We start from the raw sequence: 144179 nt of genomic DNA on the forward strand, positions 1-144179 counted from the left end.
AAAGAAACAGCCAAGGAAACAAAGCCTTTTTATAGACAGTTATTTTGAGGAACTCGGGGTTTTAACAGTTGATCAGGTAAACACCGCAAAACAGAGACGATGCAAGAAGAAAACCTGTAACGACACTCTATCCCCGGATCAACACTGAGTTTGTTACCTGCCAACAGAAATGCAGGTGCTAACGCCTGTATTATCACACAGGGTTGAATATTTTCTAATCATCAAGTCTTTTGCATGGTGTAGATCAGGAGTTCTTATACAACAGAACAGACACATTTCCAATTAAAATACTTCCTAGGAATTCCTCAGAAACCTTCCAGGCAACGATGTCCAACCATACAAGCATAAAAAACAGAATGAGGAAATGCCTAGAATCCAACTAAGCGACCCTGGAAAACTCCTTATTAAAAGAACATCTTATAAATGAACCTTTTCTTAAGCACTATGAGTGCTTTAGTTACAATGAATGAGAGTTGACAGGTAAAGCAATTTAAAAAGCTACACTTTTAGAACAATAAAATCTGTAAACAGTGGAGAAAACGTTTATCTACTTTACTAAAAAATGTATTTAAAAAAAATTTCTTTTTCTTCTCCCATTTGTTACATTTCGGCAGGATATCTGTATTTGACTTCTTGGCTTTTTTTCAACAAACTACACCTGAAATGCCTCGCCCTCAGTAAAAACAGGCGACCCGTCAAAGCCTCATACCTTCAATGGACCTGGCATGGTGGGTGATGCAATCATGTGGGCAGTGACCTTTTCAATTTAAATCGAATGTGTCTTGTGAGGGCAACGCTGGATTAGTCTTTCAGTTCCTCTTTACGTGTTCTCTGCCCCCTACTGAGACAAAATTACAATCTTTATTTTCAGCATTCAGGCTGAAGACAAAGTTGACCGCAAAGCCCTGTCTCCGGGTGACTTTCTTCTTGTCTCATACAGTTATTTCTGATGATTATTTTTGCTGCTGGAATAAGACACTATTTAGCATTTTCTAGAACAGGACTTCATACAGCTCTACTGTAGCTGCAAACCAGAAGCTTGGTTTAACCTGGCTGAACAAAGAGCTTAACTGCAAGCCTTGGAATGATTCTGTACTTCTCTAGTGTGCATTTGGAAGTGGTGTTTTAACTGGAGCCAGTCTGAATGTTTCCCAAACGAAGTCTCTGGGGAAGTTTTTCTTCATCACTAAGACTGTATCTGTCTACTCATGCTGTTTGATTACTTAGTTCAAACACTTTGTGGTCCAGAATTTCTCTTGTGCCAAAATCTGCTAAGGGCAGGTTATGGTTCCCCGTGCCTGCGGTGCACATGCAAGTCATGAGGCTGCTCTCACTTGTGCCAGCTGGCAGAGGGACCTGGTGGGCCAGCTGGCAACCAAGGCTGGCTGGAGCACAGGCACCCCCCAAACACCCCTTCTCTCACTTTCTGCTCACTGGGAGGCTGGTGCCAGCTCCCACCTGCCAGAGAGCGATCAGATGCAATCTCTATCTGGCAGTACTGGGTTGCCCCAGAGGGGCCATGCTGGAGGTAGAGTCTGATCTTAAACTGTTACAATAATGAAAGGGAAGGATTTTGAAGCTGTTCTAATGGGATATTCTGACTACAACAGAACAGCATGGAACATGGCTGTTGCCTGATGCTAATGTTAAAATTCAGTTCCCTAAGCCAGCAGAAAGTATTTTCATGTACTGTACTTTGGTTTCTCACGCTGGAAAATAATCACTCCTTACAAAAGCATCGGAGTGATCTCTGGCTTATATTCAGCCAGGACGATGCTGGTATCTTTCACTGTACCGGGGGCAGTCTAGGGCCAGTTCTACAAACTGATACACAGGTTGGTGTTCTCATGAAAATCAAGTGGCTTAATTTGCTACACAAGACATGATTATCTCTTTTCTCAAAAGTATATTATTTCTTGAATTTGGTATACTAGATTATAGTACAGAGTTGTAAGACCAAACTAGCTGTGATCAAAGCCAAAAAGCTTATTTAGTTTTATTCTTTACTTCCAAGAAGGTGCATATAAACAAATGTGGTGCTAGAGCCTAAAAAGGATACTGCCAGTATCAGTGGTTTGTGTTCATATTTTATTTTTTTTTAAAGAGGATTAAGTAGTTAAGCTTTTCCTTTTTACTTAAAAGCTTAAGTAAACTCTATACGCATGTATAGCTAGTTTACAGTGAGGTCTAACTACAGCAATCATTCTCGCAGACATTCACCCGGACTATACGGACTACAAATACAGAGCTCACTTCAGTTCAGGGTCTCTCAAAGTAAGACCCTGAGCCTCTTAACACCCACACCTTTGAGCAGGCCTACAGAGTTTAAGACTGCTCAAATGTGTTAGCACTGCAGATTCAACACCTAAATTTAGTGCTACTGCATCCAATGAAAAATGCATTACACATCAGGTGGTAATATTTCAAGACTGGGTACAAGAAAGCACTCTGGGAAGAAAATGGTATGTAACTTTCATGAACTGCAATAAAAACAAAGCTACATAAACCAGAGATGACTCAATTTACACTAAAAATTATTTAGAAATAGATAGCTTTGTATTTTTATGTAATTGTCTACCATACTGTACTACAGGGTAAGTATATAAACAAGGCAAAATGTATTCATACACGAATGTTTAAAAGCTGACTGGAGACATTAAATGTCTTGTTTTAGGCCAGGCCACTCACTCTGTCAGTTTTTAAGTGCTCAGGGTATCAGAAGTTGGGACACAGCAAGAGGCTTGCACAAAACCACTCCTGAAAATGTAGTCAAAATGACTGATTTACAGGTACACAAAAATACATATTTATACAAATAAGACAAAATATCAGCTCTTCTTTTCACAATTTACTTCAGTTCCAGTTTATGCTCCCATCTTTAAGACATAAAAGTTCAGTAAGGGCTAACTTCAACCTGTAGCATAACTTGTTGTGAGAAAATGGCATCCTATATAGGACCATATTGACTGTGATGAAAAGCTGCCCTAAAGAGTATGCATGGTGGAGAATATTCCTCCTGTGAATACTCTTATCTATGTTCATTATGCCGACACAACCACTTCTTCTTTTTAGATTCCGATGTGCTGGGTGCTGTAAAAAACTAAGTAAAACATTGTCTATCTTAAAAACTTTATAAACTAAACTGACAACATATATATCAATTTAAGAGGCACTGTGAATGTCACTGTGACATTGCACGTGTAAATAAGCTGTACAGGTCCCTGACTCAGAGAACACAGAGTGCTGGAAGAAAATTAACAGGAAAAACAGAAGCAAGCAGGAAGACAATACATCAATAAAGCTACCGTTTGCATAAATCACGTGGGGCTTTGTCCTTAGAAATTTGTTATTTTGTATGAAAATGCTGTACGTTCCCATGCACTTCTTAATCAGTACGTTCTTTCTGAAACAGAAGTAGATATATCTTGGTGTAAGCTTGTTCATTTTAAGATTTGCATAGGCATTTTGCTTCTGACAGTTATTATGTTGTCACACACGTTTTTACTTTGCAACCAGATCAGCCTGGATGCATACCTGTGTATCCTCACAGTATGTTGAAATTGCTCCAAGTACACCTTAACTAAATACAATAGAAGTATAACACTCGACAAGACCTACAGAAGCTATACAAAACGTAACTGATATATATTTGTCATTAAAAGTTCTGATGATTTTTCCTGGGTAGCCTGTAACAACATTTAATTGTTCTTACAGGATCTCTTAGGTCTAATTCTACTTTCCCTTCCTATAAATAAAGTCTATTACTCATCCCTTCAATTGCCAGAAAGGAGGTTTCATTATTTTTCTAAAAACCTGCTACATATTGGAGGACAAGTTCTCTTTTACTCCCCAAATCTTCACTTTTCTCCATCAGACAATTATTTTGACTTTGCTTCATCGGTCATCTGTTCTTCACTGTTACAATCTTTTACAATCGCATGTGGATATTTTGCATTCATCTGGAAGCTTAGTGCTCAAATCCAGACAAAGTATTTCACCTGAGGTCTTACAACTATTTAACTCTACTCATTCATAAACTTCCAAGCCTTAATTTCTCTTAGAACATTGTAAAACAGTGCTTGTGGTCTGCTCTAAACCCCCAAGCCTGCCCAGCCTGCTTTTTTTGTACCAGTTATTCCACACTTTGCATTTGTGGAAGGTCTGTTAATTTTGTTTCTGAAGTGGTATACTTTTCATTTTCTTTCAGGAATTTATGAAGTTATGTGCTCGTTCTTAAAACTTTTTTCACTTGCATTAGCTAAGTCACTGCCTTCCACCAGGAGGGATTTCCACTGGCCAATTGCACTTCATCTGAACAACTTACTTCTAAGTGTTCAACATTGACTGACTGTAGTATTTCACTAAGTTGAATCTCGTTTTCTATATTATAAGATGACATAAAAGTAAGATCATCCTATTCTACCGTTACCACCATAAAGACCTCAAGAAAATGCCTTCTAAAACTTTCTTTTTAACTAAACCCCTTTAAACTCTGTTTTGCAGTATCCTCTTTTTAGTCACTTTTATGTTTGTCTTTGAAACCCAAGCAAGAATGGGGCTTGTCTGTGTGGCATGCACTGCTCAAACGCAGAATACTAACCCTACAGAGCTTTGCAAGCAGCGTGCTTCAGAAGAGCAGAGAATGGAGAAATTGGGTATAAAACAAAAGAATAGTGAAAAATCATAGTGGCTGTATGTGGAGGGAGAGAACGAGACAATCAGGGAGAAAGAAAAAGTCAATAGTGACTATATGGGGGGCATGGCACAGGAAAAACTAAAGGGACAGGAGTTGAAGGAAACTAAATTGAAGAGAATATGAAAGCAAGAATGAGGAAAAAATGTGACCCAGCGAAGACAGGGGAGATGAAGTCTAGTTAAAACTGCAGAATACTCTAAATGCCTGAGGCTCTTTGCTTTCACATTTCTGCAGCCATGTCTGCCTTCTGGAGTCCGCAGACATTCAACTTTGCTTCACTGACCACTTGATCGTCTCTTTCTGCGGTTTCATTCTCATCTCAGCGTTTTTGAGCACAGATAATCCAGAATATCTGCTAAATAGTACAGACCTCACCCACAGACACCCTTGTTTTGTATTGCACAAGATTACAACGCAGCTACTAGGAAGGACAATTAAAAAGTGTATATTCTCTGCGAGGGACAAGAATTGGCCATCTGAACCGGAACTCATCGGGAGAACATGAAACATTTCTGCATTTTTATACAAATCCTGCTTGATTGGGGCTATCTACTCATTGTTGTACTGCTATCTGCCTGGCCTTAAAGAACTAACTTCTGTGCAGAGTGCAAGGATCCTGGGAGGGGTACAAACAGAGCAGCCATTAACAGCTCCCAGCAACCGCAGAGGTCAGACAATGGCTGAATACAACAGCAGTTACAGCCAGAATGAACGGCGTTCTTACCACATTTCAAAGAGATCGAGTGGAAAGCAAGCAGGAATTACTAGCACCAAGTCACTCTTTAAACATTATAGAAGGGAAAAAAGCTCACTAAGCAGGAACTCAAGAGAGCTTTGCCTGCAGAAGGAAGAAACTTTCATGTTTTGGGGCTAAACAAGCCAAACACCACGAAATTCAGGGAGAAACCTCCATGGCTTAGAGAGAAAAGTCCAGGAACACGGATCTGAAAAAACTATAAATCTTCTGGTGTGATCGGACAATAGGCTCACAGTGTTTGTTAGTAACAGAGCCGTGCGCATTGTTTGCTCTAACAGAAGCAAACAGCAATTATTTCAGAAATTCTCTTTAAAGACTGGGTCTCTGACTACTTCTGTAATTCTGAAGGGGCAAACTAGAGTGCAACCAAACTCAGGGAAAGGATAACCTTAAAAGCCTGCAAGAGAGCAACTAGAAGTGGGATATTTCACACAGGTAACAGGTATATGTCAGTGTTGTTATTTTTTTAAGCAAGAGTAGAACTTTTCAAAAGGACTGCCAGATAGACAACGCAACAAAAGGCTAAAGGAGAATGTTTTTTGCGTTCCTAGATTAAAGGGAATATTAAAAGCACCGAGAGTCCCTAATCGAATCTAAACATAAATGGAATCTAAACCAGCCGGGTGCCAGTTAAAGAAAAAATGTAATGGCACTGTAGCAGTCCTACTTTTGACAGTAAACGATACGAGATACTTAGGAAACATTTAATTTTAAATTCAGGGCCTTAACACTGGTTTATGCCATTGTTATGCAGCAAGGCACATTCTAAAATTTGGAATCCCAGGAGGGCAGGTGAAATGAATTTTGCAAACGAAGATGGTTCAAAATATTTGTACATTTTATAAAGAAGAAAAAACATGGTGAAAAATATATTGTTTGAACACTAAAACTACGTAACACAATTGGGGAGTAGGTCTATGCCTCGGGAATATTAGGGCACTAGATACGATAAATCATCAGTGCCCCTTACCTACTGCTAGAGGGCTTCCCCCCTCCATTTAATGAATTTTTGTGCTTTATAAGAGCAAGTTCTTTGGAAGAGTTCTTACCCTTTTTTTTTTTTTTTTAAATTTTAGGTCAAGGTGTTTCAGCCTGGAAGCTTAGCACCCTAAGTTTTATCTGTAAACTGGTGCCTAAGGCAGGACATGAGAACTGCAGCTTCTGCCAACTGCCTTCATTTTTCAGTGTTCTAAAGCAGTACGTAATGCAAAAGACGCCTGGGACTCACTGTTTTCAACCTGTAACTACAGCAGAGGACGTCACCTTCTCCTCTAGAGCTGCTTCACACTAGCGCTAATCCCCTGCATACCGCAGGGAGAACAGGCCAGGAGGGAGGCCGCAAGCGAGCCAATGCCTCACAGGTCAGTCAGGCGCAGAGCCTGGCAAACCGCCGCTTCCCCCGCTGCCGGCCCAGCCCGGCCCAGCACAGCCCAGCCCGGCCTATCCCTGCCCCGTGACTCAGCGGCCGCGGGAGAAGCCTCTGGGTACGCAGCCACTGCCGGACACGGCCCCCACACTGCCAACCGGCGTTCGGGCAGGCCCTTCCCGCCACCAATTTGGGCGGCGAAGCGGCGCAGGCCCTGCCGCCCCGCGGCACCAGCTCCCGCGCCTCAGGCAGGGCCGGAAAAGACGCCGGCAGCGGTGGCGGGGGGGGGAGGGTGAAGGCGCCGGCCACGTGACCACAATTCGAACGGCCGCAGCGCGAGGCCCTTCCCGCCGGTAGGGAGCATGCGCGGGCCCGCCGGCGGTTAGCAAGGGGAGCCCGCCCATTGGGCGGCTGCCGTCACGTGACCCGCGCCCCGCCGCCGGTTCCGCCCCTCTCCTCTTCCGACCCTCACCCGCCGCGCCGGCACGGGAGGAGCGGGGCGCATGCGCAGCGGCAGGGACGGCGGCGGCCGGCGTCTCTCTCTCTTTTTTGAAGCGGTTTCTTCCCCGTCTCTCAGGAGGGACAAAATGGCGGCGGCCCTGACGGCGGGTTAAGTCACGCCGGTTAGTCACGGAGTTAGAGGAGACGTGGGTGATGGTGAGGGGGCTGTGGGCCCGGGTAGCCTACCACCAGACACCGCTTCCTGCCCGCCGCAGACTCGGCCCCGCCGCCGCGGGGGAGAGACTCACGCCCGCCCCGCGGCTGAGAAGGGGACGCCCCTTGGAGGTAAGTGCCGGCTCTCCCCTCCGCTCCCCGTGGGGGACGGGACACGCCGCCGGCGAGGGCTGAGGCCGGCGGTTGGCCCAGCTGGGGGTGCTGGTGTCCCCAGGGGGAGATTGTCCCCGTTGCCGGTGAGTCGGTGTCCCCCCCGGGGTGCCTGGCCGCGTCCGCGTCCAACCGTGGACGAGTGTCTCCCCGCAGGCCCCCCCTAACCCGGCCGGGCGCGGGGCCGACCGCCGGCATCGTCTTCCCTCGGGAAACCGCGTGGGGATCAAACCCCCGGCGGTGGGGTGAAGGGATGGCCCGGCCGTAAACGTCACCCTCAGGCCTCGCACAGGAGGGCGGCGAGCCCGAGGGGTGCCGAGCAGGGAGGGAGTTCACCCCGGGATTGCCCCCCCCCTCCACCCCCGCGCCCTGGTGCCGTCAGGCCTGGTTCGCGGTGCTTGTGGGGTGGGAGGGGGCGATGGCATTTTGGTGAGTTGGGGGGCGGGGGTCAGAAAACAAATACACCCTGTTGTTTCAAAAGCGCGGAGCCACTCTGTAACGTGGGAGGGAGGGAGGGAGGGAGGAAGGAATTTGGGGTGCTAGAGGGGAGTGCAGCCTTTGGGAAGGAGGCGAGGCGGGACTCGGCGTGTTAAACCGAAAGGGCCGACGCCGGCCGAAACCGAAGATGCTCCTCGGGAAAGGAGAAGCGCGTGTGTCAGCCTGGCTTCCTCCCTGCCTGCCTTCCTTCCTCCCTCCCCGCTGCCTCACCCCGCCGTGGGGGCGGAACAGTGCCCGCAGCGCGGCCGTGCCTCCCCCCGCATCCCCGGGGGCTGGCGGGTGTGAGGGAAGGTGCCAGCGGCTTCTGTGGCCAGCCTGGGTCCGGGTTGGACGCTTCCCCAACAGGGCAGGTTTTGTAGGCTTAACGATAGATAGGTGATCTCGTGGAATGCAAGTCTTAAATTAGAGGCTTGTTCTCAAAATGCTGCATTAAATGGGGCAGCTGTAGTCACTAGGTGGATTTTAGTAGTTCAACCAAACATCTATCTATATTGTGGTTTATTTTTAAACAAAAAGAGCCGTTTCTCAAAATACGCCCATCTCAACCCGCTCAGAGCATTTGCTACAAAAACTTATTGAAGATTCTGAATATCAGATAGAGGTGGTTTTGTGCTGCTTCTTGTTTCGCAGGTTAGGAAACGTGTCTAGGATTCACATACGTTAGATTCTGTTGCCTTTACCTATTTTCAGTACTGATGTAGAGAAAGCGTGTAAACACAGATAGCTGCAGAGAACCTGCAGCCTAGGCCAACTGCTTAACCCTCTTCTATTAGTAGAGAACAAGTTTTCTAGTTAATGTCATGCTTCAGTGGCTGGGTTAAGAGTGGTAATTTGATCTGCTGTGGAATCCGATGGTGTAACTCAGTCTTACTAGCCTTTCAGCTGTGGCTGCTGACAAAGAGATGCAATCTTGTCTTACTCTGGTTACGTTTGTATACCTTTGTGGGAAATTGGACTGGGGAGCCAGTATGACTTTCACATAAGTATTTTTATTTTTTTTCAGTGGGTTAGGTTAGATTTAAATAGTTCCCCAGTCTGCTGAGAATCATGCAGGGCATGGTAGGACCTCTACTTTCAGGATGGTGTGGTTTATGCCATTTTAAGGCGTTTATGCAAAACAGTTTTTTGTCACTGTAATTCCAAAAGATCCCAATAACTTGACCTTATTTGTGAAGTGTGTCAGACCAAAATTCATGGCTTTGACGTGTGATCTCTGTAAGACTGCTGTGCAGCTGGATTTACTGTTCTGTTTAAAAATATTTAATCGGCTAAACAAGATGTTCTGTAACCATGTACTGTTACAATTTTCGGCCCTGAAATTCAACTATTTGTAGAATTCTTTTTAACTGGCGAGGTCTGAATCACAAACCTAAGAGGGTTTTTGAAGAGTTTTAATTCTTGCACTCGCTTGAGACCTAAATTGATATGAAAGTACATCTTTTCTTTGAAAAGTCTTCGTATTTAGTGTCAACTGATAGAATTATAGTTAGTAAAAAAAATATTTTTTTCATATAGCATTTGAGTAATGTGATTGCTTGCCAAGTCTTTCAGATACAAAATAACATAACCGGATTAATTCGTTGGTTTTGAACACAGCTGGGAAGTTGTACGTTAGTAAAATGGAACGCGGAAGTGAAAACTATTACAGACATTCCTTCTCCAAAGTTGCTTTTTCTTTACATTGCAGAGATAACTAGCAAAATGGTGATTGGCTGCTTACGTGAATTACATTAAAATCCTCGATATGCTTTATGCATCTCTTGGAGAAAAAATCCAATTTATTTGTAATAGAATTTTTCAGATTTCTGATTAGTAATATTATACTGATCCCAAGTTTTGTAGGATAGCATTGTCTTCATTCTTACCCAAAGTAAACTTTCTGTTCAGTTACTGCCGTAGGTCTTCATCAGTATTTATTTTAGATGCTATAAAGCAACTTACTTTTCTCATGCAAGACTATTGCTGCTTACATGGGTATCCTGAAGCAAGATGGAGTGGAATATGCAATGTTTTAAACAGATCTCTTTTTTCCATATCTTTGGTTTTTTGCAGCCCTTCAGAGTAAGCGGTGACCAGAGTATCAGTTATGGGACTGTCAGGAATTTATCTAGCAGCAATGCTGCTAAGAAAAACTAATACCATAATTGAACGCGTGTTTCTGTTGTTGCTTAAATTTACTATCAAATATGGCTAATCACCATAACGTTAATCTCAAGTGCTGTTGATTGTTGTTACAACAGCAGTTGTTAAACAGACTTGGTTTTCAAGTGTCATTCCAACTTTGACCTGCTTCTGTATGAACTCTTAATTCCCATTACTTGTTCTAAGTAATACAAATTGAAGATCACTGTTGCTTAGAATTTAATTTCTGTGCAATTGATTCTATGCAATATTTTTTTTTTTCCACACAGGTGTGGAAAAATGGCAAAGAGAATTGCAGAGAAGGAACTGACTGACAGAAACTGGGACCAGGAGGATGAAGCTGAGGAGGTAAAATATGTTAGATTCCTCCCTCACACCTGCAGATAGTAGGGTAGTTATTTGTATTTACTGTTTATCTTGTGGGTGGAATCTACAGTAAAATTGGTTAAAAATGTAGCAATTAAAGATAATTTTATATAAGTGATTTTTTTTTTTATTTTGTATAAAGCTTCCAATATAGGCAGACCATATGGCAAAGCAGCTTTTAACAGTTAAAATGACATCAGCATCTTAGGGGAAAGGAACTTCACATTCCTAAAGAGAACCCCAGGCTTGTTAAAATGCATAATGCTTTTGAACTTCCTCAAATGTGTGATGGGTATTCATTGAGTTCACAAGAAAAGCATTTTTGATTTCATAGAATCATGGAATGGTTTGGGTTGGGTTGAAGGGACCTTAAAGATCATCTAGTTCTAGCCCCCTGCCATGGGCAGGGACACCTCCCACTAGGTTGCTCAAAGCCCCATCTAGCCTGGCCTTGAACACTTCCAGGGATGGGGCATCCACAGCTTCCCCGGGAGACGTGTTCTAGTGTCTCACCACTGTTTCTTCAGATTCACTCATTTCACTAATGATTCCGTAACTTCTTCTTAAAGGTGGGAACCTTCTCAGTTGCTAGCGAAGAAGTCCTGAAGAACAGAGCTATTAAAAAAGCAAAGCGCCGAAATGTTGGATCAGAGGTATTGTAATTACTGAGCATTAATGTTGTAGTTTCACTCAGTTGCAAAATATGACATCTGTGCTCAGTTTTTTACTTATTTGGGCTTGTAATAATACTGTATAAAGCTGTCATTTCAAAGGTATATGCAGTTAGTCAAGCTCATACACGCAAATTAATTTTTGCTTACTGTTCCATAGCAAGAATATGGTTAGAATGAAAAATGGGTAATACTGGTATTGACTGGGTGAAGGGAGATAAGTCTTTTTGAAGCATAAATGCAGAGTGTTTCAAACACAATATTGTCGTCTTCAGATGGGTGAAACAGCATTTGAACTGTTCCAGTTTCATTCTTTGCAGAGATGGAAGCCTAGAAATCAAAAGTTCCTTGTTGTCCATACTGGAGGGCTGGGGGATGTGTCAGGCAGATGCTAAATAAGTAAAAGCCAAAATACTAAGCTGTTCTGAAAAAGAAAAAAGATGTCTTTTGTTAAGAATGCTGCTACTTTTTTTTTTCCCCTCCTGTGAAGAGCTTTAATGCCACCTACTCTTTGCAATTACAAATTGAAAATTGAAAGGAAGTTGGCCTTTGTTACAGGTTTAGTTGCTGTGAAAGCATTAACGCAGTCCAACCAAATTGTAGTCCTTTCAAAAATCCCTGACAGATACTTTGTCATATATATCCTTTTGATGAAACATGCCTTCAACATTTCATTTCGTGTTAGAAATAGGACAGAAACTTTACCTATCACTCAAAATTGATTTTGGATTGAATGGGACTAGGTGCATTTAGCGGGTAGGTAGTTTTCTCCTTTGCTTTTGCTTTTCCTTCTGCTGTCCAAGCTATGTGAAACAGGAAGCTGTCCTATCCCACTTTTGCCTATAGTAGTTTTAGCCACAGATACGGTAAGGGATGCAATTAATTAAAGGCTTGTACTGGGAAAAGCTGATGCAAGAAATAAACCACAACTGAACAGGAGGAATTCATAGAATCATAGAATCTTGGTGGGTGGAAATGACCTTTGAGATCATGGAGTCCAACCAAACAACCTACAGTCTCTGCCACTAGAGCAGGCCCTGAAGTGCCACATCTAGACGTTTCTTAAATACCTCTAGGGATGGTGACTCAACCACGTCCCTGGGCAGGCTGTTCCAGTGCCTGACCACTCTTTCAGTAAAGTAATTCTTCCTAATATCTAATCTAAACCTCCCCTGCCACAACTTCAGACCATTTCCTCTGGTCCTGTCATTCTTCACCTGGGAGAAGAGGCCAACCCCCACCTCTCTACAGCCTCCTTTCAGGTAGTTGTAGAGGGCAATGAGATCTCCCCTCAGCCTCCTCTTCTCCAAACTAAACACGCCTAGCTCCCTCAGCCTCTCCTCATATGGCTTGGTCTCCAGACCCCTCACCAGCCTGGTAGCTCTCCTCTGGACCCGCTCCAGCACTTCAATGTCCCTCTCGTACAGAGGGGCCCAGAACTGAACACAGTACTCGAGGTGGGGCCTCACCAGTGCCGAGTACAGAGGCACGATCGCTTCCCTACTCCTGCTGGCCACGCTATTCCTGATACAAGCCAGAAGGCTGTTGGCCGCCTTGGCCACCTGGCCACACTGCTGGCTCATGTTAAGGTGGCCATCCACCAGCACCCCCAGGTCCTTTTCTGCTGGGCAGCTTTCCAGCCTCTCTTCCCCAAGCCTGTAGCGTTGCTTGGGGTTGTTGTGACCAAAATGCAGGACCCGGCACTTGGCCTTATTAAACCTCATACGGTTGGCCTTGTCCCATGGATCCAGCCTGTGCAGGTCCCTCTCTAGAGCCTTCCCACCCTCAAGGAGATCAACACTCCCACCTACTTTGGTGTCATCTGCAAACTTACTGAGGGTGCACTCAATCCCCTCATCCAGATCATTGATAAAGATATTAAACAAAAGTGGCCCCAGAACTGAGCCCTGAGGGACACCACTGGTGACCGGCCGCCAAGAGGATTTCACCCCATTAATCACAACTCTCTGGGCACGGCCATCCAGCCAGTTTTTTACCCAGCGAAGAGTACACCTGTCTATGCCATGATTCGCCAGCTTCTCCAGGAGAGCGCTGTGGGGGACGGTGTCAAAGGCCTTACCAAAGTCCAGACAGACAATGTCCGCAGCCTTCCCCGCATCCAGAAGGCGGGTCACATGGTCATAGAAAGAGATCAGGTTGGTTAAGCAGGACTTCCCTTTCCTAAACCCATGCTGGCTGGCCCTGATCCCTTGGCTGCCCTGCACTTGCCGTGAGAGCTCACTCAAGATGATCCTCTCCATGATCTTTCCTGGTACCGAGGTCAGGCTGACAGGCCTGTAGTTTCCCGCATCCTCCTTCTGACCCTTCTTGTAGATGGGTGTCACATTAGCCACCCTCTAGTCATCTGGTACCTGCCCTGTTGACCAAGACTTTTGATAAATGATGGAGAGAGGCTTGGTGAGCTCTCCCACCAGCTCCCCGAGTACTCTTGGGTGAATCCCATCCGGCCCCATAGACTTATGTACGTCTAGGTGCAGAAGCAGATCATTGACTACTTCCCCCTGGATTATGGCTGGGTTGTTCTGCTCTCCATCCTTATCTTCCACCTCAGGAGGCTGAACACCCTGGGGATAGCTGGTCTGACTATTGAAGACGGAGGCAAAGAAGGCATTTAGTATCTCAGCCTTCTCTTCGTCCTTGGTTGCAACTTTCCCCCCTGCATCCAGTAAGGGATGGAGATTCTCCCTGGCTTTCTTTTTGTTGATGTATTTATAAAAGCTTTTTTTGTTGTCCTTAATGTTTGTGGCCAAGTTGAGTTCCAGCTGGGCTTTTGCCTTCCTAATTTTCTCTCTGTATAACCTAACGAGATCTCTGTACTCCTCCTGAGTTGCCTGTCCCTTCTTCCAAAGGTGGTAAACCCTCCTTTTATTCCTAAGTCCCATCAGAAATTCAGGGGCAAATGGAATAGGAAAAAATGAACTGACTGGGAAAGGGGATCAGATGATTGCAGAAGAAACAGTTAGGAGGCTGGGAGTCAGCTGTTAGAGATCAAAGCTGGAAGAAGAGCTAGGTCAGGCTGGGCGAAGTCTAAAAAGCAAAAGAGATGGCAGGGCAGCTGAGGCTGCATAAGAAACCTGTGAAAAGGTTACAAAAAAGTAAACTTGGAATTTATTGATGTCCCAAAACGGAGCAAGCAGAATGCTGTGAAGACAAAGACCTCAGTTTAACTTGTACGTCCAGAAAGAGAGGTAGGTAGGACTGATCGAAGAGAGACAGAATAAAAATAGTTACCTAGAAATGAGAAGCAGGACTGCACTGGAAAAGGTAAAGCACAAAGGGAAACAAAAAGAGCTCATACCCACAAGGCCAGATAACTGGAATAGAACCTAAAATTGGTAAGTTTTGCTATTTCTTCAGTGGCAAAAGCAGGTGAAACTGAGAAGCAATTCTCCTTTTCCTCTGATGGCTTTTCAGAGACATTGGAAGTCCACTTCCGGTAATAAGTGGTCATTACCTCAAAAGACATTACGTGTAGTATCTAAAAGTGGTAGTGCCTATTTGCATGTTAATCACACTGTATCTTTTAAAAACACTGGAGAAATTATACCATAAAATAATACGGTTGTAAAGGTAGCGTTCGGAACTAGGTAATAAAAAGGCTGCAGAAAGCATACATATTATGTTACCAAGTACAGGCTGTCTTTGCTTCTCCCATCAGTCACATTGGAATATTTTTGGTAAATCACTTAAACGTTATATAGGTGACTACAAAGTATGCTGTTTTGATGAGTGGCTTTAAGTGTTGGACTCTTAATTGCGGCTGTAAATGCTAAAAGTTGCTGAAAATAAGCCTGTAATTATATATTGCTATGTAATTATTTAAAGAAAACAAGATGCTTTGAATGTCTAAATAGGTAATTCAACACATCCGCTGCTCTGAACAACTTTTATGTATCCACTTCCTAGATCTAGTTTATTTTCATACCAAACATCTGAGTCTTTTAAAAATAGTAGCAATATGTGTCATAAGGAAGCTATTAACTTTGTTTACATAGCTGGCTTAGAATAAGGCATGAAATGGCACACTGAACCAGGATAAAATAAATGGAATATTAAGTGGGCATAGGACTTTTGTGGAGGAGATGTATATAACTGGTTGTTTTTTTATTTTTCTTGTCTTTTTTTTCTCTCCCCAGTCTGAAAGTGGAGGAGCCTTTAAAGGGTTTAAAGGCTTTATATTGCCTTCTGGAAAAGGAGGAGGTGGCTTCAGCGGATTTGGTAATGGTGCAGGAGTAAAGCCTTTAGAAGGGCTGTCTAATGGAAACAGTAGTGTCTCCAGCACTCCTTCTTTCAGCAGCTTAAAGACCACCTCCGAAACACAGTCAGCATTTGGTAGGTTTTAAATAAGCATACATATTTATCAAAAAATTCAGCCATAAGATCTGTAGGGTTATTTTAATAGTGAAAAACCAAATTCAGACAAGCCTGTAGTACTGTTTTAAGGTTTTCATATTTCTTAAAAAGACTTTAGACTGCTGGAGGGACAAGTTATCAAACACATGCAGTTTTAAGAGGTGGAAACTAAATTCTTATTTGATGTAATACTGGAGGTAAAAGCTGTATAGGCATAAATGGGACTGGAAGACATTGGCATAAGACACTCTCTGAATAGTGTAGTACAGCTGATAACATGTTCTACTTAAATAATTGTACCAATTCTCCAAATTTAATTAAAAAACCCCAACAAGCTAATGGAGAATGTCCATTTAGTAAGACTGCAGTTTCTTTGTATGTGTTTTTGTGTTGGTTTTTTTTTTTAAGGTCTCGTTTCTGTATTTTTTGCAGTTCTTGGTAAATTTATGCTACATAGCTGAAGTCTCAACCTTTTTTCCCTGTACATCTTACATTGCAAACAGTCGTACTAGAATTTTATCTGTTACATTTATACCTACATTTTAAGACACTTGAAATGTTTTGGCAAATCTAACTCTAGTCTCGTGCTTTGTTAGTCCCTGAAGAATATCGGTTCTATCCCTCTGTGTTGGAGAAGCTGAAATGTTAACCATGCCACAGTGATTTAGAGTCAGCATGCCACAGGATAAAAATGGTGGAGTTTGAATTTTAGAGTAATTTAGATTTCAGTGATTCTAGCTAAATTAGGGGAAACTTTAATGAGAATTTTCTTAATTAGCTTATTATGGTTTTTATACGTAAACCACTCAAAAACATGGAGAATCATGGGCTAGTGTGTTCAGAGTTTCTTAAAGCACAAGTATCAAGAGAATAACTGAATATTTTGTTTTAATAACTTACAGCTTGGTGAAGCTTGAATTAAGATTTGGGGTGGGGCTGGTGAAATACAAAACATTTTTTTATTAAATTTTATTCTGTAAGATTTCTTTGGACTTCTGCCAATTTGTGTGGCAAATCTACTTTGTCTATCTCTGAACTAACTTACTTGTCTAAACTTACCAAGATTAGGTCTCTTTCACAACATTGTCTGTTTACTTGTACCACAGTATCTGGTACGCAGTGTTTTGATAAATGACAAGGTTCCTAGCTGAGCAAGAATGAGTGATTTGATAAAGAAATATTGAGAACATTCAGTTTAAGTTTTTGAGAACCTTGCTTTCTGGTGGTAAGAAAAAAAAAAATGTTCCAAACCATGTTTTTCTTCTAATAGGATCCACGATGTCGAATGGTCCCACTACTACTGCATTTACTGAGAAAAAGGCTGCAAGCCCAAAAGCTAATGGTGGCAATCAACCGTCCTCATCTGGCTATGCTCAGAGTAAAGTTTGTAGCTCTAGTATTTACCACAAACAGTTAGCAGCTTTAAACTGTTCTGTGCGTGACTGGATAGTTAAGCATGTAAACACAAACCCACTCTGTGACCTGACACCCATCTTTAGAGACTACGAGAAGTATTTAGCAAATATCGAACAGCAACACGGAAGCAGTAGTGATAGCGGCTCTGAAAACGAAAGCAACAAGACACCTGGCTCTCAGTCTGTTTCTACATTTGGGAATTCAAAGCTACAGCAAGGATCAACTTTTTTGTTTAACACCACCACCACTGAGGATACCTCGGACAAAAAACCCGAAGCTGCACCTGAAAAAAAAGACCCATCATTAGGAGCTACATCAACCGTCTCATTTAATTTTGGCAAGAGTGTCGACAGTTCTGTTTTGGGGTCCCTTGGTTCAGGAACGCTTAGTAGTTTCTCATTTTCTCCTGGGAATTCAGGTTTGTTTGGAAAAGATGCAAACCAGGCTAAGTCTGTCCCTGCAGTATCCACCAATGTACTGGAAGCTCAGACAGAAAGTGGCAATAGCGATGATAAAGGTAAATTCTATTTAAAACGCTGATTTTCATGATAAGCTTTGAATGTATGTGACTCACAAATACTGCAAAGATGAAACAATACTAAGTTGAACTAGATCATAATTGTTCTTGAATTTAAAAGCTGCAAAACTGTACCACTAATCTGGAAATACCTCAGTCTTGCATGCTGCTTAAGTAACGCTAAATGTATATGGTCACCAAACCCTGTGTATTTCTATAAGACTTATACTTTCTGTAATATAATATAATTCTTTAGCTGAATACAAGACTTGAAACAATGAAATCGAAATCAACTGGAATGTTCATCTTTGAGCCTGCAGGACACTTCAGTCCTGCTGCTTTTTTTCCCAGTAGGTTTATCAAGAGATTCCTCAGTAAAATGCATAAGATACATAACAATTTCCTTCATCTTTTTTACAAGACTGCAAGGCAAATAAAGTTGCATAGTACCCAGCAGTTTTACTCTGCTATTTAGCTAAACTGGGTACAGTAAACTGATAGAAATCCTGGCAGTTGAGGGACTGGAACGGCATAATCCTGCCACTGCCTCTTGGCTGTCATTACTGCAACTCATTGCCCTTCCCCCAAATTAAACTTGGCTGTTGGAAGTATTTATTGTGCTTTACTTGGACCTATTTGTGGAGACTACTCTTTGAACGTTATAACTCTCTCCCCCCCCCCCCGACAGAAGGTTTTGACTTAAGTTTGACTTGTTAAGCTTTGTATTTTTTGACTTTGGTTGTGGCTTGGGTATTTTCATCCCATTTAATTTTGAGATGAGCATAAAGTTGCTTGAGGAGTGTGGCTGAATGAAAAGAAAATAAGACTTTTTTTGTGTAGCTGAAGCTGCTTCCAAGCCCAAATGGATTTAAACATGTTTTGGCAGTCATTGACAGGCTACACGTGTATATGTCAAATATAGCATACATAAGCTAGTTCTAATACAATGCCAAAAATACCTCCCAGATTATATGCTCACAACATTAACATATGGAATGTATCAAAACTTTTTATTTAAAGGAGAAGAGGAAGAAGAGGAGCCACCAAAAGTCATTGTTAATGAAATAAAAGAGGATGATGCTTTCTACTCAAAGAAGTAAGTGATTCTAACTTGGAATAGTGAATAGAATTATAACTGTGAGAATAAAATTCATACCTGCATGAATTCATTCTTCACCACTGCAGTGCATAATTAATGATGTATATATTCTTGGCTTCCTAGTTAATAAAGCTTGTTAGGAAGCCATACAGAATATGAAATTCTGCTTGTAAAAAAGTTAGAGACAAAAATATGTAAGGTCTTACTGAAATTCTTGTGTATCTTGAAGACAGCACTGAGAGCTAGTTTGTGTTCTACCTGTGATCAGTTTTGTACAAATTAAGAAGATGTTTCTGCCTTCCCTCAGGTTTTGTAAGTTTGAATTGTAGGGTTTGTACCACAGAAATAACATACTGTACTTCAGAAAAATCAGTCAGGTGCTCAGCTATTCGCATAGCCTAAAATAAGACTCTTTAGTTGGAAACTGCTGATAGTTGTATGAAGGAGTGAACAAGTTGTACTTTTAAGATGAAAACGAGACTACCTCTACTAGAAGCAGTTTTTCAAAGCACGTTCGGTAGTCCAAGTAATTGCACATCTGCTTAACACTTAGCACAGAATTTGTCCTTCTACAAAAAGTCATTTGCTTTATCTGAGAACGTATGTGCTAATTTATGAAGAATTGCATTAGGTGTATTAAAGCTTCACTTAAAAAATGTTTTTTTTTTTTTTAAATTTTACATGTGTTCTATTACAACTTGAGAATGATACAGCAAGTTCTTATGTTTTGTAATTAGTGTTTTTAAACAGTATTTTACAGCTATTACTCCTTATAGATCCTGAGTACAGGTTGCTGTGCATTTTACTTTTCCCTTAAAGTAATAACGTTTATCATTTCATCATAGAATGGTTTGGGTTGGAAGGGACCTTGAAGATCATCTAGTTCCAACCCCCCTGCCATGGGCAGGGACACCTCCCACTAGACCAGGCTGCTCAAAGCCCCATCCAGCCTGGCCTTGAACACTTCCAGGGATGGGGCATCCACAGCTTCCCTGGGCAACCTGTTCCAGTGTCTCACCACCCCCAGGGTAAAGAATTTCTTCCCACTTTCAGTTTAATGTCCCATCGTTACACTCCCTGATAAAGAGTCCCTCCCCACTTTCCTGTAGGCCCCCTTTAGGTACTGGAAGGCCGCTATAAGGTCTCCCTGGAGCGTTCTCTTCTCCAGGCTGAACAACCCCAGCTCTCTCAGCCTGTCTTCCTCAGAGAAGTGCTCCAGCCCTCTGATCATCTTTGTGGCCCTCCTCTGGACCTGCTCCAGCTGGTCCATGTCCTTCTTATGTTGGGGTCTCCAGAGCTGGATGCAGTACTCCAGGTGGGAACTCATGGGAGCGGAGTAGTGGGGAAGAATCACCTCCCTCGACCTGCTGGCCATGCTTCTTTTGATGCAGCCCAGGATGCAGTTGGCTTTCTGGGCTGCGAGTGCACATTGCCAGCTCATGTTGAGCTTCTCTTCAACATTTCAATGCTGAAAGAAACTTTCTCTTCCTGAACTGGAAGTACTATCTGTCAGCACATGAAACAAGGTGAAAAGGAATAAAGATTTATGCTACTCACAGCATGTCAACTCCTGATTATCGTGAAAATGTTGGCTTACTGTGAGTCAGATGTATACATATATATGAGTGTGTATTTGGGAGATATCTTTGTATTTAATTTCTACACATCTGCACAAACAAGGCTTTTTTTTTTATTTGCACAGGTGCAAACTATTCTACAAAAAGGATAATGAATTTAAAGAAAAAGGTGTAGGAACATTACACTTAAAACCAGCAGGAAATGAAAAAACTCAACTCCTAGTACGAGCGGATACCAATTTAGGTAAGTTAATTTCTTCTAGTAGCAAGTCTCGATGTGAAATTTCCTGCTAAGCATTAGGACTTTTTTTTGTTACACAGCATAACAGACAGGATTAGTGAAAACCTTTCTACTTTTTTTTGAATAATTACAAGTATTGGTCAAGCAATTGGATGCCTTTAATGAATATTACAAAATGGTGCACATGAAAGCAGTGCAAGCAAGTAAAAGGTTATGGTTTATGTTTGGGTATCCCCCCCCCATTTTTTTTAATAGCTTTTCTCCATCCCTGACTTGTTGAGTGGCCTTGAAGTGTGGCTTAAGATCTGCAATGAAGTGTAATGTTCTGGCTTAAGTGTGTTTCCACATTGGAATTGTGAAAATCAGTATTTTGATATTCATTGTCGAGAAATTTTGCTACACTTCAGTACCTAATTTCAACAAATGTGCATATGGGGTTCACAGGCAAGTGACAACTTCCATAAAATAGAATAAATATTATGCTTATAGAAGCCCTGAGGACTAAAGCCATGCTACACTGTAGGCCATTGGTAAATCTCACCTCACTTTCAGTTTCTAATGCACTCTAGCAAGTCTGTATGAACCTTCTGCAGGCCCATGAGGGGCAGTTTTCAAATACCTTGTCAGATTGGGAGTCCTGTGTCAGTCACTTCTAAATCACTTAACGTCTTTCAGTGGAGACAAGGTTTGCCAGATAAAGGGCAGTTCTTAGCAGTAAGACTGAAGGTAGGTGTATGGCAGCGTTGTCGGTGCTTTCAGCATTTCTTTGGGGATTTGAGTGTGTTGGAGAAAACAACGAATTTTCATCTACTCTATTCAAGTTACCTGCCCTTTAACACAAGTCTTGATTTTCACTCGGCTGAGGCTAGTTTTCTTGATGTTGATTTACGTTCCCTCTACCTTCACCTGAGGTGATGTATTAGGAAATCTTTCCTTTTTCTTCAGCTCATACACTTAAGATGTTTCAGCTTGGTATTTCCAAGCTTTGGTTTCTAGAAGCTGCTGCAGTCATAGTGATGCACACTTTCCTCTTTGCTATCTTCACACAGTGCTATAATCCTTTCCTAAAATCTCACTGTGTTGAAAAACTGAACTGGAAAGGAAGGTGAAGACTTGACTTTTCCCTAAATACTACTACCGTGTTCTGAACTATTTACCAGGTTTACAAAATGTGTGCATCTTCTGTGGAAGCAGATTTGAGTTTGTTTGTGACTGTTTTAATAGACCACTAATACTGAAGCTCCCGAACTCACTACATAATTTAACAAGTTGACGTAGAGCTGTTGTTAGTAACCCGGTGGTAGACCACATCAGACGTGTTGTACGATTTGAGGATACAAAGTACTTATTCTACCACAGTTTGTCCAATTTTACATTAACGTGACAGTATGCGTGTTCAAGCTAACTTTTTGCTTCTGCTTATGAACTGTGCTTGATGGGTCTGAATGAGTAACTTGCATAAGCATAAACTAAGCACCATGACTGGATTCCTCATTTGCTGCTCCTTCCTTGTCCCCTTCCCTTTTTCCTGTGTGTCCCTACTGTCATTTGATATTCTTTAGACTCCTCCCTTTAAAAAACGGAGGACGCAGTATTTTCACAGATTTCCTCGTTCCTAATGAGGAAAGAAACCTGAGAGCGCCATGGCCATGAGCAGATGCTTAGGGAAGAATAAGACAAGTATATATGATATTTGTGAATTGCCTTCCTTCCCAACACAAACTTAAATCCCCGTTTAGTAAGTATACTAACATCTGCATTGCAGTAAAAGCTGAAAAATTGCTAACTGTAATTTTTTTTCCCTCCTCATATGCAGGAAACATACTGTTGAATGTTCTAATTCCACACAAGATGCCATGCACAAGAACCGGAAAAAACAATGTTCTTATAGTTTGTGTTCCTAATCCACCGATTGATGAGAAGAATCCAGCTGTTCCTGTCACTATGCTAATAAGGGTGAAAACAAGTGAGGATGCAGATGAGTTGCACAAAATCTTACTGGAGAAAAAGGAGGCTTAAATAAGTTGCAGTCAGTGATTTGAGGAGTTATTGCCAAACTGCTGCTGCTCTTTTTTTCTTCCATAACTTCACTTGAACGCTTAACTCTTTACTCTGATGTTAAGAACTGTTATAGGAATTCTGGAAAAATTCTGTGAGGAAAAGCTAAACTAGCTAATAAAAGCTTTAATAGAACACAAGTGTTGGACTGTGCTCCCTCATTTTTCAATATCTAAATGCAGGACCTCTTCTGGATAAAGCACATTGATTTAAATTAAAGCATGTGTTTTTAACACCAGTCGATTTGACTGAATGGACTGAAATTGGAGTACAAAAATATGGTACCAGAGCTTCCTCACAGACTGCGGTGCAATGCAACAACCTCCTGTTTTGAGAGGGGAGGATGTTGAAGTGTAACTGTTGAAACTGTTTCTAGACTCCGGATTTTTAATTTTAATTGGTCTGTCATATTCTGGTGAGATTAATTTTTCAAACTCTTGGTGACGACAGTTTACCCTGACAACAATGCTATTACATATTGTACTGTGTTTTAACTCTTACAGGCTCGTGTGCTTTTGGGACTCCGAGACTGCATCTCCAGATATTTAAAAGAACATTTGTTTGCGTAGTCTTGTTGACAGTAGTGTTTCTTAGGGAAGAACTGTCAGTTCTGTTCTTACTGTAGCAACAAGCTAACGATGTGCAATAGTACAAGCAGACAACTGGAAGACTGTTTATCTTGGACCACAACCACAGCTGGCATTCGCTGACTTGTGACAAGTCAGAGGCAAAGGCTTGCACTTCCATTATGGTCCCTCCGAGGTTTTCTTCCCATATTCCTTGGGCTAAAACTGAAACCCAGCAGAGGCAGAGCTGCAAATGTTATACTTGTCTTGCTACTAGTACTTTTCTGAAGATATCTCTTTTCAGAAACAAATTTCAGGATTTTTATAGATCTTTATATTGCCTCTGGCCATTACCAAGAATACATGCGTAAATGTGTGTGTGTGTCAGTAATTATTTTTCCCGTATGTTAAACCTACAGTGCTTTACTGCGTTACGTTAAGTAAAGCAGTAGTTTGCAGCTTCAGGATAAGGTTTCTGTTGCAAAAGTAGGGAGCATTGGGTTAATCTATAACTTAGTTTTCAGCTATGTTAAAATTAACCATGCGGCAATAATTTGTGGATCAGAACATCATTCTGTTCTCAGTTTCCATCTCAACTTTATCAGACCTTGTTTGGTTATTTAATCCTTTTCATTTTCAGATCTTGCCTGCTGGAAACTCCTTCCCTAATAATTGTTTTTCTGCTTCACTTCCAGCTCTGGAAACTATCCAAGAGCTAGATGGTAATATTAAACTTGAACTGCTCTCTGATCTGTCACATTGACCAGCTCTGGGGAAATGGAAGAAACACACCAACCTGTCTGGCTAATGTGGCACAGAGGGAAAAATACCAATCTTTAAGAAAAAAAAAAAAAAAAGCAGCATGATGCAATTCTCACAAGGGACCTGGCAATCCACAGCAGTGGCATCCTATGGGTGGGGAAAAAGTAGCAGCACCATTTGATTAGATGCAGCACATCTTACCTGCTCCCCACTGCTCTCTGGGGGGGGACAATCAGCTGCCTTTAAGCCTCATTCACTGCACAATTCATGTTATGGCCTTTTTTTCCCCCGCCTCTTAACAAAAAGGAGGAAAAAAACTATAGGAGCTCTAGCTTTCTTGATCAAAGTTCAGAAACAAAGGCCTCTGCCTGCTTTTCAGCTATGCTGAGGTCACAGGAATTGCATTTTTAACACTCAAGTGTAAAGGAAGCTTAGATAAGATTTCAGTTATTATTTGAAATATAAACTGGTGCCTTTTTTTTTTTTTTTTTTGCATCTGGCTCAGTACTTAACCATTAAAAGTGAGTGACATTACTTTCCACAAAATAATGTGCTTTTTAAAAAAAAAAAAAATAAATTCATGCTGGTACTTAAATTGGAGGCTAAAAGCTGTAGACTTGCGTGTTAATTGTGTATGAATGGAAAGCAGAACATTGCCTGAAAGTTTATTAGGGGTTTAACGTCTAAGGGCTCAGTTGATTTTGCATTTGTCGTTTGACTGTAGTGTCTTAAACACATCTCTGCACAGAAAGGTTTATAGGCTGGATGCAGGGAGCAGGTTTGTTCCGCGTCCCGCTTTAGGAGCCACTCTGTACAGATTGTACGGCTGGTCTTGGGTTTGTGTTTGTTTACTTCTGAAAGCTCATGGGTATGCAGCTGTTTCTTCGTCCCTTGAAAGGTGGACCAACTAAAAGTTTAAGTGAGAGAGAACCTGAACTTCCTACGTATCCTTACGATTTGCCCCCCGAAGCGAGGCGGGCTTGGGGTTTGGCGTGCGTGTATTTGGCCCAATTGTAAAGCTGGCAAACTGACTAAATGGCTACTGCATCTCCGTCAGGTTTTCAAGGGCGGGCATGCTGAGGGTGAGGAAAATTAAATATGAGGAAAAATAAATAGAGTAGTAATAAACTGTGCTGGAAAAATTAAACCTTAAAATATCCATGGTAGCAAGTAATATCTTCTATTAGCTGGGGGAAAGACTAATTGAGATGAGACACCTTAATTCTTTAGCAACGTATGTATTTATCAGTGAAGCTAGGGGAAGGTATATAATTGGAATCTCATGTTAATTAGAATGTCAAATATAAACATTTTACACGGGGAAAGCTGCCACTAAAAGAATAGGGAAGAATTTTACTGCAAATTAAGAGATTTTAATCAGCATCTTTCATAGTGACCCTGCAATTATCTGGACTATGAAGCAGGATAAATCAGTCATACACTTTTCACTTGGTGTTCAGTTGTAAAGCACAACCCTTCTCCAGTACTGTTACAAAAACAAGTTTCTAGTTAAGAAATATTAAAATACATAAATACTGCAAAAAGCCAGAGACTTTTTACATAGAAAGAAAGGCCTAAAATGAGTTAAAAGGAAAAGTTAGTGGAGAGCATAGAAATCAATATACTAATGCCTTCATAACAAAGTGGCACGTGCCATACAAGGAAGGAACTGTGATCAGAATTCCAACTCAATGAGGCATTCCTGTATCCAGGTAGATACTTGACGTGTTTAACAGCTGGATATCGGATACCTGATGTTAAAGATGCCAGTTTCCTCCCTCATTTCAGTTAATGCCTTCACTGTTTCAGCTGTTCATAGGTACTGGAGTGTCTCCTGGATCACACATTCTTCCTTCTGCTGTAATTCTGAAGTTTCAGCTGCTTAGAAATCTTTCTTTTTCCCCTCTCACCTCCCCAAAATAGAAAATCAAGATCTCTGCTTCTTTTAATTATCAGAATCATCTGTAAGGGAGATTATTACAGTGGGTTTGAATTTTATTTTAAAAATATTAAATTGCTATATGCAGGGTTGGGGTTTTTTTTTTGTGATGTACTTAAAATTTGGGAGCACAACAGCGTGTTCATATCCCTTTTGGTTGACGGATGTGAAAGTTTAAATTAAATTTACAGTTCAAATGAACATGTTGTAGAATGTAAACCAATTAGGAGGTAATGCTTTACTATTAACTTCAGTTCAGCTCCCTTTGCAGCACTGTAACATTTAAAATGTCCTGAAAGACTTTCTTTCCGATGCCTTAACTTATTTGCATTTGCTAAAATTTTGTAGCTGGTGCCTGTGTGCAGAAATTAACTGACATTAAACAATTTAAAGTGGCATGAGCTAGTATAAATCCAATGAAAATGCTGAATGTGACAATTTGTTAATTGTTAATAGGTTTCAAACTGCTCTGAATTTTTCAGTGGATACTCAAGTTTCACATAACTTGTCATGTAACGATGTTTTCATTAGTTCTAATGCATTGAGGAAGTGTACAAAAAAATCCATGGAAAATGTGAATAAATGAATGGGAGATAAGTGTCTCGTGTCGATCACTTTCACTTGGGCTGTATAACACTGCAGTAATACATTGAATTTTACAATCAGGTGAACTCCTGCCTAGGAAGTCCTGCGCCTGGCCTTACTGCCGCTAAAAGAAGCGACGTCCTCCCGTGCCCCCTTTATCAAGCCGGCTTCGAAACCCATCACGCTGCTCAGAGCCAGCTCAGCAAAGCTGAATCAGCTCCAAGGGAGGAGCCAGGGCTGCCTTCCACCAGACAGAGAGAAGAACTAGTTCTTAACTGCTAAGAGAACGACCACAGGGATCTACCTCTAAAAATCCCTCCACTTGGAATATTAAAGGATTTAAGAGCAAAAGCAATCTGTGTTTGCCTGACGGCATATGTAGGACATGTTTTTGAATCTAGCCTAGAAGAGCTATCCTAAAGCCAGGCCACGAAGTGATTCCTCTCTTCATTGGTTTGTGACAGTTTGGCAAATAGGAGAAAACAAACAAACAAAAAAATTAAGACAGATTTGTTCTGAAAAGTGTAGATCATCTTTCAAATGCACCAGGAACTGCTGAGACCATGAGAGCGCCTGTCATCCAACTGTAATTTCTGCTAAAAGCCACTATGACGCTGTTTAGACCTCCCCTTAATTCCCTTTCTACTTCTGGCTCCATCCAAGCTGTGCCCACAAATGGGAGCTACTTCCTGCAGGAGGATACAACTACTGGTCAGCAAAGATTACCTTGACGCCCCCCCACCATCACCCCCACAATTACAATGGTTGGGAAAACCAAGAGCCGATGCTGCAGTTCTAAGGATGCAGTTGCTATCAGCAGAGAGCCACTTTACTACCTAAATCACCCACTACTTTAAAAAAAAAAACAAAACAAAACAACCAAACAAACAAAAAAAAATTCCCAAGACCAACTTTGTGCACTTGGGCAGTCAGCATTATTCCACATTTTGGACATCTCTTACTTCCTTCTTAAAAATGCAGCCAACACTGCTTACAGAGTCGCTTTGGCTTTCAGCAGCCATAAAGAAAAGAAAGCAAAGTAACGGTTCTCAAGAACAAAAACAAGCTTAATACTCATTTCAGGCTGGGGCAATCTACGGTGTCTAATGCTTAATGCTCTGCTAATCACCAAATACTTTACCACTCGCACAACAGGAAGGGGCAGAAGTGACTAAGCAGAAACCAAGAAGTCCCGAGCATCCCGACTAAGGAAACAACACTCCAACAACAGTCTGCATTCATCAAAATCAGCCCTTTTCCTGACCAATCCAGCGGGAAAACGCCCCTCACAGCAAACTAGTTACAGCAGCGGAGTCATGCAGAAGTCAGAACCGATTCATCTGAAACGCACATCAAGTATAAGCTAACAGCTATGCACATGTCGTCGGCTACAAAACCAGTGAAGGTGACAAGTAAACTTCAACCACGATCCAAAACGATGCACGGGCAGAGGGGTTACCTGCTGTCATCAATCTCCTGCTAAAGGCAAAACCGAAAGCCAAATGAAGAGCAACAGCCAGCCAAGTAATTTTGAGTAGCACAGCCTTACACATGATGCGACGTTTGAAGCTGTGACCGAGTTCAGACCCAAAGCGTGGTAAACAGCTCGCTGTGGTTAAATATTTGCTTCGTAGAAAGGTCATAAGACATGACAGACAACTAAAGTTTAGGTGGAGAAGGGCAACAAACTTCTTTGGCCATGGAGCAGATGACGACCGGATTACAAACCTCTGCGCTACCGCACAAATTACGGTACGTGACTGCGCAAGCGCCCGTAACCAACTGACGTGCCTGGAATACAGGAGGAACGGCACACGGGAACCAAAGGCTGCGCAAGGTGAGCGAAGAGGCAGCAAAAGAATTTGCATTGTTTGAAGCAGTCATGGATATATACTTATCCAAGCTTCTGTTAAGGTGGTATGCGGCTCATTATTTTACAGCATCACACTCATTTGGAAATTCTTATTTGCATCCGAGCATTCTGAATAAGTATTATAACACAAATAAATCTTCATAATTGTCAGTTTTAGTCGGTATTAGGAACATCATAACCATTACTGAGAGGCAGTGCAGAAACGGATTGTGTCTGGAAGCCTGCAGAGGCTTCAGAGATACGAACAGAACGTGCCTGCTCAGGCAGTACCACGGAGTAAAAAGTCTCTGACTTTGGTCCTCTATTCTATCATAGAGGACATAATACAGTACAAAATTTTTTGACTAATTTATGGTCGATGTTAGTTTTGGAGCCCCTTCCTGAACTGGTGGCCCCTCGGGGCATTCTTCTTACCTGCAAATGGTAATTCTGTTGATTGCAATTCCCAGGAAAACTTGCAGGTGGTTTCTCCATTGTAAAAAGCAAATCCCTAACACTGAAGAGAGAACGGTAGATCATATACCAAATTTAATTACTTGGGCAGCGCTTGAAGTAAGTATTTCCTTACCTTACAATGAAGTCAGCAATGACTCCTGTGAACAATCGTCTATGCTGATCTCCTTATGTGCTGGGCAAATAAATCATGGAGGTACTTACCAGGCAGCACGTAATTCAGAATTCTTGCCGAGAAGGAAACTTGAATAATAGCTCTTCTTGCTCCTTGACGCTATATCGATCACTCATTTTCAAACCAAAACCTAGTCTGCCACCTGCAGCCATGAGCAGGGATGGAAGAGTGGGTTCTGCCAACCTTTGTGTCCTTCAGGAGCAAAGGAATGCCTCCAGACTTGGTGCAGCCTTCAGGCACTCTCTCAGTGACACAGGGTTTGGATGAACACAGTGGTTGCATCTGAATTAAAGGCCGAGTATGAGACACTGAAGAGTCTCGAGTCCAGTAAGCTGCTTTTGCTGGATTTCCCCAACAACATTGCTCCAGCAGGAAAAGCAGAACCATAAACACCCTTTTATGTTGTGGGGCGATGGTAGGCAGAAGAGCACGGGTTGAGTAATCACATATTGTGAAATACGAAGTTATGAACCACCAGAGTCAACTGAACGTTGACATAAACGGATAACAGGGGAAACATTGAAGCAGCTGGAAATAACACTTTGAGACAAAGCTTTTTTTAAACGTAGGTGGTCTCCACTGATCTGTGCAGGGTAACTCGGACTTTCTGAAAATTATCAGCCAGCTTCACTCATAGAATCATAGAATGGTAGGAGTTGGAAGGGACCTCTGGAGATCATCCAGTCCAACCCCCCTGCCAGAGCAGGGTCACCTAGAGCAGGTTGCACAGGAACGCGTCCAGGCAGGTTTTGAATGTCTCCAGAGACGGAGACTCCACCACCTCTCTGGGCAGCCTGTTCCAGTGCTCTGCCACCCTCAGGGTAGAGAAGTTCCTCCTCATGTTTAGGTGGAACTTCCTATGTTCAAGTTTGTGCCCATTACCTCTTGTCCTGTCCCCGGGCACCACTGAAAAGAGCCTGGCCCCATCCTCCTGACACCCACCTTTTAAGTATTTATAAGTGTTGATAAGATCCCCCCTCAGTCCTCTTTTTTCCAGACTGAAGAGACCCAAATCTCTCAGCCTTTCTTCATAAGAGAGGTGTTCCAGTCCCCTAATCATCTTGGTAGCTCTCTGCTGCACCCTCTCCAGCAGTTAATTCATTTCAATAGGGTTTGACAACCCTTTATTGCCACCTTCCTGTAACCAATTTCTTTGAAGCGAACTCAGAACCATGCCAGTTAACTGCCCGCATACTTATTATTCACGCATTTACGTTATCGCCTGAAGTTCAGCATCTTCAGCAGCGCCCCACATCTCCACAGCATCATCTGGTTTCTTTAATAGGATGCCTCCTCACCTCACATTGATCCTATGCTCCAACAAGAATGTTCTGCCAGAAGATCATTCTGTTTGTGTAAATGCCACAGGGTATACATTGCATGCAGGTACAATGACACCTATGTGGCTGGCCAATTTTATATTTTGCAGTGGAGCTGCAGTAGAGGGAAGAAGTCCATGCTCCTCACCCGTAAGTAAATCCAATCTGTGCACACAAACACTTCTGTCTTGTCTGAACAAGAAAATGGATCATCTACTTTGGTTTTCACACCACCACCTCCGTCAACATTAACCCGACTAGGAAAAGCCAACTAGCTTATATGACTTGGGGAGGAGTTTTCTGGCTTAACCAATGATAAATGACTTATTTCCCGTGATGAGATCACTAGATCCCATACTTATGCCTGTGAGGAACCAAGCTGGGGACAGAACTTGAATTAACTAATATTTTCCTTGATGTATTTTAATACGTTTTCTTTTCCGAGAAGCATCTGCTACGCCCAGGTTCTTCCTGCATTTTACTCCTTTGCTTTCTGCAAACTTTTAATTACAAGTTTCAGGAGCAACATTTCTGGTAGGAGTACACAAGTAACTATCGGCTAGTAAAGATGCATATTTTTTCTTCTATCTCCAAAATGTGGTTTTATTTCGTAAAATCAGACCTTGATGACAAACTTGCATGCGAAGCAATACTACGGTATTTCTTGGGAGAATCTCTCCAGATGAGGACAGGCAAGACACAAAACACTCCAGGACAAAAGGACATGAGTTAAGTTGGCTCCACAAAGCCAGGACTCTGTTGAACAAGATATACTGCCACACCGTTAAAACAATATTTTTCTTTTAGCGTATTTATGGATTTAATTTATTAAAGTTGTGAAAGCTTTTCAAAGATGTATGTGGCAGTCTTGTGTCCCACCAGCATTTGGATTAAAAAACAATAATAAAACAAGCACACCTTTTCCTGTCGCTAAATCTTGTTGAAAGGCTAACTAAACAGCTGAGGTTTATGACCATGATTTGTAAGCTTCGGCTGCTCTTTGTCTTTTGTTCTGTTTTAAATAATGCTTTCTGCACTACGTCTGCTTTCAAAAGCTTTCAATTTAAAGCATTCAAGGGAAAAAAAATAAAATAAAATCACACTGTTTGTTTCCAAGCCATTTTTTAGTATTTCCCAACCAGTTACGACTCCTGTCCAGTTGCACGTGCAGGCACAGAACACCACTGCCAGCAATCTGCTCAGGCATCCATATAAAGAACTAACACACCCATGTCCTCCTCCCTAAGCTCTGTTTTTCAATTTTGCCTAACGCACCACACGGCTCCAAGCTACGACACGTGGCTTCGCAGAAGTGTTGTTACACCACACGCGGGTTCGTAAAGCAGTCCCGCTCTGGGATTCTTTGAAATGGAATCATCAGCAAGTCACCTCCTACCTGTGGTTGGTACCATGTGTTTGAGGAGTGTTTCATTTTAACTAATTTAGCTAGAAAATTCCCCAGAGGAAGCCTCCTGCAGATGCTAGTCATAAAAATCAGGTGGGAGAGGGAGGATGCAGTGCCTTGTGGGTCTTTAAACTGAAACCGATTCAATATTGGTATGCACAATTAAAGGCAGTACAAGCAGTTAAGAGCTAAAGAACAATCTCATTTTTACAACATTGCACAAACCCATACCAAAGATTTTCCTGAATTTATCAGGAAGAAATCGTTACAGCTTTTAGTCTCTCAATATTATACACTGCACAAATTTAAACGTTAATGGCTACATAGTTAAGTTTAAAACAAAACACAGATCAGTTTAGAAAAGCTGTTTGAGTGGTTTTTGGGTTTTTTTGTTGTTGTTGTTTTTGGTTTTTTTGTTGTTGTTGTTTAATGCTAGTAGCACATTGGCTTTTACCTTCTTCCTCTTATGCAACACCAAGTTGCAAGCTGTCAGCGGTTCATCATTGAAAGACTCAGCAAGCAGAGTCAGAAGTTGTGCTTCCTTCAAAGTGGAATGAGAAAGAAGAGTAAAGAGGCTACTTTGTCTCACGAGTGTCTGTGAGGCAACGCTTACCATGAGTGCTGCAGAGCATTACCCCACCATTTACGCTTGCCACCAGCAAGAAATACGTTGAAACTCAAACACCACTAGGCACCGTAGAGAGAAAACACTCTTAACACAATTCGCGGTCGTTTAAGAGGTCTGTTTATTGGCTGCAGGGTCCAACACTTTCTGCACTGCTGCCATTCGCAAAGTCAACTCCATTTTTGGTGCACAAAGGTTCTCCTTGCTCTTTGTTCAAAGGGCTCAGTAATTACTGCCCCAACATCATTTTCAACCCATCATCTTTTAATCAACACTGATGATCAATGAGGCAAAAAAAAACCCCAAAACAAACCATGCAACATGTGATAGTCTGATAAAATTAGGCTGAGAATATTTATATATTTACACAGAGAACGTTCAACATCATAACCTTTAAGCTTTGTATTATCTTGACCAAGCATCCAAACAGCTACATTCCGGTGTAAAATACTCTTTTGTTTAAGGTTTGGTGTAAAAGCTACTTATTTCACAATGCCTTTGACTGGATTCTACCGTACCTATTCTTGACACAGAATTTCTACACACCAGCACCACACACTTTCAGTCATACCTCACAAAACAAGATAAGGCATTCGCAGATATCTGACTGCTGTGATCACAAGAAACCCATTTTCCAGAACTTTCAGCCACGACCTTTGGAGACCACGAGAGTCTTTCAAACACGAAGGGCGAGTCTGTAGGAGATGGCCAGTTCTTCCGAGAACTATTAACTTGTAATTTCTTGACGCTGCTACACACAACACATATAGAATTTAAGACTACTTTATTCGTTTCCTAAATAAAAATTTGTTCTTAAACCCCACTGGATAACAACAGGTCTTAGGCACTTCTGAAGATTTTATCTTATATCTACCTTTAATAAGGGGAAGCTTTAGACTACAAAATATAGGACAAGCAATCAGCCGGAAAGGGAAAAATTAATGATTGGCAAGAAGCAAGTCAATAGTCTAAAAGTGTAGACTATTTACATGGACCTCACATCCATACAGAACCTCGGTGACCAGACAGGATTCTGTACATGAGGGTCTGCTGGAAGAAGTTTGTCTGCAGAGCCAAAGACTTCACTGTTTAAATTAAAACTTGGTGTAAGAATATACTTTGGGAAAAACCGCTTTACTGTGGAAAGTCACCCGTGCAAACAATTCTTTTTTTCAGGAAAGCACACCGTGCCCAAAAATGGAAAACTGAGTAACAGCGATCCAGAGCCCAACGTGCTCAATCGTTGTAAACAATGAAGACCAGGAGAATAAAGAGAGATGGGACATGAACCCCCACACACTGGATTAGCGAAAACAGCTGAAAGATTTATGGCGTTTCTAAGAATGGCTTATTTTTTACAAGGAAACTTGGAACGCACCCTGTGCTGGCTGGCAATAAGAGAATGTGATTTCCCATATGCAGTGGTTTCTAAGGCAGAGCAATAATCTGCTAATACAAAATAATTGATTTACGAGCTTTCTTAAAAAAGAAAAGCTTTTTACCTGTTAAATTGATAGCAGTGAAAAACCTGCTAAGGGTGAAACGGTTTACATCCTTGCATTTGACAGCTATCAATATACATCATCTATGGACACTTCAAGGGGTAAGCCTTGATCTCCAGAGGCAGTGAATGGGCAGAAGGATGGAACAAGTTAACTGAGTAATGAGGTATGGTGGGATTCCGTAAATAAATAAAGCTGTTCTGCAAAGCTTCCCAAATTTTTTAACCGTGCCGCTTTCTCAAGCATCAACGTACCTAATGAAAACCACGTGCGCCAACAGTTAAGACGTGGACAGCCATACCTTTATGGCACGCAGGACACACCAGTTCATTCCTCAGCAATTATTTAAATGGCCAGCAGAGGCTCAAAACAGTTTACTGCTTAGGACCTACAGAATTAAAACCCCCTCCAAATTAAAAAGGTGAGGGGTTCCTATTAACATTCCCTTTTCTTTTTTGGTATAGCACAACAGCATGTTAAGGGCCCAGCTGTGCCATCTTGGCCCAAGCAAAACTCTGACCATCTTCCCTGTCAATCTGTCTATGTAAGGACAATAAATTATGATTTTAAGGGTTTGTTTAAAAGCAAAACAAAATGCAAAATTTGTTTTCCCCACTTGATAACAGAAAGCAGGAACCAGGGGCTATATACATAAGAAGCCTAAGTCAGTTGTTTAGAAAAGGAATAACTGAGAATATGGCACATCTACTTGTTTCCAAAAAGCACTATTGACATTCAGTAGACTTTTTGACCTATGTTTTCTATGCATCTGGGCATACCTGTAGCCCTTTTCTAATAAAAAAAGATGAGTCTTCGACGTACCTATAGCATATCCACTAGCAGGATACAATAAAACAATTGACTTATTTCAGGACACTTACACTGCAGCCCTTCAAAAACTAGACATCCAAATGCACCCAAGTACAGGTAACAAAGCAGGTGATACCTCCTGCATAATAGATGGGGAATCTGAACCGTACTTTCTGTAACATTACCTTTATACTGATGTACCAGTTTAGAAACATTCTTCATTTGCTCTGAAATCTTACACAGCAAGATTTGCTCAGTCTTTCAGACCACGTGAAATTAAGCTACCTAAACGTCATATACGATACGAAAAAAACATCACAAATTACTGTCGACTGAGCAGTATTCAGGCACCTACCACTTGGGTTCCAATCTGGATACCTTTCCTTTTCACGTGTGTTATTCCTCTGGCTGTTTGACTGAAAGCTATCAATTGTTACTAGTAACACAAATATTAACCCTCTCTCCCTTCCCTCCCCAATGAGTACGTAAAGGAAAACAGAGCATCGATTTGCCCAGCTCAGCAGTATGAAAGTGCAGAATAAGGAGCATTCTGAGAGGCTTCAGAGTAGGACCGGTCTTCTGGCTGAAGAGGTGTTTAATTCTTGACACGGGCAGAATATTCGTACCCACTGCCATGAGGCACACTACTTAGGGACCTCAGGTAAGCTGCCTAGCAAGTTCCTTGAGAGGGCGCTTCAGCTGCTGATTTAGGATTCCACCTCTCCCCCCGGCTCAGGAAGGAAGCCCAGGCACACAAGTTACATGCCCCAGGTTGGACCGCGTGAACACCTTCACACACGCACGCCACGAGCGCGCACTCCCACACAGCAAAGTTCGAAGGCTGCAATGCGAAAAGTGGCGGTGCTGGTAATGAAAAAGTGAACTTTTTTTTCTAACGCCGCTGCGACACATTTGAAGCAAACTAAAAACCAGTAAGCCGTCAACTGTCCCTGTCATGCACTCGTGCTGCCGGTGTTAGAAATGCCACCGCTCTATGCTAAGGTGGCTGCTTCCAGACCTCGACTCAAAAAGAAGACCTCCTTACCATGCTGGATTCATCATGCTGGGCTGAATGATAAAGTTAGTCTACCTTTATGCTGAAGTGGAGCTACTCCCGCGGAACCTGGCCTGAGGAAAAAAAAGCAGAAAGTCCGATTTGAGAGCTGAAGTCATCAGATGCTATTGAAAGAGTAACAACAAAGCACTTGGGGAAAGGCTGGGTATGAGGGAGTCAAAGGTCCAGGCTCAGAGCACACGCCATTTGGTAACTGTGGCAACGGCATAAGTTTAGGTGCTCAGAGTCTGAAAAGTGACAAAAATGGCATCTTCGCTCTCTATTTGTGCATATATTGGAGTCTCACATGCCCAAAGAGACACGCTACCCCGCCCTCTGCTGTGCCAGTTATGCAGTCATAAATAAACTGAAGTATTGACTGGGTCCCATATCAAAACAGTGGCCCAGACTGCAATAGTCTCGGTATTCAAGCGTTTAGCTTTCAAACGTCAAGGACAGCAGAGTTTTGCTATTTAAAGAAAGCTGCATTTTACCTGTAAACATAAGGCTTTTTTTCCTGAGAGCTCCTGACGCGATTTTCAGACCTCCCACTACGCTATTTTTAGTCACTTTTCAGAGCAGAATTGCATTTCAGTCTTTTGTCTTTCAGGAAAACTCTCTGCGCTTCAGCAGGTAACGGTACAGCAGAACACCACCAGGAGATGAAGAACCCAGGCAAGCTGCCCAGACGTTAATCAGGTCTTACCTCCTCCTCGGCTACAAACGCTACCGCGAGGATGACTCTACATACTCTTAAGTCCAGTGCATGCAGGAGGATGTTGGTTATTGGTAAGGTTTTTAGGCTTTGGAGTCCAGTTACGGCCTCCTATTTTTCCACTTTAGACTCAAACTTGTGTCGACTCAGCTAACAGAGAGAGATAAGCAGCATTAGTACTGGATATGAACCTCGGCTTTACTATAGCAGCACATTTTAGCCTTCTTTTCACTGGCTCATTGTCTTAGCCAGTTCTTGAGGATGAAAATGTTGCTGTTCTTTGGTAGATACAGAAATCTGTCAGCAGAGTTCACCTGTCCTAAAACTGACACATGAACAAATGGGAACACTTTCAGCCTCTTTTAAGCTCTGACCTGACCCGCTCCACGTACCAAAGTGGCGATGTGCCTTTGTAGCATCTTTTTCCTTTTCCTCCCTCAGTAGGAAATTATTCTCTCATCCCTTCAGTCCCCACACGCACGCACACGCGCTCACACACACACACACTAAGCCAAACCGACAAGGGGAGCGTATGGGCCAGAGTCTAGGGAACGACGTTCATTAGTACATCATTATGAAATTCTCAGGTTGTTTCTCTCAAAGAATATAAAGTTTAACACATTCTGTACATATTGTTGGTTTCTTAGTTATAAAGTAAACACAGTAACAAACTGTCCATAAAGCGTCGACTTGTTTTAAACACAGCCCCTTCTCGTTTTATCTCGCTGAAAGTCCTCTTCCAGTCAGAAACACTCAAGCGATGTACTGCAAGTGTGCATACGGTGTATGACAGCAGAGGAAGGAAGAAAGAGGCACTTTTGATCGGCTGGTATTCTTGGACTTCCCTTTTTCCTGCGGAGGTTTATGTTCCTGACACTAGATGGTAGTGTTAGCACAGAAAAACCGCTGTGGTGAGGCACTTGGCAACAAGGCTCCAAGGCAGTGCCCGCTCTCTGCTATGTCATCAGAATTGGTTTCTGCCGCACTTCCAGGATATCTGGGCAAGGGAGAGAAACAAGAGATACGGCAAACTTAGGAGGCTCCTGAAAGTAGCCACAGTACCAGAAAGCACAAAGAACCGGAGATGCAATTGCGGACTGCAGCACGGCCCCCCCTGCTCTGCCCGCTAAGGAATTTAAAACACGACAAGTATGTCACTTTGGCTATTAAAGTCCAATTCGGTTCCTGCCCAGCTGGACCCTCGTTGAGAGATGGTGAGCCACAAATATATCCCATCATGTAGAGATGATGGCTAATCTAAGTGTCATTTATAGTGGGAGGAAGCAACATGTGTCAGTCACAGAGTGGTGTAATCTTCCAGAGGAGCATGCAAAAGTGCCATGACAGGAGATGCCAAAGGTTTTCCCTTTCTTGAAGGGAGAAACACACCATCCCCAAGATCCTTAAACAGACTTTCAGCTCTGAAGATGTGGCTAGAAATAATTCGACTGTCTCATCCATACTATAACCCAAAGTCTACATTTCTGCACTCAAAAAAGTTGCCACAAAAATCACTCCTTTTGTCCATTTTGTCCAAAATGTGACAGAATTTGAACCCATAAAAATATCAGTCATAATCATGGGTATCTTTCCAAAGGCAGACAGTAAAACCAGCATGCTGGCATGGCAGTACGTAGAAATTATCTGGAAACTGGGCTGCTACGTCCTTTTCAAGGCTACACAGAGAATAAAGAACATGGGAAAAAGGAGCACACACTTAATTAAAAGGCTGATCACATACAGCTGCACAGAGAAGATGACGTGAGTAAAAATTGATCCACAGCTCCTGAGGGCTCCAGCCACGCTTGTGAAGACTGAAACACAGTGGAGCGAGCTCAGTGAAGGGCCACAAAGATGATTAAGGGATTGGAGCACCTGACATAGGAGGAGAGGCTGAGAGAACTGGGATTATCTAGCACGGAGAGAAGGCTCAGAGCAAAGGAAGTCTTATCAATATGTATAAACTCCAGACATTTTAAAACGTACTTTGATTGTTATTACTGGGACTTTAGTTTCTTAGTACAGGCTTCCTAAATTACCCAAGAGAGATGAGCATCTTTCCCACTGCACCCTGTCCCACGTGTAACGCTCCTGCTTGCTGGAAAGCTGCCACTGGCGCAAACGCATTAATTACAAAAAGGCACTGGAAACGGACCCTGCCCCATGTGCCAAGCTAAAGCAAATGCGGGTAGTGAAAAACTGCAGATTAAAATTCTGCCTTACAGCCAGGACATTTCATGTCCTATTTCTGTGCATCTCGATATATACACTGACTCCTGCAACCGTATGGTAAACAAATTCGGTCTCAGAAAGGATGTTTGAGCTCAAAGCAAACATTTGAGAGCACGGAGGCATTTATGCCACCCACTTAAGCAAGTATTAAATGCCAGCAGGAACAATACGCCTTCCGTGAACTCCAAAATGCCTGTGGTGAGAGACTAAGTGAGCTTGACAATTCCAGCTAACTAGCTGTAAGATAATCAACACAATTATCATAAAGAATAACTACATATCTTGCTGAAACATTGTTCAAAATCCACTCAATTTCAGAGGATCAATTTTTACTGGAAATCCGTAATTTCTTCTAAATTGAAATCAATCCTTACATACAGTGAAAGGACAAATGTAGAAACACCTCTGTGCTAAGTATGATTTCCACACTTCTGCCTTATCAGCTACAATTTTCTTCTCTCTAGAGCCAGAGCCAGTCTACTTTTGCAACAGGCTCCGAGAGCTCAGCCTGCAAGTGAGGACAAGACTGCAGCTATTACTATTACACTAGCACAATATAATCAATGATATTAATACCAATACTATCTTCTCATCTCTTTTAGCAGCAGATTAACCTGTTTAACAACATATTTCCTAACTCCTTTTCTTTTAGCTGCCTTTCAGGAACAGTCTGGAAATAACCACTATGTAATAGATTGTTTTTGTTTTCAGGTGTGTTCCCTTTTTAGACCCAGACAGAAGAAAGCAAGTGCCGATCAAAAGCCCACAATCCAGACAAACCTCTTCAGAAGTCATAGGAAGGAATTTCCTTCAACAGAAGGAAAAAGATTAAGTTCTTTGCGGAAGCAACGGTTATGAGGAGCTTCCAGGGTTAGAGACAGGACTTTACATTGCCCTGGGATCGTAACATTATTCTGGTCTAGATTTTGGAGTTGAGCAATAGTTTTGCCGAACGCACTGCTATGCAGCTGGATCAAACTTTCTTTCTGCCCACGAGGGTCAATGAGAAGGCATTTCAGGGCTTCACTTAGGAAGAACAAAGAGAGTGGATAGTAACGCTAATGACATCTATATGAAAGAAACTGCCACTGCATTTAGAAGAGAGAGCCCTTCACCACCACTGCTTTCTCAGCTTTCAGACTTATCTCGAGTCACATGGGCACCCTCATACTGACTGCAAGCTGTATCCCCGAAAGGCTGGCAGGCTCGCTGATAGACACAGCTCAAACAGACCAGTTGTTTTCTCCAGCCCACCTGTATTTATAGGCAGACAATGGTTATCCAGATGAAAATCAAAACTTCGGTACTGCCTGCAGATTGTAAAACCCAACTTACTGTGCTATCTTGGCCCAGCTGAACAAACGCAGAGTTGGCTGTCATCAACGTAGTAACTGGCACAGCTAGACCAACAACACTGGGGACTCATGGTAGGACATACAAACATCATTTATGTGTACTTAAAGACATTGGATACCTGACAGATTTATCGTCATCAGTGTGGGCACTTCGATAAGTCCAAGCAATTTATATGGAAACTAAATCTAAGAGTCAAAATTGGCAAAGGAGGTCGCTCCAAATTCCAGAGCTGCCTTTGTGTAACTCTCACAATCACAGGTCTCTGCTCCAACTATTGCTCTCAGTGGATGCGCTCACAATGAATTCCCTTGCACTCATGAGAAGAATGAAGTTTGAATTCCGGTATTAAAGCAACTAGCATTCCTCTGGAAGTTTGTTAGAACAATTCCAACTTGTTCGAAACATCACCAAGAACTGTCTCAAAGCCAGAGAACAGGCTGACACCATTCCACTTGTTCACGCTGATTTGCTGCTACAGTCAGCAAATGAGGTCTACAAAGTGATGTTCCCTTACACAGAAATATTTGTTCCTCTGTCTTAATAGCAAAATCCCACAAAACACAGAAGGCTGTTGGGGAAGCAGAGGACTCTCTGCTCATGCATAATATATCTTAAAACTCACCTGTTAAAATTCGATGCAATGGCAAAGTGATGTAAGTTAAGTGTGCATAGAGTAGAAAGTTTTCATCTGTTCTGTTCAGCTTCAGCCACGAGCCCACCAGAGACCGTCCTGTTCCAGACAAGGACCGCGACCGCAGATTTGTCGCATTGTGCAGATCTGTAAAGGTAGAAGACAGCAACCTTAAGTGATTATACTTTCTGCATTTTATTGGAAAGTCCAATGAAAGCTTCTGAAAGAAAAAAAAAAAAAGAGCCTACTATTTATGGCCTAGAGAGAAATCACACGTAGGTCACTATTGTTACTATTTTTATTTTAACTCACTCAGATCTTGCCCAGTGCAGAATTCACCATTTGCACTGAAGCTAATGAATTCTATCAGCAGCTGGCAGCAGTAGTAAACCATTATTCACTAACAGACCAGCCAGGAGAAGGAATGAAGCCTTCGCTACCAAACTGCACAAGCAGAATCCTCGCCCAGCCTTCTCTCATATTTAATATAATAGAATATCCCCACAATTAAGTAGTTACTCATGCAGAAATTCGCAAGTGTAAAAGCACTAAAATCATATCTTACGAAGACAACTGACATCTACAAGACGGGGAGAGAGTCAGTGTTAATAAGGCGGTTCACTGCAGATTTCTTGCATCCCCCAAGCCAAACCTGGGACCCTTCAGCAGTGCCATTCTTCCCACAATAAGTTTAAAGGTCCACAAATAACTTCTAAAACAAAGGGATGCCAAATCCACTGTAGGCTAGAGGCGGTTTTTATACCTGCAGGTCTCTCCCACAGCCAGGAGCCCACATGCCACATACTTTGAGTGTTTCTAAACTTTCCTTCCAGTTGCCTGTAAAACTCAGCCCTGTCCCACAGTGCTAAAAGCAGACGTTGAAATGAACACGACGATTCTGGTCTGGAGCAATTCAAGCTCTGGGATTCATTTGTTTAAAAGTGGGTCCTGATCCACACAAAGAGGTCTTAGCACAGGAGAAATACATAGTGGCAGCTACTCTAGCAAGATGCATAACAAGGTGGGAGGAAAAAAACCTACTTGTTTTCCCTCCTTCCCTATAAATATGTATAACCAAGCAGTTTATTCCCTCCCCTCACACATTGCCACTATGCCAAGGGCACTGTGGTGATCAGGTCAGAAGGACCTGACTCTGGTAGCTGGAATAAATGCAATTCTCCTGTTGTGCATTGCTTGCACACAGCAAAAGTAAGTGAAGTGGGCCCTCACAGGCTGATCCTATCCACAGGAGGTCTGTCTGCCCTGGGGGCAGGTCTGTGGCAGCACTGGCCAAACCACAGACGCTGCTGATCTTTAGACAGCCAAGTTTTCCTCCACCCACAAAGCCAAGATGCACCCAAATATCTCCACTTCTACAGTTCACGCAGTGATGGGCTTTTTGAAGTCAGCTTTTTCCCTCCAAAACAAGATAATTTCACCACCCAAGCAAAAACTGGTAGGACACTCACGTTTCTGAAATCCGTAAAGAATCTCATTTAGTTACTCTTCCTTGTAGAAATCTCATCTCCAAATAAATTAAGCTTCCTAGCATAACCTGTTAAAATACTCCTCTGTTTATCCTTGGAAACAATAAGGTCAAAACATTTCTAATTAAGCGAAACGACACTATTCAGTATTTTATGTGTATGCTATAAAGTGTTTGGAAAACCTAAAATTTGTTCACTTCCATTAATATATTAGAAGAAAAAGAAAATGAAAATAAGAAGAACGCTCATCGTTATGATTATGTACGCCAGGATCAGACGCTGCAAAACAATACTGAACAGATACTGCCACCACCTATGAAGGCCACTGGATAAATGCTTTGAACTCCATTCCATCCTGTGCAACTTCCAGGAGAAAGGTATCAAAAGCAGGACTCCATCTAGGAAAGCTCCCACATTACGTAGTAATTGACCAAAGCCCTAGCCTTTGCCTAGTTAAACATGCTAACACACATCTAATTTGAAATAACAGCTGTTTTGACTAGGCAAATTAAGGAAAAAGAGATTAGGAAGTGTTTCTATTGATGGTACCCTAATTTAGTTACAACCAGTTTAAGTTGCACAGATTTTGAATTAAAAGTTATCACTTCAGCCTGTTTTTTAATGTGGAATTCCTTATTAGCTAAGCTGGCCCAGTACTGATAGGTCCATTACTGATAGGTAACACCTTTGCTACTACGAACAGAATCTGTGAACTGGAAGATACCTTTGTGTTTATCTGTTAGCGTGCCAACAGGTAGGTAGATTTTCTGGCTTTTCTACTGAATTGTTTTTAAACATATGAAAAGCAGTCTGGACTTCGATATTTGTGAGTTTCCTGCCTAACAGAACTACAATATGATTGGATTTATACGCTATATTCTGAATCAGATTCAGTTTTGTATCTTGTTGATTGTTTCATATTGAGTAACTAGACTTCATAGGAAGAGTTCCACAATGTGTTAAACCATTATATATATATATATATATATATAAAAAGAAATTAATTCATCAGGTGTCCTTTTTACAGAGTTCATAACTGATCCAAAGCCAGTTGAAGTAAATGCCTTTTCACCAACTCTTGATCAAATCGGGGAATTCAAAGGACCTGTCCATGAGAGTATGCACTCCCCAACTACATTGTGATATCTGGGAGAGTGACACCTGAAAGCGTGGTACCTGGGAAAGGGGGAGGATCTTGCCTGTTTATTCTCAAGCTTCTCTCAAATGCACCTATATAAAAGGGGGAGATAAGTTTTAAACACATGTAGGAATTGTTGGTCTCCAGCCTTCAAAGAGATGCCAAGCCTGTGAATAACCACAATTTCAGAGTAACACTGGCATTGGACTTTCTGTGGAGCTAGGTTTTATTACACTGCAAACCTTTTGGGAAATCCAGCATTGGGATCCCTTTCCATAGCTCTGTGCCCTCTCCAGACAAGTCTGTCTAGCTGATGTTACTTCTCTCACCTCCGCCATCTTCGTCTCTGAAGAACTCCTCACTGTCATTTGCTGAGTGGGATTTTTTCATCTCAGCGATTCGATTTCGGGGCACTTTTCTCTTGAGGGATGGAGAGAAAAAGGATGGGCGATTGTTGCGTTCTGGGGTTGGTGGTGTGCTGAAAGAAGTGACCTAAAAGGGAAACAGAAGAAATACTAGAAAAAAATGTTGTTTAAAAAGTTCTATGCTTCTTGTAAGAAATAATTGGTCTTAAATACGTGCCATGAGGCAGTCACATGTGTAAAAAATCAGAATCACGACTGGAGTCTTGTTGTAAGTTTTATCAGAGTGGCCAGAAAATACCAACTGAACACTCATCTCAGCTTCAAGATGCTCACCAAGATGCAAATATTTTGATATATCGTCACTCTCAACTGTTATGTGAATATGAAAAACCTCTCCCCTCAGAGGATCACTTAACAAGGAATTATAGTCATAAAGGAACAAAATAAAGATTAATAATTTAGGCACAAGGAATGACAATCTTATTTTTGCATCGTGAAATTCAGAAGACTTAGTAGACTAAAAATGTATTGTACTGGACATACTAAAATTGTGCATCTTCTTTTCTTTGGCAAACACAAGGTAGTAGTTTCCCTGCTTAGAAGAATGCCACATGGAATTACTGTAAAAGGTCACGGTGTCTCTATGAAGCAGGGTCACAAGGTAATTAATTAACCCAAGACGCTGACGCAAAAGTGAAGTCAATGTAAAATTATATTTATATCATATTTCAATATAGGATGGGGAAAAACAAGTTGAGAGACACCTCATGATTTGGTTAGTCAACAGAAGGGTATAATTGCCTATGGTTAAACACAAGTTACGGATGAAACTGGAGAGACAACTGCCCTTCAGAGCAGTAGCTCCTCTTGCGTAAACCACAATTATAGTCAACCGTATCTATTTCAGAAAGAATTGAAATACAGTGCTTATGTACTGTTTTTGCTAGTAATAGTTTAATTTAAAAAAAAAAAAAAGGGATGACTACTTTGCTTATGGAGGTGAACAACTTCTATCTCATCCTTCCTTCTTCACAAAGTTAATTTAATAATCCCATAACTCTTCCTGAGATGAGCTCTGATATTGCTCACATCTGTCCCTATAAACAAGGAGGGAGGTGACATGTGAGTGAGGATGACAGACAAGCTGGGTTGGTGTTGCACTGCTGAAACACTCTAAGCTGTCCCTCTATCATTAATGTAAAAAAAATAATTGAAAATTCAGAAGTATTCTACCACCTAACTAATCCTCTCTTTAGTGCACTTAATCTCTAATTTGTGCTTGTCTCTATTTTTAATTCTGATGCCGTTTCATATCACACCTGGAGGGAAAACCAGAAACAGACAAATCACCATTAAAACCATTAGCAAAAAGCAAAGATAATACATTATCACATGCATTTTGACATTTTCCAGTTGACACTGGAAGTCTTGGAGCCAAAAGATCAGGAAGTCCCTCCGGGCCTGATTTCTCCAGGCTGTATCTCTGTGGTAGAGAGCAAGCACATCCAGTTAACGAGCTCTGTGCTGGCAGCTCATTTTGCCTTTTAGGAACACAGAAACCCAAAAAAAAAAAAAAAAAAAAAAATCACACAGCTCGCATAGAGAACTTTAGAAGCAGTCCTGCAGACCTTTAAACTACACGGGTTAGCTATGTTACACAGGAAACCAGACTAGAATCCACCAGGAACTTTCCAGCCCAGGTCAGGACGCATCTGTGCAGGTATTTTGAAGACATGTTGCCTAATCCCCATTAACTGGGTAAAACGCCTTAATTGAAAACAAAGCTCAGGACTTGAATAAGGGCCAGATCAGCATCTATGGACTAATTCTATTGATATTTTACTGCACGTGCCTTAAAATTAAGTATACGCGTAATTATGGTACTGCATCTAGATCCGTAATCTTTGCTTTAATATTATATAGGCTTCCTATTGGCAGCATTAATAAGTGGCAAAATCTCCTACCAGTACCGTTTCCTGTGAGGTTTAGCAAGCAACCTACATAATACATGAATTCCATGTTTCTAGGTAAATCCCATCTTGTACAGAAATGGAATCTATTAATTTTCATAGAAAACAGGCAGAATCATCACTTTCCCTGGCATCAACATTGCTGTTGTTCCAACAAAACACTCCTCCAGAAGTATGAATCATCCAGTCATCTCTTGTGTTCAGTATTTGCTCAAGGGAAACTGATAAAAATCCATCTGCATATACTGAGTACGTTCAAAAATATACACAGGCAAACCTAAATTTAGAACCTTGATATGAGTTAATCCCAGCTTCTGTCCACCTATGGCTTTAGAACAAAAACATGCTCATGCTTAACCGTAAGTCAGTATTTCTGTCTGCTACTTACTCTCTCATGCACTGGGGAGTCTGGATTTGAATCTTCCTCTGTCCCATACGGTGAAGTGTCACCAGTAGAAACTCTACTCACTGCCATCTCTGCATGTCCTTTCCCTTGCGGCCCTTTCATTCGGACAAACTCCATGTTGTTATATTTATAAAAGCCGAAAGACATTCTTTGAGCCATCTTAGCTGCAACACTCACCTACAATACATCAAGACAGGGGAGAAAACCCATGTAATATCATCTCCGTGTTCGACAAAAATAACGTTCAAACTGAAAGCAGTTATCTAAAAATAAGTCAAAAACATAGTGGATAATGATCATTATTGTTGATTCTCAAGAAGCATTTTAAGCCACAAGCTGAAGGAAGGCAATATTACAGATACAAAAACAGAAGCTCAGAGAAGAATCAACTCCTTCAGCAATCCAAAAAGCAGAATTACCCAATGGCACACTGAGACAGAATACAAGGTTTTTATCCAGACCCACACAATGTGGCACACCACAGCACAAGCAGGCACGTGCACAAGCCAGCCTGTGCAGCGACACTCGTTTAAATCCAAAAAAGCAATAGACACGCACACAGGATGCCCCAAACTAGCAAAGCGCACCACGCAACTCTGGCACTACTTTGTGGCAAGTCAATTCAGACATTTCTGTGTCCACATTGCCAAGCCCAAAGCATAAAGAACCAGCCCCCATGCACAACTAACCTGCATCCCATTGCTCACCGCAAAACCCTGACAGCTTTTGAACCCTCTCAACAGACAGAAGGGCTCAATTTCCAGTTAACACAACTGAACTGAAACCTGAACTGAGAACTGAAAAAAGGAACAGACCAATATGAAACAGTCAAGGTTTTGCCAAGTGAAATAAGTAGGACTTATCCATAAGTTTAAGTGCTTTATTACTACTTTCAGCAGCTTATCGCCTGAAAGGGCCAAGATGCTCGTACTATACTAAGAATGAACAGACACAACTGAAATCAAGTAACCTTCAAAAGCATAGAGGGCTTGCTTCTGTTCTGTTAGAAAAAAGGTCAAATTTTTCCAGTTTTTCCTTTGGAAATTGAGTATTTGAAGATCTAACGATTTTATTTCATCTAACAAAACAACGTAAAGTAGCAGCGTGGTCAAACTGGACATTCCTAGGCTATGAGGTGACATTAACACATCAAATTTTGTCTTTCCACTGCAAGGCTTTCTTCTTATTTTGACTTTAGTGATTCTGCATTCCTACGTATTTTAATAACCCACCTGCTGATTGTGAGACACCATAAGATGAGGGTGGGACAGAGAAACAATTCCAGTTTCGTGTTCTCTTGAAAAATTGTTTTTGAAAATTTTAAGATTCTTGTTGTGTTTGGGTTTTTTTTTTTTGTTTTGGCTTTTTTTTTTTTTTTTTAAAAACCCCTCGGGACTGTCTTCATAGCAAACTGAGAAGTTTATTGGCTCATACACTCTCTCAACTTCAGCATTAAGTACTGAATTTGAAACTGAGAGTGTTGGTATTTCATGTTTCTATAGGAAAGCAAAGAAAGCTTCCTTCTGTGGCAAGGAAACCACAGCGGCCTGTTGAAAATGCTGTGAGTACAAAACAAACTAAAGAAAAACACATTTTACATATAGCAAGGTTATCAGAGTTTACGATCTCCCTGAAAAACATGCCTTCTCTGAAGTAACTAGAAATATCTATGACCTTTCAAGAAAATTAAGTGTCTCCTAGAACTCTGTTATTCAGACCCATTCCTGTGTCATGCTCTTGGCTTCTTAATCAACTTCACTATTTTTGGCAAACACCCGGGAAATACATCCTGATCTGAAGACTCTCAGCTGTCTGCGCCAAAAGCATTAGCTTTCAGGTAATTTTCAAAGCCAAAAAGGACAGACTACAATGCAGATGATCTAACAGGACAAAAAGCTAACAGCCTGAGCAGCAAATTAAAACTGTGGTCAGAGTATCATTGTACAAGGGATGTTGTCTTTCAGAAGTGCCTTACCCTGTTATCATAGACCTTCTTGAGTGCTTCATAGCGGATGGACCCCTGAAAAATCACCCCTTGGAAGGTGTTGCTTTTGTCACTGGCCACCAGCTCCACACAGACCATTTCTCCTTCTCCCACAGTCATGTCACTGAAAACCTGCCAAAGATGCAAGATGAAACACTTCAAGGCAAACCGCAGCTGTTAAAGTTCAAATATATTCAGATTCCCATGATTCTCCTTAGGCCCAAGGCACTTTCAACGTAAATGGAAGAAAGCACGGGAGCTGCATGCTCCACGCTAGACTTTCAAAAAACCAGACTCCAGGCAGTGCATACTGCAAATCACGTGTTGAGATAAGCAGCTATCACATCAACTTGCCTTGCTTTAGCCCATCATAAAGACAGATGCCAAAATCCAGCTTTAAGCTCAGAGTTCAAACATTAAAGGAAGAGGAAGGTCAAATAAAACAAAATCAAATGAAATAAAAACTATGGGAAGACAACCCTCAATTAGCCAAGACCGTTCGCTCAAAAGGTACAAGAGAACAGCTAATCGGGACATAAGACTAGAACAGGACAAAACTCTGCTGCTGCAACAAGGAACTCACCTCTTCAAAACTGTCAATCATGAAGAATATGTTGGGGTAGCTGATCTTTGACTCCTCTCCTTTGCTGTCCATTGGGTGTTTGCTAGGAGATGCAAACACTTGCTGAGGAAGATACAGAAAAAAACCCAAACCATCTTCTCAGTTAAACGTGCTCAGGAATGGATGCACTGAATACAAGGCAAGCAATACCAAAACACCACAGTCCAACACCGCTCAGTCAGCCAACATTTTCACCTACGCTATAGATGCTGGACATCCTGCAGGCAAAGCTGAGTTGGTTTCTGACTACAGCCTGTTTTGCAATAATGACCACGCTTGTGAAATCCTTGCCTTTTCACAAGCAAGTCACCAAATACTAGTTGCTCCACTGTAAGTGTCCCTGTGCTTAGCTGACCTCTCACCATCCTACGGTACAGCCAAGGTATTCTTTTTGTTAACATAGAAAACCACCTTGAGCTGCCTTTAAGTTACTGCAACATGCTGTAAAGTAAAAAGCACACGCAGCAAGAAAGTTATTGTGGAGTAGCTGACCTAACAGTGTTTGTTTGTACAGTTAATTTCATTGTTATTGTTTGCTTAGTTCCACGATAAAAATCAACATCACTCAGTACATGGCCCTCAGGAGGACAAGCACTTGATTTCTCATCTTCATTTTCCACTTCTGTTTCCTTCTCTATCCACCGTTGTTGTTCTTGCACATTCCTCCCCCTGAAGCAGTTCCTGAACTCCTTTGGTCACTGCACTCCTCTAAACAACCAATGTTTAAACAACTAAAAGCTTTAGATTTTATCATTCCAACAAGATCAGCAAGCAGGTAAACAGGGAGAAGAATTCAGACCAAGTAGCTTTCTTTGCTTCCACCTCTGTTTACAAACAAAGCTTTGAATTACAAGAAACCTGTCAAATCTTAGCCCACCGTGAATGTGTTGAAAGCTTTGAATCTGCCCAGATTGTCAGGCATGTGATATTCTTGCCACAAACCATTCAACATGAAATATGCCTAAGGGTAGGATGTTAGATATTCATGAGAGGGTTGCTTTTCCTTATTTGTACTTTTGAAGCCTACATGCACATTTAAATACAGATTATTAAAAAGAAAGCTCGCTTCGACAAGAAACAACATTACAAAGCAACAAGACTCCGCAAAGATGACGCTTGCACCAATGCCTGAAACAAGGACATCTTCCATCCATCCTTGTTCTCATGCCATCCGATGTAAAGCTAAAAACAGCCCCCAAACTTATCTCCAGTCAGACACACCTAAGGAAAATACAGTTTGTAGAGATTTTATTGTCAAGCCAGCAGAGAAACTATGCAGTCTGCAAAATAATTTAGGGGAAAGTCAACCTTTTTTTACACTGGTTTTATACCTTAGGTACTCTACTGATATGACCACAGTAGCTTTGTCATCGGTCTGGAGTAGCACAGTAAGTCCTGTGCCTGAATAGGGCTTCTACCCGTTCAGCACGTGGCTGCACACTGACAGGGTAATACACGCTTTCTAAACAAAGAACCACCAGAGCAGTAATACAGATCCCCAAAAGTTGTCTTTTCTTCATTTAAAACTAAAAGCCTCAATGGTGCACGTAACAATGAAATGCCCGACTGAAACATGCTTTCCACAGTATATAGAATTGCCTTTTCTCTCTCCACAGATCTACTTCATGGTGTTGGAATGTTACTAGTATGTACTGGTAAATTTTAAAAGGGAAGACAAAGAAAAATTTATAGTATGAGCCTCTAGGAATGAGGAACAGAAAACCCTCTCCTTATTCTGAACACTGCACACAGGCACTGAGGGTCGATCTCATCTTCCTAGTTTTCAAGCCTGCACACAATATTTACAGATTTTTCTCAAAAGAATTTTGCAGAAGTTAGCCTGGGGTGAAATTATGGCTAGTAAACAGTGGAAAAAGCAGTGAGAAATAAAAGGCTTACATCAGTGGTGTAATGTGGTGTCTCAACAGCACCAGAAGGGAATTATGTGCCTAACCAATGCAAATTACAAATAAAATAATCAGCATTGCCAGTTCTGTTTGTAGGCAAAGCAACAATTGTTTTGAAATGGTAAAACAAAAATAAATTACTAAAGAGCATTGGTTTATTTTAGGTAAAGCTATGCAAACAGCTGAATGAGCTAAAGGAGTGGAAATGCCTAGGAGAAACAGCCTTTTAAAGGCAACAGGAGCCTTTTAAAGAAGAATTTCTGTCAACTAGGGGAAGTTGTGGCAAGATCTGCTGGAAACTGAGTGAAGAAGTTTGGGGTTTCTTGTTCCTATCCCCTCCATACTTATTATTCAGTCTCCTCCACTATGCTAAACCCTGTATTAACTGTATGCTGCACGCAAGCAAGTGATAAAAACCTTCCGTGTGGAGATGGAACGAGCAGTTTAAGAGAGAAAACAAGAATCTCCTAAAACAATAAAAAGAGAAATTGGCAATCGGTCAATTGTCTACCATTTAACAGCGCCACGTTACAGATTTACCCCAAAGGCTTTTCGTAACTCAGGTCTCATACAATTTCAGGTTTACCCTCAGGTTGGTTAACAGTTGGGCGCTCCCTCCCAATGCACTCCCCTCAAATCTAGGAGGCAAAGATATAAGTCTTGAAAGCACGCAGAGGTCTTCACAATTTTTTGAGAGAGGCTATAAAGGACATTTAGATCTCACATTTAGCTGACTGGCAGGAAACGTCACTAGACAAAGACTCGAGATGCTTCAAAAGGATGCATCTGTCAGAGGACAGCCTGAGAATCACTGCCCTGGTTTGGTAGTTTTTATGATTAGGTAATACCGGATGCCAACCTCATATCCGCAGTAATAACAGGGTAATCTCACCTGAGACTTCTTTTTGTGAATGTGAATATCTCCTCCATCAGAGCGTGTGCACACAGCACATGTCACCACATAATCCAGCTAAAAGAGGACACCAGATAGAGAAATAAAGGTTTAGAGTTAGAAAAACAAAGCGTTCACGTGCATGAAGCAGAATGCATTCTGTCTTGATTTTTTTAGCTGGCTGGCTAAAAAATAAGATGTTTTGGTATTGTTGATTTCTTTATTCTGCTTATTATACTGAAACGCCTACAATTTTCAAGCCTGTGTTTGTTTATTAACTCAATGATACTGAAACCTTTTGCACAGATGTTTGCTGAGGTGCACAACCTATGAGTAAAGAAACCACTGTCAATACTGTTTAACGCTAGCTTACTGGTCAGCTGGAGGAATAAGCAAGACAAATGCACACAAGCACACTTTAAGGTAGAAATGGAAAAGATACCCTCCGTTCAAAAAGGGAAATACAGAAACACTAACGAATACAAACAACACATTAGAGAGGTCAGAAACCCTTAACGTAGCTTGTCAAACAACCTGGAAAAACTTGTAAGGAGCAAGCGTGGTAGCTGTGGATAGCAATGCCCAGCTGTAGCAGCATCTCTAAATTCTGACTGTAGCAATCAGATTCTAGTTTTATTCAGCATCAAATAAAGGTGGAAACTGCTCTCTGCAGAGTTGTTCTGCAACGAGACTTTTGGGAGGAAGGAGAGAGAATGAAAACAATTTATTTTCCAGGATGCGTGCAATGAGCCAGTGGTCTCTCATTCCAAGATCATAATCCACAGAACTTTTAAGGGATCTTGAATGACTATAGTAATGTTCAGCTTCCCTAAGTGCCAATGTAACATACGCAACAACTGAACAACCTATGAGTTAATTAAACAAATAATTTGTGCTAGCTTCATGTTTCCACCACCAAAAAACCAAAAGTTTTATTAAAGCTCTGATATCAAGAGCAGCAAACTCCCAGTGCAACACCTAACACCTTTACTGCATTTCCAGTTAGCAGTTCCCTCTCTTGGCTGCACCACTGTTGTGAACTCTAACGGAAATGTTGCTTGTCTAACAGTCTCGTTCACTCTCAGAAGCTATTAAACTTGACAAAGCCTTCTATTTTGTAAAACTTTGTTACAAAGCATAAAATTCAGCCCAGCTTCAATGGGTACAGTTAAAGGTTTTTTTGAGGAAAGCTATTAGGACTCTACCAGAAAACTAATAAACATCTCAGCTTATGGTTGTTCAGACTCTGAAAATTAAAATCATGTTTTCTTCCTCTCCTCCAGAAGTGTTCAAATCTCCCAAGCTAGGGAAGAAAAAGTATAGAACAGAGCCTTCCCTGAAATCTCTCTAGCATAAATAGGGCACTAAAATTAGATAAGCATCACTGTTACCTTCTGTAGAATGAGGTTCAAGTAGACACTCTCTTCCCAGTCAATGTCAGGGTCTCCCAGGCCAGGAAGCTTCTTAGAATCTCTCCGGTAAACTTCAACTTCAACCTGCTAAGAAAATATCACATCTCCTTGAAAAAATATTACCTAAAGACACGTATATGCATACACAAAACTGACACCAGAAGCTACACGTTGTGTAGCTTCCTGCTGTATTTTTCTGTCAGGATCAGATTTTGTTGACCATGGAAATTCAGCCCTCGTGGAAGAAGTGAAGCCGGGCGGGGACAGGGGACATGAGGGAGAACAGGTGAGAGAAGCAGGTCTCTGCAGGGGAATCTCCGTTTTGGACAGCGGCTTCATTTATTCCTTATGATGGGTGTGTTTTAGCAAAATGGAAATAAATAAAATATTGCATATGTATATACTTCTCTTAACACGATCCCTTGAAACCAAACATGTCACCAAACTAATGCTCAATATCATCTAGCTGGGTAGCTGTTGCTCTTTCCCAGGTGCAGTGGGAGACCCTAGGAAGACAAAGTCCACTAATTAATGCTTCACAGAAGACGTTTTGGCAAGCTGTCTTCTAAATGTTTCGCACTGACAGTACCGATTGGATCCCTCTAGATGTGAGATTTTCAGCGTACTAAAACTAAGCAAATGAAAAATTCCAAAAAATCACAGAAAGCAGAAACGACTCTACCAATGCTAACATATTGAAACAACTGAGATAAATTTAGAACTTGATGTAGTACACAGAGTTAAACTGTAGTTTGACACTTTACAAAAACAATCTGCAGCACGGCTTAATTTCTGACCTGCTGTGTAATATAAGATAGGGTGACAAGTAGTACACTTCACAGGTGTCAGAGCTATGCGCTACCTTGACAGAATACCTGGAAAAACATTTGTTTTCTCTTTGTTTGTCCAGTATCTTTTTTGGTTAACACAGTAACACGCTTTAAGAGATGGTTAAGAAATATCTAGAATGTTGTGACCAGCTGACATCACGGCAAACAGAGCAATTCATGAACCTTTCTTTGCTTTGTTTGGGGCAAAGAAGGGTTGAGCCCATTTGTTAGAAAACAGATTGTCGTAAAAGTCAGAATATGCCAGTGAAATCATATGGAGTAGAGATTAAGCCCTATAGCAACTGTATTTATTTCAACTCCTCTAGCTCTAAAGCTACAAAACCGAAATATAATGAAGAAGAGTTAAACAGTACAGTATTTCAGGGTTGACACCATCATTACATAATATGAAAGCTGAATGCACTGTTTTCTATCATTAATTTTTTATCTTTTTTTTTTAAATACAAATATCTTTTTAAAACGCCTATAGACTCATACATCATCATTCCCTTGTTTTGTTTTTCTTTCTTCTAAACCTCCTAACCGTGAACTTTTCTATTGGCAATATAATCGCACCAACTAATGAGAGTCACTGCGAAATAAACTAAGAGCAGCTGAAGGAAATAATCTAATTTAAATTCATCTTTAAATAAACAAAGGTGAGATTTGCACACTTTCACACCTGAAAGCACAGAAACATCACATTCGCAAGATTCCTGAAATACCCTAGGAAACAAAAGCCATCCTGGCTCCAAAGGAAGGACGCGGAGAGAGGACCGGGTAAACGCAGGACTAAGTAGTTGTGGGGTAAGACTCCAGCTCTAAAGTAACGCCAGGGCAAGAGAGCCCAAGTGCTCAGCAGACACCACCTCAGTCTCTTCTGCCCCCATACCAATGGAGCCTTTATTTTAATCCAGGCAGAGTTTAACCATCTCCTTAATGATGAAGTTTAAACCTCCCTTTGCAGAAGTCAGCCACTAATGTTTTCTGCTGGTGAAATTAATTCACATGCTGAACTACATCTCCTCAGCAATTACAAAGCCATTGCACAACAGCTCTTTCACGGAACCCTCCCCAACCTTGTCACAGATAGTGACAGACAAAGTGCCTCTCTCTAATCGCTTTTTCCCTAACCACTAATTTAGGGTAGGATTCCTGGGCAGTACAACCTGTGGGACAGGGCACTGTGGATCACTGTGAATCACCGCCACGGCTGTTCCCTGAGCCAAGTGCTTAAGCCACACTGTATTACACAGGAAATTAATTTAGGGAATTTGGGGAACTCATTTTTTTTGCCAGGCAATGAACTGCATGGGGTTCAGATCTCTGTTCAACAGGTCCAATTGGGCAGGATAGGGGCGACCCCTTCCCAGAGAGAAAGGAGCCATCAGCAGCCAGAAGCAACAAAGGCAGCACTCGTCCGACCCCAGAAATGCAGAAAATGGACTTCCAAATGCTCTCTGCGGCGCTGACATCTGTTGGACGTGTCTTGCAGCTCCTGCTCGTGCCCGGGTAAGCATCCCCGGTGAGCATCAGGAGAACAAACGGGCCCTACCCAGCACTCTGGCAGCAGTTACGCCGAGAAGCCAGCATTTGCTACAGCAGCCAGTAATTTTGGATGCCTTACTTTCCGCACGACCAAAAAAGGAGCTGCTTTTGTAAAACGCAATGAGGCCTTACCAGGGTGCTGTAACAAGCAGCACCACTGCTCCCTGTCTGACTGGTCATATGCTTCACAGTGCAGGCACCCAAATTACAAGTCACTTTCAAAAAAAAATAAAAATCTCACCCCTTAATGCATGAACATCTCTACCTGCAACAGCTCCTTCACTCACTTCTAAACAATTCTTCCAGAGGTAGTAAAACAGCATCTTGACACATAAAGCAAAGTGCTAAATCTGGGTTGGACAAAACAAACAGCACTTTCCAGGGGCTCAGTTTCCCACGCAAGTGTCGTCACAAATTAATCCCAGCCACCCTCTACTGCGACAGTGCCGGACACGTGAAGGTGGCCATGCAGTATTACAGGAAATAAATCAACAGGCTCAGTTCAACTCATAGCAAACGATCCTGTTGTCACCAGCACACCGTGCAGTCTCCGGCAGGGCCAAGGATGTAAGAAAGACAGGGGCTGACTCCATTCAGACCCTGCAGCCACCTGCTCAGCATTTGACAATGAAGGAGGCATCCAAATCAATCACTAAAAAATAATAAAAAGACCCCAACCGCCCTAATAACAGAGAACTTTAAACACAAATTTTCACCGTTTCATACCTGTTAATCACTATTGTTTAAAATCAGCAGTCTAAACTCCTTGGCAGGCTGACCTAATTTGTCCACATCTCTAGGAAGCTTGTTCAGCATCTGTACGCTTATCTTCCTGGTACTATGTATAAACAGCATATACGCCAAGAACATAAAATCAAAACCTGAAGCCTCAGAAAGCCCCATGACTCAGGTTCCTGACGTGCAAAAGAACTGCAGCTGTTAAGATCCCATAAATGCTATAGAAGTAGCTACCTTTTAACTGTCATCAAGGGACTTTCTTCACTGAACTCCAAATCCAAAAATCAAGGGCTAAGTATTAACTTTTTACGTTTAAGTGAGTAATTTCGAGTGAATGTAGGCACTTGGGATTGACAGCATGGGAAACAGAAGACCAACGTGTTCGCTGTTCTGACCTCTAAGTACTCGGACATCAACAAATAGGATTGTCGTCAAAACCTCAATGAGTTCTCAGTAATAAAGAACATTACATGAGTTTAAGGAAGTCAGTGCTGCCAGTGCAGAACACAGTGCTTCCTAAATGAAGAGAAACACCTGCCTTACAGAAGTGTTGCCTTATATTTATATAAAAATCACATGGTAACTATGAGCCTGATTTTTTATATCTATAAAATAATATATATAATATAGAGACAAAAAAAATATATACAATTTCATAGCACACCTCACGCTTTTCATCAGAACTCCATTTTGTGATATTCTAGGCTTAATACGTGTTGTCACATTTGGCCTTCAGGACTTAAATAATGATATGGGCTGGAGAAAATGCTGGATTTCAGACAGCTGAGTCCTCCCAAGAAAACAAGTCTGTCTCAGCTGGGGATCCAGGAGACACTGGGTCTGTTTCCAGGTCTGCTGCTGATTCACTTGTCCATACCTCACCTCTATGCTTGTTTATCTGGCTTTAGATTAGATGTGCCTTCCTGCAAGCGTGAAATTTATTAATAGAAAGAGCTACGTAAATACTAATTATTTATTCCCAATGAAATAAAAAAGCCAGCCTGGGTATTTCTTCATTCAAGTCATGATGACGACCCTTCTACAGTTTCAGCAAGCTGAAATCCATTATTTCAGCTTTATAAAGTTTTCACAGGGTTGCCAAGCTAAGGCTAGAAAGGAGAATTACATCAGCTAGGCTGACCACCTACGTGTCACAGACATTTTTACCCTGTTACTTCTTCACAAAGCCCAGTTAAGCACATTTGACTAGACAGTGCCTGGGAAAATACTTTATTTTGAGAACTCATTCCAATGATTAATCACCCTCTTGGCTGAAAGTGTGCAGCTTCATTTAATTCAGCTGCTTTCCTTTTGCCAGCCTCTGGTTCTCCTCATGCCTATTTCCACTATATTAAGAAGCTCTTTAATACTCAGGTTTGGGGTTTTTTTGTAACTTTTTAATCTCTCAGATAAACTAGACAGAATCCCTTTAGGAGGTCTCATAGCAGGGCAGCTCTACAGATCTTGTGCTCCTTTTGCATCCTTCTAGTATTTCGCCAGTATTGGAGTTTTCTGGTACTGGCACAGCACTGGCGTACACATCCTTACTGCTCCCTCAGGATTGCAATTTTTCTGCACAGTAAAACGATCACGTGCTAAATAACTTGTACTCTGTGCCTTGCCTGTCCTTTCCAGAGCCTGCATGCATGGCTGGCACTGAAGTATTGAACTACACTAATAAATGGATCCACATTTCCCAGGGATTAGGCTGCGTAGTCCGACGGTCATGCCCTCATTGCAATTTATGCAGCACCAGTGTGTGTCATCTGCAAATCTGAATCCACTGTAGTTTTATAATCCCGGTTGCTGGTCCCTGCGGAGCCTCCTTACCAACACCTCCACCCAACGTTGTTTCCCCTTTTGACCCCTCCATTTTGCCACTTCTGCTACCCAGGACCCTCACCATCGTCGCGCTCTTCCTCAACCCATTTCTTTTCCATGCACGGGAAATGTTCTGGATACCTTCTGACAAAGGTCTCGCATACTAATCAAGCTATGGTCCATCTCTAGGACTTCATGGGCTTCTGTGCTGCAATGCCTGTGCCTACTCTGGAGTGGCACCAGAGGTCCTGTAGAGCCCCGCAGCTACTCCCACCCACAACACACATTATTACTGAAACTGTTGGCAGGACCTATCATCTGCACAAGAGGAACATCCTAAGAGCAAAGTATCTATTAATATTAATGTATTTTATTCATAGAAATATGTCTTTTGGAGATGTATGTATTGCGGACTGGTCACCTTTACAGAACTCCAGTCATATAAAAATCACAGATCTTGTACTGGAAGACAATACAGCACGTTAGTTGTATAGTTACAGAGAGCTAGAATGTTTTTAACATAAAACCCAGAAATAAAAAAACCCATCTGAGATCCCAGTCTAGGTTTAAAATCTTTGTGATACAACTTGGTAGTTTTCCCACCATGCCTATTTGCTCCCCAAAACTTCCCACATATGCTTTACCTTTTAAATTGATATTAACAATATGAATGCTAGGACATTAACACCCTTTCCAAAAAAAAAAAACCAAACAAAACAACCCACCTCACTCAGGGGAGTATTAATTCTATATAGTTCCCAAGGCATTAGAACTGTTTGATGAAACCAGCGTGAACTGAAAAGTCACCTTGTTTGCAAAGCTTAGCGCATAAGCCTTTGAAAAACTCCTGAAAAGAAGTCTACAATCAAAATCAATACAGGCTGTAAGCTGGGCAGCACCGAAAGAATGGGGTAACAAGAACAGGGTTTACAAGGAGCACTGTTTTGTTGTCATTCAGAAGCCATCCAAAAAAAGAAGATTCTGGTTTTCTGTTAAAAAGAAGTCTAATGCGATTACAGGTCTATCTAGTAGTAGCACCACTTTCAGTTTTTTTTCAGACCACGTTCACTAACAAACAGTAAAAGGGAGGGGGCTGAACACAAAAAGGGAGAGGAAGAAGATACAGTGAACAAAATTCAAGACTTTATCCACAATAAAAGTTCAGTGAGGAAATGCTCCTACTGTCTCCAGAGGCAGCTGTGAGATGGAGACTGAAATTTGACTTTTAGGATTTTACACTGACAGGTTTGGTTCAAAAGATCAGGAAAAATTGGCAAAAGAAAAGAGTTTATTTCAAAAACTGGTCCATCTTCTACAAAAGCAGAATTATCCCCTAGCGTGTTCTCACCAGCGCACGGTTTTAAAAGCCCCCATCACGCACCGCATCCAACTATTACAAAGCCTAGTAGCTTTCAACATTAGAAGCATCTTTCTCACATTTATCCAAGTACTTCCTCTTACTAGTCTTCCTTGTAGCAAAAAGGTATAATTCCAAAATGGTATCTTAAATACTAACCAAATTGAATGGTCTTTCTAAATTCACTGACCAAAGGAGCTACTGTCCTTCTCTCCCATGCTTCAGATCCACCCCCAAGCACAGTCCTAGTTTGTTCCGCTCTTTCCTTGGGCATTATCTGCCAGCCGCTTGTTTTACTTCCTCACACTTTAACAATCTCTTTTCAGCACTCAGGTACCTTTAAGTAAACGGTGTAACCCAGATGGACATTAATGGAGCAAACTGTTATTACCAGCAGCATAGCACGGCTGTATTTTCTAGACACTTTACTCTTGCAGACCTAATGTTTTGTAATTCCACAGGCACTTATTTAAGCACCTAATCACATAGCTGGGATTTTTGTGAGGCATCCTGTTCCCTCACCCTAGCAACTAAACCTACAGCAGTAGGAAACCAGATAGCTTTGATATCGGTACCTATGTAGCTGCAACAGCACTCAGTCAGCAACTCAAGCTGTTGGGCTTTCTTGTTCCATTTAAGCAGCTTCACATGCAGCAGCATCACCACCACAGCATGAAGTTGTTTGACAGTCTGCAGGCACACACGTACCCCATCCAGACCCTCTCCAAGCAGAAGCATTGGTTCTCCAGGACACAGGGCATCAGAAGAACCCATCTGTGCAGGTGTGATACTCAGGAATCTGAGATGAAAGCAGCTATGTAATCGATACCTACCACGCTTCACACAGCACGAGGGATTTGGTTATAAAATTTAGACGCTGAAAGAAGATACATTTTACCAGCACAAACACTCAGAATAAAACTTTTCTCTTAGGGGAATAAAAAAGTCAGAGAAAATATTTAAAGTACAACAAAGAAGTGGTGCTAAATGTTAAAAACCAGCCATCAAACAACGCCAGGACAAAAGTTAACATTGCAGTTATAGTTAACTATAATTTATGTAAATTGTAGTTATACTCCCAAGCTGGGCAGAACACTAAAACCCCTCTTCTTTCTGGATCTTTTGAACGCATACAAGTAACTTGAAACACTCCATACAGCACCAATAGTACTAGCGCAGCAAGACAGCTTATAATGTGAAGGAGACAGAACTTATGACTACAGCAGCTTTTTACTAGAACCAACTGCTTAGACAGCAGGAACAAACATTGGGCCGTAAGCAATCATCTTTCACTCCTTTCGTCACAGAAACTAACCTATTTTTACCCAATCTATGCAAAGACATCGATTCTCCATCCCAAACATCAGGTCTCCGGTAACCTGAAAATATAGTACGTTCAATGGATTCTCAAAACCCAATATACTTAGACTTCTGCATCATGTCCATGACCAATCTCACCAAGGCTATCATTGATAAAAATCCATTTTGGAAGCAGCAATCAAGCTGTGATAAGCCACTGGAATGCTTAGAAGAGTCCTAAAAACGGCATTAAGAGGAAAATCCAGATCCTCTGGTAGAAGTGGACCTCCATTAGAATGCAGATGATAAGAGGCTTCACCTTCTGTGTTTTACTTTCACTGTAGCTCTGAAACACTTCAAATCCCAGTAGGCTTGCTCCTAACAATGTTAACTAGAAGAAAAAAATACACGCACACCCCCTTGAAACTTTCAGAATATTATTTAATTTAAAGATGTGGCAACCCTAAGTTTTGAATCAGCCTCACAAATGTTTCAAGCTGATTTAGTACACTGGTAATGGTAATAATAGTAATGGTATGGGTTATATTGATTTCTGCATCTAAAAAAAAAAAGTCAATAAGCCTCATGACCCTGATTTGCAGAGCATTCTACCCTGGTCTGAACGCCTTATGGTATTTTTACCAGCAGGTGTCAGGTCTGAGATTAGCAGATATTACAAGGTAGATTCAGTTCCAGCCAAAGCTTCCCACTGCCAGAAGGGGGTTTGTGTGCAGTGATTCCTGTTCATCTTGGGGAGAGGGCGGAACTTATTCATGAAAAAAAGGAAACATGGAAAATAAGACTGCTGCTTGAAACCCAAATCTGTGTGACAAATGCTGTAATTTTTTCAATGTCTTTGGCTTTAGCACCTCCTCCAGCTCGTTGGAGTAAGGCTGGCTGCACAGAGACTGATCTGCCAGAAAGTATCCAAACTTTCCCTACAGCGTGCAGCTGCCATTACAGCAGCGTTTGCTTCTTTGGGCAAAAGCTCCCCACCTCCAGACCACCAAGACGCAGGTTACTCCTTGCTTCCTCGTCTAGAACGTTATCAACAACATGATGCAATTTCAGAAGGAAAAGACAATATCCCAGGAGCTGCCAGGACTCTTTGGCACAGAAATAGGGCATTTTCTCAGAACAAGAAATCACCACGAACGGCATGCAGGTCACTACTATAATCTCCAAAGACTTTGGCCTCACATGTATTTAACAAGCTGGGAGATGTCAGAATAACACAGCCCCGGATACGAAGCAGTGTTTTTGTGTTTTGTAATAGGCTGCCAAGCATCACTGTAGAATATAGACCCAATAAAACAATATGAACTGATCCAACCAAGTCACCCATGAAAATCCATCTGCTCACTCATCCGCTCAGCATCGACAGACCCGTCTCTATTAAACGGGAAGAAAATCAAAGGAGTCTGGTATTTTCTGGAGCGTGCAGAGAAACCTTATGGGAAGGGTGCCTCCCCCGTCCTGTCACATAGAGAAGCTGCAGAAGGGACAATGACATTGACAACAGATTACGCTATAAGTCTTGCCTAGAATATTTCTATCCAAGATAACATTTAAAGGGGGACAACTGTATTTAACAATGTAACAGTGTACTGAAATGAAAAAGAAAGATTCTTTCAGATGTTATATAGAGCTTTCTTCTTAGGTTTATGGCTACTGTAATTTTTCAGTGGCAGCAACTGTAAAGGACAATGAGAAGAAGGACCTCCAAAACAAAATTCCAATTCCCTTTTCCTGGATGCTATTAATTATTCAGAAGTTGCACCTGATCCTCCCAGAATGCACTCTGGAGCCCACATAAAGGCAGAATAATGCCCAGTAGCTATGGCAACTTGACACCCACTTTAGCTACAAAGCTGAAACAAAGCCCACTGCATTAAAGTGACTGTAAACTCTTTTATGCAGGATGCAAAGTTCAGCTACAGACAAAACCACCCTGTTTCTAAAAATTTGCTTTGCTATTAAGAATTCTCTCCCCCCAACTACTTTGGTATAATCAAAAGCCAAACCAACCGAAAGAGCAGTAAATGACCTAAAAAGCTGACTGTAATTTCTAGTGTTTCTGGATAAATCAGGACAGCAAGAATGTATCTCAGACTCCAGTGTCTTGCAGAGGTTCCTTCAAAGGTCTAAATGGGACAAGTTGGTGCCCAATGGCAGTTGCTCATCTTTTCTGTGATGCAGTTATCCAGGAGAATCTATTCACGGCTTTGGATTCCCACTTGTTGGCATGAGAAATCCTGAGTGACTGTAATTTCTGCTACTCATTCATGACCTGCAGGTGAGAAGCTTTGAAGCCCAGATCATCCGAAAGGCAGCATTTACACCCGACCTCTGCCAACACCATGCTGACATTTAGCTTCAACGTTGAACCCAAAAGACTTACTGCAACTGCTAGATGTATTCGTAGGCAAGCACATGGGAGGGTGTCTGCAGGTGGAATAAGAGCCTTGGAGAATGGCAGTGGATTATCCTCGTTCATCACTCAAGTTGCAGGATGGCTGGCGACACATGAAAAGTGTTGCTGCGACAGGCACCATTTGTACCCCAGCCCGTACTAATCAGGCACTGGCGGTTCAGAGGCAGCTACCAGCAAACATGCTTTTTAAACTGAAACGTAAACAAACGATTCACTCTGTTTTGTCATGCTCATCCCTAACATGGGAGACCCATTCAAGTCAAAATCTTTCAGACTAGTTTGCAAAAACAGCTGCAATTATTTCCTATCTTGAAGAAGCTGTGTTAGTTTAAATAAGCTTCGTAACTTCTTGTAAAATGTCTTTTCTCTTTCTGTCCTCTCTCTCACATCTCTTGTGTGTTATTTAAGACTTCACAACAGCAGCAATCACCTCATGTGAATGTGGGATTACCAGACAGATATCATCTTAGAGCAAACTAGCTATATGCTTAGAACGTTGTTGGGTGACTGACACAATGGTGCATATAATGGGGGAAAAAAATCCCACATCTGGTTTAAGAAAATGGGACTTCTACAACTGAGTTCCTTCCTGCTCCCAGTCATCTTTCAAATGTGTTGGTGAACTTCAGGCAAACCTGACAGAGGTCTCGTGGATCATATCATTATGACAATCAGCAATGAGATACCCTCACATTACTACTACTGCTGAAGAAGGGCCAGGGAAGCTCAGTCTTTTTCTCACTTCTCAGCCACCCACAGCACCAGCTACCTTTTGCATTGGTAGCAACCAGGGAAAGGGGGGGGGGGGGGGAAGGACAGAAAAAGATCACACAGGGTAAAAGGCATAGGACATTGCTGGAGGGACACAGGGGACAGAGCAGGGAGACGAGAGGCTGCACTTTGGAGGGGTCCAGGGAATACTGCAGGAATGGAGTCACAACAGACGAGAAGAGAAGCAAGATTAGTAGAGGTGGATTTTTCCAAGAGATCAGACATATCCACAGGCCTGGCTATATTATTCTGCATCTCACTGAACAGTTTATTTTACGCTATATATTTAATGGGAATGAAATACTTGCCCACTGAAGTGAATGGCAAAATTCTTAGCAACTTCAGAGGAGCTGGGATTTCACCTCAAGATTTTCCAAGTATTTGTTACTTGTAAACACACACCTCAAGGTAAATTTGACACTGGTGTATCTACAATAGTCTAGATCAAAATGTTTAAAAACGAGGCAAACCACTGCAACTATAATCAGATTCCAAAGAGGAATAATTACATATAATATTCATTAATATGAAGATTCACCACACAGGACCTTTTCTTTTGGATCAAAATAATTTGCTGGATTATAGACCTATTTGCAGTCCTATCATTAAAAGCCACAAACCTAATACGGTTTATTAGTCTTCACGTATGAAATATATAAAGCAACACTAATGATTATAAATAAGGTAATGAGTGCTGGGAAAGCTAAAAAGAAAACATTTGATTGTATAAAACATTCCTATTTGGTACAAAAATATAAAAGGAATTAAAATATTGCATTATAAAAAATTAATTTATATTTTCTGTCACTTAAAGGCTCCAATTGCAATTTGAAACTGGACAGATATGTTTGGGTAAGACAGAGGTTACAAGAAGAATCATTAGCATGATTTGCATGATACGTACTATTATTTTTTTGTTCCTGAGAATTGATAACAGTTAAAAAGTTTAAAACAGGCAGCGATTTCACCATATTTGATAAGGTTTATCACGGTTCCCAAACACTTAAGTTCAGCTTTTATCAGGCAAAAAGCTAGAAGTATGTTTTCTTTTCATAGTTACTTTGGGATTTTAAAGAGAGAAGGACCTGGGGATATTGGTTGATAGCCAGCTGAATATGAGCCAGCAGTATGCCCAGGTGGCTAAGAAAACCAATAGCATCCTGGCTTGTACTAAAATAGTGTGTCCAGCAGGACTAGGGAAGTGATTGTACCTCTGGTAATTGTACCTGTACTCAGCACTGGTGAGGCCCCACCTCGAGTACCATGTTCAGTACTCACTACAAGAAGGACATTGAGGTGCTGGACTGGGTTCAGAGAAGGGCAACGAAGCTGGTGAGGGGTCTGGAGAACAAGTCTTATGAGGAGCGGCTGAGGGAACCAAGGTTGTTCAGCCTGGAGAAAAGGAGGCTGAGGGGAGACCTTATCGCTCCCTACAGCTACCTGAAAGGAGGCTGTAGCGAGGTGGCGGTCAGTCTCTTCTCCCAAGTAACAGGCATTAGGACAAGAGGAAACGGCCTCAAGTTGCACCAAAGGAGGTTTAGACTGGATATTAGGAAAAATTTCTTCACTGAAAGGGTTATCAAGCATTCCTAGGCTGCCCAGGGAAGTGGCTGAGTCACCATCCCCAAGGGTATTTAAAAGCCATGTAGGTGTAATGCTGAGGGACATTGTTTATTGGTGGTTTTGGCAGTGCTAGGTTAACAATTGGACTTGATTATCTTAAAGGTCTCTTACAACCAAAATGAATCTATGATTATTAAGCTGAGTAGGCTGATTGTTCTGCCTTCTAACAATCAAACAGAACCTAAATCCTTAAAGGAATAAGATGATCATGAACTAGATGGTTTGGGAACTTTTTCTTGTGCTAACCAAGAGCTTTTAGGGGAAAGCCCCATACACCGGTGAAAGAGAGCAAAGCAGGGCTCTGCTGTGCCTTGCCACATGAGTGTATTGATTGCAGTGCTGAAGTGCTTTGTGAGACACTAAAGGGAAGGTAGGATAGAAAAACCATCATGGATTATTTATCTTAATTCCTAAAGAGAATTCTCCTGCCACGTATTTGTCTGTGCCCTGTTTCGTCCCTTTTAAGGATTCTGAAGAATGAGATTTCCAGCATTCCTGCTCAAGATTGTTCCTTGAACAGAGCTCTGAGCAAGATACGCTAAAATCCTAATCTTGCACCGCTTCGTAACACAACACTCTTGTTGTACCTTCCACAGACTAAAGCGCAGTAATGCTCAAAGGCTCAGGCTGGGGAGAACAGAGGAGGCTGTACCCACAAACCAGTTGACTCATCGCCCGTCCACTGAGCAGCCGCAGTTGCAGTTTAATCTTGAAAACAGCGAAGTCAACTCACACATAACCTCTATTCTCTCCCAGTTCCTTTCTTCTTGATAGTCAGTTCTGCAAAGCTAGTCTCACTACTCACATGGGTTTCAGTGCTACTGTAATTCCTTACGACCTAATCTTTCTCCTGTCATTTATTGATCTGGTTGCAGATGGCGGCTTAATGGCATAAGACTGCCCTGAAGTCAACATTTTAGTTTGCCTTAGAGCAAGAAGTGCTCCAATTTGTGAAGTCCAGCCCCTGAAATTCAAGGTTAGTTACACTGCTCATTATTCCAACCCCCTCCAGACAGGGTTACGCATCACTGCAAACATCACCCAACCTCTCCTTCGGCATTCTCTCCTTCCACCCAAGTGCGCTTTTGGGGGAAGAACAGACTTAGGTCTATGACTAGGTCTGAACTGAATGGTAAACTTTAAGAAGTCAGACCCCGTATATCTCTAATGAGACAAGAGTAAAAGGCATGCAGGGCAATCTACAGCATCAGTTGGCAGCTAGAAACAGCAGCTTCCTCCCTCTTCAAAGACAGAAAACATCCTCCTGTAACCTTTGCACTTCACCAATCTGTAGCAAAAAATACTGTTTGCCCCCCTCATTTGAAGGCACACGCCAAATTCTAGTTTTTCATATCCTGAAATTCTCATTTCACTGAATTCTCATTTTCTTTCTTCATTATTACATAAGTTTATAGCTGAATATTAGAAATCACATTAAAATTAACTGCAGCTCTTGCAAAAGTAGTTCTTAATCACAAGGAATTCCTACCAAACATATTCAGTTTTCTTCTTTTCAACAAGCACAAGACATTCCTTCTGCATCAGCAAGTCACAGTCATAGAAAACAAAAGATTTAACAAGCCTACACATCTAAGTGTTTTCAGTATCTGCATATTGTACACGAGGAAGCAGAATCTGAAGCGGTAAGAAGAACGAGTAAATTATAAAACTGAGAAAAAACTAACGGGACCCACAGACTTAAAAGCTGGCTTAAACCAACCCTAATTGAAATTACTTATGTGAAAAGAAACCAAAAAGCCTAGTTCTGTCTTTACAATTCTAACAATAGCAGAAGAGGTATAAAAGATTAAAAATAAGAAAAGTGCAAGTCGTTCAAATTACTGGAACAGACAATGATTGATGATGCTCATCAAACAAAAGAGGGAAAATCAATAACTTGGGAAGCACTGGACACACAGGGTGTGGAAACTGTTTTTCCGCCAGCATAGCTCTGGCACAAAGAAAGCGATTGTGACTGTGGCTAAGCAAGACAAGACTGTGAGTTAAAACATGCTGATCATTACCAGCAAGGCAAGAAATCACTGTATTTGAGACACTGACAAAGTAATCCTAGCTGCTACCTGACACTCATACTCCGTGAATTACATCAACTTTCATTCCCCAATTCAAATGCTCCACAAATCTGCTAAATCAGCTTTCAAAAGTTAAAAGCATAGATAAACAAGTGACTATTTCAGCACTATCAAACATGGCTCCAGACCACAGAGTAACCAGTATTTTCAGATGTAACAGGTTGCCCACTGTTAGCATATTCCTGCAATGTTATTTACCTGCCTTCCCGAATTCCTCCCCAGAAAAGCACGAGTGCCTGAAGCAGCACGTAGCGTGCCTCCTCCAGAATACAGTCAGCAAAACAAGGGAAGGCACGCTACATCAGTGACAAAGGCAGCAGACAAAGACATGGGAGAAATAAGATTACAGAATGTTACTAAATCATTGTATTTCAAACCATCTCTGTTGGACGTGGAAATGCATAAACTGGGTTACTTGACCAAAAAACATGGAGGGGGGAACCCCTGGTGGATAGATTAGATGTTTAAGTTCTAATTACTGGTGTTATTAGAGACTTGGTTATGATAATCCAGTGCTTCAATTCAATTGCGTATTAAGTTCAACACTGAAAATAGATATTTTCATACCTCTAATGAGCAAGCTGGCACCGTGTAACCCATAGATCAAACGCACTAAGCATTCTGCTGAACTAGTAGCCTGATGAGGCTTTCAGGGAGCTCCAAGCAGACACTTTCACCTTTTCCAGGGCGCGACGCCTAGCCTAGCGGTGCTCTTCTGTCCCTCACCCCCCCCAGTGACTCAGATATGCTGCATTTGCAATACTGAATTATTCATTACAGTTCTATCAGAGGGGGGAACTGGGTCTGGGCGCCTTTTCTTCCCAATGAAGTTGCTCTCTGCTGCAGCATCTCAGCCACATGACTCAGGCTGCCATGTTTCAGTGCAATGCATATTAAATTCACTTCTGATGCTGGATTTCTTGTCAGCCCATTTGACTGTTTAAGGAGAGTTCTTCAGAGACTGGAAGCAATATAAAGCAGCTCATTAAAAATGCCCTCGCAGCCCACAACCCCTTCCTGAGTCAGGAGTTTACTGGCTGTGACGCTCTGAGGATGTTTTGGCTGCATGCTCGCTTTGCCTCAGACACAAATTTCCTCTGGAAATAGGGCAGAATAGGTAAGCATCTCCATCCCAAAGGCTCATTAAGCTGCCAGGTATGTCACAAGCATATTCCAGGTCACAGGCGGCTGGATCCAGTTCTGCGCGGGAAAGAGACGTTTTTGTCACACCTGTGGCAGTATTCTTCTCCTCGTTTTTGCCAAGCAGCAAGCAGTCCGTCCCAGCACACATAGGAAATGGAGATGGTCTTGCAAAAAAAAAATGCAGCATGAGCAGAGGCTATCAAGTAGCAGCTCCTTTATATGCATGCATTTAGACAACCAAACATCAGCAAGTACCATGAGAAAGCCCAGGAATTTCTGAGAAGGATAACCGTAAAAGAAAAGCCAAACCTTCGCATTTAAGACATTGAGTGCCTTACAGAAAATCATTAACAACCACCGAATAACGCCAGTGTTCCTTTTTCACGTTTCAAAATGACAGCAATATGTTGATGCTGTCCTCTTCTGCAGAAGCCACTGTTCCTACTTGCTGCAACACCTCCACAAACTTAGCACAAGGGAGAAGTTGAGGCAGAACAGCTGTCTGTCTTGTACTGACTTGACACGCTGCAATCGTTGTTTGTTCCCACATACTATCTATGTACAAGGTGAGAATTTATTTGGCAAAAAAGATGCATTTTTGGGGGCATTTGTTTCTCTGTTGCATTCAGACAATGATGTGGAACTGCCATGAAGTATACCAAACAGCTCTTCTGGAGACATCCTGTTCACTTACAATGTTCAAAAACAATCAAAAAACACCCCACTGCTCTGAAAGGTACAACAGAGACAGCAACGTAAAACTTGCCTTTCTGCGAGATGCTGACTTCAGGTTGTCAAATATTCCAGCCAGACAGATGGTGACAGTGAATTAGAGATTCAGCTATGAAAATCCTGTGATTTTCAGTGGGAGTCACGAGCCTGAAGTCATTTAGCCTTGGAAACTTACTGGCCTCCCAACACAGCCAATATTTGTTGTGTCATACGTCCAGATGCACATAAACGTGTAAACTATGGCTCCTGCTCAGTTCTGCTTCTGAAGCTGCAGCCACAACATCAGCAGCTTAAGCTTTCTGAAGACTTAACAGCCTGAATGACTACCCCATGCATTTGGCAGCAGCTGTACTCCTCCACATTTATAGGATGCTGAAGAAAACAGGACCCACTCCAAAAATCCAAGCAAGCTCAGAACATATACCAACAGTGTCTTAAATTTATCTTTTTGATTGCTTTGCCCTATAAATACATCACCCTTTTCAGGTGACAAAGCATGATGGCAAGGCTGAAGGGGTTAATACAACCTAGCTCTACTGGTCTATCACTGAGGTTTCACCTTAGCTTCCCTACTCAGCAGTTGTCTCCGTCAACACCATACTAGCATCTTCCGTAGTCCCACGAGAAAGTAAAGCTTCTCTCTATAGAAAGACCAGAAGCTGGCAGCTGTAACAAAGCATAACCCTTTATAAATGCCTTTTGCACTGGAAAGAGCCAGAGATATTACATCTAATACCATTTTAAAATCAGAATCCCGAGGCCAACCATTTTAACCATTTAAAGCCGTAGGTTTTAGCAACGTACAAGACCCTTTGCAAGTGAGGATCAGGGCTTATGTTTTCCAGTAGGTCACATCAGCTGGTGTATGAGGCAGCAGCGAAGGCGGTTTTTTGAGTCTTGACTTAATGGTGCATAAAGAGCAACAAGTAAAAGGGATTTTACCTTAAAAAAAGCCTACTAAATCCCTTAACTTTGAGAAGAGCTATGCTCCACAGTGCCCTGCCTGCACAGATGCTGACGGATGGGGTCTGTGGTTTTGCTTAAAGACACCAAGAGAAGTTGCGTCTTCAAAACTTGGCAAGAACTGCAAGAGTATTATTGCGTCATGTCAAGGAAACGTAGAGTTGAAGGCACTTCTCTGGAATCAGAGTCCATGTAATGGATATAGCCCAGAATTCGATATGGCAGCTCTACCCTGACACAGACCATTTTAAGAGCTTAATTGGTGTTTCACTCATACATGCGCAGTTTAGAAATCGGTCGGGTGGAAAAGAGAAGCAAATGGAAAATTGCTTAAACCAGGGGATCTACAAAGTAGATCATTTATAGGGCCTTTTAAAATAAGGTTTGTGATAGTAGAGAAGTTTACCATCATCACCTACTGATACACCACACTGTGACATTTATTACTTCAAGCTGTTGTGACTAAGCTATATCCAAAGTTCTTCTCATACAGCCTTAAAATTGAGTAGAACCTCTACTCTTAATTCTATTGGTTTTTTTCTGCTTATCCTCTATTACACATGAACTTAAAATCAAATGTTACTGCTGACACTTTTCAGCACCACTAAGCACAGAAAAACCCCACAATGACTTTTAATCACACAGGATAGCCATCAAAACCTGAGAACTGTTTGACAACTCAACACTTGTTTCTCCTTGACACGAATCATCACACCATGGCACGCAAATGATGCGAACATGCCGTGTGAGCTCATCATCTCAGAAAACAAACATCACCGTTGTTAGCGTTCAGACAAACAGCCCCTCCCCTCTCAGTCCAGTTTTGTTGACATTTTCATCAGTCCCACAGGAGATTGCTGTGCTCAAAGCTGTGCAGATCTTATTTTCATGAATATAAACTAGTGCTCTGAGATGTCATAGCACAACAATTCACCTCACACATCTCAGCCAGCATTCTTCAGTCACAGCCTACAACAGCCAGGCAATTGCAGAGCAAATATATAGTGTGTATATGTATTTACACACTATGTACAACATAGTGTGTATCTTCACTATATACCCAAGCTACAAAGAGACCAAATTCTTCAGCAGCCTGTAGAATATCAAGAAGGATTATAGAGCCCTGGGAGCAGCAGTCAGGAACTCTGAGGCACAGGTAGTTTTTTCATCAACCCTCCCGGCCAAAGGGAGGGGGCTTGATAGGGCCAATTGAATCTGGCAAATCAACAAATTGCTACAGGACTGCTGCCACAGCCCAGGGTTTGGCTACTTAGACCATGGGACTCACTTTGAGAAACTTGAGAAACAGAGGCCCGATGGGGTCCACTGTCAGAGAAGGGGAAGAGTATCTTTAGCCAGAGGCTTACCAAGCTCATGAAGAGGGCTTTAAACTAGAGTTGCCGGAGAAGGGGAACCTCAATTCATCCCATTCCTACCAGGGTGATGCCAATGCCAGTAACAGACACCCAGAGCCTGGGGAAGGGTTGCGGGTCAACCGGAGAGCACCTGGAGTGCAGCACAAAGGAATACCAGCCACTCAGATAGCTTCACTGGGGGCCCAACTCAAATGCCTCTATGCAAACACACGTATATCAGGGAATAAACAGGAGGAGCTAGAGACATGCAGACACCTGCGGGGATATGATCTTATTGGCATCACAGAGACATGGTGGGATGGTCCCTGTGACAGGAGTGTTGGAGTGAAGGATACAGGCTCTTCAGGAAGGACAGGCAGAGGAGACAAGGAGGGGGTGTCATCCTCTATGTCGATGATCAGCTGGAGTGCATGGAGCTGGGGATGGATGGGGAGTTGACTGAGAGCTTATGGGTCAGGATTAAAGCAGAGGAAGGGACAGGTGATGTTACAGTGTGGGTTTGCTACAGGTCACCTGACCAGGAAGACCAAGTACATGAGGCTCTCTATAGAGAGATAGGAACAGCTTCACATTCACAAGCCCTGGTCTTCATGGGGGACTTCAACCACCCTCATGTCTGTTGGAGGGACAACACAGCAGGGCATAGTCAATCCAAGATGTTCCTGGAATGCACTGATGACAACTTCCTTTTCCAAGTGATTGAGGAGCCAACGAGAAGTGCCATGCTAGACCTTGTTATCGCCAACAAGGAGGGACTGGTGGGGAATGTGAAACTTAAAGGCAGCCTTGGCTGTAGTGACCATGAAATGGTGGAGTTCAAGATCCTTGGGATGGCAAGGAGGGCGCGCAGTAAGCTCACTACCCTGGACTTCAGGAGAGCAGACTTTGGCCTCTTCAGGGACCTGCTCAGTAGAGTACTGTGGGATAAAGCCCTAGAGGGAAGAGGGGACCAAGAAAGCTGGTTAAAATTCATGGATCAGCTCCTCCAAGCTCAGGAGTGATGCATCGCAACTAAGAGGGAGTCAGACAAAAATGCCAGGAGGCCTGCATGGATGAACAAGGAGCTCCTGGGCAAACTCAAACTGGAAGCCTACAGAGGGTGGAGGCACAGTCAGGCAGCCTGGGAAGAACACAGAGAAATTGTCTGAGCAGCCAGGGATCAGGTTAGGAAAGCTAAAGCCCTGATAGAATTAAATCTGGTCATGAACGTCAAAGATAACAAGAAAAGCTTGTATAGGTATGTCAGTGATAAAAGGAAGACTAGGGAAAACACACACCCTCTGCAGAAGGAAACAGGAGACCTGGTCACCTGGGATATGGAGAAGGCTGAGGTACTCAAAGACTTTTTTTTTGCCTCGATTTTCACTGGCAAGTGCTCTAGCCACACTGCCCAAGTTGCAGAAGGCAAAGGCAGGGACTGAGAGAATGAGGAACTGCCCACTGTAGGAAAAGACCAGGTTGCAGACCATCTAAGGAACCTGAAGGTGCGCAAGTCCACAGGATCTGATGAGATACACTCACAGGTCCTGAAGGAACTTGGCAGATGAAGTTGCTAAGCTGCTATCCATCACGTTTGAGAAGTCGTGGCAGTCTGGTAAAGTTCCCGCTGACTAGAAAAGGGGAAACATAATGCCCATTTTTAAAAAGGGAAAAAGGAAGACCCATGGAACTACAGGCCAGTCAGTCTCGCCTCTGTGACAGGCGAGATCATGGAACAGATCCTCCTGGAAACTACGCTGAGGCCCATGGAAAATAAGGAGGTGATGGGTGACAGCCAACATGGCTTCACTAAGGGCAAATTGTGCCTGACAAATCTGGTGGCCTTCTACAACGGTGTTACAGCATTGGTGGATAAGGGAAGTGCAGCTGACATCATCTACCTGGACTTGTGCAAAGGATTTGACGCTGTCTGGCATGACATCCCAGTCTCTAAATTGGAAAGGCATGGATTTGATGGATGGACCACTTGGTGGATAAGGAACTGGCTGGATGGCCGCACTCAAAGAGTTGTGGTCAATGGCTTGATGCCCAAGTGGCAACCAGTGATGAGTAGCATTCCTCAGGGGTCAGTACTGGAAGTGGTAGTGTTTAGCATCTTGACATGGACAGTGGGATTGAGCGCACCCTCAGCAACTTTGACAGCAGCACCAAGCTGTGCGGCGTGCTCAACACACCGGGGGGAAGAGATGCCGTCCACAGGGACCTTGAAAAACTTGAGGTGGGCCCATGCAAACCTCATGAAGTTGAACGAGGTCAAGTACAAGGTCCTACAGATGGGTTGGGGTAATCCCAAGCACAAATACAGGCTGGGCAGAGAATGGATTGAGAGCAGCCCTGACGAGAAGGACTTGGGGGTGTTGACAGATGAGAAGCTCAACATGAGTCATCAATGTGCACTTGCAGCCCAGAAGGCCAACTGCATCCTGGGCTGCATCAAAAGCAGCGCGGCCAGCAGGTCAAGGGAGGTGATTCTTCCCCTCTACTCCACTCTTGTGAGACCCCACCTGGAGTACTGCGTCCAGCTCTGGAGTCCTCAACAAAAGAAGGACATGGACTTGTTGGAACAAGTCAATAGGAGGGCCATGAAGATGGTCAGAGGGCTGGAGCAACTCTCCTATGACAACAGGCTGAGAGAGTTGGGGTTGTTCAGCCTGGAAAAGGCACCAGGGAGACCTTATAGCAGCCTTCCATGACCAAAAGGGTGCTTACAGAAAAGTGGCGAGGGAGCCTATCAGGGAGTGTAGCAATAGGACGAGGGGTAATGGTTTTAAACTGAAAGAGGGGAGATTTATATTAGATATCACGAAGAAATTCTTTACTCTGGGAGTGGTGAGGCACTGGAACATGGAACAGGCTGACCAGAGAAGCTGTGGATGCCCCATCCCTGGAAGTGTTCAAGGCCAGGCTGGATGGGGCTTTGAGCAGCCTGGTCTAGTGGGAGGTGTCCCTGCCCATGGCAGGGCGGGTGGAACTACATGATCTTTAAGGTCCCTTCCAACTCTAACCATTTTATGATTCCATGGTTCTACAGTTACTTAACAGTCAACTTCTGCGTGGTCCATAGGGAAAATCATCACCAGATCATTCGGGACAGCCTGGGCACAAGGCAGGATTCAACAATGCAGATCCAGTTCTAGCCCTTCATATCCCATGGTCCCCTCCACTTCATCTGCCTTTTCAGTCTACCTCTGGGGATGTAAATGAGACCACACAGTTTGGTGTGCGGCAGGGGACATCTGAAGTTACATTTGACTTCTATAAATATCAATCTCTAGCTTTTTCCACTTTTAATGATATGACTTTGATATTTTGACATCCATATTTCAAGAAAGAATGGTCAAAACTACATGGGAAAATAAAAACTTGTCTAGTCATAATTCAAAGAGTAGGAGTAGTTGTTCGGTGTCTCACTGCACAGGACAGGCTCAAAATTAGATACAAAAGGAGTTGGAACTGCAGAGAAGTCAGCTAAAATCAAACAGGAGGAGAGCCGCACAGATACCAAAGAACCATCAAACTATGAAGTCTTGCAAAGCATCTGAAGTACTTCAAAGTCACAAGAAAGGTTCATTTCTCGAAGGCTGAGCAAAACAGTCAAGGGGGAGTTATAAAATACTGTGTGTGCTATAAGGCACACTCCCCATCTTAGTTGTTACAGCAAGCAATTCCCTAATGCTGATTTTCTAATAACTACCACTTACGAAAACCACTCACAAATAAAAATTATTTATGATGCTTTTAGGAAGCTTAAATAAAGCTCTGAGAGCAAATGCAAGGGCTTATTTCACTGTCTCCTCTCCATGAGACATTCAAACACTTTAAACCGGTAAGTTAAACAGAGATTGATCAGAGGTCTGTGAATAAATCTAAGTGACCAGGCTTCCTCTGAGGTTCACCTTCCTTGTTGGGAAGGACAAGAGGTTAAACAACCCTTGCTTTTATTAGGCTAAACAAAGCCACGATACTGTTTGATGTGGAACAGTAATGCATTTTCAGTCATTTAAACAACGATTAAGATGAAAGTTTCCTTCAAAAGTCTTAAAGCTCCAAGTGCACTGGCCAAAGACTACTAAACCACTAACCTGACAGAGAAAGAACAATATTTTGCCATCTTTCTCTGTAGTGGCTTTCAGGATGGAACTTGGAGGGCTCAAGAGAAGAGAGAAGATAATTCTACCCATTTCCTGTATCTCCAAGAAAAACGTAGGAAAATCTTCTGGTATCCTTTTCTCAAGGGACTTGACAACTATGGTTCTTTATGTCACCATATTTAAACCCAGAGAACTCTGGTATACCTGGTTGAAAATACTCCCATATACACCATGTGCATATATCTGTGATTCAACAACAGTGTAAATTATTTATGTGTGTTAGGAAGTTAATCCCAGTCTTTTCTTCCTCCATTTATCTTCCTGCTTTTGATCCTCTGCAGCCATCTCCTTAGTTCCCAATAAAACCAGCATTTCTCTTGCTTCTGTTTCCACCAACTCAGCATTTCATGGCCGTTTTTATCTTAGAAGTTTCTCCAGTCTCTGATGGGAAAATACCTGTGCAGCAGCGCTAGGCTACCTGATTATGTGTTTCCAAGAAACAGTACTTCTATAGGAGGGCATATTGTCTTAGATGTAGATGATGAGAATACAGGCGTTTCTCCAGTGCTTGTCACTGCTGTATCCCAGCTCCTGGAGACTGCACGTGCTCTGCTATGGAGTACCCAATAGGTGTTCATTCCTGATCCTCTGGTATCTCAGGAAGGGTTCTTCTAGAAATACCAGCGTGACCATCTTCCTCCTCTTTTATTTCTCCCTTTCTATAGATTTAAACTTTCAATTTATAAAGTATCATAATTGAAAAGCAAACCAAAAATCATCATGATGTCCTCTCTTTCCTCCTAAATGCAGGCTGACCAACATAAAAGCTACCCAAAAAAGCATGCAAACTCTCCGATCTCCTTCCTGTGACAGTGAAGCTCACTTATGCTACTATTGATGTTCACAGTATCAACTACAGTATTTCTCTATGGGCCAATTTTGCATAACTTCTTGTGGTGGGCAGAGCTGGAGACTCCTTATCCTTGGTTTGTAGTTCTTCAGATCTGTCAGGTACTCCAGAACACCAAATCCCATGTTACCTTAAATTTCCCCAGTTAAAATATATCATTACTCACCTTTTTCCCCTCAGTACTATCACCACTGACATAGGACAGTTTTCGACGGACATAGAAGAGCATATCATCTTGCCGGGGGGCCCATTTCTCCATAAAATACGTTGAAAACATCCAAGTCCAGAACACAATACGGTCATCTTTGAAACACCCTAAGAGGCATTAAAAAAAGGAGAAATAAGAGTTGTGGAATTATCATGTCACATTTGATTGCGCTTAACATGACATCTGAAGTCTTTGCTACATATGGTGCAGTCGAGCCCAATGGCAGCAGAAATATTCCTGCACAGCTCAGAGTAAGTTTTTCTACTGTGTACAGCACAGCCACCATTCCACACAAACTCACAGCCCATCTTTGGCCATCATCAAACGAAACCACCTTCTGGCAACCAATCTGCCCCTGTGCAAAAGAAATGCAAATCAGGGCCCATGAGTACACCCTGGCTATGCCTGTGCCATGGAGAAGGACAGCACTGGCGCACTGAGTGACAGTACACCAAAGAAGCACTCAAGGAGTAATTTCAAAGGCATGTAGTGCCAATATATGCTCCAGCTAATGACATCAAGCCACCAGCTGCCAAAAGGTTTATTATATGCTCTCAAGGAGTATAGCCAATCCTTCAGAAACAAGCAGCTGATACCTTCCTTAAATCAATACACAGGAACAAAAACGTACCCATGCAGGGGCGACTGTAGTTCACCCTTTCTCTGTCAAGGAACAAAACCCAGCTCTCCCTGAAGGAAATGAGGAATGTTGAAGTCCCAAATCCCAATTAAACAAGAAAAAGCAGGGGGAGAAGGGGAAAAATGAGAGGAGGAAGATGCAACAAAGTTTTGTTCAAAGAGACAAATTACATCAGCAATAGCAAGGCAGTTGGCTTCTCACCAGGAAAAGGAGGCACAGCAGAGGTGACATCACATTTTGAAAAACTCTTCAAAGCACTTAACTGTAAAAAACAGCAAAAGGTGCTGCATCTTCTGTGCCGTAACGCTTGCACGCTGTTAAAGACCACAATTTATACAGACAAGGAGTGAAGGCACTACTGTGCCTGGTGATAAAGGAGCTGAATTTCTCCACTGCTCCTCAGTCCTACTGGAGGCTCCTTGATGGAGTAATCGCATCCCCTCCCCAAAGCCCTGCTGAAAGATAACTGCGGCTGTTAGCCAGAGCCTAGCTGTTTTAAAACTTGTGAAGAGAGAAACACTAAAAAATAAATTACATTGCTGAGAAACAGCAAAAACCTGAAATGGGTGATGGATGGTAGTGTTACGTATAAGACAGCAAGACTGGCAGGGGTGTGTTTATGTACACACATGCAGCTGACAACCTGTCCTCCAGAATATCTATCCTTTACAGTGGTTTATTTCCCTAAAAGTTACAGATTGGCTGCCAGGTTGGTACACACGTTGCTCCCCAGCCCTCGGCTGCCATTCAGGTTGGTGTATTTCCCTCTCAGCAGTACACTGCACGCATGAAATAGTTCTGCAGAGAAGAATCGCGTGTAAGACAGAAGTGACATTTATTTACAACGATACCTGGACTAAGCTTTAGAAGATTTTCCAGTCAATTGCCAAGAAAGCTGACACATACCATAACAAAGAACATGATTTTTCTTAGACACTGGTGGCTAACTTCAGAGCTTCATAAAGCAATCAATCAATCTTTTAATCCACAAGCATAACTCAGCACATTTTCCTACTTCATTGTGTGTGCAATATTTGGAAGAGAAATCTTTCTTCCAATCTTTAATTATTGTGGTGAGCAGGAGATTAGACTTTCAAATTTTTTAGCAGACAAATGGGTGATTGAAATCAGAATCTTAGGTCTCTCCAACTAAATCCAAAAGTAATACTGAAACAAAATGAAATTCCACTGATTGACCGTGCACGGAATACGTTAATCATCATCAAATAGGGTGGTATTTGAAAATATGTATATAAATTGATTATATTTAAAAAAAAAAATAATGAAAAGGCTGAGAGAGAACAGAAAAAGGCTAAGGCAGTTAGTTCCCAGTGCAGGTTAATTCCAGGCCATGCTGCAATTGCTTTATTTGCATGGCTGCTGTGAAGTCATTTCAATTACTTAAGGCGGCATAGAACATAATGTGCAATCGTGAATAAAATCTGCAATGCACTTAAGTACTATCCAGTTTTTCCAGCAGAGAAAGGGAATACGCACTGGAAAGCTCAGATATGGGATGCTGGGCACCTGCACCCCTCCTTGGGCACAGGTGAACAGGACTGTATGGCAAACAGCTGTATCTGAGAGCCTACCACAGAAGAGTGGATCCAAATGTGTCAGACTATCAAAACCAGGCTGAGGAAGGACAGGGTTACCATTGGTCAATATATTTACAGATAAACACCAAGAAGAAAAAAAAAAGGTTTAAGGATACATTGCCGACACAGGGACAAATGGCTCTAAACTACCCACTAACACATATGTGGGCCGTAAATTTGAAGCAGATTCCTAAGCAATCAAGCCATGAAGTTCCGGAGCAGCCCCCTCAACTGGAATAGTGATGGCAAAAATCCCTACAGCTGTAAAGCTAGAGCTCAACTTGGTTAAGAAGGTTCATGTGTTACCAATGACAGTCGAGGATACCATGACCCAGTCCTGCCTCTATATTTAGCAAAAAGTAGAAAACAGGGCACGCATTCATTGTGATTCATTCATGGTCTCCAAGAAACTTATTAGATCTCATTGGCTTTGAGTACCTGAATTCCCAGCCTTAATTAAATGGAGATGGGGGAGGAAAGGGGACAGAGGATTGCCCCGAGTTCATCTGGAGTTCTACGAAAATCAAAGGAAAAAGAAAAAAGAATCTACATTCTGTAAGAATCATCTCTGAAAATGTTCTAGTGTTCGGAAGTACACCACTTTGAGTTTACTTCATAAATGAGGAAACAAAATAACCCTAGCCAAGCCACTGATAAATTTATATAAGAATGTTTTTCTATCTGGGGGGAAATATTTTTCCCTTATAAAGCAAAATCATCAAGTTATCTAAACCCAGCATTATAAACAAGGGTTAAACAACTTCTAAATTCTGGCAGTACCTGCGAAAATCTGAGAAGCTGTCACATGAGCTGCTTACACCACCAGATACGTTTTACACAATAAAGCACAGGAGTTAATATGCTCTTCTGAACAATTTATGGGTGGTTATAACAGAGCATTAATACATGCAGGCGAACGGCAGAACCAGGTAAGGTACCAGGACTTTGTGCGTGCTTTTATGCTTTTTGGAGAATGCAGGACAAACTGATTCAATGTTTAGCATCAGTCTAAACAGAAAACCAGGGGACAGAAGTGCTGTGGCAGTGAAGCTACTGCAGCACTGCAGCATAATGCAGGGGAAAAGAACCCTGAAAACCCTTATGGCAATGTTGGAAGGCTGTCAATTCAAAACCCTACCTGCAACAGATTAGATGTAAAATCGTCCTCCAAGCTTCAGGGATACTGGCAGACACTGCTGCAATTAAAACCAGCCTGAGGATGTTCTAACTGTTCTGACTGCAGTGGTAAAGGACTTTTCTTGAAGCCAAAAAGAGCCAAATCACTGCAACACAGCTGTTTTTATTAAATTTTAGTAGAAGCAGGAAGGATGGGGAACAGCACACAGAAGAATTAGCCTTTAAAATCTACTATTAAATAGCATTAACTTGGAATGGAGACAAGAAAATTTGTATCCATACTTCTTAAAACTTGAGAGGGGGGAAAAAAATCTATCACTGTTTAAAGCCAGAAACTGTCAGATCCAATATATCCGCTCAAGCTTGCCTTCAACGATTGCATCCCCAAAAAGCACGCCATACCCTTACAGTTATTATGTTGGTGGTTTACAGCATCTCACTGGAAGCCTTCCAGCTTTGCCGAGAAGAAACTTGGAAACTGCTTTTAGAATTGTTTTGGGGGATGGTTTTGAAACTGTCAGGCTGACAGCCCAGCAGACAAAATTACTCTTTTCCATAGACTGAAGAGAGCACAAAGTCTCAATCTCTCAGCCTTTGCCGCAGCACCCTGTTGCGGGACCTCAGCTGCACTCGAGATGGTAAGGCTCAGAGAGCAGCTCTGTCCCCATCACACACCACCCACGGAAGAACTGGATGGACCCAGCTCACGGTTGGATTGCTGATGACCTTAACCCACTTGCTATTATACCCGATACTGCTTCTATCCACCTGGCAAGGACTGAGATCAAAAACAGATGCCAATTTTTCATTGGCCAGACAATCATGAGTTGGCAGCAGCTTTCTATCACGTTGGTCCATCGCTGTTTGCACAACACCCAGAAGACGTGCATGCACGCACATACGCTACCATTAAGTTGGACGGCACTTAATAAAACACCTGGCACTTAGAAGCCCTTGAAGCTTTGAATTCAGTATTTGGGCAGACCTTTTAAAATGCTAACCGTTTTATTTTTGCCAGAGGAGAATCTGAGCCTTCTGCAACACCAGAATTAGATGATATTTGCAAAGGAATCGAATTCCATCTATAGTTGAGAGCATGCAGCAAGACAGCTTCCTGAAAACACTCCTCCCCCAGCAAATTCTGCTTCTAAATGAATAAAATGGTATTAAGAGTTCAGACTATAAATCTTAATACACTAGAAGTTGATTATATAATTATGAGACCTTTGTCATGAATAAATCCTAATTACAACAATTTACTGTAATGATTCATTTACATGGATTTTATCCTCATTAGAGGCAAGATTTATGCCAGCTGCTATGTAATAAATGTCTTTCTTTTTACCTATTAGACTTTTATATTGAGCATTCACTTCAGGGAACTGACTCCAGATCCACATAAGAAGTTGTGATTTTTTTATTTTTTTTTAAATTAATGCTTTCCAAAAAATCAGTGGATAAAGAGGAGTGTCAGCATATTATTTTGCTTCAAAGGAATAGAAGAAAAGATTTCCCATTTGGTGGATAATCATTTTTTCAGCATGTACCACTCAGAGCTTAGAGGAACAATAATTTCAGTGTTTCTGCCTATGCTTTTTTTTTTCCCCCTATTCCTCTAGCCTGCCATGAGCTACTCTTAACTGTGAAACATCATAAAACTCATTTCATCCAATTCTGCCACAGTGCTATCATCTGTAAAATGGGCATCCTTAGATGTTTAGGGGTTAATTAAATGCTTATGAAGATTTTTACACCCACAGCATGGAAAGCAAACTAGACTTCTAAGTGATTCACACTATATTTAACTTTTGTTTTGAGTTTAGCCAAGTATTTCTTCAAGGACAATATGAGAAGCGCATCACATAGATTAAAGCTACCTTTGATATTATAAAGTTATAATTATGACTACGTAAAATCAGAATGGATGTTCCCTGTCCAGTGATAGTTGCCAGCTAGCCAGATCATTAGAAATCTGAAGTTCAGTCTTCTTCCCACGCCTGCATAAAAGGACATCATTTAATCCCTTCAGTTTGACCTTATACAAACACAGGACTTCACCAAACTTTCAGAAGTTCACTGGCAAATGATTCAAGAGCAGGCAACACAGAGGGAACGTGTCACCAAAGGAGAGGCCCCCAGAGCACACCCTTGCAGCACATTCCTCTCTGAAATACCAGGGTAGGAAAGGAGCAACACCACTGATGCCAGCTGTAGTGACATAGCACAGTGAGAAGTTTGCTTTTGCAAGCATGCAAGTCCTAAATCTGTCAGAAAAGACAACATACTTTCAACATAAGTTTTTCTGGCAGAACTCTAGCTAGAAAAGGAAGGCATCATGGTGACAGCAGTGACAGGGACAAGATAGATGCCGCAGATTAAACATCCTGCTCTGCCACTGACACAACCCTCCTCTTTTCCTCACCCTAAAATGGAGGGTAACTGTTCTCCTACCCCATCATGTATTGCATGCACACAGCCATTAACGTAATATGAAGAGGATAAGCAGAATATAATTAAAGATGAGAGAATAATTTTATAACAAATACAGCACACACTTCTCTGTAACAGACAGTAATTAACAAGGAGGATGGACAGAAGCTCATTTGAAGCTGAATGAAGAACAGCCTAAAGCAAACAGAAATGTTGCTGCTCTTCCCTTTCTTTCTGTGGGCATTTTAAGAATATAACTTCTATCGTGCTTTCAAACTTGCACACACATATTAGGCTTTTTAAAAGCAATATAATTGATTTCAACCTTGGCTTCATAGCATATCTACAGGGGAGTTGACAAAATTTGAGCTTCAAGCATTGAGTCATCAACATTAAAAGGCTGAGAAAAACAGGAGGTCAATTACTCTTACAGCTGCTGTGCTGTCTTTATTCATTTGCCAGTAGATGATATCACCGCCCATATTTATTACCTTTTCTAAGTACAACTAAACTGTAGACATCACTGAGGTCCCCAGAATCAATACGCAGTTTCAGTACACACCTTAAATTTAAAGCCTGTTCTCACCAGATAATTGATTCAAAGGACCAAAATAACATGAGCCAGAAGCTCACACTTGGATCAAACACAACTGTTGTCCTCTGCATGGAGAGGGAAAGATAAAACACATTTCTATGTTTAGGAATAGACTATATAAAGTCTTCCATGAAGGCCTGTGAACAATTCCATGAAATAACAGGTCCAAAACACTCGAGATTCAGAGAAACTGAGTTAATTTTCAACTGATGACTTCTACTTCCTGAAACACAGAAATGACTCAGAGCTAAGTTGTGCTTCAGCCTTACACTGCACTAAACAATAGCATGTAAAATTTAATTCTGTTCTAAAGATCACAGTTTACCCTACCCAGTAATAGTTTCCCTCCTATACCACAGAACTTTAACTTTGAAACTCTATATAAAAGTCAAGCCACGGCTGTAGCAGTGCAACCTCACGGTCCACGCTTGTCAAGTACCTGTCAATCACATCACATACCTATCCTGTACTTGCAAAATGATTATCACTCTGGAAAAAAAGAAGGAAAATGCCATAATGTAAAAACTTTTGATTCTGAGGACTGAAGTATAACCTTCAAGTATATTTATATCAAGTATATATATTAATTATATCAAGATACATACATATACATATATATATATATATCTCAAGTATATTCACTAGCGATGGCTCTCCACTGCCCCATGCTCCTCCTGACCCCTCAGACTGTCCCTAACCCTAATACAATTATTTTCATTTGTATAATTAGATACAGACTTTGCCTAGATTACGAAGTTTTCTCTTTTATCCAAAGAGGCTATACAATCAAGGTCAAGGCTGATGTGTCAAGGGACATCTGTCGCAGAGATGTCTTTTAGGAGGTGCAGAATCCCTGCACGATAACCATACCTCTACCTAGTCGCTTTCTCTTTCACTGGATGGGATAGATTTGTGCCATAAATGTTACGACAGAAGGCTTTGGTTTCAATATAGCACAATTTCCAAATATCTAATCAGCAGACACCTCAGAGTTTATCTTGTCACCACGATTTACTGCCGTCAACATAGCATACATGTCAATTACAACCAGTGTCCTGTCTCCCTGGAAAATATTAAATAGTTCGTTTATACTGCAGCATCACTTTGGGTATCATAAACAACCTTCTCCTTTCTGCCTAGGAGAGAAAATAATTCATGCAAATTAAACCTTACCAATGTCTTCCAAAGTTGTCAGGAGCGCATATTACTCCCAACTAAGAATCATCCACAAATAACTATGATGCCACAAAATGTACCTTATCAAAATATCGAATAGAATGGAGATAGATGAGACTCGGACAACAAAATTTACATCCATCTATTATTTAGTTAAAAGTTCCTTCTTTTGTGAAGGGCTGGCAGAAAATAGTACAAGGTGTATTATACACAGAAGACGTTTCTGATATTGACTGTGTTTGCTTGCATTCCAACAGCAAGGAAAGACAAGGATAACAGTTTCCAGAGAAGTAATCTCTCCCAAGAATTACACATATTTTGCCCTAAAATTTAGAGAAACAACCTCCCCATAAGAAAAAAAAAATTAGTTTCCTTCCTTTTATTAATTTATTTTCTTAGGGAAAGTTCCACCATCATCATGTTTCTGGAAAGGGTCTAGAGAAACCTGCTTTTTAATAGCTATAAATTGAAGGCCAAATCCTGAGTTCACTGAAATTGGCCACTAAGCTTGTAAGGGTGCAAACTTGATCAGTTCTCAGTGCTCTAATGCTACTAATTACCCCCGAATGTAAAAAGGAACAGTTAACATTATATATATCAACAATCAGCAGATTTCTACACTTTTTGGCAAGAAACACTTATTGAAATTAGGCTTCAAAGTGGTACTTTTGGAGCCTTTCAGGTCAAATATTACACTGACGAATTTAGCAGCAGAGACAGGATATAAATATTGAAGTTACATGATGAAGAGTGATTACTTTATGGATAAGGACCTACAGGTCCCATTAAATCACTTGAAGATGACAGTGACCAACTTCTCTTGCATTACAAAATATTCTCAAGAAATTCAAATGTTTCAAGACAAATATCATGTAATATTGCCCTCCTTCCAGTGAAATCAAAGATACTGTTTTTTCATACTAGCATTAAAAAGTGTTTGCCCTCTTGCCAGCAGTATAAAAATAGTATCTGTTACCATAATCGATAACATAAACCACCAGCTCTCCATGTGGGGCATTTGCTTAGTGAGGACCAAAAATACTTGACAACGAAGCCGGGGAGGGCAGGGTGGAGGTATCTGAAACCTGAAGAGATCATAGGGAAATACTGTTAAGGAAACATGGGAAGGATAAAAGATGAGAACTGCCATTCCAGCTCATGCCTGAAGACCACGGAGCGCCACATCTTGTTTCTAACAGGGACCGGGAGCCTCAGAAAGAGTGAGAATCATTTCACAACAGGTAGGTACGGGATAACCACCTGCATACCCAAGTCTCACCCTAAAACTTAGCAGCTGGAGCTTGTGCTGCACCTTAAAACATGGAGATTTTTGTCCTTTCTAGAACCTTGGAATTACCCTAATTTTCCTCAGTAACTTGGGTAAAATTATAATCTTATGAATATAGAAATTCCTCTCAAACTCAGGAGGTTCTCAAACTGGATTAATTTTGATATAAAAGAGCAATGTAGTTTTGGGGTTGGGTTTTTTTGGGGGGGATACTGGTGGTATTTTATTGTGGTTTGGGGTTTTTGTTTCATTTTGGTTTTTTTGTTTGTTTGTTTTAAATATTTCATAACATGCAGAACTAATTTTGATAAGGGGAATAATAGAAAAAGCGGTACGGCTCATGTCAAAACTTTAATTTTGCCACTTCTGGAAAAAACACATTGGAAACACAGTCAGCTAGCGCATTCCTAGAGGAAAGTAAAAATTCTTCTTGCAGCTTACAGGAAACAAGTGTATTCCATAGGAATGGATTAGCAATAACTAATAACTAATTGGTTACTAGTAGCAGGTGATAAACGTATACTTTCCAGGGCAATGACCATGGACAAACACAACAAATTTTAGTGTACAGCCAAAATATTCTCCAGTTGGTTTTGCTACAGATAGTCATTTCCCTATTGACACAAGCAAGTCCAATCCAAGAACATACTAGGTTTCTGAAAGACAACAAAATGCATTTATCACAGGAAATGCTAATATTTTAAAAACACATCTAACTTAGAAATACAGATCCCATTTCCAAGCAACTGCAAGCACGTCAAGCGTAAGTTTCATGGAAAGTCAAAGGACTTGGGTTTCTAAGTGCCACTTTATTATGTGACATTGTTATTAATATTGTACACACTTCCCTCTAGTCTAGCCCCTGGCTTTGTTTCAAAATTCCTATTGTATGTCTCCTTTTCCCTGAGAATACACACAACAAATAGAATAAAATCAGGTTATCAAAGCAGCTAAGAGACAGTAGATAATTGCATAGAATCTTTTAAAACCTGAATTATTCATGTATGGAATCTGGAATTTAATACTTTCTCCCCTTCCAAAGCCCTGAATTTCTCCATAAAATATGATTTATTTTAAGCTTTTTTCCATAAAAAGAAATTAACAGATTTTTTTCTTTTTAAAAATGCAAACAAAAGCATCTGGGATGAAAATGAAGGACTAAATCAAGAGAAGGGAAAGGTTACTGGAAATGCTAACAGATCTACTGAGCCAAGACAAAGCCTACCAGACATCATGCCAGATTTCGCAAGCTGCCATCGTTACCAGAATTGGCGTAAATTCTAGCCCTGTTCTAGTAACTACGTACTTAAAATATATGTCACTTAAGAACACAAGATAACAACATACAATTATTACCAATATAGCAAAAAAATAACCTTTTGAATGTATTACATTTAATGCACGTCCCCTGGCTACAAAACAGGAATTTCAAATGGACTGATTTGTTGCAAGTGCACACAGAGACCGTGAGTGATGAATGAATGGTAAATCCTACATCGCAAGATCAAACTATAGTTAAGAAGTCTTGAATGTTTTAGAAAATGTAATGCAAGAGACACGCATGAAATAGCTCTTTCAGTAAACAGGAGTATTTCTTTTAAAAAAAGCACTCGCAGATAGCAAGCAGTAAAAGAGAGAGAGAGATATAAACATCCAGGTAGAATAGGATTATGTCTTACAAATCCTTACACCCATACATTTTAGGAGGAAAAAAAAATAAAGTTAGTTTTGAAGCAAACAGCTAACTGAAGGTCGCAGTTATAATTTTGCTTTCCAATGCTAACAAAGGACCACACCAATCTACTTTCAGATGCTAACCTTCAAATCTTACTTTCTCATTAAAACCAACCATGCAGAAGGGAAGAAGCAAGAGCACTTCAAAGCAATAGGAGGCACAAAAGAGGGCTGCCATCATGGCCAGGACCCCACTGCTCACCGACGCTTTGCTTTGGCTTCTGTTGCAGGCTATTTTGGCCACCCTGGGAAGCTGCCCAGTTTTCCTCTCAGGAAAACAGAGTAAGGGATGCTTTCTCTTGTGGTCTACTTTGCTTCTGTAAGTTGTAAAAACACATACAGGTGGTTTTTTGATTTTGCTTTTCCTTTTCAAGTTTTTGTACTTCCTGAGCAGTCTCTGAATTCTCCACTAGTATAACAATACATACAATGAAAGCTATGCTTACTAAAAAAAAAAAACAAAACCAAGATGAAACCGAAACGTGCCCCATCCCTACCTACTTTAGTCCTATTCTGTAAGCTTTAAGATACTATTTCGAGGTCTTATCCATCTCTTTCTACTTGACACTTGCATAGGCGTCCGTAACTGCAGAATATGCCATGGTAAGGCACGCGTACGTGGGGAAGCTTGCATGCTCTGCCACTGGCTGCTGGGACCTGCTAATGCTGTTTCACATTCGCAGCATAACAGTGATACCAGAATTACGTGCCAGCTCTTCACAATCTGAATACCTTAAAATTCCTTACACTGAGGCTGCAAATGATACAAAAGGATATTCTTCCAGACTTTTTTTTTTTTCTTTCCCTTTTTCTTTTTAGCCTTCTAGCTGTGAGTCTGGGCCAGAACAAAATTCCCTTTCCAAACTTAGCATGCATAACTGCTCTGGTATCTAAACCCTATTGAGATTTTATTGAAGAGTGCTTGAATGTTACCTGGGCTAACTTCGAGAAATAAATGAAGCAGAGTATGAATAAAGTAAAAACTGCAGTGACATCAACGAGCAGAGAACTGAGAGGGGAGAGCCCTCAACAGAAGCCAGTTTGCCAAGCAGCCAACGTAGACTACACAGTGCACCTATAAGTCGCCCTAGAGCCAGTGTAACTTATCGTCAGTGAAAGAAGCAAGACAGGATACAACAGAAACTATAGAAAGGAAGGGGAACACAATTCAACTTACATCTTCTAACCTAATTTTGTTGTTATTCTTCCCATAAAGCCCAGACTTATGGCACCATCATAAAGTAAAAACTGTATTCATCATATTTGTACCACCTAAGACCATGGACCAAACCACAGATGTTCCTGCATGTTTTGGGGAAAATATTGAATTTACCATCAGGCTTTAAATGCCATTTTGACACAAATACTTCTTGCCACGTGCAAGGAATGCATTTCTTGATTCAATTGTTCTTAGCCAAACACCACTAAGATTCAGAATATCTGAAAGATCAGAGCAAGAAAAAAAAAAATAAGCGGAGGAATTTAGTATTAAATACCATAAATACATAACAATTACCCTACAGTCTTTCGACGTAACTTAGAAATGCCAGGCATTCCCCTGAAAGGCGTGTGCTGAGCAGACAAGATAAATGAAGTATTTCTGGTTTTACTAACAAGGATCCCAAACTTTCTTGCTCCTGGTGAAACGAGGACTTCATTCCATTAGAAAATACACCTAGGCAAATGCAGCTGAGTGAGTGGCTGGGGTTTTGGGCAGGTAAGGCAGTTAATTGGAAGAAAGAAAGGCAGTATGACAGAGTAGGGATAAACTACTTCCGACTTGCTAAAGGGAAAAGAGGAGGAAAAATGAGTTACTGCTGAGACCCAGCACTTGTGCTTCACAAATTAAAAACCTCAATTCATATCTGCTCTCCCATCCAGTTTTCTTTTGTGTAGGAAATCTGACATCTTGATACCTTTGACATGTGCGTTTCTTTCTGCAGGAAAAAAACTGAGCTTTCTTCACAGTGTATCAGTTGTCAAGCTGTTTAACAGTCTCATCACTGCCACATCACTATTGTTGTCCTGTTTAAACACTAAAAGCATTTGTCAGAAATTTTCTGTCAAATTAAAATATGGAAAATAAAATAGCAGAAACCATTGTAAAAGATGATTCCCAGCTGGAGAAAGAAAAATAAAAATAAATCACAAGTTAATTACGAAATTATCTCTCCTCCAGATATTAACATGGATGATTGTTATAGCTAGAATAAAGAAAAAGTGTTATTCCTAAACCTGATGTGTCAGGGTGATAGATTGCAGGAGGAAGACACTTCCATATGTTAGAGTTTTGTACAGTTAGATGAATCTCTTGACTAAAATGTGTAACTAAGAAAGGAGGAAGAAAAACACTGCGTTCCTCTAGCACAGTACTTACTGAAAATAGCCTAGTGCACTGTTTGGATCACAGATTTTCTCCCGGGATGAACTAAAGCTGAAATCCTGAACACTAGCACAAGCATCACGGGGATAGGAGGGAACTATGAAAATATCACCTTTCCACCACGGATGAGCACAAGGCAACTCCAAATAAACGTACACAATTTCTGTTGGAAAAAATTCAAAGGTTGTCATTTGTGGCTAATGGTTCCTTTTTCCACTGTAAATTACTGCCCTTGGAATGGGGACAGCAGAACAGGTGCTGAATTTGCACCTCAAGAGCTGTAGTTCAGAGTATTAATGTACTAACATTGTTTTGTTTTTTTTTTTTTTTTTTTTTTTTCCAGTCTGCCAGGCTGTGAGCACTTGAGGAACAGACCCCATGACCATTCTGCAACCTCTGCTATGGAGGCAATCATCTCCAGCAGACAGCGGGGTGGACACAGCTGGGGCTGGCAGCCTCTCAAATCCTCTCAGCATGAGTCTGCTGATCATCTACCACATGTCTTTTCACATTAATTTCAGGTATTTGTTCTCTAGAAGCCTGAGCCAGTAATCTCACAGATAAGTCATGCTTACAGGGGAGAACTGCCTTCTAGAGCTCACAGAAAAGACAGCAAATTAAAGGCACTAAGCTAATAAAATAATTAGACTCAATATTATCCCAGCAAGAAAAACTGAGATCTCTAGCTTAATACTTATCCAGAAAACAGCTGTAGATGAGTCAGCAAATCCATAACAGGGTGTGTAACCTGGCTGCGGTCAAGCAAGTATTGATTTCAAGGAAATCCATGCCTACACTGTGCTATAGAGCCATGTAGTTACAAATTCAGGAAGTCATCCCACAGCATCAGTGGCCTCTTACCAAGTCTGTGGCTTGATAACAATCAAATTATCTGGAGAGAATTAAAATGGGAAGAAGTTGTCTCCTCTCTCCTAACAAAGTGAGAAAGCAGTCAGCCTCCCTTCCTCCACTTGAATCTGGGAAGATAAGCTCTCTTCCTCTTTTTCATTAGCTACAGAGACTAAAGAATCTCATGGAGGTAAACAGAAAGGACATCAGCAGAAAGTACTGCTGTAGAGAAGCAGATACTGAAGAACTCAAAGGGTTTTCTTATGTTGCTTCACCCAGCAGCAATAAGACTAAGTGTATGAAAAAGTAGAAACTGCCTAATCAAGAAAGTATATCAGCTGTCTTTTCAGTGTCCCCCCACCTCTTCCTCTTTGAGATCAGATTCTTTTACTCATCCTCTAAACATCCCATCAGAAGCCCTGACAGGTCCCTTCAGCCTCCCAAAACTCCATAAAGAACAGCCATGAACGGGAATGTTTGAGCACACATATTCCTCTCAGGTCTATGCATCTGTCTGTCACCGCAGATTTTCCAGTGCTCTGCTCCACCAGACAGGAATGATACGGTGTCATATGATGCCACCTACATCTTTTCCTGCTACTAATCCTCCCCATCCCTGTGGTTCAAAGTATCATAGGCACTTAGGTTCTCAATGATAATGGCAAAACTGTTTCAAAACCTGAGAAAAGTTGCATTGAAAGCTTAAAAAAAACCTGCATGAAATCACTGTAGAAAACACAGATCACACAGCAATGAGGAGAGATCTATAAAAGAGTCTAAAGTAAATTTACCATCACCACCTGCACTTGAACAAAACAGTTCAGAAAATGTATCATCTCCCCTTTGCCACCCAATTCCCACAGAACACTTTATCCTCAGGTACAAAAGGGGTGTAGGAAAGCCAAGCACTTAATAAATAAATAAATAATTTGCTTGAAACCTGGTCAGGTGCCTGCGGAGCCTCCCCTGCAGGGAGACGGCCACGGCCCGTCCCCGCCAGCACCATGGACAGCGGCCCGGCGGCATCGCAACCACCCGCGGCCACGGCGGCTCCCGGGATCGGCGAAACCGCCCCGGCTGCTCCCGGCGCCTGGGATAACCCCAGGATCAGGGAAACGGCCTGGGATAAATTCCCGGGTTAGGGAAACTTCCAAGCGTCCTGGGCTGAACTCAAAAGTAACCAGGCGAAGCGCACCGAGCTGGAAGTAACATCCCAAGGATGCTGCTTATGTGGCATCGTTAAGTTACCACAAAGCATGAAAGCACCATACATTGCCACAAGTAAACATAAGAATTTCAACACACACATGTTGATTTTAACCCATATACATTAATTTCAATCAATAGCTGTATAAGCAAACTGGGTTATCGGGGATACTGCACTTTATTGATCCATGAAATTTTACAAACCTTTCAAAATAGAAACGCACATTGGAAACTCTATTTTAGTCCCAGATCTGAAACACAGCACCATCCAGGCTGCTATGAAGAAAGTTAACTACACCCGAGCCAGATCCAGTACACGGGTCCATGGGGTGAGATGACCAATGTGACATCTAAGCCAGAGACCTCTAATATAAGCAAAAGCTGTGGCAAGTCAGGCTGCAGGAAGGTTCCCCAAAGACACCAGAGGAAACCCACTGGTCAACCCAAGTGCCCAAGTTCAGGAAGCCCATGCCTTCACCGAGTGCCTGAAGCAGATGACATGCATGTGGGGGGCACTCTGGTCCAGAATCATAGGACAGTCCCACTTGTCCAACCCCAACAGAATCGGGACCTCCCTCAATCACCAGTGGGACCCAACACAGGAACGCTCCCCTCCTCCTTCCTGCTGCTGCAGCACAGGACATGTCCAAGAGCACAAGGCACAGCTAACACACTGCTAGTCCCTATTTGGCCTGTCACCCTTCTCTTCAGCCCACCACCATCAACTCATCACTCATTGTTTTTATCAGTTAATCATTAAACAGCCATTTCTCCACTACTGTGGCAGTATACATCAACTAAGAACCACCACTTAAAATGATAAGTTGCCCAAAGTGTTGCCTAATGGTAGACCTGCAAATTATTTAAAAAACAACACAATGCTGGTTTAAAAGTCTTGTTTTGAATACGACAGTGACTGAATTACCGCAAATAAGATCAGACTTTCCTGAAGACTGATTTTCACAAAACAATTCCCTTCAAAACCAAACTAGGGTGATTGCCACCACTTTGTTCTTACAGCTCCTCCCTTAAAGTGCATCTGTGAAACCTCTGCACTGCTCTCAGTAGATGGGCTGACACCTTCCTCCCACCATGCTGATCTTAAAGATTTATTTGGACAGGCTTTTTGGCCGAGAAGTTTTTTTCTATTGGTTCTTTAACAAACAACCGAATGTAACAGGTACCACAACAACATTATGACAGTAGGCAAAGAAGGGTTTCTCTACTCATGTCACGTAACAAATAAAATGCACTCTTGTCTTTTTCTTTCTTTTAAAGGTGAAATTAGATACGTTCATAAACTAGACATAAATAAAACAAATTGAAGCTAGAATAAAAAGGCATTTCCTTCGCCAGCAGGAGGGAGGGGGTTGCCTTCATTCTACAGGGCTTAATCCATCCACACAGATCAGCAAGAAGTCTCCTTCACAAATTCTGCCTGAGGGGTGGCTGGCCACCCTTGTCAATCTGCCCATGCTCCACCAAGGCACAGGGAGAACCAGTTGATGGACCCTCTGGGGCTGAGAGCTTGGCAGCAGGCTCTCTCCCACTCGTGCTCCTCCCGTGAGTTGCTGGTGGGGAGCTGGAATCAGACTTGCTGTTCCTCTGCCCTTCCCTATGCAGCAAGGCTACCAAGGCCATGTGAAGATGCAGAGGCCATGCTGGTGATGCCACAGGACACGTGGAAGGCGTGGAAGTGCTGCTGCAGCAGCAGACGTGCCAGCGAAGCAGAGGCGTGAGGAAGAAACTCTTTGTTCAAGGCCTCTGGTGGAGGGCAAGGGTGAAGCTTGAACTCCCCTCTACAAACCACAGAACCCACCTGGAAAAACACACACAAAGTACCCCCAAGCCCAAACTGCCCAAAAGCTGGTCCTTCCCCAATGGGCACAAGACAAGGGCAGCACCTGGCAGGTGGCATCCCTTCTCCTCTGTGTCACACACAAGTTGCCTCAGCCTCAGTGCCACTGGCCACGGGAGCCTAACACACGAGTGCATAAACCAAATCTAACAAAAGATTTGGTAAAGTGGCATCACCATCCCCTTCTGTTCGATGTCACACTGAGGTTTATCACACAAATTTCCCCGCGCTGCCAACCTCCATCGGATCCCTTGGACTGTTTCAGAGACGTTCCTGGCTCTTGCTATAAGCCTTTGGAAAAGCCCTTGCAAGTGACTGGGGGATCATGGCAACCAGCCGTGAAAGTGAAAACCAAGTCCAGTCCCTGGGCATGTGCTGTCAGCCATGCACAAGTTCATTGCCCTTCAGAGCTCCTTACAAAATGACTCCATCAGCACTGGAACTGCAGACAGAGTTCTCCTTCCCCACACTAGCTAATCCTTGTCTCTCAAAGTCACCTCTTTTCTTTAATTTTCCTTGCAGGTGCCAGAAAAATGTCCTTAGTGAAACTCCACCAACTCCAAACAAGGGCCACACTCCACAGAAGGTTCAAAGGAAGTCCTTCTCTGTCCTCGGGCAACACACAAAACCCTGCTACTGCTCTGGCAAGCAGAAGCAGTGGAAAAGGAGAGCAGAGGAAGACGCTCTTGAAAGCTGAACCTCTGGGCACAGGGAGAAAGGGCAGCGTCACATCCTACCAGATAACATGAGAAATGGAACCTACCCGACTCTCCTTGTTTCTAAGCCAGCTTAAAAACCATCTCTGAGCTTTTTCCTTTGGATACCCTGGTTTCTTTCCAATTCAACACCAAGCAACTACAGACTTGGAGGACTATTCTATTGGAAAGCGCGTTGTCTCCTTCCAACTTCCAACACTGGAAAGCATGGGCTGCTTTCCTCAATGCAGAAGCAGTGTGGACAAAGGGGCATTCTCTGAAGGTTGCCCTTCTACCCCCACTTCTACCCACCCATTACCAACCAAAACTGAGTAAGACTGGCAAGCATCTGGTTTCATCACCAAAACACAAAGCAATAGCCAAGTGGTAGGTAGACTTGCCATTTACTTTCAAAAAACACGACAGAGAGGACTTGCAAAATTATTGTGTGGAAGACGACAGCAAGAGAACTAACAGGTTTTTTTAAAAGGGAAATTACAAACATGAGAGAACTAGGCAAAAACAGGTCAAGATGAAGTTAACATTAACAGGCGGCGCAAAAGGCGTTTCCTTCGACAGGAGATCTGCCTGCGCCGTCGGATCCCTCTCTCCCAGGGATTCTGCGTGCGCCAGGGCATCCATCTGCGCCGGGGCATCTGTCTGCGCAGGGGCATCTGCCTTTGCTCTCCAGGGCTTGTCCCGTACGCATAGACCAGCAAGAGGCCTCCTCCTCTTCTGTCTCCACCTGAGGGGTGGCTGGCCATCGCTGCCGGCCTTCCGCTCACGCTCGCTCCCCCAAGGCACACGGAGAACCAGTTGATGGACCCTCTGGGGCTGAGAGCTCAGCAGCTGCAGCCTCTCTCCTCTGCCACTTGCCAGTCCCTGGTGGGGAGCCGGACTCAAACTTGCGTGGGGCAGCTGTTCTTCCCCTTCCCCAGCTGTTCTTCTCTGCCCTTCCCTACGCAGCAAGGCTACCAAGGCCAGACGGAGACGCCGACGCCGCACTGGTGATGCCCCAGGACACGCGGAAGGTGTGGAAGTGCCGCTGCAGCTCCTGGGTCGGGGAACCGGAGAGCCACCTCTCTCGCCTCCTCCCACCTCCGCGGTCGCTCCAGGAGCGCGGGCAACTGCCAGCCCAGGCCCACTGTGGTGCGCCAGGGAGCAGAGGCTGCTGGGAAACGCCGTAGACAATGGGCTTCCGCATGCTAATGAGCACGGTGACATGGGACAACGTCTACCCAGACGTGCCAGGGAAGCAGAGGCGTGAGGGAGAAACTCTCTGTTCAAGGCCTCTGGTGGAGGGCAAGGATGAAGCCTGAACTCCCCTCTACAAACCACAGAACCCACTTGGAAAAACACACACAAAGTACCCCCCAAGCCCAAACTGCCCAAAAGCTGGTCCTTCCGCAGCAGGTACAAGACAAGGGAAGCACCTGGCAGGTGGCATCCCGTCTCTTCTGTGTCACACTCAAGTCACCCCCACCTCAGCCTCAGTGCCACTGGCTACGGGAACCTAACATGCAAGTGCATGAAACAAACCTGATGAAAGATTTGGTAAAGTGGCATCACCATCCCCCTCTGTACAATGTCACACTGAGGTTTATCAGACATATTTCCCCACGCTGCCAACCTCCGTCCGATCCCTTGGGCTGTTTCAGAGATGTTCCCAGCTCTCGCTATAAGCCCTTGGAAAAGGCCTCGCAAGCGACCGGGGGATCACAACAACCAGCCCGGCTACCCAAGCACGACAAGGGACTCTTCTGCAGGCTCCGTGGGGGGACTGCCAAGGCATTGCTCCCCGACAGCTCAACCACCACACAACCTGCTCCTCCCCGTCCCCTTCCTGAAACAGCGACAGGCACGCAGGCTGGAACAGCAAAACACTCAGCCCCGGTTGCCTTCTCTTCCTCAGGCCTTACACAAGGGGTTTGTGTCAGTCTGCCTTGATTAACAAGAAGCTTGGCTGCAGAACTGAATACCAAAATCAAATAATTAAAGACAGGGATAGCCGGTGCTAATCTAACACATGTACACAGACTTCCTAAAAAATGTAATTATAGTATTTCTTTCTACCTCCTAATTAGCCACTGGCAATAGGAAGAGGAGTGCAAACACAATCAATGCCAAGAGATTGGAGCACAGTTCCTCCGTGAAGCTGCTTTCATCTGACTCAGTACCACATTATCAGAAAGTAGACATTTAGGTTGTTGATGTATCAGTTATTTGATTCATTAACAGTATTGTCAATGATCTACAAGATACACAGAACGCACTGCCCTCCTCCTCTTTGCAGACTTTTGCAGAAGAAATACTTTGTACACAGAACAGAAGAAGTGGTAGTACATCTATTCCACCACTTTCTGCTCACTTGGTATAAAAGTGCTTAAATATAGTTCAGGCACCTAATTATACACAATTACTACCGGATATAATCAGCTATTACCCTGACTTCTACAGGAAATTTTTTTTTAGAGGTTGCCAGAATTATTCTGTTAAATGTTTATCACTAGACAAGTAATTCATACATTAATCTCTTATGTCAGTTGCTGTCTTTTGAATTACTTTGGCTTTTATGTTTTTACTGCAGTTAAAGAAGTTGGTCTTGCTATCCTACAACCATCTCCAAAACCTACAATCTGGTTACCTACCTTTTCCTGCGGCTCCTACTATTTTAACCTGTTCTCCTCCTGCTAACAGAAGCTGCCTCCTTTCCATGCACCTACACAGAAACGATACCAGACCACAGCTTCTAGATTCATTAATATAACACCTTGTAGTCTTTCTAGATACTGTACATTAATACTGTGCATAAAAACACAGTGACAGCACTTCTAGTCAGACACAGTGACCACATGTCTAATGCATTTAAGGACTTGATTCAGCCCCGATGTTACTACTAGGCTCAAAGACTTTTGGAAAGGTAAGAGGAGGGTGCAGGGCAAAGAAAATCCTCAGCCACAAGTACCAATTCGACCATTTGCAGCACTCAGTTTGGGAAAGGGAAGGTCTCAGCAGGTTTTCAATAACAAAATACAGTACTTTGGGGTAAAAAAAACAAAAAACAACCCAAAACTTTAAGAGGTGGCTCTAGCTCACATAGGAAAGGCCCCAAGGAAGAAAAAAAGCAACCAAAGGAGGTTCTGACCTTGCAAATCCCCCTAGGGAGGGAATACAAAGTAGAGGGCAAAGCAGAGAGCAGGGCTTAACAACTCAGCAACCGAAGGGTCCTTTTCAACATTTATTTTAGGGCCCAAAAGTTTAAGTACTTCCTCAGTAGCAAAGTGAGGGGAAAAAAGGCACAACACTTCCACAAGCCCAAAGTCATTGGCAGGACTTTGGGTTCTTTGATTATGGGCTGCTTTTCAGGACGCCAGGCCTGCTGGCAACAGATGGCAAAAGCCTGTCTCAGAGGGGGAAAAGGGTTTTAGGGCAGGAGTTGGCGGGGCTCATTGACAGGGCTTTAAACTAGATTCGAAGGGGGATGGGGATAGATCCAAGCTTGCTAGCAAAAAGCCTGAAGGTGGCATGCTGGCACTAGACTTGGAAAAGATAGGGGGCGTAACCAGGCTCCTTAGGAATAAGTCTGGGGGTGGCAGAATTTCGGCTCCCGCCAGTAAAAAGGAGAAAGGACCTGTAGCCCAGCTGAAGTGCTTATACACTAATGCATGTAGCATGGGCAACAAACAGGAGGAGCTGGAAGCCATTGTGCAGCAGGATAATTATGATGTAGTCGCCATCACAGAAACGTGGTGGGATGACACACATAGCTATAGTGCTGCCATGGATGCCTATAGGCTCTTCAGCAAGGATAGGCAAGCAAGGAGAGGCGGGGGTGTGGCCCTGTATGTTAAGGAGTGTTATGAATGCTTTGAACTTAATGATGGTGATAATGAGACTGAGTGTTTATGGGTAAGAATCAGGGGCAGGGCTAACAAGGCGGATATCGTAGTAGGAGTTTGTTATAGACCGCCCAATCAGGATGAGGAGGCAGATGAAATATTCTATAAACGGCTGGGAGAAGTCTGAAGATCGCGAGCTCTTGTCCTTGTGGGGGACTTCAATTTGCCGGACATCTGCTGGGAATACAATACAGCAGGGAGGGAACAGTCTAGAAGGTTCCTGGAATGTACTGGGGATAACTTCCTGACACAGCTAGTGAGAGAGCCAACTAGGGAAGGTGCCCTGCTGGATCTGTTGTTTGTAAACAGGGAAGGTCTTGTGGGGGATGTGAAGGTTGGAGGCTGTCTTGGGAACAGTGACCATGAAATGATAGAGTTTTCGATTCTGCGAGAAGCAAGGAGGGGGGTCAGCAGAACTGCTACCTTGGACTTCCGGAGGGCGGACTTTGGGCTTTTCAGGAGCCTGGTTGACAAAGTCCCCTGGGAGGCAGTCCTCCAGGGCAAAGGAGCCCAGGAAGCCTGGATGATTTTCAAGAAGGAAGTCTTAAAGGCGCAGGAGCAGGCTGTCCCCATGTGCCAGAAGACAAGCTGTCGGGGAAAAAGACCGGCCTGGCTAAACAGGGAGCTAGTGTTACAACTTAGGGAAAAAAAGAGGATCTATGGCCTCTGGAAGGAAGGGCAGGCCACTCAAGAGGACTACAAAGAGGTAGTGAAGCTATGTAGGGAAAAAATCAGGAGGGCCAAAGCCCAGCTAGAACTAAACCTGGCTTCTGTTGTCAAGGACAACAAAAAAAGTTTCTATAAATATATTAGCAATAAGAAGAGGACTAAGGATTATCTCTGTCCTCTAGTAGATGGGGCCGGCAACATAGTGACCAAGGATGAGGAAAAGGCTGAGGTACTTAATGAAGTCTTTGCCTCAGTCTTCAGCAGTAGGACCAGTTGTTCCCTGAGTACCCAGACCCCTGAGCTAGAAGACAGGGATGGGGAGCAGAATGAAGCCCCCGTAATCCAAAGGGAAACGGTGAGGGACCTGCTTCAGCACCTGGAGGTGCACAAATCTATGGGGCCGGATGGGATCCACCCAAGGGTATTGAAAGAGCTGGCGGAAGTGCTCGCCAGGCCACTTTGCATCATTTATGAGCAGTCCTGGACAACCGGGGAGGTCCCAGCTGACTGGAGGTTAGCAAATGTGACACCCATCCACAAGAAGGGCCGGAAGGAGGATCCGGGGAACTACAGGCCAGTCAGTCTGACCTCAGTGCCTGGGAAGGTCATGGAACAGATCCTCCTCAGTGCCATTACACGGCACGTGCAGGAGAACAGGGTGATCAGGCCCAGTCAGCATGGGTTTGTGAAGGGCAGGTCATGCCTATCAAACCTAATATCCTTCTATGATAAGGTGACCCACTCAGTGGATGAGGGAAAAGCTGCGGATGTTATCTACTTGGATTTTTGCAAAGCTTCTGACACCATTTCCCACAGCATTCTCCTGGAGAAACTGGCTGCTCATGGCCTGGACAGGTGTACTCTTCGCTGGGTAAAAAACTGGCTGGATGGCCATGCCCAGAGAGTTGTGATTAATGGGGTGAAATCCTCTCGGCGGCCGGTCACCAGTGGTGTCCCTCAGGGCTCAGTTCTGGGGCCACTTTTGTTTAATATCTTTATCAATGATCTGGATGAGGGGATTGAGTGCACCCTCAGTAAGTTTGCAGATGACACCAAAGTAGGTGGGAGTGTTGATCTCCTTGAGGGTAGGAAGGCTCTAGAGAGGGACCTGCACAGGCTGGATCCATGGGACAAGGCCAACTGTATGAGGCCAATTAACATGGCCAAGTGCTGGGTCCTGCATTGCGGTCACAACAACCCCAAGCAATGCTACAGGCTTGGGGAAGAGAGGCTGGAAAGCTGCCCAGCAGAAAAGGACCTGGGGGTGCAGGTGGATGGCCACCTTAACATGAGCCAGCAGTGTGGCCAGGTGGCCAAGAAGGCCAACAGCATCCTAGCCTGTATCAGGAATAGTGTGGTGAGCCGGACTAGGGAAGTGATCATCCCCCTGTACTCGGCACTGGTGAGGCCCCACCTCGAGTACTGCGTTCAGTTTTGGGCCCCTCGCTACAAGAGGGACATTGAGGTGTTGGAGCGTGTCCAGAAAAGGGCTACAAAGCTGGTGAGGGGTCTGGAGGACAAACCTTATGAAGAATGACTGAGGGAGCTGGGGTTGTTTAGCTTGGAGAAGAGGAGGCTGAGGGGAGACCTTATCACCCTCTACAACTACCTGAAAGGAGGTTGTAGAGAGATGGGGGCTGACCTCTTGTCCCTGGTGACAAGTGATAGGACGAGAGGAAACGGATTCAAGTTACATCAGGGGAGGTTTAGATTGGATATTAGGAAACATTTTTTCACTGAAAGGGTTATTAAACATTGGAATAGGCTGCCCAGGGCGGTGGTGGATTCACCATCCCTGGAGGTGTTTAAAAAAAGGGTAGATGGGGCACTTAGGGACATGGTTTAGAAGTGGCTCTTGTCAGGGTAGGTTAAAGGTTGGACTTGATGATCTTAAAGGTCCCTTCCAACCTCAGCAATTCTATGATCCTATGAAATCATAAGAAAGAGAGTCTAATCAGGAAGAGATAAAAGAGCAGATAAGGAGCAGAGTCAGATAGCTAGAACTGTAGCACCTGACCATTTTGGAGGAGCTCTTTCACATATTTAGACACTAAGTTCAAAAAGAAGCATTCCCAAACAATCCTGTTCTGGACAGGAGGCATGAAAACTTAGATGTCTTCACTTTCAGGATTGCCTGCATAACATTGCTGAAGATTGAACTTTTGCAAAATTGACCAAAAAAAAAAAAAAGAAAATCTCCATGGACCTCAAACAAACCTCATAGACGCATAAATGGAGGGACTGAATGCAGTATACTGCCCTTTATATGAATCCAAGATTTTACTGAAAAAGTTACCATTCCAGAAAAAAACTCAAGTCAAAAGCCACCCGAAGCTGTCACCAACTCTTTTGGTTTTAGTAAGTTACTTAGCAGCCCTGCTTGACTCTATTCCATCTGTCAGGATGAAGCAACATTTTCATCCTGCCACAGAGACAGATCAATTCATTAAAAAGAAAAATAAATCCTCCTAATATTTAATTTGTAGTTAAAGAAAAACATGCTTTAAGCTATTCTTTGTCAAAAACGCTCTCAGTTTTGTAGATTATGACTCCAAACTAGCACAAGCATAGATAAGACCAAGAGCATCAACGGAAAAGATACTGAAGATCTATTTAGACACTGGTTATCAATATAATTGTCATCAACTGTCTAGAACTACCACTTTGGGTGTATTGACAAGACACCACAAAATTGCAGGTTAACCTCTTCCTAAACCAGCTCTATACCAGTACCTTGATCTGCCTTGGTTAATGAAACAGCAACACAAAAGAGATTATTTTTCTTATCTCTTATTAGCTGCTTGGGATTACCACTTGGGTATTATTCAGTGGCACAATTTCTACATTGGGTTTAATGATCAAAGTTATATATCCAGTAACTCTACAAAGTCACTACAAGAACAGCGTAGAAATAGCACAAAGAAGCTAAATTCAGGTAACTGAGAACTGTAAAGTACAAAATTAAAGAAGAAATACTTCAGATTCTTCCTGTATTAAGCCATTACCTAGTGAAATACTATTACAGGGCATTCCTGATGAGGAAATCCCTTGGATAACATTTTCCTTTCAATTCCAAGGAATACAAAACCAGAATGTAAGAACATTGAGTCAAGGCCAAAGGTTGTTTAGCCCAGTATCATGCCTTAAACAGCAGGCAACGTAGGTGGACAGGGAGGAGTAGACAACGAGGGCAGGAGTACATTACCTTTCTCCTCAGTACCCTCACAGCCAACAGTGAATCGCAGGTCAGTGACCTTCTGTGCCAGAGACCTCTGTACATGGCAGCTCCCACTGGATCGCTCTTCTACTCACCTGCTCATGCTCGCCTTGGACCCATGTAAGCTTTTACAACCTACAATTGTCTGTGACCATAAACCCCACAGATAAACCCCACAGCTTTTACCATACATTGTGTGGTTTGGTTTGGTTTTGGGTTTGTTTGGTTTTGGTTTGTTTTGGTTTTTTACCACACCTACCTATTTCCAATTTTATGCAATGGCTTTCTTTACAAGACAACACAGTGAGGAATTACTGCTTATACACTGTACTCACAGCACCTGCTTTACAAGTCTCCGTCACGCACAAGACCTGAAGCATCTTTTTTCCAGGTTGAGAAGTCCTACCCTACCAGTTAAACATCCCCTGTATGGAAGCCATCCCTCACAGCACCTCTGCTGCCCTTCTTTGAACCTTTTCAAGACTCTAGTATTAAAGATGAGCACGTGCCATGAATCATCTGTGGCAAAACACTGATTTCTACCCCTTCCCTCATAACTTCAACACCTGACTTCCTCTTTTGACTGCACTGAACAGAGGAACTATTATGGAACCATTACAGTTCCAAAACCAGGTAATACCAACCTGTTCTGTGAACACTATGTTTGTAAATCAGGTAAACCCAGTGGCAGAGTTTCTAATGCAACCAGGTTTTGGGCACATGCATGCCTTTCCACAAAGCCATCTCCTCTGCCCTGCTCTTCAAATCTTCTCATTGGAGAGTTCTAGCACGACTAGAAGAAAGGATCTACCCTCAGGCACAGCCAAGAACAATGATCAAGATTTCAAATGTGCTCTTGTACAAGAGGATATATTAACAGGCCTAGAAGAGGGTACAATAGAGCCCTCACAGACAATACTTAAAATACAACCATAGTATGAAATTGCACAGCTTTGTATTAAGGAAATTCAGCCCAGAGCTCTTTAGTTTAAGCTCCTCTTTATCAACAATATGTAACACAGGAAGAGAGCCCTAACAAAAAGGAAAGCTCAGGATGTTTTAATTTTCCAATATTAAATTCATGTAAGTCCACTGCATCAGCAATGGAACAATTCCATGAAACAACTCCACCCATCCGAGGAACACCCTTAGAACTGAAGAGCAATGAACCAACACAAAACATTTCTCAGCTACCTCCTTACTCTTAAGATCTTGTACACCTGTTTCTGAATTCAAACCATTCTTTTCTGCTATTTTCTGTTTTATTGAATTTCACCCGAGAGAGAAGTGATTCTCAGAAGTTATCCTGAGTGTGGCTTTAGGCACATCTGTAATGTACAATGAAAGGAGAACAATACACAACACAGAGAAGTTCTTTCACAGACTGAATTGCTTTTTGTAGGTCAAATTGAGCACAGAAAATAGCTAAAAACCAGCAGAACAACTCCCATGAAGAGCTGTTACCTTGTGAGAGTAAGGTCACTGTAGTTCAAATACTAGATTTGGTAAGCATCCTCTTGTAGTTTGGGGGTTTTATTTTTTCTTCCTTACTATTTTTCTAGATACCAATAACACATCTATGTCCTCAACTGCTTTCTAAAGTACTTCTGGTCACCTCAGAAAACTTCAGTTTCTGGAAAACTTTGATTTCTTCTTTCTAAACTTCGCATACCACCTGCCACTTTGATCACCTTAATCATATTTGTTTTCACATTGTTTTCTCCCACTGAGAGGAACACGGAATTACCTTTGTAGAGGTCTAGCACAAGTTCATGTACTATTTAAGTCCAACTCCTCAAACATTGTTGTGGAAGTCATGTGAAGAGAACAATTCAGCTGACCCTGCAACTCATGCTACAGTACATTCTAAGCATATGAGTACCTGCACTTAGCAACACAAACATTAAGGGGAATGCTTATTTTTACACTACAGCCATGCAATATTATATATTACAGTGTTGAAATACATTTGATGCTGGCTGACAAAATGCAATAGACATACAAATCTTTGTGCAGTATTTTGAAACACCACTAAAAGTGACAGAGAAAGGTACAACTGAACACGCCTGAGTTTGAACACAAGCCACAAAGTTTGGCTGGGGATTTAAAGCTCCCTCAGATTTGGACCCTCTTGATTCCTCCCATTCTGAAAAAAAAATAAAATAATATCTTGCTTATTTGTTACTTCATTTCATACAGGTAATGTGAATATTGAAGGAAAACAACCATTCGCTCACACAAAAGCATCAAGAAGTCTTAGTGCTTGGACCCTGGACACTATGGTTTTCTCCTTCATTTTCCTTGGGATGGTTTCTGTATTACTCAGAGGGAAAGGTGAGGGAGACCTTACTTCCTCTCATCCACGTTTGTTTCAATTCTCCATTTCCACTTGCACTTGTTCTTTTCCCACTGCAGAATATTGCTGCATATCATCATGGCTAAGAACACAAACACAACCTTCTCTTGAAAAAAATTGCATTCTTAAAGTTCCTGTCAGTCTTCTTTCTTCTGTAACTACATACACTGTGGAAACCATCATTTTGGTTAACACTTAACACTGAATCAAAGCCCACGGGATTTAAAAGCATAAACTATTGTGCACCATCTACAGATACCCAGTTTGAAAAAGCGGAATTCAAACTGAACCATAAATAATTTGAGAAATATGTTTTGAGACACAGCGATCCTAGATGTTAACTTTAGAGAGAAATAATTAAATATCATATGTCAGTATGAAATACCACATCGAGGCGGCATCTTACAGACATCTGCCAGTTTATTTTAAATATCTAATCATAGCAAGGGTCAACACAATTGACCGTATACAGTTATCTGCTACTGAATTTTAGTGCACAGAAACAATAAACTTATTTTCATCTAACAGTCATTAGCTATTTTGCTGTACTTCAGCCTCTCATAACAGTTGGTAGTTCCCCAGAAGCTGCATCCAAACCTTGCTCAAACCCATGTACAATTCCACGAGGGACTGAAGCATCACTTCCACAGATTTAATTTATTCATTAGGATAACACCAGAGGAATCACCTACTTATGCCTTTCACATAAGAAACTAATGCAGGAAGCTTCTGTGTTTCCTAACTGACACAGCTGTGGGAATTTAGCGCAGGTGTAACCGTCCTCCCTTAACAGAGGCAACCTCGATTCCAGTAAATGCCATCACTTTAAACCCAGGGGAACAGAGACAAAGGCTCACATGTTCCCTACTGCTGCTTCCAGGATCTACCAGCAACAGTCCCAAACTTTTCAAGACCTAAATCCAATCTGGGAAGACCGCTTGGTAACTTATGAAGCATGCCGGCACTGCTGGAGTGCAGAAACTTTCCTGTAACAGGACAGATGTGCATTTTCAACGTGCATTCGGCATATAGAGATGCTATTTTTGTTCTCTGCCAAAGCAATCACTCTGATCAAAGACTGCTAGGCCTGTAAATTTATGACATCCAATGTCTCTATTTTCACACTTGTGAAACTGTCAAAACGCTACTTGAGAGACTATTGTGGCAGGCCAGGCAAAACCAGCAAATTGCATTTTGAAAGAACTTACAAAACTACCTACAGTGTGGTTGTTACTGAGGTTTTCATGTACGTACCTCCCCTAGCACCTTATCTTTGCTGGGGGCTGCTAGTTAGTATCATGCTGTCACGGCAGAAGGAAGGAAAAATTATTACAACAGCAGCTTGCAGCGAAGCGGAGCTATTTCCTACACATGCCTACTATCACACACTGGTATTTTCCAAATTCAGTTTCTTTGTTTCAAGTGGAAACATTGGCAGCAGTTTTCCGAGTGAGCACTTGGCAACTTCGCGCTGGAAGCCGTAATTCTCACTTACCTTCTAGACCACAAACCCACTCGCTTTTAGAAGCTGCCAACCAACACTTTCATCCATCTTGTGGCCAACTTGCACACATACGTAAGACAACTAATCTACAGAAGGAGGTACTACTTAAACAAAAACAAGCTCTTTAGAAATCCCACTTTGGGTTTCTTTCTAAAGTCTTCAGGCTAAAGCAAAGTGGTACTTAGTGTTATGAACAACAAATTGAGTGTCTTTGCCAGTGCCTCGAAATTTCAGTTAATTAGGCAGCACTTCCTTTAGCATTTCCATTATTAACAACACAGGCTTCTAAAACAACAAATATAGCTGTTTAGCTAAAAATAAAAATGAAGAGTGTCTGCCCACTCACATACATCCCAGTGAAACCTCCTCTTACTGCAAAAGCAGCCCCCTTTAAACAAATCGCATTCATACAAGGAAGAAATATGTTTCCTCTAACAGCTTATGACTTCACTATGAAGCCATCACAGGGGCAAGAAACCAGCCCAAGGCTGACCTGTAGGCACTGCACGTAGCTTGCTGAACTGCAGATCTGGAGACCCTCAATCCCCTTGACAGCGCACCAGCCTTTTGGGCTGCAGGCACCTTATACAGGCAAGGAAAGATATCGTTCCTTGTCAGCCCCAAGTAAAGCACAGGATTTTAATTTAGTCCACAACAGAATAACTGAAAATAAGAAAAACTGTCTGTCTTGGGGAAGTGGTCATTATTGGTTAAAAGAGAGAAAGGAGAAAAGGAGGAATTTTAGTAACATCCATGACATACTAACTTCAGTCAGGAAGAACCCAAACCGACTGCTCTAAAGCCAGCAGCACCTACTCCTTAAGACAGAGAGCAACTACTGCAAAGCTACTGTTCAGTATAATAAATGGACTTTTAGCCTACCATTAACATGTTAGCTGCTGAATACATGCCATCCCTTTCCATTTGTAACCAGCATCACTACTCCAATTTCTCCTCCAAAGAAGAGGCTTGCACAGCTACAAATCCCTACAGATCCAGAAGCCTTGCACATGGGTGCACTACAGCGAAGTGGCCCAGGGAATATGATATTGGACGACATATTTAAGAGACTTCCTAGCTTTTTGCCTTCAACCTGCAACATGACTATGGTTTGACACTTGAGCTCTGTTTCTTCTGCCCTCCCTCCCTCCCTGGGTCTCTCTCCCACCCACCACATCATCCTCAACCAGTCACTCTCTCCAGACCAAAAAAATCATTACAAAACATGGCTGATAAGGCCAGCAACAGTCACAGCCTTTATCTGTTGAGAAATCGCTACCTCTATCTCATGACAGTTACAAGGTCTCAAGCAGGAACACATGAGTTGAAAAAGAAAGGTCTTATTTAGAAAATTCCTCAGCAAAAGCACAAGGCAGCAATTTCTTTTTCTGCTTTTTCCCACCATCGGGCTTATGAACACCCTCCCCTGTGATTTTGATTACACAGTTTACTACCTTTTGATGTTGCCACTAGAGTTTTGAAGTAAAGAATATAAATCTTAACATTCTTCCATTCAATCATCAAAGCACTGAAGCATAGAACCGACATTTGAAGAGACACATAAAGGCTTCAGATGCAGTCACAGAAACTCCCTTTCCCCCCTGTCCTTTTGTTTTCTGTAAATTTTAGAAAATGCCCTCAACCTCAGGTTTAAGAGACAGTGACAAAGTACAAGGTAAGCATTACAATTTTAATTGCTGCATTTTTCACAGCATTTTGATGAAGAAGAAACATTTGTGATTCCTTTTGAAGTTTCTTGCCAGCAAAGTAGAAAGAGGAAGGACATGCCTATGCTTGATTTCCCCTTTTTGCCCCATTCAAAACACCACAGGAAGAAAAACTTGAACCTGGTGCTTTCTTCATCTCTGTCAGGTCCATAGGTACATAGAAGAATTCAGGTTCGAAAGTTCGAGTTTTGACCCAAAAACCCCACAGACAACTCTGTATTTATGGTTTTTGTTAATAAAGCAAAAATTATGTTCTTTACAGGCATTGTTTTTGTTCAGAAGGGGGACAAAGCCATTAAATCACTTTACTGTGAGGGTGGTGAGACACTGGAACAGGTTGCCCAGGGAAGCTGTGGATGCCCCATCCCTGGAAGTGTTCAAGGCCAGGCTGGATGGGGCTTTGAGCAGCCTGGTCTAGTGGGAGGTGTTGGGGGGGGGGAACTGTTGGGGGGTTGGAGCTAGATGATCTTCAAGGTCCCTTCCAAGTCTAACCAGTCTGTGATTCTATATGAACTGTTAGTCTTCCATTTTCCTTGCTGTTATCATCTGCTCAATGTTTCTGCTAAACCAACGAGCTCAGGACTGAAGAGGACAGTCCACGCTTTCCCTGGTGCACTCCACTGTGGCTGTGCTATTCCACTGCTCTGGGATGCTGCTTATGGAGGGAGCTGACTTGTCAACTATAGTACAGTTTTCCCTCTGAGGTAATGGTTTATTATTTCCCAATACCAGATGGGGAACACAGTTGCAAAGAGTGCTGCAACTTGCCCAGAATCACAAAAAGAAATCCACAGAAGAGCAGACACTAAATCCAGATCTCTGAAGTTCAGCATTAATGGTTGATATACCCCTCCTCAGCACGTGCATGCAGGGTTATAGACTTCAACGGTGTTCCAGTTTAGAGAGTGACTCATTCCTCCTCCTGTAGTGCCAGAGACATCCAGTAAAAAGAACTATGAACGATAAAGCCTCAGGTTGACTAAGGACTCAAAGTGTCAAGCAAGCATCAGACGGATGAGTGTCTTCTATACTCTGGCAACACCTGAGAATTTTCTTGATGGTAAAATATCACTAGCTGAAGGTGGTGCTCCTGGACATGCTACAGTAAGGACGTAAGGCAGACCGCCTCTTGTGAAGAGGATTGCACACTTTCCAGAAACAGGACTGTCGCGTCCCACTCCCAGTAAAGAGGGAGGGTAAGTGACTTCAGATTCGTAAATTCTCAACGGTGCAGACTAAGGTGAGATAAATCTCAAGGTCCGTATACAAACATTTATTAGCTTCCCAAAATGGTTAGTATAGGTCTTAACAAGTCCATGATAATTGGTTAGGTATATAAGAAATGATGGCAAATGGTGAGGTATGCATTGTGTTGCTTAACAACAGGTATAGGACAACTTATGGCAAGCGGTACTTAAGGTCATTACTTAACAACTCTAACTGTTACTTAACAATTCTAAGAGAAGAGAAACTCAGGGATAGAGAAAGGAAAAGACGGAGAAAAAGACAGAGATAAAGAGATCACCGGTCCTGGTTCCAGCGTCTTTTTCAGGGAATCTTCCCAGGCATAATCTTCCTCTTTCTTGGAAAAATCTTTCCAGGCATGGTCTTCGTTCTTGGGAAGAATCTTTCCAGGCACAATCTTCTCTTATTGTTTCTTCTTTGTTCCCCCCTAGGGGCACTTATTTTCCCCTTTTATGTTTGCTGAATTAGCATGGTCCACCCCCCTTGCCGAGGCTGTCTCAGGTTTCTCCCTTCTCCCAGGTGACGTGTAGCTTGATTTGGGTGGAGAGAGGAGTGCCACAGTCATACATGTTTAGCATGATCTCTATAATCTTCATTAGCATATGCGCGGGTGTGCGCTTTCATACGCATTTCGTAGATAATGAAGCAAAGGTCACTTGTCAGACACAACGGCCTTGAGAACTGAGAACTAGCAAGCTCACCACACGAGTGGCAGAACTATCCTGTCTTCACAAGACAGTTCTCCCACACTTTCAGGCGCCAGAAGTGTTAGCCTTATCAGTTCTTTGAAGGCCAGGCCTGCATTATTTATTTCCTTGTGAGTGTTCGAGGCATTCCATTGAAGGCTTGGAGGGCCTTCTGCCCCTCGTCAGGGAATTTACAGTCCGTCCCTTACAAGGACACCAGCCCACTCAGAGTGCAATGCCTACATCGTTAGCACCATCTACAAAAGCGGAATCATAAAGCCTCAGAGCAAGACATTAGCGTGAGCTTCAAGACAGGATTCCAAGCAAGTCCAAACTTTTTAATCTCTTTATATTGTAGAAATGTTATTTTAGAAATAAATGTAAACCAGCTTGAAAATAGCAATCAGCATACTTTGGATCTTACACTTTGCCTGCTTTTTTACTTTTTCATGGTACGCTCACAATCACTTTTTCCCCTATCGGCTTCTAAGAGCAACTAGGTACAGTCAAATATGGAACAAGTACTAAAGGCATTATTCTTGCATTAAAAAAAATAGTTTTATCTTGTATTTGGATCAATGCATTGAATTAAATATATATACACCTGTGTGCATATACATAGATATAATCAAATGAGTTAGCCTGACATTGTTGAACAGAAGAAAGTGAAAAATTTCACAATAATTATTCTGATCCTGGAACATTTTTAAAGCACTTGCATCCCTGAAGGGCCTTATGTACACCTTTACATCTTTATTTCTTTTTTAACTGAAAGGAAAAAAAAGTCACTTAGGAAACACAATCGAGTATGAATCTGATGAGTCAGACTAAAGAACACAGCATAGTGTAATCTATGCTTGTAATATCGAAGATCAAAGAGGATGAAATTAGTTCCCCTTTATTCACGTAAAACATGGCCTACTAACAATTCACATGATGCTTTGACTAGAGTTTAGTCACCTTTGTTATGAAAAACATGGGTCATCCATTCACATCTTCATTATTTAGGCAGAATTAAACTTCTTATTAAAACCAAGAAAAAAAATATTTAGGCATTCCTATGAAGTATAGAAAAGCTAGATCATAAGCCACTGGGCTTACACAGAGCTTTATCTCCAAGCGATAAGCTTGCTGCTTTGTTTCTGAAAAGATGAGCTCAGGCAATAACTGAGGAGAAGTCACCCTTATGAGGCTATAAACACATCTCCTCAGGACTGATTACTTAAATCACACTAAACATCCTGTGTATTATTATGGAGCACTGGGTTTTATGGAAATTTAAAATCCATCTCTCAATATCCTTTAAGGCAGGTTAGTAAACGTACTCCTTATGGAAAATATAACATTGCTAGACATTCAAGAAATCCTGTATTTGTTCTCTGAAAAAGCAGAGGAATAAATTTCTGGTGAAATCTTTCACGGCTCTTAGCAGAATACTAAAAATCCATTTCAAAACACTTCCCTCACCTTGATGATGTTTCAGGATCTCAAGGCAATTAAATCAAACTGTTCATAGCGCAAAGACAGCTCAGGCTTCACTGGCATTTTAATCCATCTCTCGAGTTCCCGATGATCACATGGAGCCCTGTGAGAAGGGACCAAGAACTCCCAACTCACTTCCTTTTATCCAAGCTTGGTATTTAGACATGCAAACAGAGACTGGAGCTAAAACTACCTATATTACTTCCAGGTACAGACAATCAGAAGTAATACATCTTCCACATCCATTTGATCAAGGGAAACACCATCCAAGTGTTCAAAGGCTAAGAGTTGACAATCTCCCTACAGAAGACCCTACATGCTGCAGCCCCAATGGACTGATGAAGTGGCAGCAACAACTGATGCAAATTTCCTGAAAGTGAGAATCCAGGCATGGGGCAGCCTCTGGCATTTACTCAATATAGGGCCTCTCTCCTCTGCGTGGTAGCTTACAAAAAGCTAGGTTGTTATTGAGCCATGAAGATTTTCATCGCCCCAACACTAACATCAAAACCAGGGGCAGCCTCAGCCTGACTCACTGGCACATCCTGGTTAAAGGGGAGACACAGAGTCCAACAATGTAATTTCCCACACGGGAAACCAGACACAGTACAACAGATTAGGCGGCCTCAAATGCACTTCTGAACGTTGAGCACACCATTGCACCTAGAAACACTCTGGAACGCTTTGAAACTGGTCCTAATGTGAAAGAGTATTCATTGCCTGCCACGTGCAGTAGGAAAGAAAATTATGCAGAGAATATTTTGAAACACCAGATACCGCCTAAATACCCCCAACCAGTAGTCGTTTCCTCATTCCACAGTGGCAGGAAGGACATGGCCCCAAAAGGAATTGCTCTTCATGGCACAACACCCTATCTGCCTGCAAAAGAATACATCTGCCTCAAAGGGATTTGAGACCCTTGATGAAATAGGTTTAAGGAAACCCCAGAGAAAGAAGATAAAGAATACTGTTGTTTTCAGGGTTCAACTTCTGCGTAGTACTAGTGACCAGGCAAACCAAAATGACAAGACCTTCAGTTTCAAAACCTTGTTTCTAAAATGGGGTTGCAGAAAACCCCATGAATCCTTACCTGTAGTATTCATGCCTTAAACAGTAAGAACTCAGGGAAGAAAACTACTTAGGACTGTTGCTGCATCTGATTATCTTCAGTCAACAGAACTGCTATCAAAGTGTGCCCAGGCTACTGCAACTCCTCTAACAGGTTTTTCTCTATCTGTTTTTTCTGTATATCCTGACTGTATTTTATTTCCTGCATCAAGAAAAGTAACCAGGGACCACACACGCACAAAAGAGTAACCTTGATTCTCTGACATCCACCCTGTTTAGCCCAAGGAGCTGCAAGTAAACCAAAACCAGCTTGTTTGACATTCTTTTGAATATCGACTGGAAGAAAGCAGCTTCCCTATTGAGTGGGCTCCTAAGACCATGAATTGATTTTGTACAGACTTTCCCCTTACATCTCATCATTCACTTCATGGTAATACTTTCAGTGTCAGTGAGCTGCTCCCCTGATCCTACTTAGCCCATTTAGAAGGATAAGTGGATGCAACAGTCATTACTAACTATTCAATTGCAAGGCTTTGTTTTTCCCCCCAAAATGTAGCTGGAACATAAGACACAGTGTATTTCAACTGTTGAAAAGTCTGCATCCTCTGAGCTTTTTCTATCAATCAGCATCCTGAGCACAGACAACCAGAGGGGACACCAACATGCTTCATCCTTCAGGAAATCCAATTTTTCATTCCTTTGGAAAGAATCCAATGAGATATACTGTTAAATCCTTACAAGATCCATCCTGAACTGTAATGGTAAGCTGTATTTTAATCCTTAAGACACATGTCCCATCCATCTTAAAGCTCAAAACAGAACCCAGACTTCAAAACGGATTTGCAACTAGTAACCTATCAAAGATTAGAGAGTATACTGCTAGAACAACAAAACCAAACAGTTAAGGTATCAACTAGAACTACAGTATTACATACATAAGAAAAGGATGTTTCAAAATACCCTGACCATTCCCATTTTCAGGCTTACAGATTCATAATTCAGTCCCGAGGGACTCTCATTTTCAAAGAACTGGGTATCCAGCAACTTCTGCTAGCATCCAAAAATGAACAGCAGCATGCCTTGTTTTAAAAAAACTAAACTGCTTATTTAGTTGGGGCATCAGTGTTCTGAAGGGTATTTTGTTTTTTTTGTTGGCATGGGATTTGGGTTGTTTGGGGGGGTTTTTTGTGGATTTTTTTTGTTTGTTTTGTTTGTTTGTTTTGGTTTTTTAAATCTTGCCTTCTTCTCCAGTCTGACTTATAATTTGAAAAAGTATACTCTTGAGCACGACATGAAAATCCCATAAAGATTCATATCCATTTTCTGCTCAAAAAATATGTAAAAGCTGTAATAGAAGAAAGACCACATTATATTATTGATCTGGGATGATGTCTGTCAAGCTCCTGACAGAAGCTAACCTTCATAGCCAAATTACAAATCCCCTGAAAACACTGGTGTGTAATGGAAAGCCTGACAGGCCATTAGTGACAACAGCATGAACAAGGTTCTAATAAACAACGAAAATGGAATTTTAAATGAACCACCATTAAAAAAGAAAAAAAAGAAAAAAGGGTATTTACCCTGGAGGGCTGCAGACCTAGTTTATCCCAGACTGCTGATCTCCATGACTTGATCCTACACGGATATTCCTAAATATCCTGTGCTTGACTGTAGAAGTGGCAGGATGGGATCCTAGGGCACAAGGTCTCAATACTCCTTCTGACACCAGTTATATTCACATCAGCCTTGATATTAAAAGATCATTATTTGCCTCCGGCTGTCATCCTACGCCAACATCACAAGGTCTCCCAGTCCCAGTGAGAGATCCTCCTTTGTCCCCCTCTCAGTCCCCACAGCACAGAAACACACCACAGCAAAATTACAGCCTCTCACCTGCTCTGTGATACCAAGAAATCTCATCTGCAAAAAGCATGCCACCTAGCACAGCCCTGCCAGAATGCAAATTTCCCAGCAGCCACCTTCAACTACTTTGTTCTCACTGATGCATTACAGCAAGAGACATTAACTTAAAAAATTGGCACTGCACCCTGGTTTTAAAATTACCCACTCCAGCCCTGATACAAGCATTCAAAAAAATCACCTTCCATCAGACTTGCCCGAGTCTGATGTCCTTGGAGTACAAGCAGTACCCCTCGCACGAGTACAATTTGCTGAGGCCCATCCCAGACCGGCGCCACGAGCTCCTCTCTCCCACCCTCTGTTCTCCAGCACGGCCAGCCCTGCTCCGTGCCCCTGGGCCTTGCTGGGATAGGAAGCAAGGCAGATCCCTCAGAGGACCTAGCAAGCACATCCCGCACCCCATCAGTGGTGCACGCAGGGCTGCTGGACAGGCAGAAACACGTTCCCATCCCATGACCAGAATTGGCTCCAGCTGTAGTTTCTCCTACACTTGTGGTTTCTCCTACACCACCCTATCCAAGCACTCAACTATGCATCAAATGCCTACACGCATGCTTGATTTCAGAAATTTCTCCCAGTTTTCCATGCCAGGCAAAAAAAAAAAAAAAAAGCACCTTTAAAATAATCTTCCCCTTCTACCTCTAAGAAAAAAAATAAAAAAAAGGAAAAACCACACTGGAATTTCTTGGCTATTTGCTCATCTTTCTCCAACACAAATCTGAGGTTCAGTACCCAGGGTGAGCTGGTTAAATCACTTTGACTTTAAAGTACTTACTTTAACTCTGATTTAAATAATCTGTTCTGATCTTGTTTTGCATTTGTACTTTCTAGAACTTTTCCTAGAAAGAAATACAGATTATTCTTGGCTGGAATGCTCTGATTTTTTTCCATTTTTTATTTTAGTGATTACAAAGCTACTCTATAAATATTTTTTATTTTATTATTTATAAGTTACTTACATTAGTATCTTTTTCTTTTCAGTATTTGACTATTCATTTTTTATTGAACATTTCATATTCATTAGCTGCAAAATGTTTTATAAACAGGACAAAAGAACTTGTACAAATACTAAGGTTCAAGTAAAAAACCTGTATTTTAAACTCAAATCCTTCTAAATGCATTGAATGAAAAGATAGTAAATTTATCAACATATTTGTATATTAAACTAACTCATTACAGGGGACTTTACCTGTAGTTAGCAAATTTGGTTGTATACGTCCCTCAAGCTTTCATTAGGACAGAGGTGATTTTCGTACCTTCTCATTATTCACAGATCAAAAGAAAACAAAGCTTCCCAGGCTTTTGTAGTTTCTCACCTTTGACTGGACAACTCTCTGAATTAACTCCAAGAAGAACCACGAATGAAGAATATGTTTTGTTTCTGCATGAAAGCTACTCCTGTCAAACCAGTTCTGTACTGCAGCAAATTCTCAGCAGACACTTCTACCTACTCAGTGGCTACACTTTCTTCAAAGCTTCAGAAGCAAATATGTCTTTCTTGAATATTATAATTTAATTAAAAGTTATTACACTATGATAGAGTTAAGGCCTGAATCTAGTACTGTCAAATTCAAATTATTCATTCTTCTAATTCTTCATTTTAACCTCTTTTGCTTTCCAAAAATTTCTTCCACCATTCTTCATTCTTCTACCCATATTTTCCCACTTGGGTCTTTATGTTTCCATCATATTTTCCACAACACTTGCAAGCACTTACTGTATGCCACCTCACCTTTTCTTCTCTCAGGAAGGCTAGAGACGTATTTATTTCCAGGATTTATTCATCAGGATAATTTGGTACATGAATCACTCCCCTGTCTGTACTCACATGACAGGCCCCGAGGTGCACTGCTGCGCAAACAAGTCCAAGCAATCCTGAGACTTTGAGGAAGAACGTTCCTCCTTCTGCTGAGTCTACACCAACTACACTCTCCTCTGCCCTCCTCTTGTCAACAGCCAGCCAAATATGAGAAGACCTCCTCTATCACCAGGAAACCATACAGAAGAAACACTTAATTACTGACAAGACTATGAGGCCGTCTGCAGGGTCTGGCCTCTCTGCCAACACCTGTGGCCACCACCATCACAGACCTTCAGTGCCTGGTGGCAGCAGTTTTCAACTGCTTATTTACTCCCCATTTACTGCAGCCCACGGGGCAGCCACCTACTTCTCAGGATCCTTATGACTCCTCCACCTTTTGCCTGGCTACTCATCTCCATTACTGATCAGCCACAATTTGAGACATTATTCAGATCTCCCTGTTTATTTTTCTTACTCATTATAAGTTCCAGTACGTATGTACGAAGTCCCACCTGCACCCAAGCACTGTGCTACACCAAAGGCAGGGCAATTTGTCACTGGAGGACAGAAGGACGCAGGTAAATTAAGCATCTGACAACATTACACAGTAGTTTCAGGCACAAACAAAAATAAAACCCTCCCAGTTCAGGGCTTTGGCCAAAAAGGTAACTTCAGAGCCTTACACGCAGCCTGGCTGAGGAGACATACAGCAATTCTGTCATTCCCCCAGAAAGAGAATTATTTTGTCAGAGAAGTGTTCTAAAAAATGGCATTTCAGAGCCAGTATTGCACACAATGACACTAACATCCAGCCGAGGCTTCTCAGAGAGGCATCATCCTTCCCCCTAAGCAGCTTGGTAAGGAGTCACACATGAGTCATTATTTTGAAGTGTGATGTCAGATTTGCTATATTTTCTACATTACACAAACAGGACAACACAAAAAAAATCCCATGCAAGGGGATTTACATTTTTTGACAATACTTGTCCAAATGCTCATGTGATAATCCTGAAATAAAGCAATTCCTCTCACCAAAATCCAGTGTCAGCAAAACCAGCAATTTCCTCCTTAGGCTGGGGAGTAGGGGCTCACTTAAAGGAAATACACAAAAGGAGAGAGGCCACCCAAATTATGACCCAGTAAGTCCCATTTTATTGTTGGGACGTTAACAGCACTCAGGAAAAACCCAGAATTTAACACAGTCAAAGTCTTTGTCAGCTGATTTCGAGAGAACTCAGAAAAAACTCACAACATGTTTGACCTACTGACACAGCTGAAAAGGATTTGGCCATTGGAAAAGAAACATCACTAATATAAAAATCAGCTCTGGGCGTGCTCATTCTGCAGCCAAACAGGTGACATCCAGCTCCAGGCTGGATCATGGGGACTGTTTTAAATAATAGCACCCAGGCACGAAGAGCAAACAAAACCTCTGTGTTAGCTCTACCTGAACCCATACAGGATGGTGACTACTTTTATGAGTACTGAACTCAAGGAAAAGCCTCTACATCTGCTGTGCTGCTTGTGCCCGGCATATGCGGGAATAGCCCAGGTTATTTTGACTATGGTGCATGGCCTGCAGCAGAATTTGCTAGGGCAGTCCAGACATGTATAAATTTAAGCCATGGGATTACACCTGATAACCTTCTGTTCATCTACAATTTCCATTAAGCACCACCCCGAAAGCTTAGTGTTCTTCCTAAAAGAAGTATTTAAACTATTTACTTCCATAGTAATAAATCACAGAAGGGAGGGAAGGGGGAGGGGGGAAAGCAGTCATTCACTGTGAGTGACAAGATTATATATCAGGTAACATGCAGCACACAATGAAATTAAAATCTCGGAACATCCTTCAATACACAAAAGTGGAGATTTATAGCAGAGAGAGATTCTCTGTCTCCTAGGCCTTAAGAAAGCTTCCCAATACGTTCCTCCCAAACTTGAAGTAATACTATGTATGTGTTTAAAAAAGCTGGTCAGATGCTGTGATGATTTACATGTTCCTATAGTAATCTGAATCTGCAATCTCTAATCTTGAGAGGGGTCCCACTTTGTGACTCCGCAGTGCTCAGGAATTAGCAAGGGGAGTGCCAGCAGGAACTAATATTCAGCAACTCTGCCCAGAAATAGCCACCACAGGATTCTCCCTGCATTAAAAAAAAAGCTGAAGGTCCATCACACCTGCAGCTGCTGAGGGCAGGGAGACATAAGGCACTCCTCCACCTGCAGGATACTGCACTTGTGGGAAAGGCATAATGGCTTGGCAAATTGCAGTGTTTTCAGCTAAGAGTTCCCTAGATATAAAAACTGAATGTCCGAGGCACTCCTGTGGTGAGACGTAACCTCTTTCCACAAAGGTATGGACATACACAGGCAAATCTCCACAGCCAGGATCAGCCCCTCAGTGCAACAAGCTGAGCAGTTCTCCTGAGGTTTCCCTTTCAAGTCATCTTCTGGTAGAAGAGAGGTGCAATACTGTCTATTACTTGTCTGATTATTCCAAAGTTACACAGCTGGACTTCTCACGATGAACTACTGTGGTTGTGCATTCAAACACAAGCGGAGAGGAGGTGTTTCTATGTTCTTACCAGCCACCACAGTTTTTCCCTTTTCCAATTTCAGTCAAAGAAAGCAACGGTGACATTTCTATTCCTATGAGTCTTTATTTTCACTCAAACATGTTATAGCCAAACATGAGCTGACAACAGCTTTTCAATGAATGCAATCTCACAGGCATTTTGATTTGGGTTTTTTTTTTCCTGTTTTGGTTACAGTATCTTTGCCACAACACTTTATTTGGCCCTGTAATGTTTTTATACTACAGTTAAGCCATGAGATCCAATTTAATTTGAAAAAAAAAAAACAAAAAAGAAAGAAGACAGACTCCTCATTTCTCTCTGTTTGCACAAGCTTTCATTATATGCAAGGCAAAAATAAAGGAGGGAGAGCCCATCCCTCCCTGGGGAGACCACAGTAAGCACTGGCAGACAAACTGGTGCGTAAAGGTCAGATGGAGAACCAGAGAGATTTCCCATGCCAATCCACATCACAAAGCCAGCAAAACTCAAACAAAAACTCATTCTGCGTTTTTAAGGAAGACTAAGAAACAGAGAATGTTGGGACATTATAAATGAGATGAGGAAGAAGGAGCCCTTAATAAAGGCCACATGGAAGAAACAAGAGAAATATGGAACATCAGTGTTCATAATTCAAAGCCCTGACCCTGCAAGGACTTCTGGGCATTCATCCCCTTAAAGTAGGTAGAAACCATTCCTCACATCAAAAACTTCTGTCTATGATCTCTATTGTTGCACATAAAAACAAATGATTTCTATGCATTAGCCTAGCCAGAAGAGCTTCCTGATGCGAAGGATTTTGGTTAAGGGAGCTGTCATACCACTCTGTCGCCTAAAGTCAACTGAATTTCAACTTCAAACTTTTATTTTGCAATGCGTAGGCTTTGCCAAGGGCTAAATAAAGACGTGCCACATAAAATTTGCATAGATCAAGATGTTAGTAAACAAGATAGCCCAAAAGCTGAAGAAAACCTCCAGGATTTAAAAAATTAACTGACCACCAAGAGCCACAACGTTATGTGCTTACTAGACCATGGCAAGCAGCGTGAAGTCATTTACTCAGCGAAGGGAGGTGTCTGACTCAGAAGGGGGGGGGGGGGGGGGGGGGGAATTAATCTACAGAGATCAGTTGAGAAGCCATACGACTGCATGCACTGGCAAAAGTAACGAAAAATTTGTTCTGTTTGTATTCCAAAACGCATGACACATAGCTTATACTCAAATATATATATATATATAAAAATAACATTGGCTGACGTGCGTGGTGGCTTCTGACCATTTTCCTCCAAGGGCATTTCAGACAATGGAGCAGACAGCTGCTCTCTCCGGTTTCTCGGGGACTTCGGAAGGGAAAAGGGCCCATCCCCGTGACAGCCCGGCAGCACACACACAACAGGTTTCCGGGCCACCGCCGCCGGCAGCACCGGCCGGAGCAGGCGACCGACCCATCCCGCAGCCCCGCGGAGGCGGGGGCTCCCCGCTCCCGCCCGGAGTGGGACCCCGGGGCGCCGCGCCCGCCCCTCCGCTGCCCCTCCCGTCTCCCGCCCAGCCGGCGGGGAGGCCCCGGCCGCCGACTCACCGAGGCCGCTGATCTCCTGACGGAGGCCGGCGCGGCTCCGCTCCTCCGCTATCGCCCGCAGCATCTGCTGCAGGGAGCGGTCCAGGTCGCCGTTGGCCTCCTCGTCCCTCGGCCCGACGCGGCCGCCGCTCCTGGCAGAGGCCATGCTGCCGCTGCCGCCGCCGGCGATGATCTCATGTCAGGCCGCCCCGCGGAGGCGGCCGCGGCACCCGGCGCTGCCGCCCCCGCCGCCCGCACGCCTCTCCCGGCAGCGGCGGGCGGAGCCGGGGGCCGCCCGCTGGCAACGAACAGAAAACCCTCCTGACAACGCTGCTGCTGCTGCTTCCTCCTCCTCCTCCGGGCTGCGGCAGGGGAGGGGGCGAAGACCCTCCCCGGTTCAACCCCTCAGAAAGTTTCAACCGGGCGTCGACAACAGCCCACCACCCGGGACACCGCGATTGCTTCCACCGGCGCTGCCCGGCCGCGCTCCGTCGCTTCCTGCTACAGCAGCCACGGGGGCGGGGGCCGGCGGCTCCTGGCCCCGCCCCCGCCACGCCCTATAGGGCGTGGCGGGGGCGGGGCCAGGAGCCGCCGGCCCCCGCCCCCGTGGCCGTTGCGGGCGCGTCGTTGTCCCCACGGAGGGTTTTCCAGGCAATGATTGGATCTAAACCTAAAATACTCGAGCGGGGCCTTTTGGCGACGGAAAACCTTGGGGTTGTTCAGCCTGGAGAAGAGAAGGCTCCGAGGAGACCTTATAGCGGCCTTCCAGTACCTAAAGGGGGCCTACAGGAAAGCTGGAGAGGGGCTTTTTACAAGGGCATGTAGTGACAGGATGAGGGGTAGTGGCTTCTAACTGGAAGAGAGTAGATTTTGATTAGATATCAGGAAGAAATTCTTTACTGTGAGGGTGGTGAGACACCGGAACAGGTTTCCCAGAGAGGCCGTGGATGCCCCTTCCCTGGAAGTGTTCAAGGCCAGGCTGGATGGGGCTTTGAGCAGCCTGGTCTAGTGGGAGGTGTCCCTGCCCACGGCAGGGGGGTTGGAACTAGATGATCTTTAAGGTCCCTTCCAACCTGAACCATTCTATGATCTGTCCAAGCAGAAAATGCAAAACAGTATTTCAGGTGGCCTGTAACCCCACAAGAAGAAAGATAAGAAAATGCACCTGCAGGCAGGCTCTGTGAGGAGAGCAGGGCCAGGTGCTTGGCCATCATCCAGGGCAGCCCACACAGTCCTCAGTCCCTCCCATCTCAAGACCTTTTGTTTCGAGTCAGGCTTTCTGGACACCTTCTTCCCTATCCTCCCCTCTCGTTGTGTCCCATAGATTTGCCCCCAGACTCTTGCCACTGCAAGCGGAGTTCTCCTGCCTGCCCCACTGACACCAAATCTCCTGAGCTGCTGCTTCCTTCTTGCTCTCCTGTCCCCCGCCAGCTGTAACCATACACATACAGTGCTATGGGGACAAAACCCAACCTGAGGCATCCCCTGAAGTGTCTACCAAGAGCTGGGTCTCCTCTCCCTTAGTATTAGCACATCTTGCCAGTGAGGTGTAATGTAAATCAGGAATGGCTGATTTCAGGGAAAAAGCCAGCTTGTGCTGCAGTGACTGGACCCCAAGTCCTGCTGCTGCTGCTGGTTGTCCCCAGCAGATACCAACAATGGCCAGACCTTCCTCAGCTCATAAATTAAGGATTTGCTAAGCCACAGATGGAGAGCAATACAACTGCCTGTCCCATTCTTCTGCAAACAATTCACTCAACATTTTTTATTTATAATATTACTTTACACCCTCCTCAGTTCCTAAAAATATTGTAAGGCTTATGCAGCCTTTTCTTCTCTGTCAAGTCCTATTTGAAACTTAGCAGGCCTTGAAGGCAGTGGTGGGAAGGGGACAGAGGACTTAAGACTTGAGATGGACATCATTTGAGACCTGGGCTTTTTGCTATGGCTTAGTAAGAAAAGTTTCCAAATGCTGTATGACCGTTGTCCAAAATAGCATACGTTTATGCCATGTTTCCAGTTTCAGTTTCATGTCAACTTCTGACACCAATACACTAACAGTCAGACACCTGCTGAATGCTATTTACAACCATATGCTGATTTCCAATTACAGCGGTATAAACAAGAGTATTTTCTGTGGAAAGCCCTTATGCCGAATTGGACACGTGAGAGAAATCTGAAGTTGACGCAACATTTTGCTAGTGAAATGCCTACTTTTTTACAAAGCAATGGAAAGCGTGGACATACAATCATGGGACTTAAGCACCTCTTTCATTATTAAACCTGATAGTTCCGTTTCTCGGAGAGAATGCAGGTTTGTAGTCACATGCTGGCCCTATAAATGCATGCTGTAGAGTTATTTATCCCATGGGCTTACAAAGGGGAAAAGCAGAGGACTCTCCTGTACTGTTAGCCTCCAAGTTGTTCCTGACATTGCCAAGATATGACACCTGAGACAGAAGGAAGGAAAAATCTGCTGCCAGAGGAGCTCATGGTCTCATTTACCTTGTGCCGTGCTGTACTAGATAAGGATCAGGCATTTTTCCCTAGTAGATTACTGTTTGATCCCAATGCCGCTATCATGTTAGGTGTACATGGAAATACTTGATACTTCTTGTGTCACCAGCCAGTAGATATCCCTGCAGCTGTTTCTCCAGAGCCTCCAGCAGTTCAGTCCTGCTGAGCCCTTAACCCTCACCCTACAGTTCCAGCACACCTGCTTAAGAAATGCAATTAAGCAAACCTGCTGTGACCCCACCCAGGCCTTCTGTATCATGGAATGGGATTCCTAGCCTTATTCAGTTCCTAGCCCTACCTTCAGCTTTCTCTGGCTTCTACCAAAACAGGCCCACAGACAAAATCCTCTGTTGTTTTTCTTTTCATAGGTCTCCCCAGCCAAGCGCACAGCTCTTGATCAGAAGATAGAGGGATGAAGTCTATTTTCTTAAAGCGGCTATTGATTAAGTACCCTTAGGAACAGTTAGAAATCTGAAATACTAATTGATTTTGGTTTTTAAAGATCCCATGGTACTTTTTAAAACAACAGACCCCTCTGTCTAGCCAAACCCTTGAGGGGGGATTGTATTCTCTCTTTACATATTGCTCCTAAACATCATCTTCACCGACACTTAGCACAATGTTATCACTATAATGGGTATCAGGAGCCCTATCTTACCCCGCATGCTCTCACTGAACTCAGCTGCACACAAAATAATAAATTCTCCACCTTGCAAAGGGGTAATGGGTGTTAGGGCCCTGGGGGCACTAATAGGCCTTAATGGCCCTGACCAGCCTCACCTGGGGCCTCCACACACACCCACAGGCTGGAGACTCTATTTAATCTCATCCCTGAGGTTTTGTCTGAGCTATGGTGAAGGAATGTTTGTCTTTGGTTGTACTGCAGCTGTGTCTATGTCTGGCTGTTGACCCTGACCCGTGGGCTGGCTTCTCAGTTTGGCCATGGACCTGTCCTATCACCACGGAGGTACCTTTTGACTTAGGCTCTGATTTATGCTGTTCCTTTGCTTAGGCTCTACAATGCTGGGCTGTGCCCCCAAAGGGCACTGCCCACATGGGAGTGTCCCCCAGTTCCCTGGTCCCTAGGGGGCTTCTAGCCTGTACAGTGACCTGACAGTAGATTCCTGTACTTATACAATAATGCTCTTTTTGTCCTGATGTAAAATATGTGCATTAATCAGCAAGATGGATAGGCTATGGGTCAGAGGGTAGGCTGGATGCATCTCTAACTTAACTGTATAACAGAAACATAAAGCAGAAATATAAAACCTCAAATTCATAGTAAGTAACCAGCTGACTTAACATTGTGAAGTATGTCTTTTGGATTAGTCAATAATAGTCAAGCTTTGCTACGCTTACATGAAAGTCAAGCAAGTTATTTATATAAAGTCATATTTTCCTTACTATGTTTATTTTAGTGGCAGCTAATAGTGACAGTCTGTGGTGCATGTTAATAAGACCACATGGTTTGTGAATATCTAACAATTAAGATGAGCTTGCAAGTTACAGATATGTGCTTATTTAATGCATTTGAATGTATTTCTAGTGGATGAGTCCTATACTATATATGCCTTAGAGCATGGACCCTGTCAAAACTCATGTAGCTACTTATAGCCTGTCAAAGAGACCAGCACTTCTTATGTGCTTCAAACTCTGTGCATAAACTTTTGCAGAAATAGACTTTGTAATTCTGAAAGCCCTATTCAACCCATTACAAGCATGTGAAGTACCTTCATTTTTTTAAATGTTTTTCTTTACTGATAATTACTAATGCGGATTTATGACAGCTGCTTGTGGCAAATGGATGTTATTTCTGCTTTAAAGACACAGGGTGTGAAATGCGGTCTTGTGCTGAAGAGATTTAGCCGTTTGCTTAAAAATTCTAGTTGCATATCAGTCATAAATTGGGGTATCTGTATCTTCAATAGCCTGCTGCTTTCTGATGAAGGCAGGCTGTCTGGTGAGTTTATACGTAAAAACTAATTCTGCAGTTTTTACTTAATTGCCTCCCTAACTGCATCAAGGCATTTTGACTTAGGACACAGTAGTTTTGGTCTTCCCATTATAAACTGTGTTAAATCGGTCAGCTTTACAGATAATTTAGTTACTACTGGAACTTTCCAGTGTTCATCAGAGGACCAACTCTGCTCCCAAGATTAAACCTACAATTAAAGCTCCTGAAAAATTCTATCTAGAGAATGTTACAAGTCCTTTTCAGCTCCAACTATCCCTTGTAGTTTCTCGTCTGAATGCACAGCAGAGTCCTTAAGGTCATGTATTTCTGAAGTTAGAAGTGTTGTACCTGTTCAGCCTTCTTTTGTCCTTCCCCCTTTCTTTGTACTAATTTTGTCATCCCTGTCACTACTTTCATCACTTAATGGCCACAGGATATTGTGCTAAATGGCAGCCAGAGATGCTTAGTCTTGCATTGTAGGAGTAGAAACATATGTCTGAATTTGTATGAGGAGCTTTCCGTCCAGCCTGATCCTACTCTTCTGCAGCAGAAACCCCTGAGCCTTTTATCCTAGGTTGCTCCCGTGCTTTTCCTGAGAGGGCAATTCCCTTAACAGGATTGAGAGGTGAACTGTAGCCTTTGTGATAACAGGCTCCTGGGTTTTATAAGCCACTTACACAGAATCCGTGTTTCATTGTTTTCCTTGAACTGTACTTGTATTGTCAGTAGAAACACCTTGCCACTTATGAACCCACACCAAGCTCTCTATCAGCTTGGCAAATTTGAAGTCCAAGTAGGAATTCGTTATTTTTTTATTACATAGATAAGCTCTTTCCTTAAAAATATAGGGAATCTGGGCAGTCCCTTGATAAAGGCAAGCCCCTTGCAGCAAGGCAGCCCCTGCCAGTCTGGGTATGGATTTGCATTCAGGGTACAGGATTTTTCCTGAAAAAAATGGACTGGCCAGGAAGCTGCCTGAGACAGCAGAGGGAACATGGAGCTTGCACAGGCCAAATACCTGCTAAGAACTCTGTCCAAAGCAGTGACAAACTTAACGTCGCTCTTCACTGGAGAGTGTTACTTGATGCTTACATATTGCTGAGCTCCTTGAAGTGTTCACCTTCTGCTATCTGTCTTGCCTCTGTGAATCTGTGCTCTTTAGCCTATATAGGCATGTCTGCAATCTTTGAGTGTGTAAGCAGTGACAGATAAGGAAATGTCCCCTTCCCAGGGACACAGAATTTCTGAACTGTGAATGTGTAAGAGAGCTCAAGTATTACCTATATCCTCTGAGATGACAAGCCTGGGTGAAGAGAACTGGGCGGTGAGCCTGCAGTGGCTTGGCAAGATGAGTCAAGAGTTGTGAACTGAGCGTTGTGTAACACCAAGCTGCACTGATCTGGCGGCTGCTGCTACTGGGATCTTGCATGTTTGCCGTCCACTTCAGATGATGCTGAAGGCATACGCAAGACCTGTTTGTAACCACAAAGAACAGGTTTCAGCCTGCCTTAAGGGTAAAGTTAAGCAGTCATAGAGGGTATAAAAGAAATTAGTTGTTCAGAGAAGTGATCAAATCATGCACAGTTTATAAAGAATGTAGTGATTCACTTCTTAATTCTTTTGGGAGAACATGTGGGATAACTTCCCATAAACTGAATTTGCAGCAGCAATTTCTAAATAATTATATTGGAATTTGGAAATGAGACTTTAAACTCCTGTAAGTTTGTGTACATTTCTAAAAAGGTAGGGGCAAAATCAAATTTGAGAATGAGTAACAACTGTATGAATGCAACGAGCATTGATTCAACCTTTTATTTTTAGAACTACCTAACCAAAAGGGTATTTAAAAAGCCTATGATTTTTGTAATAAACAGTATTTTTATTTTACTGATTTTAACGTTATGTTCATTATACTACTTTGCATAGTTATGTTAGTGTTTTAGTATTGATTTTAATGAGCATTAGTTAATATTTTAAATAACAGGCAAAATAAGAAAGAACCTATGAGCAGAGAGCAAAGAAATGGTACTCAAGAACATCTGCTTTGATAGGCTGGGTTGCTATGATAAATGCACAAGCAGCAGCTCTAGATAAAGAACTTGGTATGGTGGGCTTTCTTTGGATTCGTAGTTACTTAGGCAAACGTTCAGAGCGAGTCAACTACATTCAGGACAATTTAGGTAATTTTCAACGCTTTCTGTAGGACAAAGGCGTTTTTCTCTAAAGATCACTTGGCTGAACTCTGCTCAGACTCTTCTTTCACTGACATCTAATCAGAGTATTTCTTTACCTTTGCAAAATATTCTGGTACTCATATAATTACATAAAATATTATATAATACATGAACTAGGGCAATCGGGTTTAGTAGAGCAATTCTTCCCTGCCCAAACCCCAATTTTATTGTCAGGAATATCTCGGGTGAAATTTGGCTTTACAGATTCGAATTTGTAAAAGGACAATGCCAGTGGGTATCAGTGAGGTCAGGACTTCATCTTGTGATTTTTTTTTTTTTTTTAAACTTGCCCAATGCTCTTTCTCGCTGCCTCTGTACAATATAGATAGTAAATGTTTCTCATAAAGGCATCAAGTCATGTGTGCAAGGAGCTCGATCTCTGATTTTGTGATGGAGGAGTTGTTAGAGTTGTAAAGCAAAACAAAGAAGGTGAAGGCTCAAGGTACTGTTAATGCTTAAAGGAAAGTATATGAAATGTCTCCTTTTTTTCTCAAGAGTCAAAACATAATCTTTGTGTTGTTCAGAGATGGGGGAAGAAAACCTGTGAAAACAGGAATTTTATTTTTGAAGATGGTCTCAAACTGTTACGGTATGTTGGTGATTTTGAGTGTCTTAGTCATGATGGCATCATGCATTTTTCTTAACGCTAGTTCAAGGTGAGATGCTGAGGTTGTCTTTGTGAGATCTTCCTTTTCCACCAGTGCTAATGATTCACCAGTGGTGAACTGAGAAAGTGGAGTTAGCTAGAGTAGCTATAACCTTAAGCTGTGAAAATGATCTCAATTGTTTAGTGGCTTGTAAAGCATTTCTTAGTGCTTAGAGTGATTATTATTTCTGAGAACTCTTAGCCATACTTCTTTCAATAAATGTTTTTATAAATGATGTGATCTATTATTCTTGCAGAAAATCATAGAAATTACACCTGTATGTTTTAGACTGGCACCCATTAGTGACTTCACAACAATTTATTATCACTTCAAATCATCCTAATTTTTGTTCATCCAGTTAATTACAAACAATTACTTCCTAAGTTTCAGACTATATATCTTGACAGTCACATTGTGCTTTTAGTGTTTTATATAGTAACCTTTATGTACAGCAGTGCCTGGAAAGTTGTGCCTTGTATTTAAAACTGTAACACTGAAAGTGAACATATATTTAATGAAATTAAGCAAGGTCATCCTCACAAGGTGAAACATGAGAAAACAGATAAATAAGACTTAAATTCCAGGTAAGGGCTGGGTATTTTAGGAAGCCTTAGACCTTACTAATCCAAGCAGAGTACACACCTGCAAAAAGCTGGCCCTTACTGAGCACAGTATTTAACAGAGCAAGAGGGGAAACTGCAGCAGAGGGAAGGACAATGACTTTTGAGGTCGGGAAAGGTCTGAAACTAAGAACTTGCTTTGCCAGAAGGCCAGCACCTAGCCTGCCAAACCAGTACGTTTGACAAATGTGTCTCTAATGATACCATGCACTGTTCTCAAATTCTTGTTTAGTCAAGCCTCTAGTTGGTACAATTCTGGGTTTCTTCACATGGACACAGGAATTGGTATGTCACTTAAACTATCATATTTGTCTGGATTACTTTAGACTAATTTTGCCTCAGTGATTGTCACTAAATCCATAAGGTGTGAAAGTGCAAGAAGATTTATGCTGACCTCAGTGTCACAAATCAGTTTGATGGGTTTATTCTGAGGCAGAAAGATAACTTATTTTGAAGGGCAGAAATCTGAAATTCCAGTAATTGCTATAAAAGAAACCTAGACTAAAAGTTAAGTCAGCCTGTATGAAGACTGCCTGCATGTAGTAAAAGGAATCTGAAGAGTAGCAGAGTCAGCAGCACAGACTTAGTTATTTACACAGATGTAATTAGTGACAATGAAGGACATAAACTTTATGAAAAAGCTAGCACAGTGGACTGGGAGGCAAAAAGTATAAGGCCTCTTGCATTTTGTCACTGACATACTACATGTCTAAACAAATCCTAACGACAAGTATTTAGTGCCATGCATCTCTTCTGGAGCTCCAGGTTCCCCATCCATGTAAGTGTGTGGCATTACTAATTGAATACTTCATTAACAGTTGCTGGTGCTTTGACATTTTTAGCAGAAGCAGGCTATTGAGGGAAAGAAAATATTAAAAAAAAATAATAAAATTCTCAACTTAGCAGAAGCAAGCAGTTAATTCAATTGAACTAGACTTCAGTGACCTGTTCTGAGCTGTTAACTCTTCCCAGGCTACTGATACAAACAGATCTAAGCTAAGTTCCTGGTATTTCCTATCAGCCTGGTATTTACAGCTGGGGGCAACACTAAGATCAGATTTTCTGCAAGTTTGTCTTTAAGTGTATGCTGCATATGCAGCCAAACTACTCAGTGGAGTTGGAGTGGAACTAATGCTTTCAGGATTTATTAAAATGTCTGGTTTTCAACACTGCTATCCTAAATCATGAGAGTTAGAGTAATTAAATTGATAGCTGGCTTATACCTTTGTCGCCATTCTCTGTCTACTGATGTTCCAGAGGAATCTATAGGAAAGTATCTTTGTGTTTAAAAGTAACGTCTTTGGTTTCATTTCTTCATCTTGCTCCCTGTGCCTCTCAGGCCATCACTGAAATCAGTCTTCCTTATGGTCTCAATTTTACTACTTTTTACCCTATCATTTCCTTTTAGTCTTTAGTAATATTGCTTCTTTTGAAAGCCACATGCTTCCAACTCCTCAAACCCCACATGTTCTATCAGTGCATCATTTCTTTCGTTCCAAGACACTGTTCTTTTCTCACTCCCTTTTCTTGAACACTACTGTCTTGGGTCCCTTTGCCCTAGGGCTCCTGTTCTGCATACACTTCCCCAGGTGCTTAACTTTAATCAAGTAATAAACAATGACCAGGCTAAACTGACAAATTTTGAGTAACTTTGGCTTATTTCATCTACTTATGCTGCACGTGAGCATGGTCATTTGATTGGTAAACATGTTTACCACAAGGATGCATTGATGGGAATGATAAAGGCTAAAACTGGAGATATAAGTAACTGTTATCTGCTGAACAAGCAGAGAACTTGCTGCTCTTGTTCACCTTGTTTTTCTATAGTTACAGATTTAGTAACATACAGAGGTTTAAGGACAAAAGGAGGCAATAGTTCGTATCATTTAATTGTCTATATGTCATAGGCCATTACACTTCATGCAATAAGCCTTGCACTAATGTTGTGCAATGAATGTTGTGAGGATATTAATTTCAATAGACTTTCAATAGACAAAGCATATTGACAAAAGCATAAGTCTGGCCTGTATACTGTCTTATCAAGGGTCCACCAATCTGAACTGAAGTGAAATTAGTTTAGTTTTCCATTTCCCTATAGGTGTGTTGGTACTTTACATAAACCAGAAGTTATTTGTAATACAATAGAGCTTTCTGTGGTTGGACATTATGGCTTTACTTCTAAAGGGTGTATATCTGTTCTTACATTGTTTAGACATTGTCTCCTGTTAAAGGCAATTTATATATATGTATAAATCTGAAATGGGCTTCATAATGCATAAAGGATTCACCAAATGGTATTTTCGAGGGGTTGCGTGTCTTAAAATTCTTTACTGTTTGTAGGCAAGCTTACTCTCTGCTGTAAGGCATCTGAGTGACACCAGGAGTAAAGAGTAGAAACATTTGAAGACTTGGGGCGTCTAGTGCTCTTTCTGTGTTAGTGGCAGGGTGTTCACTGGCTGTACGCTCCCATGCTTTCCTAGGGAATGCTGGACTTAAACAAGTTATCCTATTCTAGGAATTATGTTAAGGTTACTTTTTTTGCCAGCATTAATAGCAAAAACAAATGCCTACAAGTTAGTTGTTATCAGAGGTGAAATGCCCTGCTTTCCCACAGCCGTTGTTGAACTTTAACAGCTTCTGTCCATCTCCGCTACTAGCGCTGAGGAGCAAGGCTGATGTCAGACTGGAGCAGTCAGAACAGGAAGAGATGATTTACATCATCAGGAAAGTCAGACCCCATGGTTTCTGGGTTTCCCCAGCACAGCACTCCTTCATGTAGTGGTGTTTTCCTTAGACAAATATTCTAGGTTTAAAAAGTTTTCCTCAGATCAGTTTAAAAGGTAGAGACATTTGCTAGACTTAGGGAGTTTATGGGCTTATCTTGGGCAGAAAGCTGTGGGATTTCTTTTCCTGATGGAGTGTAGTGGAAAAACAGGCAGTTAAGGAGCTTCAGGAGGCAAGATGCTTCTTTCCACTGAAAAAAGGCTTTTTTTAGCATATTTAACATAAATAAGCTGAAGAACATAAATTTGAATTTCATAGTTCTAATCGCTTGTAGAGCATTGAGTGATTACTTGATGTCATGAATTTAGTCAGAGGAACTTTTCACTCTTGAAACATGAATTTGATTCCCAAGGCCAAAAGCAAGTGTATTGCAAATATCTCTTCCTTTTTCACAGATGTCTCTTTCAATCCACCCGAAGTGTGGTTGTCAGCTTCTCTCCTGGAAAATTCTTTATCTAATAAGTGTTGCATGTCAGGGGTGCCAAGGGGTGCTGCTTTGAGTCAAAGACTTTACTGTGTGTGCCAACTCTGACATCTAGTCCTAGCTGCTTACAGGGACTGCTGAAGTTTTTTTTTTTTATGGACATCAGATGCCAAATGCACAGAAGTGTTTCCTGTGTCTTACTAGCTCTTTGTGGAAACATTAGGGGAGAAAAGCCATTTCCTGTCAGGAAGAGCTAATGTCTCTAAGTGCAAGCATTAAGTCCCTGTAGCATGGTGGCTTCACATGCTGTATCTACTTGCCAAACTCAATCAAGTAAATGGAAAGGCTTGGTGGTTAATTAGCTGGTGTTACATTGTCTGTTCATGGATGCCTGGCTGTATATTATCTCTGACAAATGCTTTCATTCGACAGTGTAATTGATAACTGCCAGAGTTTCTCTTAATGAGCTGGTTTGATGTCATGCTTTATTACAGTGGCTTGCTTGCACCTTTGCAGATAGCTTGGGTCACGACTCCCGTTGTAAGGCCCATATGTTCTGAGGTGTAAACACAGCCTTAAGTGCTTGCAATAGGTAGAAAGGGACAGTTGCACTTAGGAAGATCATATTCATTTGTTGGGCAGCAAGAAAAGAATAAGGGTAATATTTTCAAATTAAACTAAATGAAAAATGCCATGTATGCAGCTTTGAATGATCCAGTTTGCCATGCGATATCTAAAACTCTACATTATGCTGGCTCTTATTATTATGCATGCACAAAGGAGGAGATAGTCCCTGTCCTGAAGAGATTAAGCAGACTAGCTATTTCTTATGCATAAAGCTTTAGAAATCAGATGTTAGGAGTCTTTCAAAAATCAGACATGGCAGCAATCAAGATAAGGAAACTGTCATAACAAAAGCATCCCAAAGTGTCAGGTCTCTGCTAATAACTTGGGTGTCACTTGACATTTCATCTGTAAAAATCTGCCTTCCATATAGCTGGCTACACCCCTCACTCCCATTTCTTCTTTAGTGGTTGTTTTTTTTCCACATTTTCCAGCTTTTTTGTCAAACCTAGATGAATTCTGCAACCCATGAGAGAAAGAAAACCTGTTTACAACTCAGTCTGCTCACTCTTGAAATGCTTTACCACATTTTTACTAGCAAACCAAGCAGACATGAGACTGGCCCTGAACCATGGCACACAACTCCTCTACACCGGAAAGAGTCCAGTGCAGCTTTGGGCTGGGGAAATGATTCCCAGCTGTGGTTTGGGGGCTTGCACAGGACAGTGACTTGGTGGTGGTGACACCTTGTCCTGGATAAGGGAGTTTACCTGTCTGGATGTCAGTTGAGCTGGTTTGTCCTGTTTCATATGCTAGCCCCTGAATCTGTAGAAGAGTTCAGAAAGAATTCAGGGTAAAAATAAATTCAGTAGCAGAAGTTCAAGCTAGTGAGCAATAAGACCTACTGAATGTGTCTTCCAAGGCTCTTTGCTGAAATCAGTACTCAATCAGGAAAATACCAGGGGATCGCATCTTCAGTCTGGGGAACTTGCTGTAGTTGAATTGAAGCACCATGTATGACATCCTCAAATGTTAGAAGTATAATAAAAATGTAAACAGATTTAACAGTTCAAAAAGGAAAAAAAATATGACTAAGCAGAGCCTTGAAAAGAGGCAGAAAGCTGACATGGCATAAAAATGTTGAAAAGCTGCTTGATTGCTGTCAGAGCCCTGGGGCTTCGGGTGCCTGGGCTCAAGGCCAACCCAGAGTTGAAGTAGCTGGTAGCCTTGAAAGAAAGAAAAAGAGCCTCTGTAGAGGCTCCACCTGAACGTGTCTGCTGAGAAGCCTCAGTGGGAGCACCTTGCACTAATTCTGTGAGCTTCTTTCAAGCTGAGGCTCACAACTTTAGTAGCTTGAGCTTTGCTGCAGCCATGCCCATGCCTGATGATGTACCCTGCTGATCTGGACACTGGCCCAGACTCGTGGTCTTGACTTTCCAGCCTGTTGCCTGATGCTCTGGGTTAGAGGCTGCCCTGGGCACCCCAAAATCTGCTCTGCTCCCTGGCTAGGGGTGGTCAGATAGGTTCTAGCTGGTGAGGACCCTGCACTGTCAGCCCTGTGAGAATCCCTGGCAGCTCATGGCTCTCCTCTTGCAGAGCAACCAGCTGTCTCAGCACCCTGACAAGAGCTACTTTTGGTAGTAGTTTGCCAGTGTGTGACCCTGGAGAGGTTTTAAATCATGAGGAATACATGCCAATGTAAAGAAGTTTTGATGCAATGTTGCCTTAGCCCTCAGGAGCACAAAGGTCTGATGTCATTATCTTGCATTATAATAGCTATTATTGCGTGTGGTAGGTGTATGTAACAATCTAACATTGCTGGTTGGACAATGACAGCAGGTTGCCACAGTAACTGTTGACTTTTTTTTGACACTAAAATACATCAGCCTGAAAGTAGGACACTTTGTTTGGAACTAACACTGTTGTAAAGTAGGGTGGGTCTGCTCAAATAGTCCAGCATCAAGGGGGTGCCATGACAGTGTGGGCTAATTAAAAGATTTCTTACCAATTCCATAGAAGGTTTTGTTTTCAAATTAAAGATATTCCTTTTTAATTATCAAGCAATCCTTGTTAAAAAACAATACAGCTGGACTGTTTAGGACAGCTGACACATCACAAAACTCCCTTCTTTCATCTCTTTTCGGGAAAAGGGAGAACCAGGTAAACAACTTTTTATCGGAAAACCAGTCAACATTTTTCTGCCATGGTGATAGCTCTATTGCAAGGCCTTTGACACATTCTGAAAGTGCATCAGATATTAAGGATCACTCTGAAAACATGTGTCTTCATCTCACAGACTGTCCTCCTCTTACAAATTGAGACAATTTCTGAAAAAAATAGGTGGGACATAACCTGAGCTCCAATGTACTCAAAAGTGTCTACGCTAGAGTTTGCAGTTGCTATCAAGTAGCCCCTGCTCACTAGCATAGGCTGAAAAACAAACATTCAGGGCAGATGAATTTACAGATTGTTCTTTGATAAATCTGCAGAAACTCCACCTTCCATGCAACTGTATGTGATGCTGGCATTAGTTGCAGCAATAGAGAATTTTCTAGTCTTCGAAGGGATTGCTGGCTACGGGGCAGCATGTGCTGTTCTCCTGGGCATTTTATGATTGCTACTTTGCATTACAGCAAGGTAATGAGGCTCTGTAATCTATACACGTCAAAGATCAGAAATACCTTTGTGAGGTAGGAATGTGGGAAATCTGGATTCCACCCCGGCTGTGCCGCTGACATGTTGGTCAGCCCTGAATGAGTCAGTTCAGACCAGTGTGCTTCTGTTCCCTGGCCAACCTCTTTTGTGTCAAACTTGTGTAGACAGTAAGCAGTGATTTATTTTTTCACCCCTTCAGGAGACTAATATCTGTATGGGGCCTGGCATGGTGTATCATTTAGCATGATGGATCCTTTAGGCAGTGCCATAACAGTAATACTAAAAAGGAGGAAGCCCCTCATTTAAGCAGTGAATTAGATATATATGTGTATATATATACTTCAATACAAGATTTCCCACACTCCTCCTACTAATATATCGGTATCTTGGTGTGGAAGAACAAATATAGTGACAGAAAATAATGTAGCTTTTTAGCCCAGCAGCAGAGTAGGACTTGGCCCTTTCCATTGTCAATAAGAATGTGAATTAGTCAAAAGTGTATTGGGGGGGAAAAAAAAAGCTTTGCCTCATATTAGGTCTCTATGAAATGGTCAAAATGATAAGTGATGCTAATGATATTAGGCAACTGCATCCGGATGTTTCATTCCATTTCTACAGTCAAGAATGGATCCCATTAATGATATTTACACTTGTTTCCAAAACAGTTGACAGAAGTGCTGTTTTGAGGCAGAAGACCTTGGAGTTACTTATCATTCATTAGTATCCAATTTTGTAATGAGGAAGACCTTAGAAATAGAAGCAGTCAGCACAGCAGTTGTGATGTTAATTTTATTGAAACGTCTTGGGTATTCAGGAGCAACCCATGACGCGTAACTATTTAGGCTTCCCATGCTGGCCCATGACATGACACATAATATTTGAGAGCAAAGAAAGTACTGATAATTCTAGTGTGGTTATATTTGGGAAACAGTGTGGTAGTAGAATTAATTTGTCCTAACAGGCCTGTGAAGATACAGCATCTTTAACCCATAGCACCTACTCTATTTAAGAAATCAAGCTAGTCATAGGACTACTTTAAAGGTGAGATTAAGCAACAAAGAATTTTGTGTGTCTCCTGAGCACGTGAAGTTCTATAGATAGCAGAAACTGTCCTCAGCCCTTGCCTCGCCAAATGTACGTTACTATAATCAACTGGGCCTAAGTAGAATGATGTAGACCTTTTAACAGACATTGTGGCATTTTCAACTATGTGCTTCAGTGTTTTAAATGAGTGATTGAACCTGTCGCAAATCCTAACAGTACAAAGGATAGGAAGAGGCTAAGAACAGGAGAGTTTGACTATGCAAATATGAAATCAGAAGAGCTGAGGGACTTTAATCTGTCAATAGGATGACAGAAATTAGAGGGAAGTAGTAGGAAAACCCACCAAAGAGCAGTCATTTATTTTTCCCTTATGGAAAAAATAGCAAGGACTAGAGTTCACCTGACTGACCAAAGAAAAGTGAAGCAGCTCCTTTTGTGTCCTTCAAAGATCCAGCGTGAAGTCCCTTGTTAATGATGGTGATAGTCGGAATAGACCCTCTAAAGTGCAACCACACAAAGTTACCATTCCAACACCTTTGAATTTAGTGGTGTTTAAGGACATTGGTGTCATGGTTTCCTCATGAAAAGGGCCAGAGAATATATGCAATACCACAGTGACTCCTGAAAGTGAGCAAAAATCCTCCTGTGCTTCTAACTTCAAATGCTTCTATCAAGAAAAAGAAACAGAACGTATCGTGAAATATTACTCTTGCCATTCAAATATGGGCACTTCTGAATTTCCTAACTAGGAATGGTCTCTGAGCTGCATTAATTTAATCGCTTTTGGTCTGGGCTGAAAACATGCAAATGATCATACTAACAATTTAATCGTATGGACAATTCCATGCTAGTGCTGAGGGCTATATCCTCACCCTATATACTTATTGTCCATATAAATGTTACTGTTATTCCTAGCCAGTGCAGGCTATGGATTTCTGTGCCTGTTCAGTATGTTGCTGTGGAAATATGAGGTGTAGAAGAAGTAAGAATTGGGTAGGAAAATCAACATCCTAAATCCAGGGATGAAATCAAGTTTCTGACTGGCTGTGAATTGTACATGAAGTTCACACCAGTACAGCCAGCCATCGCACAGCACACTACTCAAACCATTGTTTGGCCAGGATGTTCAAGTATTTCAGTCCTGACCCAAGCTTATCTGCAAAGGTGCAAGTAAGCCACTGTAGTAAAGCATGACATCAAACCAGCTCATTAAGAGGAACTCTGGCAGTTATCAATTACACTGTTTTCAAAAGTATTCCATACATCTGTCAGTGATTTGTTTAGAAAAAATGACGATATTTATCATAAGTGTTAATTGTGGTTGCTGAACTCCAAAAAATGTAAGGAGTTGCTGGTGTTGGTCAGATAAAACTTGGATCTTTCAGCATTTTTGAAAATCTGGTTAAATTTTGAAGGGTTTACTGAGACTTCTGCTAATTCATAGACATAAGAACCTTTCTGCAGAGAAGTAAATATCCTGTGAGCAAAATTATGGAGTAGGAGGCTTTCTTCAGTGAAATGGTACAGTAGGTATGTTTTTCCTGAGTCTCTATGCTATAATATACTCATGTATTTCATTACAGTAATGAAATAAATTAGCAAGATGATCATAGCTGCCATTAGATAAATCTGATGTAAAGATTATAGCAAACCTAATCAAAGTAATCAAAATACTAAGAGGCAAAAAGAAAAAAAATAATTCCTTTGCTGCGATATATTTGCACACAGTGGGAGGTCTGTGTGTACAGACAGTATTATATGGATTGTAGAAAATGTTAAGATATTTCATAGCAGAATGTATCTAAAATAGGCTATGCAAGTTAGCAGAAATCAGAAGAAAGCTTGGGAAGAAAATGACAAGCGCATTAGGAAACACAGAGAAGCACGTTTCACATTCTTCCTGATCAAATAAATGGTTAATTAGTGTTTACTTTCACAGACTTTTAGATGAACTTTTGTGGATAAACAAAATTCCACAAAAAATATACATTCCTTATGACATCAGTATTTGATTCAAATGGAAATAAACCTACAGTTCTGAATTTTGGGAAACAGTAATTTCCTGTATGTTGACAGACCAATGTATAACCGTTTGTGGTTTCCAAACAACTGAAATAAACCAAGACATAACTTATCATCTCTGGGCACATTTTTTGTTATGGAAGGTTGACAGAAAATAGCAACAAATCAAAATGGCTGAATTATTTATTCTGTAGTGGTCAAGTAACTATACAAGAACAGTGCTGCATCTGGCTCATAATTCTATCTCCAAAAATTCCATACGTCTACAATGTATAATGTGTAGAAATACCACAAGTAGCTTGAAATGAGCTAGTTCAGACTTGATGGCATTAGTAGAAAACTCTGCCTAGGCAAGTTCACCCAAACTTTATGCTAGCTTAGAAGCTGCTGCCACATGTTTCACTGAAAAACCTAGCCAGACCTGTTTAACTAAACTGGGACAGCATTTATTTCGCTAAAGGGGACAATGGCTCTGCATGTTTTCTCATACTAGTTGCTTATAAAATCAGAATTTACAACATGGCAAGATTAACAAGAATTGAGATCAGGACTTGACCAAACTTATTCCCTGGATAAGTACATTTTAAAGGGATAATTTTCATCTTTTCCTACTGTGTGTCAGTCAAAGAAAACGGGAGTTAACGTGCTGTCTTGGCACTGAAGTTGAAGTCAGAACGCTAACTCTTCCACTGTCATCTGTATCCAGCTTCAACTTGTGGCTGCCTTCCAGTGATGGTTCAGCATTTGTCTCATCTTAACAGGATATTATAAGCTTAGCCTGTGGGCAGCACAGGAAGTGCCTCTTCCTGCTCTGATATCACAGATATGATAAGCAGCCCAAAGCAGTATATAATTGCCTAATGACATGCATACTGCACTCTAAGGATGGCTTTAAAGGAATTACAGCACATAGCTCTGCAGCAGTTCAGCTATTACTAGCCTGACACAATTAAGGCAGAAAATTAGTCATGCTAGGCTTTGTTTTTGTGTTGTTTTTTTTTAACTTCTTTCTGTGCAACACAATGAACCTTAACAAAAAAGCCAGAGCTTTTCATTTTAGAGGTATTAAAATTGTTCAGTGGCAAGGTGCCATACATATTCCTGGACCTTCTTTTTATTGACATTGGTTTTAATTTTAGAACAGTCAATATCTTAGCTGGACAGCAGAAAAAAGTTAAATTACTTAATGCAATGTCTTTTTAATGATTGCTTTAAAGTTATAATCTAACTTGTAGGACGACTGATTTTTTTTTAAGGAAAAGTCAATGAAAATATACAAAAATCTTTTAAACATACTCACACATGCATACTCATTCCTTGCCTTTGTTATCCAACCTAAGGTTTCTATCCTACTTCTGCTTGGTTTCCTGGTTATATATGCATTTTGTTAGTAGTAAATGACTCTCAAAAACTTAACTGTTCAATTTGGCTGATAACCCTAGAGTTGGGATGATACTTTCATTTAAAGGCTACATCAATTTTCCTAAGCCTTGGAAAGTGGGCTGCAGTTTGAGTAGTGACAGACTTCAGGCTGAGCAGGGTTCCACCTAAGTACGAAAATGGACTGGAAGGTGCAGAAATCGCACAGATGTAGGAATTGTCATTGTCTTTGTTAACAAATTATAAGGAATATCTTTCTGTTTGTGCTGGGCAATTGGGGGAACAAAATGAGAAATACCAGGATTCCTGAATGAATACAAATAGAAGGGCTGTCTGATTGCAAGGGCATACTGTCTTCCATGGGCTTCCCATTCCTTTGAGCCGTTTTGTTCCACTGTCTGTCACAAATATTGTTGAACCTACTGTCAAAAAGCAGTATTGTCCTGCCAACTGCAGGTCTGAATAAGGGGCGGTCACTGACTGCAGTGGTGATCTCCTTCCAAGTGAAGTGGCAGAGCACTTTGCAGCCTATCAAGATGTTCTAAATCTGATGATGACTTCTGAGTATAAAAACTACATAGTTATATTGGTGGGTATTGGTCATCATTTTAATTCATTTTGGTCAACACTTTTAAAATGTTGGGGATGTCATAAAAAAAATAATGGGGGGGAAAAAACAAAGTAGCACAACTCAAATGCTCAAAATTTCCACAATGCCTGGGTTAACACAATTTGTGCAACCTGAAAGCAGCCTTTGTTGCTTTATGCATCTATTTCTAACATTTGAACCCCAACCTGTCACTGCTCTTAGCTTGATTTAGGTTTGTGTAAAGATCTAGCTGGTCTACAATATCTCTGCTTCAGATGTTGCAGAAACTAAGAATGCATCTAGTAAATATGATCTCCTGAAGGTCAACTTTGTTGAAACTGAAGTCCATGCTTTTTGTGCCTGGAATAAATGACACACAATTGCAATAGGGGTGAAAAATACATAGTTCTTGCTTTCCCATATGGAGTATTCCATGTGAGTGTAGGTTTTTTTTTATTTTACTCGATTCTTTCTGTGCCTTGATCTTCCAATATTAAATGAGTATTTCTCACTTGCATTAAAAAAAATTGTATGACAATGCAGTTATTGGTTCTGAAATAATCAGTTACAGTTATGATGAAAGCTGTAGGAATGTCTGTGAGTTATTCATTCTTCCCTGGTAAATGAGTTAGAATTCATCATAGTAAGACAGTGGGTCAGGCAATGATTTCTGAAGATACAACAAGGTATCAGTAATCATTCCATTTACTGGTCATGATCTATCTTCTATGAATTAATTTGGGGCCCAAGTTAAAATGAAAATAAGATATGATGAAAGACTGACTTTGAAATCTGAACATTTCTGTATATTTTTGCAATTAAAATACATACATTTTATGTATAAATTATATCCTATAAATTATAGCTGCTTTCTCAAAGTTTATAAACTAATCAATGTAAACCCATCACATACATCCATCACATACATTTTGTTTCATACAAAAACACATAAAAAGAGGGCTTTCTCTTTGATAAAAATATACAACAAAAAAAAGACAGGAAGAAACAAACCTGCTTTCAGTGGATAGCAACTGTTCTATGACTGTGCTTGGGATAAGATATTTTTTTAAGGTTGGCTTCTCAGCTGGCATGTATTGCCTGTGTACAAATGGAGCTGTGCCAGTCTATAAGTACTAAGGATATGGCCATGTGTTAGAGTAAATAGCATAAATCTTTAATACTACTCTTGGATAGACTATCTGCTTTTCATAACGTGGTTTTACTTGGGTTTTGGTTGTTAATGAAGGTGGAGTGAAATTTCACAGATGATCTTTATAAGAGGCTTATGAAAGTCAAAACTGAAAGGACAGCTGTAAAACAATATGCTATTTCATAAATGAAGCTCACTTTCTACTGTAATTGCTTTTTCTTTTTGTGGCTTTCTGATCTATGTCATTCCTAGTAGGACTCCCTACTCTGTAACACTATACTGCAGTGGTCTGCCTGTACCATAGTAAAACTCAGCAAATATACTCATAAATCAAAGTAATGTCTCCTGAGGAGTGCACATGTACATTCACAAACATATTGTTTTTGAAAACTAGGTGAGGTCACTTCTCTCAGCCAGTTCCTTGCTTTACACTTCCCTAAAAAGATCATTAAGGACTTTGCTTTTGAAGTGCTTTCCAATTAGCAAAGTAGTTTGTATAATTTTGCCTTCCCACTAGCTGATGCACTCAGTGTGGGAAGCTCTCCCCTCCCTGTTGGCTCAGAGCCGATGTCGCTGCAGGATGGCTAAGGACAGCCAGGTCTCCTGGTGCAGCTTCTCCCACTGGTTACTCATTCACAGGTCACAGCAAAACAGGGCTTCTAAGCTGTGAAGCAGTTTGAGATTGCCCGAAATGCATGTGGTTAGGGAGCTGCACCAGACTCCTTTGGTACAAGGATCCAGCAGCTCAGTATGTATCCTCATACTGTGGTGTTTTTTATTGTTACAGTTTAGGCTCATTAATGATTAAGAGAAATACTTCATTATAATTGTGCTACATAGCCATTTTATTTTCTTTTTGCCTTGGGGAATCTGTGTTAGAGAGATGGGATCCAGACTTAAGCCATGGAAGAGCAGAGAAGTGCTTCATCTCCTTGTGTCTTTACTGCAAGTAAAGACCTTCACAGACTTTCAACACATCTCACTCACCACCCCCTCCAGTCCCACTTCCACCAAGTATTAAAATCCTGTTTGAACCCTACCCTGTGAACTGGTGTGGGGAAGCACCAGGGTTTGGTGAACAAGATACCAGCCTGCCCGTCTTGGGGAGTTATACCTGACCTCTGGCTGCCACTGATGCAACTTATATTGTTGGTCAAATAACTGCACTTCTCTGTGAGCTTTCACTAAGCTTTAAGGACTGTTTCTCCTCTGCCAGGCAAAGCTACAGTGTATGAAACCAGTCAAAGACAAACCTCACAACATATTCAGTTCTTGTGTGAAACTATTAAACCTTTGCCAAAATTAGGAACCACGAGGAGAGCTGATTCTAGCTTGATTTACACGAAGGGAATGCAAAGTACAGAACAGTCGGAAAAAATGATGTCACTCAGCTTTCAAAATGTGTTGTTAAATGAAGGCATTACTTTGATTTATGGGTACACCTGTGGTACTCTAATTTTAGAATACATTCTTGGAGTTTTTATAGGAGGCAAACCATGACTGCAAACATGCCTTATGACATTATCATTGCCATTGCAGGAATCCCAGTTCTGGCCTCCGCCAGACCTTGCCTGACCCACTAATGACACAGACTATATGAGCATGTCTGTATTTGTGTCTATACAAGAGTTTACATGTGTGCTTGCATGGGGGGTGGAGTGTTTTTTATGAGCACTATTCACTCTTATGTGCCTATCTGATAACGAACAGTATTAGGATGGGATATTTTTCTATGCAGGCTTTATTGCTTTATCTTGATGGCCAGTAATAGCTCCATAACTGCAACGGATTTTTACCTTTCTGAGATGAGAAACAAAGTGTCATAATGATTACTCAGTGGAAAAAAGAAAGATTTGGTTTTTACTTTCTTGACTCTAAGGATGGAATTGAAATGACTGGAGAAATAATAACATAATGTCAGTCAAACCCTCGGTTCTCTCCAAGAAATAAAAGCAGTGTCTAGGAGTCATATTTCAAGATAAGATCTGTCTGGGTATGTGCTTCCTTTTCATTTGGAAGGAAATTCCCAGATAGTGCTCTTTCCATGCAGCTTGAGAAATGTACTCAGCCTGCTGCTGTGCAGCTTTTGGATGATTTCAGTTTCTATAAAAAGACGATGATCTCATCTTCAGTACTTAAAGATGTATCCACCCTATCTTTCCCCCTTGCCCAGCACGAAGGGGAATTTGAATTTATGAAGGCTAGTGTGACTATAAAAGTATTGACCTGAATGATAGAAAGGCATTAGCTTTAACCCCTTCCCTGCTTGCAGCCTGTACATGCTTGTGTCCTAGCAGGAAGAACAGATGGGAATTGAGGTTCCTGCAAGGTTCGTACGGTGGCTGCAGAGATGCTGCATTGCTCCATTGCAGACAGCATTGCTCCCTCTGAGCTACAGAATCACTGACCTGGGTACAGGCAGCGTGTAGCGTGCTCAGCTCTAAAGAGATCAGGATAAGACTGCCCAGCACATTCCCTGGATGGACTGTGAGAGTACTGGTAGCCTCCCAGAAGAGAGATATTCTATATTACAGGTATTTATCAATATTTTCAAAAACAGGGACATACAGTTTGAACCCTGAAGCCATATTTTGGCACGCCCACTATGATTTGATTTTCAAAAGACCTATGGCACATATTTAAGTGAGTCAGAAACGCTTAAGGTGCTTAGGCTTTCAAGGACCAAGCTATTAATTTAGGGGCCAGTTGTTAAAAGGTCTTCAGGCTCCAGAAACCTCTTGATGCTAAATTTAAACTGAGGATTTATGAACCTAACACAAAACACTTTGGCCTGAGGGGTGGTTTTATTTTTTTTGGCCCATGTGTATGCAGTGAGGCTGATTGCAGAGTAGGCCTTTCACCTTAGCTACCTGCTTGTATTTTCATAACACAAGGGTGCTTTTTTGCAGGGTCATTTAGTAAACTTAGTTTAATTACAAAAAGAGGAAGGGACATATAAGTGTGTTGAGAAAAAGTTTTGCACAGAATACCTCTTGCATCCAACATTCAAACCTTTGTGTGTTCCACAGTGGTTTCCCATGAAGGCAAGGTGCAAGAGGAGGTGGACTGTAATGCAGAAATGGTCAACAGTGCTGTATTGCATTTCCTAGCTAAATATTCAACTTTTCAGATCTTACCACTACTTTATTCCTGGCTACTACTGACAGTGCATACCTCAGACTGCAATCCAGCCCTATGTTTAAATTTCAATTCTTTCTATTGCATTACTACTTCAAGAAAATCCTCAATAACTTCATCCAGTATTTTTAAAAAGTGCCAAAACAGATGCCGAATTGTCCTGAATGCAATAAGTGTACTAACAAGAAAAAAGTTTCCAATATCCCAAAGTGACTTTTTAAATTTGTTTTTCCCCTGAAAAACATCAATCTTTCAGACTGGTTCTAATCAATACAGTTTAGTCATCGCAATTTACCTCAGCCAGCACCATGCTCGAAGAGGTTGCTCTATCAAAATTCATTTTCCACTGCCTTCAAGCCAAGGCTCAGATCTTGCTGCCATGTGCAGCACTTCTCATTAGGGGTATCACTGTTAATTTATTACAACAAGAGGGAC

General features: G+C 42.1%; 2 protein-coding genes and 1 long non-coding RNA gene across 6 annotated transcripts; 1 reads left to right on the forward strand and 2 right to left on the reverse strand.

Annotated features, from left to right (window-relative positions):
- Window positions 1–7271: 7271 nt before the first annotated feature.
- Window positions 7272–26469, forward strand: NUP50 (nucleoporin 50). 2 transcript variants are annotated; one of them, XM_054189182.1, is made up of 8 exons: window positions 7272–7605; window positions 10554–10632; window positions 11220–11303; window positions 15479–15674; window positions 16966–17628; window positions 18649–18724; window positions 20430–20548; window positions 21595–22342. In XM_054189182.1, exons 2-8 carry the CDS (start codon window positions 10564–10566, stop codon window positions 21600–21602), a joined length of 1215 nt encoding a protein of 404 aa, XP_054045157.1. In that variant the 5' UTR covers window positions 7272–7605; window positions 10554–10563; the 3' UTR covers window positions 21603–22342. The 2 variants fall into 2 exon arrangements, with proteins under 2 accessions (XP_054045157.1, XP_054045156.1); XM_054189181.1 differs by lacking the exon at window positions 21595–22342 and adding an exon at window positions 22362–26469 and having other exon boundaries at window positions 7273–7605.
- Window positions 11299–30908, reverse strand: LOC128904602 (uncharacterized). Its single transcript, XR_008464557.1, has 3 exons — window positions 28986–30908; window positions 28743–28824; window positions 11299–11745 (listed from the first exon to the last, which is right to left on the reverse strand). It is a non-coding gene; the product is annotated as an uncharacterized LOC128904602 (long non-coding RNA).
- Window positions 30909–32407: 1499 nt separating this feature from the next.
- KIAA0930 (KIAA0930 ortholog) lies at window positions 32408–120539 on the reverse strand. Of its 3 annotated transcripts, XR_008464556.1 has the most exons (11): window positions 120044–120539; window positions 76684–76832; window positions 52768–52875; window positions 51377–51454; window positions 48539–48640; window positions 47947–48087; window positions 45954–46148; window positions 43560–43722; window positions 40597–40752; window positions 35663–37383; window positions 32408–33056 (listed from the first exon to the last, which is right to left on the reverse strand). XR_008464556.1 is itself a non-coding variant. In XM_054189184.1 (10 exons), the coding sequence occupies exons 1-10, from the start codon at window positions 120186–120188 to the stop codon at window positions 37343–37345; spliced, it is 1275 nt and encodes a 424-aa protein (XP_054045159.1). In that variant the 5' UTR covers window positions 120189–120539; the 3' UTR covers window positions 32408–37342. The 3 variants fall into 3 exon arrangements, 2 of the variants coding, with proteins under 2 accessions (XP_054045159.1, XP_054045158.1); XM_054189184.1 differs by having other exon boundaries at window positions 32408–37383; window positions 52768–52872; XM_054189183.1 differs by having other exon boundaries at window positions 32408–37383.
- Between the last annotated feature and the right edge of the window lie 23640 nt (window positions 120540–144179).

This window comes from Rissa tridactyla, chromosome 1, assembly GCF_028500815.1.
Source record: "Rissa tridactyla isolate bRisTri1 chromosome 1, bRisTri1.patW.cur.20221130, whole genome shotgun sequence".
Classification (NCBI taxonomy): Eukaryota; Metazoa; Chordata; class Aves; order Charadriiformes; family Laridae; genus Rissa; species Rissa tridactyla.

What these genes read in the sequence shown, in the direction of transcription:
- NUP50 (XM_054189181.1), top strand. Translation starts at nt 10,564, where the DNA reads ATGGCAAAGAGAATTGCAGAGAAGGAACTGACTGACAGAAACTGGGAC. An exon ending in CGAAACACAGTCAGCATTTG is followed by an intron (nt 15,675 to 16,965) that starts GTAGGTTTTAAA and finishes TTCTTCTAATAG; the next exon opens with GATCCACGATGTCGAATGGT. An exon ending in TGGCAATAGCGATGATAAAG is followed by an intron (nt 17,629 to 18,648) that starts GTAAATTCTATT and finishes TTTTATTTAAAG; the next exon opens with GAGAAGAGGAAGAAGAGGAG.
- KIAA0930 (XM_054189183.1), bottom strand. Translation starts at nt 120,188, where the DNA reads ATGGCCTCTGCCAGGAGCGGCGGCCGCGTCGGGCCGAGGGACGAGGAG. An exon ending in ATAGTACTGAGGGGAAAAAG is followed by an intron (nt 52,876 to 76,683) that starts GTGAGTAATGAT and finishes ATATTTTCTTAG; the next exon opens with CAGGTTGAAGTTGAAGTTTA. An exon ending in ATTGCATCGAATTTTAACAG is followed by an intron (nt 37,384 to 40,596) that starts GTGAGTTTTAAG and finishes TCCCTTGCCCAG; the next exon opens with ATATCCTGGAAGTGCGGCAG.